Source organism: Erinaceus europaeus, chromosome 4 (assembly GCF_950295315.1).
Source record: "Erinaceus europaeus chromosome 4, mEriEur2.1, whole genome shotgun sequence".
Lineage (NCBI taxonomy): Eukaryota > Metazoa > Chordata > Mammalia > Eulipotyphla > Erinaceidae > Erinaceus > Erinaceus europaeus.
Window position 1 is genome coordinate 142,799,439 of NC_080165.1, and position 108,124 is coordinate 142,907,562.

The 108,124-nt window shown below is 45.9% G+C and overlaps 2 protein-coding genes and 2 pseudogenes across 2 annotated transcripts in view; 2 read left to right on the forward strand and 2 right to left on the reverse strand.

Annotated features, from left to right (window-relative positions):
* Positions 1–22,170: 22,170 nt before the first annotated feature.
* NR2E1 (nuclear receptor subfamily 2 group E member 1) lies at positions 22,171–51,818 on the reverse strand. Its single transcript, XM_007535468.3, has 9 exons — positions 51,033–51,818; positions 46,153–46,298; positions 42,468–42,555; positions 40,473–40,711; positions 38,119–38,265; positions 34,256–34,352; positions 33,713–33,862; positions 33,381–33,486; positions 22,171–23,696 (listed from the first exon to the last, which is right to left on the reverse strand). The coding sequence occupies exons 1-9, from the start codon at positions 51,055–51,057 to the stop codon at positions 23,534–23,536; spliced, it is 1,161 nt and encodes a 386-aa protein (XP_007535530.1). The 5' UTR covers positions 51,058–51,818; the 3' UTR covers positions 22,171–23,533.
* A 22,519-nt stretch (positions 51,819–74,337) lies between these two features.
* Positions 74,338–75,435, reverse strand: LOC103124725 (dnaJ homolog subfamily C member 17-like; annotated as a pseudogene).
* An 8,863-nt stretch (positions 75,436–84,298) lies between these two features.
* Positions 84,299–108,124, forward strand: part of OSTM1 (osteoclastogenesis associated transmembrane protein 1) — a 93,852-nt gene continuing 70,026 nt past the window's right edge. Inside the window, exon 1 of the mRNA XM_060190678.1 lies at positions 84,299–84,309. The gene's annotated coding sequence lies outside the window, so the exon portion shown is untranslated. The remainder of the gene's footprint in view (positions 84,310–108,124) is intronic.
* Positions 93,474–101,770, forward strand: LOC103124724 (ribosome production factor 2 homolog; annotated as a pseudogene).

Here is a 108,124-nt window from a genome sequence, read left to right on the forward strand (position 1 = left end):
AGCAGTGCTGGGGATTTGCTGTCTTCTTTCTGCAAAGGGATTTTCCTGGACCTGTAATCTGAACACTTAGACCTGTGGGGTTCTCTTCCCCCACCAGGAGCAAATTTGTGAGGCTTTACCCTTTGTGCACCACAGAATAGAGACAATGCTTCTGAGAATGTCTTTTCCCGAGGACAGGGATGACTGAGGGGAGGAATGTTAATCACTTGGCTATCACTCTCACCACCTCTACACACACACACACACACACACACACACACACACACACACACACACACACACACGGCATATACCACCCGCTATCCTGAGATAACCTTCTAGAAGGACTTATTCTTGCGTGAAAGTTGACAGCCTGCCTGACATTGATGTGACTCAGGTTTTCGGATGATCTGTGCTGGTGAAATGACAGGTCTTTATAAACAGTGGCAGTTGGGAAGGAAGACCGGCACAGCTTCCACGAAAGACGATGTGACAATGACTCTCCAAACTACAAGGCCAGGAATTCTACTTCTAGAATTGATTTTTTCCAGAGCACTAATCAGCTCTGGCTTATGGTGGTGCAGGTCAATTGAACTTGGGACTTTGAAGCCTATGGCATGAGCCTCTTTACATAGTCATTATGCTATCTACCCCCACACTCCCCATACTATCTACCTCTAGAAATTTATCTGGTGGGGGGAGGTTGGGCAGTAGCGCAGTGGGTCAAGCGCACGTGGCGCGAAATGCAAGGACCAGCATAAGGATCCTGGTTGGAGCCCCCAGGTCCCCACCTGCAGGGGAGTCGCTTCATGGGTGGTGAAGCAGGTCTGCAGGTGTCTATCTTTCTCTCCCCCTCTCTGTCTTCCCCTCCTCTCACCATTTCTCTCTGTCCTATCCAACAACAATGACAACAATAACAACAACAATAATAACCACCACAACAATAAAACAACAAGGGCAACAAAAGGGGGAAAAAAATAGCCTCCAGGAGTAGTGGATTCATGGTGCAGGCACTGAACCCCAACAATAACTCTGGAGGCAAAGAAAGAAAGAAAGAAAGAAAGAAAGAAAGAAAGAAAGAAAGAGAAATTTATCCCATATATGTGTCTTCTGCTTTAATGAAAAAAAGGTAGGGAATTCAGTTAAGTTATCTCTGCCAGATTCAAACCCTGGCACTATAAAACTCAAGCCCCTGGTCCGCACCTGCAGGGGGAAAGTTTCATGAGCACTGAAGCAGGGCTGCAGGTGTCTCTCTGTCTCTTTCCCTCTCTGTCTCCTCCTCCCCTCCAATTTCTCTCAGTCTCTATCCAACAATAGAAATAACAATACATTAAAAAGCAACACTACTTTGTTCACTGTGGGACCTTTGAATTTGGGAAAGATGCTTCTTCACTATCAGACGTACTCCCCCACCTGGGAGGTGGGGTTGGCATTCTAACTCCGCCCGGCTGGCTTGTTCTCTGGAAGAGAGATACTATTTCCAGATCTCAGCCAACTATCCGCGCAATGCAGTCTGATGACTTATCTCCTCTGGTATTGAGTGCTCATGTTTCTAAACAGTCATGGAAGCAAAGCATGTTATATATAAACGAAGCAATGGCCTGCTTCGGTTTCTTTCTGTAGCAGTGTCTGAGTTTCCTTTGCAGGTGAGTTGAATTTAAAAAACAACAAAATATTCTGGGACAATGCAGGATAACGGGACGTAAGGGGGGCTGAGGAGATAGCATAATGGTTATACAGAAAAGACTTTTCCTGTCAGAGGCACAAAAGGTCCCAAGTTTAATTCCCAGAACCACCGTAAACCAGAGCTGAGCCGTACTCTGGCAATAATGATAATGATAATAATAATATCAAGTAAATGGAATTCAAGAGCCAGGAGAGATGCTCTCCCATGAATGAAGGCCTGCTTCTCAGCCCTAACACTACGAAAGAACTCCATGGAAACATTAGGGAGCTTCACGGATGGTAAAGTAGAGCTGTGGTACCTCACCCTGTCACTTTCCCCTTTCTTAGTAAGTTTTGTAAATGTTCTTTTTTAAAATTTTTTTAAATATGCTTTTTCACCCTTTTTTTGCCCTTGTTTTATTGTTGTTGTAGTTATTATTGTTGTTATTGATGTCGACCTTGTTGGGTAGGACAGAGAGAAATGGTGAGAGGAGGGGAAGACAGAGAGGGGGAGAGAAAGACAGACACCTGCAGACCTACTTTACAGCCTGTGAAGCAACTCCCCTGCAGGTGGGGAGCTGGGGCTCGAACCGGCATCCTTATGCCAGTCCTTATGCTTGGCGCCAGGTGTGCTTAACCCACTGCACTAACGCCCGATCCCCCCCCCTTAATAAGTTTTTAAAAGAAAGAAAAACATTGTGTCCATGAGACAGCTCTGAGGTATCTTGTATACCTGAGACCTTGAGTTCATCCCCTGAGTTCCCTCCTCCTCCTCTTGTTCCTCCCCCCCTCCTCTTCTTCATCCTCCTTCCTCCTCTCTCTCTCAATCTCAGTCTCTCTCTCTCCTTTTCACCAGGGCACTTTTCAGCTCTGTTTTATGGTGGTGCCTGGGATTGAACCTGTAACCTTGGCCCCTCAAGCATGAAAGTCTTCTGCATAGTGATTGTGCTACCTCTCACCCCCTGACTCTGCATTAAATAAAAATGTGGGGAGTTGGGTGGCAGTGCAGAGGTGTTGTTTTCTCCGGGCTGGCTTCACGGGCGGGTAACAGACGACCAGGGACTCATGGTTGAGCTGTAGGCAGTATCTCTTTATTCATGCAGGACGCAGCACAATCTAAACCGAGCTAAGCTAAACTCAAGGTACCCTAAAACTCACAATGCTGTCTTTATATATACTTGCCAAGTAGGGTGGAAACAGGATGTGACATAGAGAGGGTGGAGAGAAAAGTGACTGGTGAAAATCAGAGTGTGACAAGGAGGGGGCGGAGCAGGCGAGAATCCTATCACTGAACCACCAATGCCCTGGAGGGTGGTGCTTGTTAACAGTGGCTATGTAAATAGAATGCAGTGGTTATGTAAATAGAATAGTGTTAAGCAGGGGGGATTTAAACCAAATGAAACAGAAGGGGTCTCATGCATACCAACACAGAGGGTTAAGCGCAGGTGGCACAAAGTGCAAGGACCAGCATAAGGATCCCGGTTCGAGCCCCCGTCTCCCCACCTGCAGGGGAGTTGCTTCACAGGCGGTGAAGCAAGTCTGCAGGTGTCTGTCTTTCTCTCCCCAGCTGTCTTCTCCTCCTCTCTCCATTTCTCTCTGTCCTATCTAACAACAAAAGGGAAAATAAATAAATATTAAAAAATTTTAAATATATATATTTTTTTACTTATTATTGGATAGAGACAGATTGAGAGGTGACGGGGGAGACAGAGATGGAAAGAAACAAAGATACCCGCAGCCTTGCTTCACCACTTGTGAAGCTTTTTCCCTGCAGGTGGGGACCCAGGGCTTGAACCTGGGTCCTTGTCTACTATAATATCTCTTTTCTTTTTAAACGTGTTAAAGGGGGCATTTATTTATTTATTTATTTATTTTTACAAAAGCACTGTATACCTCTGGTTTATGGTGGTGCAGGGGATTGAACCTGGGACCTTAGGTATTCAGGCATGAGGGTCTTTTTGCATAACCATTATGTTATTTCCCCTGCCCTCCTTTGAATTTTGTTATTATTATTCAATCCATTTTATTGAGGAAATAGTGGTTTACAAGACAGTTGTTGATACTCGGGTAGTTTCTTATCTTCCCACGATAGGTGTCTGCACCCCACTCTCTCTACCAACTCAAGTCCCTCTTCACCATCATGTCCTGGGCACCCAACACCCTCTCCCTGCCCACCTCCCCCTCCCCAATATTCCCCTTGTTCAAAGTCCTTTGCTTCACTGCAATAACTCTGCCCAATCCGAGCTTCATCTGTCTTCCCCTTTTCTTGCCTTCTTTCTTCAGCACCACCTGTGAGTGAGACCGTGCGGCGAATGATGGAGTCATTGTGTAGGCAGTGAGCCCTGATGATAACCCTGTTGGGGACAAAAAAGAAAAGGAAAGGAAAAAGAAGAAGGAAGTGGGATCAGACAGTCCAGCATTCCCAAGAGGGAAAACGGTCCCAGGGCCATTCTGATCAAAAGCTTCCTGAGAATTGGGGGACTCTTGAGGTTTCCCTGGCTATGGGGAAGGAGGTCCAGCCTGGGTTTATTTTATTTTTTTTCCCCAATGCAGTTTGTAATTTCACAATGCTGTTTCTTAGTACACATTTTTAAAATATTTATTTATTTGGGGAAGCAATTACAGAAGCCAGACCTTCTACCTTCTGCAACCCTCAACGACCCTGGGTCCGTGCTCCCAGAGGGCTAGAGAATGGGAAAGCTACCATGGGAGGGGGTGGGTTATGGGGATTGGGTGGTGGGAATTGTGTGGAGTTGTACCCCTCCTACCTTATGTTTTTGTTCACTAATCCTTTCTTAAATAAAAAATTTTAAAAAAATATATTTATTTATTCCCCTTTGTTGCCCTTGTTGTTTTATTGTAGTTATTATTGTTGTTATTGATGTCATTGTTGTTTCATAAGACAGAAGAAATGGAGAGAGAAGGGGAAGACAGAGGGGGAGAGAAAGACAGACACCTGCAGACCTGCTTCACCGCCTGTGAAGTGACTCCCCTGCAGGTGGAGAGTCGGAGGCTCAAACCGATATCCTTATGCCGGTCCTTGAGCTTTGCGCCACGTGCATTTAACCCGCTGCACTACCGCTGGACTTCCCCAGCCTCGGTTTATTAAATGCCAATAATCTTTGTACTGTTTTTTAGATATTTTACTTATTTTTTAATTTTTATTTATTTTTTATTTAAAATTTTTTCCCTTTTGTTGCCCTTGTTTATCATCGTTGTCGTTGTTGTTGTTGGATAGGACATAGAGAAATAGACAGGGGAGGGGAAGACAGAGAGGGGGAGAGAAAGACAGACACCTGCAGACCTGCTTCACCGCTTGTGAAGCAACCCCCCTGCAGGTGGGGAGCCAAGAGCTTGAACTGGGATTTTGATGCCAGTCCATGCGCTTTCTGCCATGTGCACTTAACCTGCTGCACCACTGCCCGGCTCCCATTTTACTTATTTTTAATGATAGAGAGAGGGAAAGAGAGACAGAAACAGAGAGACAAGAGTACTGCTCAGTGCTGGCTTTTTGTGGTATTAGGGATTGAACCTGAGACCTTAGAGCCTCAGGCATAACAATCTGTTGTATAACCATTATGTTTTCTCCCCAGCCCCAATGTCTTTTTAAATTTTTAAAAATTTTTTTTACTGAGACAGACAGAAATTGAGAAGGAGGGGGAGATAGAGAGAAAGAGAGAACCTTAGCACTGTTTTCACCACTTGTGACTCTTCCCCTCACCCCCTGCACGTGGGGACCAGGGGCTTGAGCCTGGGTCCTTGCACACTATAATATGCCACTGCATGGCCCCGGCATTACATTTTAAAACAATAGAGGCTATACTCCCTTGGGCCTGAAATCCTGGAGAAAATACAGATAATCTGGACCCACAGCTTCTCTCCAGCCGGCCCTGGCTTGCCCGGTGAGTAAGGAATCTGCTGGTCTCCCCTGCCCCTGGCTTTCAAAGAGCCCCTTCGTTGCCACTTCTGGGGAGGGAGTCTGGCAAGACTTGCACACTCATGGCAGGTGAAGATGGGAGCTTGCTGACAGCCTCAGGGAACAGACCACAAAGAGCTCAGGGAGCTGGTCAAGGCACAGCCCCTCCCTGCACCCTAGTCCCCACCCCCTTCTGCACCCTCGCCACCACCCCTGAATGCTCTGCTCAGAATCTCAGGCTGCTGCCAATTACAAAAGGCCTCTTAACTCTGTTCCGAAACCCCTTGATTGATAGCACTGGTGGGTGAAATTATAAGCCTTAATGATCACGTTAATTTCTGGGGAAAGGGAGGCGGTCAGAAGAGGCTCTCAATCATAAGCACCACAATCAGCGGGGTGAGTTCAGTGACAAGCTGGGGCAGGGAAGAAGGGGAGGAATTAACTTCTTTAAAGGTCACCAGCACGGAGGATGGGGGAAAGCAGCCCGAGTCTGAGGGCCGCAGAGGCTCCAGGAGGCTGAGCTCAAGTCCTGTTGGAGCACAGGGTCCTGGTCGGACTGGCCAGCAGCTGTGCTCCTCATGTAAGAGAGAATGTAGTTGGGAGCACGGTGACTCCCATGGACAGTGTGCTGCTTTGTCTTGTGTGTGACCCTGGTTCGAGCCTGGCCCCCAAAAAAGCTTCAATGCTGTGGTCACTTTCATGCTGTCTCTCCTAAAATAAATAAATAAGTTTGATTAAAATCATATATTTAAAGAATGATTTATAGGTGGCTGGGCAGTGGAACATCCGGTCGGGAATACACATTACAATGTGCGAGGGCCTGAGTTTGAGCCCCTGCTCCCCACCTGCTCCATGAGGGGAAGCTCCATGAGCTGAGAAGAAAGGCTTCAAGTGTCCACCTTTCTCCCCCACCCCAACTCCTCCTCCCCCCTCTCAATTTCTTTTTTTAAAGATGTATTTCTTTTTTTATTATTAATTTGTATTATCTTTATTTATTGGGCAGAGAAAGCCAGAAATCAAGAGAGACGGGGGCTATAGAGAGGGAGAGAGACAGACAGACACCTGCAGCCCTGCTTCACTTGCAAAGCTTTCCCCCTGCAGGTGGGGACTGGGGGCTCGAACCTGGGTCCTTGCGCACTGTAATATGTGCGCTTAACCAGGTGCGCCACCACCCAGCCCCCTCCCAACCCCCTCCCCTCTCAATTTCTTTCTGCCTTATCAAATAAAAAAGAACGAAAGGAGGGCGGGGTAAATAGCATAATGGTTATTCAAAGAGGCTTTCATGGCTGTGGCTCCAAAGTCCCAGATTCAGTCTTCTGCAGCACCATAAACTAGTGCTGATCAGTGCTCTGGTCTAACAAGAAAAGGAAGATGGTCACCAGGAGTGGTATGTTCTTCGTGCCAGTAATGAGCCTTGGCAATAACCCTGGTGCCTAATATTATTATTATTATTATCATTATTATTCTTATTATACCAGAGCACTGAACTACTCAGTTCCGGCTTAAGGTGGTGATGGAGATAGAACCTGAAACCTGGGAGCCTCAGGCATGAAAGTCATTTTGCATAATCATTATGCTGTCTTCTCAGCTATTTTATTATTATTATTTTTGCCTCCAGGGCTACTACTGGGGCAATAACCTGCTCTATGAATCCTGGAGGCCATTTTGTTGCCCTTGTTGTTGTCTTTATTGTTATTGTTGCCATGGATGTTGGATAGGACAGAGAGGAGGGGAGAGAGAGGGGGAGAGAGAAAGACAGACACCAGTAGACCTGCTGCACCACTTGTGAAGTGACCCCTCTGCATGTGGGGAGCCGGGGGCTCCAGCCCGAATGGATCCTTACTCTGGTCCTTGCACTTGGCGCCATGTGCGTTTAACACGCTGTGCTACCGCCCAACCCCATATTTTATCTTTTTTTTTTTACATTTTATTTATTTATTAATGAGAAACATAGGAGGAGAGAGAAAGAGCCAGACGTCACTCTGCTACATGTGCTGCTGGGGATTGAACTCAAGACCTCATGCTTGAGAGACCGATGCTTTATCCACTGCGCCACCTCCCGGACCACTATTTTATTACTTTAATGGAGGAGACATACGGAAAGTAAGTAACAGGGAAAGAGAGAGAGACCAGAGAACTGCTCAGCATTCAGCTCTGGCTTAAACTAGGACTAATTTAACTGGCTAACGAGATGGGGAGAGGAAGAAGCAGAACACCACTGTGGTGCTGGAGACTGAATTTAAACCTCATGCTTGACAGTCCAGTGCTTTATCCGCTGCCCCACCTCCTGGGCTACACTACCCCTCATTTCATTTCATTTCTTTCTTTTTTTTGCCTCCAGGGTTATCGACGGGGCTTGGTGCCTGCACTATGAATCCACTGCTCCTGTGGCCATTTTTTCCGTTTTGTTACTATTGTCATTGTATTGTTATTGCTGTTGTTGTTGGATAGGAAAAGACAGAGAGGAGGAGAGAAAAACAGACATCTGTAGACCTGCTTCACCGCCTATGAAGCGACTTCCCTGCAGGTGGGGAGCTGGGGCTCAAACCGGGATCCTTACTCTGGTCCTTGCACTTTGCGTCACCTGCACTTAACCCGCTGTGCTACTGCCCGACTTCCTAGTTCTTTCATTTAAACAAGTTGCTCTCAGTCGTGGCTCCACATGGAATCTCTGAGGAGTTTTGAAAACTCAGTATCCAGGCAGCAGCTCTGAGCACTTACACTGGTCTGAGTCAAGGGCTCAGCTGTAAGTTCTAGAAAGCGCCTCGAGGACTCCAAGTGTACTCAGAAATGAGGGGTAGCTCCCCACCTGTGGGGGGGTCACTTCACAAGTGGTGAAGCAGGTCTGCAGTTGTCTTTCTTTCCTCCTCTATCTTCCCTTCTCTCCATTTCTCTCTGTCCTATCAACAACAATGACATCAGCAACTACAACAATAAAAAATAAAAAGGGAATAAATTTAAAGAAAGAAAGAAAGAAATGAAAACTGGGGGAGCAGGTAGTCAAGATTAATTAAGCAGAATTGTGTGTGTGGGGGGGGGAGGTGTAAATAGCATAATGGTGATGCAAATGAACTCTCATATCTGAGACTCCAAAGTCACAGGTTCAGTCCCCAGCACCACCATAAACTAGAGCTGAGCAGTGCTCTGATTAAAAAAAAAAAAAGTTTTAGCAGAGTTGGAACTCTGTTCAGTATTAGCAGTCCTTTCTTTTTTTAAAATTTTTACTAGTGATTTAATATTGATTTACAAAATTACATGTCAACAGAGGTGTAATTCCACACTGTTGCCACCACCAGAGTTCTGAATCCCCAGTCTCCCCTCTGCAAGCCACAGCAGTTCTCCTAAGGTTGCAGACATGGGTTAACTATTGTCTCTACAACTATCTGTCCACATTTGTATGTAATTGCCCCCTTTTTATTGCAGGTCCAGTCCTCTCTTCCCCTCCCAGCCACACATACCTTTTACTACATCTAAATGTCCCTCCCATTTTCCTACTCTCTCCAGGTCTTGATGGAGCTGGAGTGCAGAGTCCTCTTGTCTTCCTCCTGTCACTGCTCCCCCACTGGGAGTCTGGGTCAAGGTTGTTTTGGGGTGCAGAGGTATGAGTTCTGGCTTCTGTAATTGCTTCTCCACTAGACATGGGTGTTGACAGATTGATCCACACCCCCAGACTGTTTCTATCTTTCCCTAGTGGAGTATAGAGGCGAGGTTCCAGGACACACTGGTGAAGACATCTGCTCAGAGAAGTCAGGACGGAATCGTGATAGTGTCTGCAACTTGGTGTCTGGAAGGTGGCCAGACATAAAGTGAGACAAAATGGTTAACAAACAGGAAGCAAAAAGTAGGAACAGAGCAGATGTTATTAGGGATCTTAGGAGAAGAAAGCTCGGAAGTCCATTTTAGGCATGTTTCTAGGGGCCCGTGACTATGGTAGTTTTTGCTTGAGTTTAATAGGCAGCATGGAGTTGGCTAAAAATATTGTCTGAGACTCTTCACCTGCACTACTCCAGCCTTTAGGTTCATGATTAGTCAACAACTTGTTTGGTTTTGTATGTTAGCTCTCTTTTCAGCCACCAGGTTCCAGATGCTAGCAGGATGCCAACCAGACTTCCCTGGACAGACAACCCCACCAATGTGTCCTGAGCTCTGATTCCCCAGAACCCCGTCCCACTAGGGAAAGAGAGAGGCAGGCTGGGAGTGTGGATCGACCTGTCAACACCCATATTCAGCGGGGAAGCAAGTACAGAAGCCAGACCTTCCACCTTCTGCAATCGACAATGACCTTGGGTCCATACTCCCAGAGGGTTAAAGAATAGGAAAGCTATCAGGGGAGGGGATGGGATATAGAGTTGTGGTGGTGGGAATTGTCTGGAGTTGCACCCATCTTATCCTATGGTTTTGTCAGTGTTTCCTTTTTATAAATAAAATGAAATATATATATATAGTCTGAGAAAATGGTGTCAGAGTAGCGAAAAGGGCTAGAAAGTTGGATTAGAGCAGAGAGTAGCTGCCATTCTTGAAAAAAATTCTATAGATGAAATTTACTATTTATCTCCATCCAGCTGGCCACGGGCCCACATATATATATTTATATATAGCAGTGGAGCCTGTGGAACCCCGAGTCCCTGTGGGTCTGAGCTCTCAGTTCATAGTCACAGCTGGGGACACTGAAGGCTGCACTCACTGCAGGGCCAGTCTTCCCTGAGTGGCAGGGCAGGTAGCCTTAGCAGTCTTTTCTACAAAGGAAACTTGCTCTCTTCTTTTCCTTCATTCTTTCTTTTTCCTTCCCAACTCCAGTGCCACATTCTAGAGGAAATGTTGCTTTACAGGGTCTTGTTGTCACAAGGGTATATTCCCACATTTCTCCATTCCACCCTCAACCCACATCATCATCTTATTCTGCCGTGAGGAGAGACTCTTCCGGTGGCCCCTGGAACCACTTGGAGAGAATAATGGTGGAAACCAAAGGGAAATCAGGTTTCACTGCAGCCTGTGTTCATTTATTTGCTTGAAAACACAGAGTCAGGAGCCGGGCGGTAGTGCAGCGGGTTAAGCGCAGGTGGCGCAAAGCACAAGGACCGGCATAAGGACCCCGGTTCGAACCCCGGCTCCCCACCTGCAGGGGAGTCGCTTCACAGGCAGTGAAGCAGGGCTGCAGGTGTCTATCTTTCTCTCCTCCTCTCTGTCTTCCCCTCCTCTCTCCATTTTTCTCTGTCCTATCCAACAACGACAACAACAATAATAACTACAACAATAAAACAACAAGAACAACAAAAGGGAATAAATAAATAAAATAAATATTAAAAAAAAAAGAAAGAAAACACAGAGTCGCACAGAAAGAGAGAGGTTACTAGACTTGCTAAGGTGACTTTGGTCTTAACTAGAAACCCAGCTTCTTCACTCTGACTCTTTTTTCAGGTACTCACTTATTTATTTTTTTCCAGACTACTGCTCAACTTTGGCTCATGAGTACTGGGACCTCATTACCTCAGTCATTTGCATAACCATTATGCTGTCTGCCCAGCCCTTTCAGGTTTTCTTCTTTCTTTCTTCCTTCCTTCCTTCCTTCCTTCCTTCCTTCCTTCCTTCCTTCCTTCCTTTCTTTCTTTCTTTCTCTCTTTCTTTCTTTCTTTCTTTCTTTCTTTCTTTCTTTCTTTCTTTCTTTCTTTCTTTCTTCCTTTTTCTTTTTTTTACCAGAGCACTGCTCAGCTCTGGCTTATGGTGGTACAAGGGACTGAACCTGAGACTTTGGAGCCTCAGGCATGACAGTCTCTTGGCATAACCATTATGCTGTCTACCCCCACCCCCTTTCTTTCTTTCTTTCTTTCTCTCTTTCTTTCTTTCTTTTTTGGTTTCTTTCTTCCTTCCTTTCTCCCTTTCTCCCTTTCTTTCTTTCTTTCTTTCTTTCTTTCTTTCTTCCTTTAGTCCTTTCTTCTCTTTCCCCAATTTTTTAGCTGTGACTAGTAGCGGGTTACAAAGTTGTAAGATCACAGCGTTCACCCACCATCGAAGTTCTGTGTCTCCTTGCTCCCACCTACCAGAAATAACCACCATAGTTCTCACAGGTCTTAGGAGCAGTTTTCTTGTTTGTTTATTTATTTATTGCTATTGCATACCTATCAGTTCTCTTTGTAAGAGATGGCTAGGTCTTCTCTTCAAAGGAACATGAATATAACAATTGTTTTTTTATATATAAAGTGTTATCTATAACAATAGTGGTCGGTAGTTCTGTATTCTCTGTATTCTCTGTCAGATAATAGTTACTTGCAGTGTTTGCTAATCTTCCAGTAGAGAACCTCAGACTTTCTTCCTTTCCTTATTTAGACAACGGGAAGACTGTGAGCTCTGAAGCCCAGCCCAGGGGAGGAGGAGACAGTTCTGCGTCAGGTATAAAAGACGGGAGGAGGAGGTGCGGAGCACAGCTGCCTGAATGGCCGCTGTTGGCTGTATGCCATTTTTGCAAAAGACGAAGCGACTTGCTTCAACTTTTGCCTTGACAAATAACTGTAATTGATGTCATTTACAACATCTAGATTCTGCAGATAAGTGAAACTATCTGGTAGCTGTTTTTCATCTATTTATTTACTTTGCTAAGCATAATCATCTCTACTTCCATCTGTTTTGTCCCAAAGGACACAATGCCATCTTTTTGATTACAGAGTAGTATTTCATGCATGGAATATATGTCCCATAACTCCTCTGGCCAGTCTTCTGCTGATGGGCATTTAGGCTGCTTGCATTCTTTGGCTGTTGTGAATAATGCAGCTATGAACATAGGGGTGTATATGTCCCTTTGCATTGGTGTTTGACTGTCCTTTGAATAAATGTTGGGCTTTCTTTTAAAATGTGTTTATTAATGAGTGGAGTGGGAGAACTAGAGCAGCATTCCTGCACATGTGATGCTGAGGACAGCACTCAGACCTCATGTTTGAGAGTCCACCTCCCAGGCCACGTGGTCAGAGTGAAGAAGATGCCCCAGACAACACCGGGCGGGACTGGACCTGGGAGCCATTCTCGGTTCATAGCTGTGGAGAATTGGGCCCGATTGGTGGGGTCTGTCTTGGTTTCTTCTGCTGCACATTGTTGAGCAATTGCTCAGCAGGCAGCCGTGCACTCCAGGATCTTCCCTAGTGGCCCAGGAAGTGGCACAGTGAATAAGGCATTGAACTTTCTTTCTCTCTCTTTATTTATTTATTTATTTTTTATATTTATTTATTCCCTTTTGTTGTCCTTGTTTTATTGTTGTAGTTATTGATATCGTTGTTGAATAGGACAGAGAGAAACGGAGAGAGGAGGGGAAGACAGGGGGAGAGAGAGATAGACACCGGCAGACCTGCTTCACCGCCTGTGAATAGATCCCCCCCCTGCAGGTGGGGAGCCGGGGGCTCGAACCGGGATCCTTATACCGGTCCTTGCGCTTGGCATTGAACTTTCAAGCATGAGGCCCTGAGTTCAAGTCTCAGCATTGCGTATGCCAGAGCGGTGATCTGACCCTCCTACTCTGCCCCACTCTCATGAATAAATAAACCAAAAAGAAAAAGCAAAGAAGGGGTGGGGGTAAATAGCACAATAATTATGCCAATAAACTCTCATGCCTGAGGCTCCAGAGTCCCAGGTTCAATCCTCACACTACCATAAACCAGAGCTGAGCAGTGCCCTGGTTAAAAATAAAAGAAGGAAGGGAGGGAGAGCTATAAAGAAAGGAAAAAGAAGGGTGTGTGGGACCCTCCCTAACAGTTGTATTGAGGACAGCAATTTCAAAAGAAAAAAAAAGTCACATAATTGCTCCAAAGTGAGGTTCAAAAACAAAGATTTGAAATACTCGACTACATAAAGAAACCATTAGTCACTTAGGACGAAGGTATGGGGTTAGTTTTCACTGAAAGAGAGTTGTTGGTTTTCAACTTCCATAAACAGGGGTGGTGAAATAGTTCACTTGGGTAGTGTGTTGCTTTGCCTTGTGTGTGGCTCAAGTTCAAAGCCGGCCCCTACTACGTTGAAGGCACTTGGGTGCTGTGGTTTCTCTGTCTCTCTCTATTTTTCCTCAGTTTCCATAAATGCTTATAAAAGTACGATTGCAAAATGAGTGGCCTGAAGTTCTGAAAGCAGCACCGTAGCAACATAAAGTGTCTGTTGGGGGTCGGGTGGTAGCACAGAGGGTTAATTAAGCTCATGTGGCACGAAGCGCAAGGACAGGCGTGAGGATCCGGGTTTGAGCCCTCCACCTCCCCACCTGGGCGGGGCGGGCGCCGCTTCACAGGTGGTGAAGCAGGTCTGCAGGTGTCTGTCTCTCTCTCCCTCTCTGTCTTCCCCTCCTCTCTCCATTTCTCTCTGTCCTATCCAACAACGACGCATCAATAACAACAACAATAACAACTACAACAATAAAACAAGGGCAACAAAGGAAATAAATAATTTTTGAAAAGAGTCTGTCAAGCTGCTTCTTCATTTTTCACTTTGCTGCTTTCTCTCCATCTTCCTGGTGACATCGATATTTGCAAAAGTTCACAGAGGTGGCCTGGACCGGAACATTTGGGAAGGGGGGTGGGGAGGGGCGGGGGGGGGGCAGGGAACCAGGTTCTAACAACAGGTGTGGGTGAGACTGACTTAGCTAGCCCAATGAGCATTGTAACAGGATCATGTTCATAACGGAAACATATGCAATTTCTCTATTTTTCTAACAGTTTTTGAAGTGTTCATCAAGCCTTTGTCTGATTAAGCACTTTTAAATTCTGAGCAGTGAAATGGGCCCTCTCTTACCCTCTTGGCAGGAGTGCAAATTGATACAATCCTTTTTGAAAACCATTTGGCGACATGCATTGAAATTAAAAATGCATGTGATCTTTGACCCAGAAATGTCACTGAAGAATTTACTCCACAGAATTTATTCTACAAAAATACACAAATGTGTAGATAGGATGAGTCTTTGCAGCTCAGTTAGTATAAATGGAAGACCGCAAGCAGGTAACTGCAAGTCCATCAGGAGAAATTAGTTAAATAAATGATCGCCCAGCAATTAAAGGGAATACTAGACAGGTATTAAAAAGAATGAGATAAAGCAAATGAACCACAAGGAGAGATAACCACACCTGGGAATAATATACTGGGGCCAAGCAGCAGTGCACCTGGTAGAGCTCACATGTGACGGTGTGCAGGGACCCCAGTTCAAACCCCTGGTCCCCACCTGTAGGGGGTGGGGTGGTAGGAGCTTCATGAGTGGTGAAGTAGTGCTGCAAGTGTCTCTCTGTCTCCTTTCCTCTCTCTCTTTTAAAGATCCTCTGTTTATAGTTTTGTTTATTTATTGTTTTTTTATTTATTTCATTTTTTTAAATTGGGGAATTAATGTTTTACATTCAACAGTAAGTACAATGGTTTGTACATGCATAACATTCCCCAGTTTCCCATATAACAACACAACCCTCACTAGGTCCTCTGAATCCTTCTTGGACCTGTATTCTCCCCCCCATATAGTTTTATTTATTTATATGTATTTATTGGATAAAGACAGAGAAATCGTGAGGGAAGAGGAAAGGAGAGAGGGAGACAGAGAGACACCAGCAGCACTGTTTCAGCACTTGTGAGACTGTCCCCATACAGGTGGGGGTCAGGGGCTTGAACCCAGGTCCTTGTGCACTCTAATGTGTGCGCTTAACCAGGTGCGGCACCACCCGGCCTCCTCCCTTCTCTTTATCTGCCTTCTCTCTCAATTTCTCCCTGTCTCTATGCAAAATAAATAAAATTTTAAAAAATCAAAGAATATGCTTGCAGAAAAGTAGAGGGCTGCCAGTTCTATAGAAACAAAATAGCGGGAGTCGGGCTGTAGTGCAGCGGGCTAAGCGCAGGTGGTGCAAAGCACAAGGACCGGCATAAGGATCCCGGTTCGAACCCCGGCTCCCCACCTGCAGGGGAGTCGCTTCACAGGCGGTGAAGCAGGTCTGCAGGTGTCTATCTTTCTCTCCTCCTCTCTGTCTTGCCCTCCCTCTCTCCATTTCTCTCTGTCCTATCCAACAATGACAACAACAATAATAACTACAACAATAAAACAACAAGGGCAACAAAAGGGAATAAATAAATAAAATAAATATTTTAAAAAAGAAACAAAATAGCCAGTAGCCATTGTGTAGCTCTCTGACCAATGGCTTCAGTCCTTGGATCTCTTTCTAAGTATATTCTTCCCTTTTGTTGCCCTTGTTGTTTTATTGTTGTAGTTGTTGTGGTGGTTATTGCTGTTGTCATTGTTAAATAGGACAGAGAGAAATGGAGAGAGGAGGGGAAGACAGAGGGGGAGAGAAAGACAGACACCTGCAGACCTGCTTCACCGCCTGGGAAGTGACCCCCCTTCAGGTGGGGAGTTGGGGGCTTGAACCAGGATCCTTATGCGGGCTTTTGCCCTTTACTCTTGGTGTGCTTAACCCGCTGTGCTACCACCTGGCTCCCTAGTCCTTGGATTTCTAAACTGGATTAAAATTCCTAAATTGGGCAGGGGTAGATAGCATAATGGTTATGCAAAGAGACTCTCATGCCTGAGGCTCCAAAGTCCCAGGTTTAAACCCCTGCACCACCATAAGCCAGGGCTGAGCAGTGCTCTGGTAAAAAAAAAAAAAAAAAAAAATCTTAAACTATGGAGGGTTAGTGAGATGACTCACCTGGGAAGGCACCTGTTTAACCAGACACACGACCCAGGTTTGAGCTCCCAGCATGCTACATAGAACTCTAACATGCAGGGTGGTCTATCTCTGTCTATCTCTGTCTGTCTCTGTCTCTATCTGTCTCTGTCTCTGTCTTGAAAACTTGCCTTCGAGCAGTGAAGGCTCAGCAACAACAACAAAACTAAAAAAAAACTTGAAAAGAACATGAATTATGAATGAAGTAATTTGTGAGTCTTTATTCAATTTCTCTTTTTCTTTTACTTTTTTTTTTTTTTTAATACTGCTCAATTCTGGTTTATGGTGGTGTGCTGGGGTTAGAATTTGTGACTTTAGAACCTTAGGCATGAAAGTCTCTTTGCATAACCATTATGCTATCTCCTCTATCCTTTATTCAGTGCCTTTAAAAAAATGCTTCATGGGGCCAGGCGGTGGCGCACCTGGATAAGCACTCACATTACAGAGCACAAGGACCCAGGTTCAAGCCCCTGGTCCCCACCTGCTGGGTGAAAGCTTCCCAAGTGGTGAAGCAGGGCTGCAGGTGTCTCTCTGTCTCTCTCCTCACCCCTTCTCAATTTCTCTCCGATAATAAATGAATAAAAATATATGTATTTGGGGCCAGGTGGTGGCACACCTGGTTGAGTGCACATGTTACAGTGCACAAGGACCCGGGTTCAAGCCCCCAGTCCCCACCTGCAGGGGGAAAGCTTTACGAGTGGTGAAGCAGGGCTGCAGAGGTCTGTCTCTCACCCTCTCTATCCCTTCCTTCCCTCTTGATTTCTGACCATCTCTATCCAATAAATAAATAAAGATATTTAAAAAATTAAAAATATTTTTAAAATACACATGTATTTAAAATTTTTTTTTTTATTCATTTGAAAGAGGGAGAGAGACCAGAGCACTGATCAGCTCTGGTTTACGGTGGATTGAATCTGGGACCTGAGGGCCTTAGACATAAAAGTCTCTTTTTGGGGATCGGGTGGTGGCGCAGCGGATTAAGTGCATGTGGTGCAAAGTGCAAGGACCAGCATGAGGATCCCGGTTGGAGCCCCTGGCTCCCCACCTGCAGAGGAGTCACTTCATAGGCGATGAGGCAAGTCTGCAGGTGTCTGTCTTTCTCTCCCCCTCTCTGTCTTCCCCTCCTCTCTCCACTTCTCTCTGTCCTATCCAACAACGAACAACATCAACAATGGCAATAATAATAACTACAACGAGGCTACAACAACAAGGACAACAAAAGGGGGAAAAATGGCCTCCAGGAGTGGTGGATTTGTGGTGCAGGCACCGAGCCCAGCAATAACCCTGGAGGAAAAAAAAGTCTCTTTTTTTAATCTTCTTTATATATATATATATTTATTTATTCCCTTTTGTTACCCTGGTTGTTTTATTGTTGTAGTTATTATTATTGTTGTTATTGATGTAGTCATTGTTAGATAGGACAGAGAGAAATGGAAAGAGGAGGGGAAGACAGGGAGGGGGAGAGAAGGATAGACACCTGCAGACCTGCTTCACCACTTGTGAAGCGACTCCCCTGCAGGTGGGGAGCCAGGGCCTCAAACCTGGATCTTTCCGCAGGTCCTTGTGCTTCGCGCCACGTGCGCTTAACCCTCTGCGCTACCGCCCGACTCCCAGATTTTTTTTTTGAAGATAGATTTATTTATTTGATTGTCCACTTACTGATTACTGATAGAATAAGAAGAGAATCAGAGCGTCACTCTGGCACAAGTGATGCTGGGAATTGATGTGAGCTCATGTTTGAGAATCCGATGTTTTAACTACTGCACCACTTCTAGGCCCCTGCTCACTCCTAAGATTGGTATGGGGGAGTCATCACAGTGATTTTTGAATGTACAGATTCAATGGATGTGTTTCTAACACATGAACTTGGATGTATCCAGACAAATAATTTCTGAAGTCAAAGGCCAGGCTCTCTCTGGTGCTTCTTCCTTGACAAGTGTTTTTCTAAATCTGAGAAAGTCTCTTTTCAAAAAAAAAAAAAAAAAGTATGTATGACAATTAGGGCTCTTCATTTGTGTTGAATTGCATTTAGTCATTCTTTGGTACTATCAAATTGAAGACTGGGAATGGGATCAAGAGCTGATAGTATAAAGGTAGTGCAAAAGACTTTTATGCGGGGAGTCGCTTCACAGGCGGTGAAGCAGGTCTGCAGGTGTCTATCTTTCTCTCTCCTTCTCTGTTTTCCCCTCCTCTCTCCATTTCTCTCTGTGCTATCCAACAACAACGACATCAATAATAACTACAACAATGAAAAATAACAGGGGCAACCAAAGGGAATAAATAATTAAATATTTTTTAAAGAGTCTAGGCAAGCAGTGACATTATTGAAGAACCCAGGCCGTTTCCTACAAAGATCTCAAAATCTCAAAGGAGACAACTACTGGGTTTTAATTAATGAATGAACTAATTTGTACCAGAGCACTCCTCAGCTCTGGCTGAATATGGAGGTGCCATGGACTAAACCTGGGGCTTTGCCATAAAAATCCTTTGCATGACAACTATGCTTTCTCCCTGGGGCCCCACTGAGTTTTTAAATTCTGAACTTTTTGTTTCTTTTTCAAATATCTTTTATTTATATCATTTTTTATTTTTTTATTTTTAATTTTTTATTTAAGAAAGGATTAATGAACAAAACCATAAGGTAGGAGGGGTACAACTCCACACAATTCCCACCACCCAATCTCCTTAACCCATCCCCTCCCCTGATAGCTTTCCCATTCTCTATCCCTCTGGGAGCATGGACCCAGGATCATTGTGGGTTGCAGAAGGTAGAAGGTCTGGCTTCTGTAATTGCTTCCCCGCTGAACATGGGCGTTGACTGGTCTGTCCATGCTCCCAGTCTGCCTCTCTCTTTCCCTAGTAGGGTGGGTCTCTGGGGATTTAAAAATATTTATTTATTTATTCCCTTTTGTTGCCTTTGTTGTTTTATTGTTGTAGTTATTAAAGTTGTTGTTACTGATGTTGTCATTGTTGGATAGGACAGAGAGAAGTGGAGACAGGAGGGAAGACAGAGAGGAGGAGAGAAAAGACACCTGCAGACTTGCTTCACTGCCTGTGAAGTGACTCCCCTGCAGGTGGGAAGTGGGGGGCTTGATGTATATCATTTTAATGAGGGAGGTTAGAGGGGGAGAGAGAGAAAGAGAATGAGAGAGAGACAGAGAGACGAAGACCATAACACTGCTCAGATTTGGCTTATGGTGGTGCTGGGAATTGAGTCTAGGACCTCAGAGCTTCAGACATGAGAGTCTTTTTGCATAACCATTATGCTGTCTCCTTAGGCCAATTCTGGACTTTTTCAAACATTGACAGCCAGGTTTGATTGTTGGGTGTAATGACAGAGATGCCCCAAAGACAATTCCACAGAAAATCATGTGCTGTGGGAAACTTACTCCTTTTAGGGGCTGTTCCTGCGGGGTCAGCCTACTATACCACTGGAGGAAGATGGGTCCTGAAGTGAGTGCAGCCTAGGATGTTCCTAACTGTGACCAGGGACTGTCAGCTCAGACTGACAGGGACTCAGGCTCCTGTGCTAAATATGAATAGATATGGGCCCTGTATCAGGTTGATGGGATAAGCAGTTAATTCCATTTATATATCTTATTCAAGTTTGTGAGCTACTTTCGGCCATAATCTAGCTTTCTAGCCCTATTCTCAACTCTGACACCATCTTCTCAGACAGTATTTTTAGGTCATCTGCATGTTAGCTATAAAGCTTAAGCAAAAATTACTAAACTGGGGTCGGATGGTGGTGCACCTGGTTGAGCGCACATGTTACAACACACAAGGCCCCACAGGCAGGAGGAAAGCTTCACATTTCGTGAAGCAGAGCTGCAGGTGTCTCTCTTTCCCTGTCTCTTCCTACCCTCTTGATTTATGGCTGTCTCTATCCAATAAATAATGATAACTAAAATAAATAAATAAAAATTACTAAAGTCATGGGCCCCTAGGAACATACCTAAAATCGACTTCCTAGCTTCTTTCCACCCTGAAGTCCCTATTCTTATCTGCTTTATTTTTACTTTCTGGTTCCTGTTTATTAAGCCACTTGTCCTGCTTAATATCTCACCATCTTTCAGCCACCAAGTTTCAGATGCTACTATGATTCCATCCTGGCTGCCCTGGGCAGATGTCTTCACCAATGTGTCCCAGCACCTCTCCTCTCCAGAGCCCTGCCCCACTAGGGGAAGATAGAAACAGGCTGGGGTATGGATCCACATGCCATCACCCATGTTCTGTGAAGAAGAAATTACAGAAGCTGGAATACCTTCTGCACCCCATAAAGAATTTTGTTCATGTTCCGGGAGGTGGCACCGTGGATAAAGCATTGGATTCTCAAGCATGAAGTCCTGAGTTCAATCCCTGGCAGCACATGTACCAGAGTGGTGTCTGGTTCTTTCTCTCTCTCCTCCTATACTGTCTTTCTTATAAATAAACATGATTCCTTCATTCCCACAGGAATTTCTATTATTTGTTTGCTTAGAGGTAAAAGAGAGACAGTAAGAAAACAGGACACTACGGCACCACTGTACTTCCCCAGAGTAGGTGTTTCTGTGTGTCAGCTGGGGACTCATACCTGGGTCCTTGTGCTCGGTCAGGTCCACGCCCTGCCGGTAAGACATCGCCAAGCCTCCAGTTGTTTTATTTTATTTCATTTTATTGTATGCACTTACTTTTAAAATATTTATTTATTTATTCAGTTACTTGACAGAAGAGAGAGAAATTGAGAAAGAGTGTATATATATGTGTGTGTATACAGCGAGAGAGAGGAGAGAGAGAGACAGACAGAGATGGAGACAGACACCTACAGAACTGCTTCCCCCTGCAGTTGGGGACTGGGGCTTGAACTGGCGTCCTCACCCATTGTGATATGTGTACTCAATCAGGTGTGCCACTGCCCAGCCCTGGTTTCATTTTATATAAATGTCAAGCAGAAGGTATTCTTTATGCTTTACTTCCCACTTGCCCCACCAGTGTATTTCAGACTGAACTGTGTAGAAACACTGGCTCTAGCTCATTCAGTTTCAGTACTGTGACACTGTCTATACTACAATGCTTCTGGTTTCTGTTGGCAGGATTTTCATCACTGAATTGGAATGACTGTGCTAGAAACATTTCTGTTTTTCTTTTCTTTTCAAGCCCCCTCCCCCTTTTAATTTTTTTTATTGGATAAAGATAGCCAGAAATAGAGAGGGGAGGGGGAGATAGGGAGACAGACAGAAAGACACCTGCAGCCCTGCTTCACCACTTAATGAAGCTTTTCTCCTGCAGGTGTAGACTGGGGACTTGAACCTGGGTCCTTGCATTGTAACGTGTGCGTTCAGCCAGGTGTGCCACCTCTCAGCCCCAGCTTTCTTTTCTTTAAGCTCAGCTGACAGCTCGAGCCAGCCCTGCTGCCTCAGATAACTCCAGAATGTCCTTGAGCTCAGGTTCCTCCACTTCTCACCACTGACTTCCAGCCGCGGGTCCAGTGCTCTGAGGTTTGCTGGGAGCATCAGCTTTTGCTACTGGCCCATCCATAGCTTACTCCCCAGCAGAGTTCTTCACACTTTACGTCTTTAGTCATTAAATAATTTTCAAGTTCCTGGTCAGGACTGAAATGTTGGCAAGAGAGTTAGAAACAGGAGTGAGTGAATGAAGACGCTGTTAATCGACCTCTTTCTTCCTCCCACAGCAATTTTTCTAACAAATGCAATTACATTTGAGAGTGGCAGAGAAAGGAATTGCATGTTTTATTTCTTTATCCATCATTCTACAAATGGGATTCACTGTAAAAAAAAAAAAAAAGGAAATTGCTTTTGTAGTTCAATTCTTCAGGCTGGGGGGTGCTGGGGGGTGCTGGGGGGTGCTGGGGCGTCCTGGGGGGTGCTGGGGGCTTCAGTTTCCATACCAGCAGCTGTTGCCACCTTCAGAACTGGCCAGGGAGGAAGGCTAAGAAATCAGGCCAAGTGCATTTAAATCCAATATATTTTTATTCTTTGTAAATACAATGAGTACAACCTTTTAACTTCACAAATCAGTTAATTCACTTTGTACAAGAAAAGTTTTACTCATCCTAGGATAGTCCAAGTGCTGACGTTTTCCTCAGGGCTAGTACCTAATAAATCAACATGTGAAAAGGACAGCAGCTATTCTTTTTAAATGTTTGTTTCTACATTTCCGTTAAGTATAGATTCATACCAAAGGAGCAGCTTATAGTGTGACACTGTGAGTGTGTGTGTGTGTGTGTTCAAAGCTTTACTAGAAACCATTTTTCTGAAAGGCATTAAGAGTCTCGGGCTGTTAGCAATGGGTCGGTCAGTCAAGAACTTTTTTTTTTTTTTTTTTTTTTTTTAGCATTTCACCCCCTTGAAGTTCCTTCAGACGTCTTGTCTGTATTCATTTCTGTCTGGTGGGACTTGCTGGAAAACTGAGCTTGGGCCCTCACTGCCTTTGGTTTCAGCACTGTGGTAACAGGACAGCAACCTGCCTGACTCACTCATCTCTGTGTTATTTGGTTTTGCTGTTTTGTATTTTGATTCATTCTCTCCTGCATTCTTTTCAGAAAGCTCTTCTATTTTGGAGATGTTATCCAACCTGAATCCTGGTGAGAATCTCCTTTCCACCCACCCATTCCGCTGACAAGGTTGCCTGGCCTATGGGATATATACATACATATAAATGTATATGAAAGGAAAGGAAAGAAGAGAAAAAGAAGAGAAAAAGCAGGTCTCATGGCATAAGCTACCTTTCACTTGTCAACTCAGTTCTGAAGGCCACGTCACAAATGTATTACAACAGAAGGGAAACTGTTGACAGAACCTTTGATTTTAAAACCATTGCTTTTAAAAGAAATTCTCTGACATAGGATAGTTCTGAAGGATGTTGCATGATGTCATACACAGAGCTGTATTTGCTTACCCAACTTTATATGCTAGAAAGGAAAAGCAGACTCTACTGGTGTCCAGCTTCTGGTAGATCAGCCTGATCTTCAGGTAAGAGGCAGAATGGCCAAAAAAAAAAAAAAAGAGGCAGAATATCATTTCTGTGGTGATGACTCCCAACTCAGGCCTCTCCCAGGGCTTATGGGCAGTGAGGTCTCTCAGCTCAGGCTGTTCTGTATCTCCTTTCTTCCTCCCAGACCACCCCACCCTGGTTGAGGCAGCAGATCAAAGCTACTGGAACTGTTTTGTGTCCTTTTTTTTTTTTTTTCCTGAAGGCCACACATTCTCAGCTTTATGCTTCCTGAAGGGATTGTTAGTTGAGGCATGTTCTTCAAGGGTAGGAATTCATCTGGTACTGTCCCATCCTGAAAGGTGGGGACTTGGAGAACTTAGATATCACTGGATTTGTACATGTCTGACAGCAGTCTTGTAATTGGGACGTTGCCAATGGTTTTTTTGAAAAACACTTCTTCTATGGTCGAAGGGCTAATAGATCGTAAAGTTGGCAAAAGCAAGAGGAGTTTTCCAAAGCGACAGGGTTGAGTAGGGTATCTGGAAAATGAGAAGCCGTGAAAAAAAGATCAGGCCCACAAATGATGGAAATGTATAGCTCATACTTGAATACACACCATCTCTAACATAATGTTATTTTTATTTTTTTATTATCTTTATTTATTGGATAGAGACAGCCAAAAATCAAGAGGGTAGGGGGAGGCAGAGAGAGACAGAGACAGAGAGACATCTGCAGATAGATTGCTTCACTCACCACATGCAAAGATTTCCCCCTGCAGGTAGGGACTGGGGGGCTCTGAACCCAGGTCCCTGCACACTGTAACATGTGTGCTCAACCAGGTGTGCCACCACCTGGCCCCTAACATAATGTTTGATTAGAGCTCTTTTAATATATATATATATATATATATATATATATATATATATATATATATATATATATACATATTATCTTTATTTTATTTACTGGATAGAGACAGCCAGAAATGGAGAGGAAAGGTGGTGATAGAGAGGAAGAGAAAGAGAGACACCTGCAGCACTGTTTCACCACTTGCAAAGCTTTTCCCCTGCAGGTGGGGATTGGGGGCTCAAACCTGGGTCCTTGTGCACTGTAACATGTGTGTTCAACCAGGTGTGCCACCACCTGGCCTCTGATTAGAGCTCTTTAAGAATATACTATTCCAACTAGAGAATTCTAGACAAGCACTCTGCTCCCTGTTTTGCAGGAAGAAAGCCCAGACTAGGAGAACATAAACAAGGCTGCCTAAATCTCCTTGTGACTATCTGTGTCTACATTAAATTTTGTTTGAAAAACAATTTAAGTGGCTAGAGAAACAGTTCAACTGGTAAAGCGTTGGATTTGCATGACCTAAGTTCCTGCTTTAATCCCAGGCACCACATACACCACCAGAGTGATGCTCTGGTTCTCTCTCCTCTCTCTCCCTCCTTCCTATTCCCTTTCTCTCACATATATGTAATTAATAAAATCCGTAAAAAAAGAAAAGTGAAAATAACTTTAAGGAGCATGGTTTAGATAAAATAACAATAAATTTAAGGTCGCCAGTATAAAAACAACCATGGTGTTAGTCATAAAGGTAGTGGTATCACTCTTGTTTTCTGATTTGAAAGGTCCTTTCACAAAATTATTTCCCTCCAGTAAAAATGAATTCCAAAAAAAAAAAGGATTCTTTTTCTAAGCAATTCTACAAATTACGATTCAGGCATGATACTTAGTCACTCTCAGGAATAATTCTGTCCTTATTACACTGCAAATTAAGGACTAAGCTCTACTGGGTAGCAATACCACCCAACTTTCATGTCAATGAAATTGAGATATAATTAAAGATGTGAGAAATTGCTTAACAATCTCTCCTTTGGATGTCCAACATACATCTGTGCTCAGACGGGCAAGGGTAATTTTCTGCTCTATTGAGATGCCTACCAGCTGTCTTTCCTTGCAGCCCTGGTGCCGCTTCAGTCAGTAGCTTGGAATCAGGTATCAGTACCCTCCACAAGGTAGGTTCCCTCACCAAAACGAGTCACCTACAGCCTGAGCAGAGCTCACATGCATCTTTGTCCAAGCCAGGCACAACCCAGGGCCACTGGTGCTAGATACCAACAGTGATCAAGATTCCTTCATGGGAATCAGGTGCTAGACTCCGAATTTAACTACCTACCCTGAAAATAGAGTCCAATAGTGAACATTTACATGCATCTCTTAGTGTTGGACACGTGGGAGACCCTCTCTTCAGTCTGATATTAAGGACCTCTGAGAATCTCACTGGGTTCTTTCACTGCTCAGCTTCAATACCACCATGAACAGTGACCGGGGGCCCCCCCCAGATGTGTGTTAATGTGGTATGGAAGCAGTGGAACATCTTTACATTTTAAAAACACCTGTATTGGAGTAGAGCACAAAGTGAAAACCCTGGGTGGAGGGCGAGGGTGAGGGTGGATGTTCCGCTTCATAGGGTGGGGGTGGGGGAGGGGGAATGGGATGGGACACAGTCTTTTGGTGGTGGGAATGGTGTTTATGTACACTCCTATTAATTTGTAGTCATATAAATCACTAATTAATATGAGGGGAAAATTTGATTGAATGTCTCAAACTTTTTAAAGCACAGACTGAACGTTTTTAATACATAGGCTGAGTCTTTGATATGTTGACTCTCTTAAAAGCTTAGACCAGGGAGAACAGAAGCAACTGGTGGCACAGCTATATACAAATAATGTCAATGATGTTGTGTATTATACAGCAAATTCTAACAAGGGGATATTTCAAAGTTAACTCAATTGCCAAATAATGTGATTATAGCAATAACTATTGTCTTTTTAAACCCTAAGATAGCAGGAACCTTCTGCTTCCTCTATAGAGCCTATATTTCCCCAGTCCTGGAATCTCTAGGGTGGGGCTCACTCTCCTGCATGCTTCTCTCAATTCATACCAAATGATATTGCATCCGCTGACCCCAACCTAATCAACGCAATGAGTACCACCTCAGCATGCTTCACTTCAGACTGTGTCCAGAGATGTCAGGCATGGAATGTCAACCCTTCACCCTCATTACTCAGGTGAGACCTTTCCTTTAATAGGATTCTCTAATCCCATTTAAGGAAGTTCACTTCCTAATAAAGTCCCAATAACTAGATATAGACCAGGTCCCATGAGATAGAGCATATGTTCACATGTATCCATAAGTTAGGGCAAAATATATACCTGAAAGCAAAAGTACACAATAGTCTACAGTGAGTCAGTATAAAGTTCATAATGAAATAGTGTCTACTTAGACTTAGATACCCTCCTCACCTACTTCCTATTACAATTCTCTCACTCACTCCAAAGCTACCCTTAGCAAAGCAAGGACTGCAAAAGCTGAATAAGGGCAAGAGACTGGCAGACTTTAATGATGACTCTTTAATCACTATCAGGCCACCCCATTAGCTGGGGCCCTAATCAGGGAGTCCTGAGATTCCCAAACAGACATGATGGGCCTAGACCTCAAATAAATCCCTTTCTCCATTGTTACCAGTCATTTCTATCAGAAACAACACAATAGGCCCCTTGGTGGGCCCCCCATGGGACCTTGCCTTCAGCTTGGATCAATAATGGTAGAGAATGTTCCATCCTCCAAAGGGAGGATGGACAACATACTCTATCCTATACCTGAGGAAGATGGGTTGATATTGGGGCAGCTTGGAATGTTCCTACTCACGACCACAGAATGTGAGCTCAGATCTACAGGGATGCAGAGGTCACACAGGCTCCTAAGCTGAATATGGGCCTCAGATCACATCAAATCAATGGGGTTTACAGTCAACAATATTTATACCCCTTTCCCAAAATAGGGAGCTACTCTCTTCCTGATCCAGCTTCCTGGTCCTTTTTCCAGCCATGACATCTTCTCCCCAGAAAATAACTTGGATCCACCTGTATATCAGATTTTAGGCTCAGGGGAAAAAAGAAAAAGAAAAAAAACTAGTATAGCCACAGGCCCTTTGGGATATAACTAAAATATGCCTACTAGCTATCTACACAATGGAGACCCCCCCCAACTCTTCACCTGCACTATTCTAGCATTTAGGTCCATGATTGGTCAACAATTTGTTTGGCTTTGTACGTTAACTCTCTTTTTAGCCATCAGGTTCCAGATGCTAGCATGATGCTGACCAGACTTCCCTGGACAGACAACCCTACCAATGTGTCCTAGAGCTCTGAAACCCCAGAACCCTGCCCCACTGGGGAAAGAGAGGGGCAGGCTGGGAGTATGGATCGACCTGTCAACACGCATGTTTAGCAGGGAAGCAATTACAGAAGCCAGACCTTCAACCTTCTGCATCCCACAATGACCTTGGGTCCATACTCCCAGAGGGATAAAGAATAAGAAAGCTATCAGGGGATGGGATGGGATATAGAGATGGGTGGGAATTGTATGGAGTTATACCCCTCTTATGCTATGGTTTAGTCAATGGTCAGTGTTTCCTTTTTATAAATAAAAAATTTTAAAAAGAAAAAAAAAACACCTATAGTGGTCTGGGAGGTGGTGTAGTAGATAAAGCACTGGACTCTCAAGCATGAGGTCCTGAGTTCAATCCCCAGCAGCATATGTACCAGAGTGATGTCTGGTTCTCTCTCTGTCTCCTCCTATCTTTCTCATGAATAAATAAATATATTCTTCAAAAATAAATAAGTAGGTAACACCTATAAAGAAAACCCACCTAAACCCCATCATTTGGTCTTCTTGCTGAAAATATCTCCTTTCAGTGCTCTGGAAAATAATTCCAAGGTCTACATTTGTCTTTCACTTTGGTTTTTACTCTCTTCAGCAGTTGCTTTCCTTCCAGGGACCCAACAGAGGAAAGGAGATCCCCCAGTGGGTGGAGGCCATGGATGCCTGCACAAGCCTCTTCATGTCTCTAGCACCTACCCACTGTGCTAGCAGGTTCCCATGGCGGGAAATAATCACTGTCAGGGAATCTTGGAGAAGCCAGATAAGTGACTCTTATTTTCTGTAGATAGACTAGCCATTCCCCTACTTATTTCATTCTTTATTAGGGAGGGACTGCTTAGTCAGTCAATAGGAAAACTGTCAATTATAGGTGTAGTAGCTATATTAACTGAAAATGGTAACAAGATGTGTGTACGTGTTAGAGACAGAAACAGAGAGACTGACTGTTCAAAGTGACTGTTTTCATTGTCACGGAAACAGAGACAAACACAGACAGAAAGCTAACAGCACTGAAGCTTTCTCCAGTAGACTGGGGGTAAAAATTGAACCTGGGAGTCGGGTGGTAGTGCAGCGGGTTAAGCACACGTGGCACAAAGTGCAAGGACTGGCAAAAGGATCTGGGTTCAAGCCCCCAGCTCCCCACCTGCAAGGGAGTTGCTTCACAAGCAGTGAAGCAGGTCTGCAGGTGTCTATCTTTCTCTCCTCCTCTCTGTCTTCCCTTCCTCTCTCCATTTCTCTCTGTACTATCCAACAATTATGACATCAACAACTACAACAATAAAACAAGGGCAACAAAAAGGGAATAAATTAAATAAGTAAATATTTTTTTAAAAAAAAACGAACCTGACTCACACAGTTGCAAAGCAAGCACACTATCTTGGTGAGCTATTTTTCCTGTTCTCAAAATGAGTTTTTTGAGATCCAGACTCCTCTTGATCTATTCACAAACATGACTTGACAATTTCTTGTCAGGTACATTTTGGGCCTGTCATTGATCCACGCGTTTGCTCTCTCTTTAGTGTCTACATATGGTTTCTGTGCTCTGTCAACGTCTAGCCTTTTCCTTCTGTCCTAGATAAACAGCTTACAGCGTGGTAACAATCAGCTCCGTTTGCAATGTGAACAATTAATGTACAATTAGCTCAGTTTGCAATCTTAACTTCTCATTTCAATTTCAGATTTTGTTTTTATATAGGCAGGAAAGGACTAGAGGAGAATATTCACTGATTTCAAGGAGCTAAGGAGTAAGGCAGAGTCAGTTTTGTCACAGGCAAGATTCTGCGTATTTATATCAAATTATAGCTGTAGCTGATATAATGCAACAAGAATTCCATGTCAGAGTAGATGCGTTCTTTCCATGAATATTTTCCTTGCTTTGATAACGGGCAGATGGAGTATGCTTGCAACTTCACTAAAATAAATTGGTTCACTAACATTTAATTCTCTTAGATTTCTCCCTCTCTTTTCTTTCTTCTTTTCTTCCTTTATTTTTGATAGAGACAGAGAGAAGCTGAGAGGGAAGGGGAACATAGAGAGGTAGAGAGAAACACCTGCAGCCCCCTGCAGGTGGAACTGGGGGGCTTGAACCTGGGTCCTTGCCCTCAACCTGGAGCGCCACCACACAAACCCTGTCAAGTCCTTCTCCAAACAGCTCCAGACATTGCAGGCTCATCTTAGTCATTTGCCTGGCACCCTCACGCCCTCCTCTGCCGTCCACCCAAACTGACCCTCTCCACTGCTGAAGGCGTACCATTCAAGGATACACCAGATTCTTCTCTGTCACTTTGCCATTTTCAGGAATTTTCCTTCAACCTTCCTCCCACTAGAATTCATCTCTTCTACTCCCTATGGCCCTGCTTTCACTTCCTTTCTAAATCACAGCTACTTCCAAGTGACCTTCCTATTTCTTCTCTCTCAGATAAAAGAAACAATTCCTGACTTCTGGTGTTTCCTACAGTTGCTTTTCATTCAGAGACAGTATAAAAACAAAGACATGTGTCCTGGTGAGAAATGGTTCAGGTACCAGTGGAATCGGGGTCCAGAGCCCTCTCTCTGGTCGTCTTCCATTATCTTTTCCCCTCTCTGGGAGTATGAACCAAAACTCTTTTTGGGGTGCAGAAGGTGAGGACCTTTTCTCTGACTTGAGCTGGAGTCACACTTCTGGCTACATTTTAAAATCATGATGATAATGTCTTATTTCTAAATTTATTTAGAAAAAGGCACCAGAGGTGGAGTTTGGACTTGATCTAAAAAAAAAAAAAAAAATAGACAGAGAGAGAAGCTTCATTACAATCTATGTACTGAGTAGAAAATGCATTTAATTAAGAGGACAGAGCTACCAACTCCAGTCAGAGCATGGGCTTTACTCAGAGGGAAGGAAAGAAATCTGCATGTGGGTGGTCCCGGAGGTGGTGCAGTGGATAAAGCATTGGACTCTCAACCGTGAGGTCCTAAGTTTGATCCCCGGCAGCACATGTACCAGAGTGATGTCTGGTTCTTTCTCTCCTCCTATCTTTCTCATGAATAAATAAATAAATTCTTTTTAAAAAAAAAAAGAAATCCGCATGTGGAGTATAAAGTATATCCAGTCAAAGAGGTAGGACAGCCAGCAGAGATTTGTTTTCTACCCTAGAGTCTTTATTTTCACTTGTTCTATTCCTATTCTTTGGTTCCTGTTTATTAAACATTTTGTCCTGCTTAATATCTTGCCACCAAGATACAGATGCTACTATGATTCCATCCTGACTTCCCTGGGCAGATGACCTCACCAACATGTCCTGGAACCTTACCTCCCCAGAGCCCTGCCCCACTAGGGAAAGAGAGAGACCGGTGAGGGGGTATGGATCAACCTGCCAACACCCATGTCCAGTGGAGAAGCAGTTACAGAAGCCAGGCCTTCTACTTTCTGCACCCACAAAGAGTTTTGGTTCATACTCCCAGAGGGGGGAAAAGATAATGGAAGATGACCAGAGGGCTCTGGACCCCAATTCCAGTGGTACCTGAAACATTTCTCAGGAGAAGTATTTTTGTTTTTATAGCATCACTGAATGAAAAGTAGATCTGGAAAACACAAGTCAGGGATTGTTTCTCTTATCAGAGAGAAGAAGAAATAGGAAGTTTCACTTGGAAATAGCTGTGATTTAGGAAGTGAAAGCAGGACCGTAGGAAAAAAAATGGGGAAAAAAACCAGGCACAGACAGATAGATATAGATACAGATACAGATATAGATATAGATATAGATATAGATATAGATATAGATATAGATATAGATATAGATATAGATATAGATATAGATATAGATATAAGGTCAACCCATATCTGTAACCTTGGAAGAACTATTGCAGTTTCCAATGAAGGGGGGTGAGGACACAGAACCCTGGCGATCTTAGAATTTTGTAAATCACTAGTAACAACAAAAATAACAAAATAAAAAAAGAGGTTGTACACTCTGGAAAAAGAATGGGTGGGCAGAAAGTGGGTCTACCTAGTTTGACTTTATTTCTTAAGGACTCTAAATGTCAAAAGGCAATTATGATGTACAAATAAGATCTTAATGGAGGGGTAAGTGTTTAAAGTATGTCCTGTCCACTTTGTAATTCTGAACAAATGATAAGTGCCTACTGTATACATTCTAAAACTCTACATGGGGTTTGGGCTGGAGAGACAGTATCATGGTTATGCAAAATACTTCCATGCCAGGGAGGGGCAAGGCAGTGGTGGCGCACCTGGTTAAGTGCTCACATTACAGAGCGCAAGGACCCAGGTTCAAGTTCCTGGTCCCCCACCTGCAGGGGGAAAGCTTCACAAGTGCTGAAGCCAGGCTGCAGATGTCTCTTTGTCTCTCTCCCTCTCTATTTCCCCCCCTCTTAATTTCTTTGTCCCTATCCAATAAATTAAAAATATATATATTAAAAAAAAAGACTTCTATGACTGAGGCTCCCCAAATCCAGGTTCAATTCCCAGTACTATGTAAGCCAGAGCTGAGCAGTGCCCTGGTAATTGAAAAAAAAAAAAAAAGTAAAACTTCTTACAAATTTTAATTGGGAAATCATGCACATGGACTATCAGCACGGGCTTGATGCTATTTCATGAACAAGGAGTAGTTTTATTTATTAGTATTTGAAAGATCTGTAATAAAAAGAAGGAGATCCTACCAGAAATAATGGTATCAACTCAAATGGGTAGAATTGACTCAGAGTTTCTCTGATTCCTTTAGGGAACAAGATATTTATGCATTTGACTTAATTACTCCTAGCACACTGTCAGCGGTGATGTTGAGATGATAAGAGGTAGGCCTCTAGGATTTCCCTTTAAGATCAGGTTAGAGTGGCCCAGGAGGTGGCACAGTGGATAAAGCATTGGAATCTCCAGCATGAGGTCCCAGGTTCAGTCCCTGGAAGAACATGTACCAGAGTGATGTCTGGTTCTTTCTCTCTCTTCCTATCTTTCTCATTAACAAATAAATACAATCTTTACTAAAAGAAAAAAAAGATCAAGTTAGAGAATAAACAAAAATAGCAACTCTATTCTAGTCTCAGACCCATCATACATCTGATTCAGGAAGCCAGCAAGGTTCAAGTATTCTTTCACAACCTTCGGTGCTTTTTTGTTTGTTTGCTTGTTTGTTTTATCTGACGACAGATTCAGAACTTCCAGAACTGAGTTAGCCTGTGGGTGGGTCAGAAAGAGCTTTGCTAGGGTATGTGATTCAAAGGGACTCAACAGAAATCTTTACCAAAGCCTCACAGAGTCTAAATGGGGGAGTGGGGTGGTAAAGATAGCCTCTCTAGAAAGTTCTCTGGTTCTTCTTTTGGGGATTGGCATCCTCAAAAGGGCTTTTTTTTTTTTTTTTTTTTTTTTTTTTTAAGGATAATAGAACTACTCTTCACTGTCACAACCATAAAACTTTGCACTTTGATGGTCCCAGAGGTGGCACAGTGGATAAAGCATTGGACTCTCAAGCTTGAGGCCTTGAGTTCGATCCCCGGCAGCACATGTATCAGAGTGATGTCTGGTTCTTCCTCTCCTCTCCTCTCCTCTCCTCTCCTCTCCTCTCCTCTCCTCTCCTCTCCTCTCCTCTCCTCTCCTCTCCTCTCCTCTCCATCTCATAAATAAATTAAAAAGTCTTTAAAAAAACAATAATTAAAAAAACTGTGGACTTTGTTTCTGACCGTCCTCCTATCTGGGTTCATTCCTACATGTGTGCTCAACTCTTTTAATGGGCCGACCATCAATAGTTCAGTCAGGACAGCATCGTGCCTCCTGTGCCTGACAACACCTTGACTTTGACTATCTAATTTGATTTGCTCCTCTCACCACCACCACCACCACCACCACCCCTCCTCCCCCAGAGGTAGGTGAGGACACCTATCTAAATTGACTGACTGGCAACAGGATAATTAGTCACCGCGTTTGAACTGGCTTATTACTGCCTGCTCACACATTCACAAAGGAAGCAATTTTCTTAAGTGCATGTTCAAGGCAAACAAGAGTCACCTGGTATGGATGTAGCTGTTGAGTGTCAGCTGCGCCTCGTCTTGAAGAGCTGCGATGGCGGCGGCATTCCGGAAACTTCTCAGTTCAGAGCCGCTGTGTGTAGGAACTAGAAATGAAGACCAGGGAAGCGTGATAGGGGGCACGGGAAATGCAGGCCGGAGAGCGCCAAGCAGGAGAACGCGGACTCCCTGGCTAGGGTAAACGCTCCCCAGAAAAACCACCTTCTCTCTTTTATGCCAGGGGCGGTCTGGACCTGGAGAAGGCCGAATCAGCGAGGTGCAACAACTGGGGGAAAGGGGAGTCGAGGAGGAGGAGGGTCTGTGTCCGCTTACCAGCTTTGAAAGTGACGATGCATTTCAGACAGGCGAATTCAGTAGCATCTAACCGGAGCTGTCGAAACCGAGCCACCACCTCCTGTAAAGCCTGTATTTCAGAAATGATCTTGTTCAGCTTCTGGGAATCTGTGTTGTCACCATTCATGCCTAGAATAAAAATATGGAACAAATGTTCTAATAGGAAGTCATTATTTTTTTCATGATTTAATACTGATTTTTGACAAAATGCTGTATATCAATCTCTCTTCAATTGTCACCAGAAGATATCTGATTCCATGTAAACTGGCTATATTGTATGAAAGTTAATATAAAATCTTCTCTTGGATGATAACAAACACAGTAATTTGCATTTAAATGACAATGCAGGCAGTCATGAATACAACAAAACAACATTATTTGCATTTAAATATAGATTTATAAATGACAGGTATAATCTATTGTTCTGCAGGAATTTGTTATTCTTTACATGTTGTTCTTTTTTCAGTAATGTATTTTTATGGTAATTTCTACAACAAAGTCATTAAATTGTGCAATTCTTACCAGATACAGCCAGTAGAGTGTTAGCATCAACCGGAATGGCCCATTGTGCTATTCCTAGAACAAACAGTTCTCTCCAAGCATCTTCCAAAAGCATCAGCTGTCATACAATAGATGTATAATATAATATAGTGTGTAATTTATACATTTATAAACAACCTCAATATGTAAATTTCCATTATTTTAAAAAGGGTCTTGGTCATTTTCCTGTGACTATTCTAACTGTCCCTTAGTTTCATTTTTGAAGAGGTGCTTATAGATTAGGCACATGCACTTGAGAGGCTGCTGTTCCAATTCCTCAAACTGAGCTTCCCTGCAGGAAAAAAAGGGGTCACTTGTCCTGGCCTTTGGTTCCTGACCCCCAGAACTCAAGACCCAAGCTCTATGAAATGCCATCAGCAGTTTGACAGATTCCCCTCATATAAATTGCTGATATTATTAGGGTTTCAGAGCCCAGACTAAACTGGCAAGTCTCGGCCCCCATTTTCCTGGAGGGTGGAAGGGAACTGAGCCGAGCTGGGTGGGGAGGGTGGGATGGGGAGGGGAGAGAAAGAGGGAAAATGAGATATCACTAATTCCCAAGAGGCATGCAGGGAAATCAGGGCATAATTATGTTAATCGGGGTTTGCTGAGTTTACCTCGTCTCACAGCCTGATTTTTCTGAGACTCCTAAGTGGACAGCATCAAGGTGCTTGTCATTGCATTCTAATAAAATGTGCTACTGAATATTTAAGATGAAAATCTGACTCCTTTTCCCAGTGAATTCACCTCACACATCATCTCATGCCACCACAGGTTTGCTTTTGTTGCTAAAGCGTTTCCACCTAGCTTCGTGGCAGACAGGAGGAACATTTTGTTTGGATTATAGAGTTTGAAAAATACTTATTTTGAGGGTAAAACTGATTGACACACGTACAGACACAGTGTAAACAGTTCAAGTCAACCAGTAGACCTGGTTTAAGGGTTTTCTTTCTGGGGAGTTAAACAATAAATTGTGAAAGCCTATGACCAAAATTACAGATAGATCGAAAGGTCTAATTTAATTTATCATTAAGCACAGAAAATAATACTTTTCTAATGTCAGGTAAGCAAGATCTAAATCTGACCATGTCTGAAATTCCAGCCCATGAAAAAAAAGGAACGCATGAACGTAGAAGATTCAATGTTTTGAGGACATGGCCAGGTCTCCCTGTCGGAAAAGTACTTCATATTCAGGGGCACCATTGTGATTTAATTAGATATGAAATCAATTAAAGAAACAAATCCCTTCATTTGTAGAGCTTATTAGCCTTTGGGGAAATTTTTCATTAATCCTTATGCATGAACTGGTAGCAGCCAATGGCTGTGAATACTTCATTTTCACTCCCCCCCCTCTTTCTTTCTGCCTTCCTTTTCTGTTTTAGACAGAGGCAGAGGGGCAGAGAGAGGGAAGCCACAGCACTGAAGCTTCCTTCAGTGCAGTGGGGCTGGGCGGCACTAACAGAGCAGCTCACTAGTCAAGTCAGATGTTTAGATGGCCCACAGATACTGTCTTCTTCTTTCCCTTGTAAAAGTGCTGGCAAAGGTCATTTGTATTATTGTTATTGTTGTTATTATTATTATTATTATTATTATACCAGAGCACTGCTCAGCTCTGGTTTATAGTAATTTAGGGGACTAAACTTGGGATTTTGGAGCCTCAGGCATGAGAGTCTCTTTACATAACCACTATGCTATTCCCTGCCCCTAGCAAAGGTCATTTCTGATATTTGTAACAATATAATTTCTGGGTTCTAGTATGCTGTATTTTTTCTTTTCTTTTTTTTTAATATTTATTTATTTATTCCCTTTTGTTGTTCTTGTTGTTTTATTGTTGTAGTTATTATTGATGTCGTCTTTGTTGGATAGGACAGAGAGAAATGGAGAGAGGAGGGGAAGACAGAGAGGGGGAGAGAAAGATAGACACCTGCAGACCTGCTTCACCGCCTGTGAAGTGACTCCTCTGCAGGTGGGGAGCCAGGGCCTCGAACCGGGATCCTTATGCCGGTCCTTGTGCTTTGCGCCATGTGCGCTTAACCCATTGCGCTACCTGATGTATTTTTTCTATCTGAACTTTTTCCTCTCTCTGAATGTTCACTAAGAACCACAGAGATTATTCACAATGTTTATTTGTTTACAAAACACCTAAAAGCACTTAAGGAATCATGGGAGACTCTAGCCTGCAGGAGGCGTGTAATGCAGCCTTTAAGTAGCCAAAGCTGTGAGCGTCACAGGGAAACCTAAAGGCAGGCATGTTCCAAAAGCCTTGCAAAATGTTCTCATCGTCTCCTATTTGTTTCTATGTCAATTTTCTTTTTTAAAAAATGTAGTTTTGGGCAATAGCTTAGCGGGTTAAGTGCACATGGAGCAAGGACCAGGTGAAGATCCAGTTCGAGCCTCCGGCTCCCCACCTGCAGGGGAGTCGCTTCACAAGCCATGAAACATGTCTGCAGGTGTCTATCTTTCTCTCCCCGTCTTCCCCTCCTCTCTCCATTTCTCTCTGACCTATCCAACAACACCCACAGCAATAACAACAATAGTAATAACAACTATGATAAACAACAAGGGCAGCAAAAGGGGGAAAAAACAGCCTCCAGGATCAGCGGATTAGCACCACCAAGTCCCAATACCCTGGAGGCAAAACAAAACAAAAACATAGTTTTATTAAAATGATGAGATGAGAAATTTTACTCATGTGTCAACAATTATTTTGTAAACTATACTGTAAAGTACCCCAATAAAAGGGGAAAATTTTAACCATTATTTTTGCATTTTACTGTTAAATTTGTTTTCAATTAAACTAAGAAAAAGGGTAGTTTTTTTACAGGGATTTCTTTTTTTTTTTTTTTTGCCTCCAGGGTTATTGCTGGGGCTCAGTGCCTGCACCACAAATCCACTGCTCCTGGAGGCCATCCCCCCTTTTATTGCCCCTGTTGTTTTACTGTTGTTGTGGTTATTATTATTATTGTTGTCGCTGTTGTTGGGTAGGACAGAGAGAAAGAAAGAGAGGAGGGGAAGACAGAGGGGGAGAGAAAGACAGACACCTGCAGACCTGCTTCACTGCTTGTGAAGCGCGACTCCCCTGCAGGTGGGGAGCCGGGGGCTGGAAATGGGATCCTTACACGGGTCCTTGCACGTGGCGCCACCACGTAGCGCCACCAGCGCATAACCCACTGCACTACTCCCATGGGTAATGCTTTTATATGTTGGTTTCTTAAGGGCCAGATTCAACTTCCCTGAAGTAACATCATTCCTGAGCATAGAGGCTTTCAGGTTTTTTTTTAAATTTGATTTAATTTAATTTATTTACTAATTTGCTAGGATAGAGTAAAATTGAGAGGGGAAAGTACTGCCTCAACACTAATGAGGGAGCCCCCTATAGGTGGTCACTGGGGACCTGAACCTGGAACCTTGCAAATTGAGACGTAAGCAAGCAACCAGGTATGCCCTTGCCCAGCTCCTGTAACCTTCCATTTTATTTTATTTTACTTTATTTAAAAAATATTTATTTATTTATTCCCTTTTGTTGCCCTTGTTGTTTTATTGTTGTGGTTATTCTTGTTGTCCTTGTTGGATACGACAGAGAGAAATGGAGAGAGGAGGGGAAGACAGAGAGGGGGAGAGAAAGACAGACACCTGCAGACCTGCTTCACCACCTGTGAAGCGACTCCCCTGCAGGTGGGGAGCCAGGGGCTCAAACCGGATCCTTATGTTGATCCTTGTGCTTTGCGCTTAACCCACTGAGCTACTTACTGCCTGACTCCCAACCTTCCATTTTATAAAGCTGACTACTGCTGCTTCTTTCCCAAGCCCCTTCCCCAAAGACCCCAGTGCCCTCTCGGTCATACCTGGTCTTGTAAAGACAGAGTGGAGAAAGCGGGCACACTCTTAGCCCACTTGATACTCATGAATAACAGTCTGGCGGCGGATTCACACACGGACTCTGTAGCTACCTCATAGAGATACATTGGGGTCCCATTCACTTCGTGGGGGTACTGGGCAGCAAAGAAAAGAGAGAGCAGGGAGTGAGGAAACAGCTTTGTAAGAAGAGATAACTTTCACATTTCATCAGAACAAGGAAGGTGCTAAGAGCCCGGATATTCTGCTTAACCATGTAGTTGCCAAAGTTGAGTCAAAACTAAACACCTACAACTACAAAGTTTGAAAACTAATAATGACGGGAGAAACCCAACTGTACTTTGGGGGGGCACGCTTATTCCTTCCAGAGGGGGCATCCAGTGTTATTCCACTCAGTGAATTCCCTTGGTCTGAGCCAAGTGCCAGGCCCAGCTCCCCATTTGAAAAGAACTGCTTGCATTTGTGTAAATAAAAAATAGATGTGTGTGTGGGGGGGGGGAGTATAAATTAATAGGCATCCCAAACACAAATATGCACACGAGTATTTTTAGAAAGGATTAGTATATTATGGAAATATTTCAATTAGACATCTTAATCATTCACAGAAGCACTCCCATTCATAACTGACAACATATTCATAACACTACTTTCCCAAGCTTATTATACACATCAAGGGTAAGAAAGCAATATTAAATATTGTGCATGTGCGCCTGCCCAGGTGTCTGGCTTCCCTGCGGCGTGGGGCTGCAGCTGGCCCTTCTCAGGGGGAGATCCAGGGCTTGTCTGGGCCCAGAGTAGGTAGGAGGCCAGGATGGTATGGCCCCTAGGGGGCAGTCTTTTGAAGGGCTTTCCTCAGTGATCCAGCTGATAGAGGCTCAGTCCTTGTATAAGTTAAGTCTGTGCAGCTCAGAAGTGAATGGAGAGAGAGTGGGAAATGAAGTTTCTCAAACTGGGGGGGTCCCACATTTCTACCCCTGCAGGAGCTCTGCCAATAGAACAGCTGTCTGAGATATGCAACTCAGGGGTTCTTCAAATTAGTATTGAAGACAGCTGTAGACAACTTGTTCTAAAGACAAGTTTCTGTGATGCTGGGACTGGAGACAGTGGCTAGCGCACTGGACTTGTAGGCATAGGGTTCTGAGTTTCATCCTTGGCATTGTATGTTGCAAAGTGGTGCTCTGGTTCTCCCTGTCTCTGTCTTTCTGGTAAATAAAGAAATCTTAACAAAGAAAAAACAAACAAACAAGTAAATAAAGGGCTGGCAAAATAGTTCCCATGGATAGTGGGCAAGATCCAGGTTTGAGCCTGGCCTCCAGCACGTGGAAGGAAGCTTCAGGGCTGTGTGTTTTGTCTCTCCTTATCATAAACAAATAAATAAGTAAAGCAACTGTTTGCTCTTCAGGCCCGAAGGAGTACTTAGGCTGCCCTATCACTTCAGACAGAACTCCAGAGCAAGGACTTTTTGTTCTCTTTTATTCCCCCTTTTAAAGAAGAACAAATAGGGAGTCAGTCGGGCGTAGCACAGCAGGTAAAGTGCAGGTGGGGGCGCAAAGCGCAAAGACTGGTGTAAGGATGCTGGCTGGAGCCCCCCCCCACCCCCCCCCACCCCCGCTCCCCACCTGCAGGGGAGTCGCTTCACAAGCAGTGAATCAGGTTTGCAGGTGTCTTTCTCTCCCCCTCTCTGTCTTCCCCTCCTCTCTCCATTTCTCTCTGTCCTATCCAACAACGACATCAGTAACAACAACAATAACTACAACAATAAAACAACAAAGGCAACAAAAGGGAAGCAATAAATATTTTTAAAAAAATGTTTAAAAAGAGCAAATAGGACTGGGGAGATAGCATAGTGGTTATGCAAAAGACTTTCATACCTGAGGCTTTGAGGTCACAGGTTCAATCCCCAGCACTATCATAAAATAGAGCTGAGCAGAGCTCTGGTCAAACAAGAAAAATGAATAAATAGTATTTATTTATTTAACATTTCATTTTTTTTAATGACAGAGAGAGGGAGAGAGAGAGGGAGAGAGGGAAAGGGAGAGAGAGAGAGAGAGAGGGGGGGGGTCATCAGAGCATTGCTCAGCTGTGGCTTATGGTGGTGCTGGGGATGGAACCTAGGACCTCAGAGTTTCAGGCATTCAAGTCTTTTGTAGAACAATCTTCACACCCCACCCTAGAGTTTTCTAAAGGTGGCCTCATCTCACTCTGAGTCCGCCTTTGTAGTCAGCTCAGGGAGTGACTAAGTCGTGAGCACCCCTGGGCGCAGCAGAGGAGAAAGCCAGAGCTCCACCCGCGCCTGCCCGGGCCCAGGCGCAGGAGGAGTGGGTGCGCCCGGGAGGCCACTGACCTTGGGCGTGGGCTGGGCGAGGCTCACGAGCGTCTGTCGTTCCGGGGTAGCGGACACGGCTGCGGCCAGCTCCAGGCCGTGCGGCTCCAGCTGCGTGACTGCCGTGAAGAAGGCGGGCGCGGGCAGCGCGGCGGAAGGGAAGTGCGCGGCCGCCCCGTTCTCCTCCTTGTGCCCACGGAAGTAGAGGGCCACCTGCTTGCGGATGGTGGACGTCCGGGGGCCCCGCTCGTGCTGCACGGCTGCGGGCACAAGCAGACCCCGCACATCAGGGATCAGAGGCGCAGCTTGCGGCTGCTGCGGCGGCGCTAAGGAGGCCAAGGCCCCCTCTGCGCGGTCAGTCACCAGGAGGAGAGGAGAGGAGCCGAGCGGGGGAGGGCTGGGAGGGTGCACGGCGCCTGGGAAGTGGGGAAGAGGTGCCCGGTGCAAAATGATCCTCAGGTGTGGGCAGATGTGCTCCCTGAGCTCATGGCTCCTCCAGAAGAAAACAGACCCTCCCAACCCCAGTAACTAAGCACCTTGCCCGCAACCACCGGGGCGAGGAAGCAGCCTGCACCGCCAGGCACCACGCCGCTTGCACTCACTTTTCCCACCTGCCCCAAGGACGCAACCCCCTTTGTTTCCATGCCTCTTCCTTTCCTCATCGCACCCCTCAACTTCCTTGAAAGTACATTAGGTCTGGAGGGTCCCTGGAGAAAAAAGAAGCCAAGCTCAGCGGATGCTGGGGGGTGGTGGTGGGGATGGGACCAGGGCGAGCCCACCTCGAAGCTCACTGGAGGAAGAAGGCAGGGGGAGATGTGACAATTACCACCAACAGTTTAAACAAACAAATTAATTCAGGGCAATCTTCCGCTCGCAGCGCTTGACAACTTGTCAATACACAAGTTCAACAGGTTGGACTCGCTGCTGCTTCCTGAGCAGCAGGGGAAGGAGCTCTGAGCCAGGGGAGCTGCTGTCTGCACTCACCTCCCGTGGGGCAAAAGCCACCCACACTCAACTCAGGGGCTGCCTTCTTCCCTCCCTGGGGTCTGCACCCTGCCCCTCCAGGCCTGTAGCTCCCAGGCCAGGCCACAAGTGGGGGTGGGTGGGTGGGCACAATATCCTGACCCCTCCACAGGTGCTGAGCGTGTTTTAAAAGCCTTCTAAAATCTAGGTGTCTGATGCACTTTACAGGTGAACCCCACTTCCCCCGTTTTTTTTTAAGATGGAGAAATTGAGAGGAAAGGAAGAGGTAGCAAGGAGGTGAGAAGACACCTGCAAGCAGTGCTCCCTCCCCCCTGCAAGTGGGAATGGTGGAGGGGGAGCTTGAACCCTGGTCCTTGAGCATGGCCATGAGGGCATTCTACCAGGTGTGCCCCCTTCCAAAACTTCCTTAATGTAAAACTGAACGAAGCCCAAGTCACCACAATGGCCCACTTACGTTGGGAGTCTTAGCAAATTGCAGTAAGGACAGATTTTCATTAGGAAATCATGGTGTGTGTGTGTGTGTGTGTGTGTGTGTGTGTGTGTGTGTATCCTCCTCCTCCAGCATCTGGCCTCCTTGTTCCCACTTATTTCCTCCCTGAGAGACTATTAGGCTGTGGGATCCTGTGGGGGGTGGGTGGGTGGGGTGGCTGACATCCTTGGATGTAGACCTGGGCTAGAAAATACAGCATAGTCCACCCCCCCCCCCAAAAAAAAAGTGAGGTGTGTGTGGAGGGGTCCTGATAATGTTGTCTTCGTCGAGGTGGTTGTGAGGTGCGAGTTTCCTGTTTGGACAGGAATTGTGTCTTAGAAAGCCCACTGGGGTCCCAGAGAAAGCCCACTGGGGTCCCACTGGGCTGATAGAGAAAGACAGATGGGAAGGATACAACTGAAATCCTGAGGCCAATTCCCAGCATCTGGAAAGGAAATGCCTGGGAGATGATTTGCATGCATAGGAGTGCTCTGTATTTTCTGTACATATAATTTACTTACTGCTCAAGCTACAATAAAGGAATCAAAAGATGCAGTGATTACCATCTTTGTTCATGTTGACTTCCAAACACTTCTTCAGCCGACAGGCCCTGCACTGGTTTCTGTGTGTCTTGTCCACAGGACAGCCTCCCTAGAAAAGAGCACAGTCGGTCATCGGCCCCAGGGCCTTTGGACTGCAGGAGTGTGGGGGTGGGTGGGGTGGGGGTGAAGGCAGCACTGGGATGGGGAGATGCAGGTAGAGTCTGGACCAGACCTCTCCGCCCACCTGGAACAGCAAGCTTGCAGTCTACAGAGCTGAGTAAAGAAAGAGCTGGAGTTGCCAGGACTACTATAGGGAGGACCAGCCTTTAACTCTATAGAAAGGGACAGTGGTCTGGGAGGTGGCACAGTGGATAAGGACTCTCAAGCATAAGGTCCTGAGTTCAATCCCCAGCAGCACATGTACCAGAGTGATGCCTAGTTCTTTCTTTCTATCGCTCTCTCTCTCCCCCTATCGTTCTCATAAATAAATAAAATCTTTAGAAAAAAGAGAGCTAGAGAGAAGAAAGGGACAAGGAGGGGAGATGCCTTTAAGCAGGTGAGCGAGGATCAGAGTGACATTTTGCTGAACTCTGCATACTGGGAGCAGCAGTGCCCCTGAGGAACTCTGGCCCTGGTGCAAGGCAGGTAGTTACAGCAAGGTTTTCATGACTGAAGGCAGTGACCTGGCACCCACCCGCCTGTCTGCCAGAATCCTTGTCACCTTATTCCACCCCTGCCCCCCACCTTCTTGCCAACTATAATCTCAGCTTGCATGTCTTAAATTGACTTCTTATACTCTTCTTTTCTCCTCCTTTCTTCCTTTTTCTTTCTTTGCCACTTTCTTGGTGAGCCCCTTTATCTGTCAGATAAATATCCCCACTTCTTGTCTTTTAACTTGAAGCCATCAGTATGCTGACAGTTGTCTTAAAGTCTAGCCTCAGCCCGGATACATGGAAACAAAGCCTTTCTCACCCACCATGTCATGAAGGTGAGCCAAAAGCCAGGCAGGGAGTGACTGGGGGGTGGGGGGGGACAAAGATGTCAGGTGAGGATGGGGAAGGAAAAGCCCAAGACCAGAGGAAAATCTAGAATTATCCATCACATAAAAAATGACTAGGAAGATAATGTGATAGACTGTGACAAAATTATCCCAGGAACTGATAAAAGAATATTTGCTATCTTGGAACTCTTTCTGAGAAGCCACTTTCTGGGAAAATATTGACCCTCAAAAAAGAAAATCTATGAAGAAACTTTTCTGTAGAATTCACTCAGTCTAGCTGTCTTCCTGAAGGAACATCTGTCTTGCAGGAGGAGAGGCATAGCCATATGTGGGTTTTATATGTGGAAAAAAAAAAAAGAAGTTTGTTTGCTCTTAAATTGATATGACTTGCTGCCACTACATTTACAGTATGAACAAAATAAAAAAATATATATATTATCTTGCTTCATACTCTCAAAATTCCTAAATTCTGATCTTGGAAAAGAACAGTTCTTGAAAAAAAATTTTTTCCTTGAAGAAAAAAAAGATTCCTGGGCTGGGGAGATAGTGAGCAGTATCACACCAGGCTTGCACACCTGGTCTCAGCCCCTGGCACCATCCATGGCTAGAGCTGAATGTGCTATGGTAAAACAAAAGAAAGATAGAAAAAAAAATCCACATTAAAACACAATTTGATGAGATCACCCCCCACACACTGATTTGCAAATGTACAGACTTTTATTTAAAATAAGGGCAGGATAGGGGCTCATACCAATTTATAAATGTCCTTATTACTGTGAATAATCCATTGGAATATTGTTTACTTAATGTTATAATACAAGAGAAGGAGGAAATAATTTTTGGTTCTCAAGTGAATTGTTCAATATAAAGAGGCTTAAAGAACTTATTGCTAAATGCTATCACACATCTGTCCTCAAATGCCACCCTCCTATTACTGTGACAAACATACTCATGAAAAATGGAAGACTTTACTAGTTCTTAAGAGCATCTTCAAATCAGATGTATGTATATAAATATCTGGAGCCTGGTAGAAAGATCAGTGCATTTATTCTCTCTGCAAGGGGACGACGGACCACCAAGCCTGATGAGTCTATTATCCTTTACAAGTACTTGGATTGACATCAATATGTTTGAGTTGCTAGCCAGTCCCTTTGAAAATACCGAGCATAGCATCTGAGATTTTTGATTTCCTAATTTTGTGTGTTTGCATAAATGTGAAAGATTATTTAAATAGTGTCCAGCTCAAATCTAATGGCCCACAGTGACCTCATCTTCCTGGGGAGCTCTGGAGAAACATCATGACATCGTGTGTGTGTGTGTGTGTGTGTGTGTGTGTGTGTGTGTGTGTGTGTGTAAAACACCATGTTTGAGTGGTGAAGCTAAAGCGAGGACAGAATTATGTGCTTGCTTACACAGGTCACAGACCTGGAGCATTGACAATAAGTTATCCAAATGCAAATCTCATTATTTTTGCTTTTGACCCAAATCCAATTGTTACGAACAGAACTTCAGAAAGAGATAGCACCAGATAATGTGTGTGTATGAAAGTTTTACCATTTTGTTTACCAAAGGAGTCTTCTGAATCACAACACTCTCCTGTCTTGGAATCTGGAAGTGCTGTTCTGAGGGTCCATGTGCCTGGCTAAGGAGAAGGCAAATCTTGGGACCAGAAGGCTGATCACCAGTGGCCTGGGAGTTGGTGCAGAGGATGAAATGCTGGACTCATCTCCAGCAGCCATTGTGCAAGAGTGATATCTGTGTTTTTTTTCCCCTCTCTCTCTTCTTCTATCTCTCTCACAAATAAAATAAAATAAAATAAAATAAAATAAAAAATGAAGGTTGGCCTCCTGGGGGAGGGAGGTTTCCTACTTGTTTTTTCTGTGAGTTTTGACTCACATTTAGTCAAGTCTCAACTCCCTGGCCTCTTTGAGAGTTCTGCCCCTCCAAAAGCACCATCAGGAAAGCACATTTTTCTAAGAAAAAAAAAATAAATAAATAAATACGAACACAGAGGATTCCTCTCTTCCTTGGGAACCTTCTCTTGCTCACCCTACACCCTTTTCTGACAAGACCCAACTAAAGGGGACTTGGTGCTGGAGTCCCCAGCACCCAGCATGAGAGCAGAAAGGGCGCACATTGTCCCTGACAGCACTTTTCTGATTATTCAGGTTCTAAGTGGCCGCAACCTTGACTGGGGGTGTGGGGGGCGGGAGGGGGGCTGCTATGCCTTTTACTTTTACTTCTGCCAAGCAAGGTCAGGTCACAGAACAAGGGTGCAGTCAGGGATGAGGGGACAGTGGGAAGAGTGGTATACTATATATAGATATTTACCTATCTTTTTTGCCACTTGTAGTTTAAATCCTAAAGTTCCTTAAGTCCCCGTGAGCCCACTGAGTAAATAGCTTTTGGGTGTGTACCTTACCCAGTATCAAAATCTGTCCAGGATTAATTTTAAAAGAAAGGGAGGAGGAGGGAGATATAGGGAAGTATTGGGATTTCATGACAAGCACCCCCCACCCCTAAACTCATCAGACCGACCTCTCCCCAGAAAGAGGGCCTCCGAGAGTGGGGGCAGAGCAGAGGGGAGAGAAGGGGAGAGGTCAGGGCCTGCTCTCTCCTTAGCAGCTTGGAAAACTCCAGGGAGGCCTTGAGCACAGACAAAGGCGGGGAGTCCCAGGGCAGTGTGGGGGACCCAGGCTAAAGTACCTGGTTTCCAGATTTGCAGACGTATGTCCTATTCCTCCTGATGCTCCTTTTGAAAAATCCTGAGCAGCCGTCACAGGCGTAGACCCCGTAGTGTTTGCCGGAGCTGCGGTCACCGCACACTTTACAGGGGATGTCTAAAATGCGGCCTGAAATTGCAGGGAGGAAGGGGAAGGGAGGAGGCGGCGGTGAGGGAAGGGGCCAGAAAGAGAAGAGGGCGGAGAAGGGGGGGGAAGAGAGAGAGTGAGAGTGAGAGAGATGCTAAGCAATCTGACCTGTGAAAGGATTAGCACCCAAGCTGCAGTAAAAGCAAATAATGAAGTGATTTCATAGCCCAACTTTTTTCCTTGAGCAAGTGTCAGTTCCCTACAATGAGCATTATTCATGCACCGCTACGTGTATTTGGGTCTGCTCTAATCGCCGAGACCCATTTGGGTACAAAGGATTACAGCAGGCCGGGGAGCCACACTGCCCGCCCGCCGCTGCCTTTCTGCTCCTCCGGAGAAAGTTTTTGGCTGCCTCCTTCCCTGCCCCCCTCCACACACCCCTTCTTGCCTTTAAGAGAGAAAGTTGTTAGCAAGTGTGTGGAGGAGACAAACTTGAAATGTTTAAAAAAAAAAAAAAAGGGAGGGTGCAGGTGGGGGGGGAGAAAACAAACAGGCCTGGAACTGCCCGCCCGGCAGCTGGAAGGCAATCGTGTTCTCTCCGAGCTGCCCAGCCTGTTGTTATTATTAGGATTATTATTGTGATGCTAATAGTAGGATTATTAATGTTAATAGGGGTAGTAGTAATTGCCCGACTTTCATTTTACCTATTTAAGAAAATCCTCCGTGCATTGCTTTCCTTCCTTATCTTTTCTTCTTATTTTTTGGGAATTCTTTCTTGGAGGATATATATATATATTTTTTTTTTCTTCCTCTCTCTCTCTCTCTCTCTCTCTCTCTCTCTCTCTCATCTAGCACCTGGGTTAGGCTAGTGGGAGAACAGTGCTTGTTCCCAGGAAGGTTGTGGGACAGCCACTCCCTTGTCCCTCCAAGCTTTTTCTTTCTTCAAGAACTGCCACCACCAGCTCTCCGGTGGGTTTTTGTTTGTTTGTTTTCCTTTTTCCATCCAATTTCTCCCCCAGGGATTGATTTCTTAAAATAAGGATATGACTGGCTTGCTGAGACTGTCCTGTCCCCCACCCCACCCCACTACCCACCGGTTTAAGAGAACTTTCTCCCCTCAAACCCGGTATTGACCTTGGACCCTGGAGGAGTGCTCGGGAGACTGTCCCGCTGGAAGTCTCGGGGTGGTGGCCACCCTTTTCCTCTAAGGTTCAAGAGTCCATAGGCCTTGAAGCGGTTTAGGAGCATTTAGAAGTCCTCCCGCCAGCAAAGGGAGTATTAAAACAGCGTGTTAGCTTAATTAGCCTGCATAATGATGATAATAGTTCATAATGCTAGTTAATAATAATTAACTTTTCAATACGGAAGTTTCCCGTCTCTACCAACCCGAAGGCCTCGGTTCTGGGCAGGGCGGCCTTTGCACCCGGGTGAAACTGGGCAGCGGTTCCCCTGAACGCAGAAATTGGGGGCCGCTAGGAGGCTGGCGGGCCCGGGGAGGAAGGTCTGGGCGGGCACGGTGTGCAGGAGGGGGGGGGTAATGGTGGGGGTCGGGATGGGTGGGTGGGGGCAGCCATACAAGGTGTGAGAAGTGAACACTCAGCGACAGATTCCTGGGTGTCCTGGTCCGCGCGCACGCCCCAGCAGCAGCCTGGTTGGGGAAGGGGTGGGGGGAGAGGGGGCGCAGAAGGAGGGGTGGGAGCGGGGCGGGGTCGGTAACCACTAGGCTCGGGCCGGGTAATTACAACCCCGCTGCAGCACCTGCCTTTAGAGCCACCAGTGACCCGTCAAAAAGAGTAGCATGGGAATTCGAGGGCGACAAAGGCCCTCGGGGGTGGGGGGGGAGGCGCACGGCGGGGCAACCTTCGCCTCTGCGCCCCATCTCCCGCCGGGTGGGAGGCGAGGTGGGGTGTGTTGGGGGGGAGACCGGGAAGCCGCCTGAGAGCTCGTCCCTCACCCCCTCTGGCCTGTCACTGCACCCAAGCCCGGGACCTGGGCTCTGCACTCTGGAAGCCGTGGACACTTATTCTTCCCCTGTCTTACACTATTCTCTGCTGGAGAAGTACTTTATTTAAAAAATATATTTTATTATTATTAATTTTTACTTTGCCCCGTGGCTGAGATGAATCCCAGTTTGGCGCCCCACCTAGCCTCTTGTTGGCCCTTTCTGATAAAGCCAAGATGAGCACTAGGGAGGCCCAGGGTGGGATTTCCTGCCGTCCCCCATCTCAGCTCAGAGGGGTAGGGTAGGAGAGAGGTGTAACACCCCCACCCAGGGTTTGGAGCGTGGCCCTCCATGACTGTCGTCCACCCCTCTCCCAGGGCCATGGCGGCTGCGGGTGCATCCTGCCTAGGTTGCAAATCCTCCCCCCCCCTCCGCCACAACACACACACACACACTGCAGACTAGGGCGGGGGTGGGGGCTGGTGGAAGAGGGACTCGAAGACCCTGGGGCCAGGCGGGGTCTGCGCCTCCATCTCAGCCACGTTGAGGTGACTCGGGGTCACGGTCCCAGCCGGCTGCCCGGGTTGAAAACGGGGCGAGCTCCTGCGAGAGGCGAGTTTCCTGCGTCTGGAAAACCGTTCTTAACTTCCCTCGCCAGGGGGTCCCCTCGGGGGTTTTTTGTGTGTCATAATTGCCTGAAGATATATGGCAGCTTCGATTACTGTAATTACCATCAGAGGCTGTTGAAAGAAGTTAGTTTGGGCTACAGGGGTGACTGGCCCGGGTCTGGTTACCACCCAGGCGGGGCTCGGGGCTGGCAGGGCTCTGCTCCACAGCTCGAGCTGCAGACCCCGCAGGCTGTCTCTGCGCTGACCCCGCTGCCCACCCCCTCCCCCCGCAGGCCCACAGGCTTCCCACAGGCTTCCCACAGGCTGCCACCAGCCGGGATAGGGAGGCTGGGTGCAGGCCCAGGGGCTTCAGAAACCTTCCCAGTGGCAGATGGATCCATGCTGGGGTTCAAAACTTGCTAAGAGACTTGGACCTCAGGGGACTTAAAAAAACTCCAAAAGTTCCCCAGTGTGTCACCATGACAAAAATGTTCAGAGGGTTCGCATTCATCCTAAGGCATGACTCCAGGGTGCACCCCAGCTTCCAAGAGTCCCTCCCCTGGCTTCCAAGGCCTCACTTTTCCCCTCCACACTCCAAGAGGGAGCAAGACTCAACGGTTTCTTCCTTCCAGGAAAAAAGGCCAGAGCCTGTCACCAGGCAGAAGGCAGGTTGAGCAGGCCTCGAGGGAGCTGGTCTTGATCTTTGTATGGAAGCTCGGAATGCAACAGGAAAGGGTCACTTTTTCGGCTCCTCCAAAGGCCCCTCACACCGGAAACAAGGGGCACAGAAAGCCGAAAGCAAAATGCGGGCCTGCCTGGCTCTCCAGATATTCCTCATGCCAGGGCTACTACAGGCCCCGAGGTCACCTACTAACTCGAGTTCCTCCCTGGGAGGGCTCTGCATGCCAGCCTCCGTTGGGTTTTTTCTCCTGCCTGCACTCTGCTCCTGCACACGTCTCCCATTCTCTTTCTGCTCATGCTCCTCAAGTTTTGGAAAGGGCAACAGCCCAAACCTAAACAAACAGCCAAAAGGAAAAAAAAAAAAGTCGACTCACATATTTGAGAGTGAGTGGGAAGGATACTATTCTCCTTAAGTGAGACTTAATCCCAGGACTACCCTAACTTTCAAAGACTCTGGACAGTGTGGGCGAGTGGGCAGCGGTGGGAGAGGTGTTGCAAAAGCTTAAAATAAAAGTGCCATGGTGGGTGATAGCAAGGGCAGAGGTGAAATTCCAGGGTGTGGAGGCTGAACCAGTGGCCATCCTCCACACACACACACACACACACACACACACACACACACACACACACACACACACCTGACACTGGGACTCTGGAAATCACAGTCACAGACTCCCAGGAAGCTCAGAAACAGAGGAGGCACCCTGCCAGCCCCTGCCGACCTGCATAGTTTCTGGTTGGGGGGAGGGTGGGGAGTGCACCCACACTCTTCCATACACTTTGCCCAGCACACCCGGTCCAGGGCTGGCTATGGATCAGTCGTGGCCTGGCTTTGACTGGGAGAGTCAGTGGCTGATCATCTGAGCCAGGAGAGAAGAAGGGGGGGGGGGGTGGAGGAAGCAGGCTGCATGCTCCTGCCTGGGCTTTAGCTTCCCGGCCCGAAAGTCCTTGGGATTAGGGATTGAGTCCTCTCTTTGCTAAAACGGTGGCTTTTCCATACTTTACATTCCCCGGTGATGACCTGCGCAGATTTAGGATTAAGGGGAAAAATGTGACTTTTATATGGTTCCTGCTTCTTCCCAGTCTGTAGGATTATTTGAACGGGCTAGAAAACCAACCGGGGGTGCTAAGCATTCCATTCAAAATCCTCTTTGCGCACTTGCCTTTGAGCGCCGGGGCTCAGAGTTTGCAGCGAGCCGCATTATTGTGTGGTGCGGGAGCTGCGGCCTAGTTCCCGCCCCCCCCCCCCGCGTCCCCCACCCCTTCTAGCTAAGCTGGAGTGGTGGGCTGCATGGGCCCCAGCCTTCCCACTAAAGGCGGGGGAGGGGTCAAGCTGTACAGAGGTGAGGAGATTCTTCTGCCCTCGCCCCCCCCACCCCAGAAGCTGGGGTTCAAGGTCTGCAGCAGCCGGGGCCGGGGCACCCGCGCAACTGGAGGGTCTCTCCCGAGCTCCGGGCAGCACAGCTCCGGGCTGGACCTCCCTGGCCTGCCCGCCCGCCAGCCCGCCCGCCCGAGTCTGCGCGCCTCCGCCCGAAGGGTACCCACTTGTTGATCCGGCCGGCTTGCTCATGCTGGCGGTCCCAGGGCGCAGCGGCTGGTGGGCACTGCCCGAGTCCTGGCCGGCAGCGCCCGCCTCTCCGCCGGGCGCCGCCGCTCTCCAGCCGCCCTCCAGCCTGCGCGGCTCCCTCCGGGGCGGGACAGGTGGGTGCGGGTGGCGGCTGCTCTGGCGGCTCCCGAGGCTTTCAGAATTCGTTCCACCGTGGAAACCGAAGCATCCCAAAGTTTTCTTCCCGGCTCTTACAAAACCACAGCTTCTGGGGCTGGGGGGCGGGGGTGGTGGCTCTTGCTTGTCACGGACACACGCGTGGACAGACAAACGCAGAGACAGACAGGCAGCTCAGGGGAGGACGGGGGAGGACAGCGAGAAGTGGGTACAGGAGGACAGAGGTGGAGGCACGCAGACCGGCTTCCCGCCCAGCAGAGAGGACAGAAGCCCTCTCCCCATGCCTGCCTCTCAGCCCGCAGTGTCTCCCTCAACGTGAGGCATGCAGAGCGCTGGGCTTCAGAGCAGAGAAGGCAGAAAAACACCAGCGCAGCCTCAGGCAGCTGGGCTGCGTGCTGTCCGAACCCCGGGCCCGGGGGTGTGGGGTGTGGGGTGTGGGTGGGAAAAAACTACAGGGCTGCGAGGTCTTCCGCGGCCAGGGGCGGCCGGGTCCGGGGTCCCGGGGAGAGCCGCACATGCAGCGCCAAAGGGTTCCAGAAGTTCATTCTCCCGTGACTTTGTGCCTGCGGCCCGGGGCTGGGGCCCGGGTAATATCTCCAGAAGCGCTCTGACAGGCAGTCGCGGGGAGGGGAATGGGGCGTCCCTGGCCCACTTAGCTTTTCCCCCAACTCCTGGCGGGGTCTGACGTCAGCCATGTGCGGGGAGGGGATGAGAAGAGGGAGGGGGGTTAAATGCTAATGATATTAATGAACCTCCAAGCGGCTCCCAAGGAAAATGCAGGCGCTCAGGGAGCTGGGGAGTTAGAGTGGCGATCTGGCAGTGTGGCTCTGTGCCTGGGTGAGGGTGAGGGCCGCTGCCTCGATTGTAATAAAAAATGAATTTTTATATTATATGGCAATGGGGGGAGGGGAAGGGAGCCAGAGCTGTCTTGAAAAAAAAAAATGCTTTCCTCCTTCTCTCCAGAAATGTCAGCCAGCTCCCTTGGAAGAAACGGGGTGGCTGTGTGCTTGTGTGTGCTTGTGCGGACCGATCCGGCCTTGGGAATCGGTTCATGCTTGGTCCTGTGTCCCTTCTGCGGGGGTCAAACTTGGATCTGGCCGCGTGGTGAGTAATTGTTCCTTTTGCAACTATCTGGAGAGAAAGTTGGAGCTCAGGGAGCTCCCTGAGCCCGGGGTCTGGGGTGGGATCTGCCCGAGGTTCTGCGCTACTCCCCACCTTCGCGGGGTCCCTTGGGCACCGGCAGCTGGAAGGATACTTCCTGGAGGCAAGCCCCTTCGGGGCTGAGAGAGGCCTCCGTGGCTGCCAGAGTCTTCCTCGACCCTCCCCGCAGACGGCCCCCAGCGGCAGCGATGATTCTCCCTCCCCCAGCTCTCTCGGACCGAGGACTTCTGTAGGACCCTCCTCTCCCTCCTGCGCCCCCGCCCGCCTCCCCCGCCTCCACGCGATTCCTGGGCTCTCTCCTGCCCTGATCCCTGCGCGCAGCGGAGCGAGCGCACGCCGGGGGGAGCCGCGATCCCGATCTCCAAGAGATTAATTCTTATCTAAGCTCCCCCAGCAGCTTGAACTTGTCGAACAAGAACGGGGCAGAGCTCAGGCCCGGTCAGAGGTCAGAGATCACACCTCCTGGGCTCCAACTCCGGGCGGGTTCGTCGGGGTGGGATGGGGATGGGAGTGTGTGTATGTTTGTGTGTGTGTGGGGTACACCCCGAGACCCGCCCTCCACAATTTGCAACCCTTCTCACCTAAGACCTCACCCCACCCTCCAACTCTTTCTACAGACTCCATGTCAGCCTAGACTTTCATTCAGCGAATGGAAGTGCGGCTGGTGTCCCCAGAGCCCTGGGGTGGGGGTGGGTGGGGGCAGCAGTTCCAGGGAGGACTGTGAGGGATTGGGGAGGGGGGTGTGTGCATGTGACCGCCAATTAGCCCTGGAGCCCCGGGTAGCATAGGCCACGCAGAGAGGACCCCGCACCCTCGCGGGCGAGACGGGCTGGGCCAAGCAAGAAGTGGGCATGGCGGGGTGGGAGGTTGGTGGGGGGGTGGCGTTTTCCCAAGTGGCCCTTCCTCAACTGTCTCAACTAGGACTAGGTTAGCGAGTTTTGAACCTTAAGGTGCATGTTTTTTTCCTGGAGAGAACAAGAGCTCAGAGCTTTGGACGAGCTACTTCACTTGGCGTGGTGAAGGAGGACAAATTCGATCTCTGCGCACAGAATGGCCGGGGTTTCTGGGCGAGGTCTCCAGACACAATTGCCAGGCCCCTACGCTTCCTTTTTTTTTGGGGGGGGTAAGCTGGGGTTCCGCCTCCCGCTAAGAATCCACTTATATCCACCTGTTATTGCCTCCACACCACGCCAAACAGCAGCACCGCCATCAACACCACCGCTTGGGGGTGCCGTGGGGGTAGCGGTAGGAGCTTGGTTTAGGACAAAGACTATTAAAAGTCCAAGTGACTCAGTCATTTATTTCGAGGGAAGTAGGGTGCCCGTGTTTAAGAGGAGATCTAATTTCCTCTCCAGGGGAAAGGTCTGAAGTCGGTGATGCAAAGGCTATCTCCCTGCGCGGGAGTAGATAGCATAATGGTTATGCAAGAGTCTCATGCCTAAGGCTCTGAAGTCACAGGTTTAATTAATCTCAGGCACCACCACAAATCAGGGCTTTTTTGGGGGGGATGTTGGCGGGGAGGAGAAGCGGTTCCTGAATGTTGGGGCCTTGAAGGTGGGCCGAAAAAGATTCTTGAGGACTTCAAACTATGTTCCGCGCAGGATCATTTGTAAGCATCAAGACTTCTAGAAAATACTCCTGAGTTGTCTTCAAAATAAAAAAAAAAAAAAGGCGATGTCCTCTCTCCTGTCGCCAGTCCCTAATCAAACAAGGTGTCAAAAGTCCACTGAAGGGCAATAAAAGGGGGGGAAAGAAGTCCACTGACTAGCAGCGCGCGAGTACACAGGCACGCGCACACGCGCACGCATCTTGGCAAAAGGCACAGTGCGCGCGCACACACCCCCACCCGCTGCATGTTCGTCCCGCGTTCTGCGCGCTCAGCTGTAATTATCCCGGAGCTTTGCATAAATCACAATGCAGTTCTGAAATCATCATGATGACTTTCTGGCATGATTAGTTCGGTGGCAACAGCAGCAACAAGCTCCAGGGTAGGTGGGAGGGGCGAGGGCCTGGCGGCACACCAGGTCCAGTAAGAGCCAGGAGCATGCCCCACCCCCACCCAACAGCTTCTGCTTCTGGAAGCTGCTACCAGGACTCAAGATCCTTAGAGCTAAGTTCTAGAAATTTTGGGTTCTCCTGGACGCAGCTCAGGGGAGAAAGCTTCTGCAGGGCAGAAGCTTTTTTTAAAAAAAGTATATACAAATTATATATATAATATCATATATATTATATATAATTTAGTTTTAACCATAGGTGGGGCCAGAGATTGAACCTGGAGCTTCAAGTTTCCAAAGCATGTTCTCCACCCACTGAACCTCCTTTCCTTGTACTATATTTCATCTTTCCACCCAGAGGCTTCAGCGTGCAGTCTGACTTCACATTCCTGCCAGACAAAGGAAGGAGAGAAGTCACCTGCAAATTTCCCAGGAAGCCACTGGAGGTAGAGAAAGGCTAATGACTGGAGGCCAATTGGGTTATGACCTTGAACAAGTGACTCCACCTCTCTGGTCTCCAGATCTTCATCTGTGAAAGTCCTAACTCCTTGTTCAACTTCAACTTATTTATTTTGTATAACCACTGTACTATCTTTTTAGCCCTTTAAAATTTGACAAATCTAGCTTTAGCTTGGTAAACAGGTGGAATCATATGTCTGTCCTTCTACTCTGTTCCAAATACCCTTAACTTCCTCTTTAGGCGACCATGAATATGGAGTTCTCAACCAAAACCAAAACCAAGGCCAAAATTACAGGGAAAACACCTCTTGTCACAGGAAACTTGCATTTTGGTCCAAGAGCTAAAAACTTGAATCATGAGCAAGACTGGGATCCAGAGGGTCTCTAGTCAGCCATCAGATTACCCCACTATGTACTAGACTGGGAATATAGATTAATGGCATGATCCCATTTCAAAAAATTAAAAAGTATTTATTTGATTGATTTTTTTAGATAGAGCACCAAAGTTTCCTCCAAGGTGTGGAGGGGAAGGCTTGAATCTGGGTTGTACATGTGGCGAAGTATTACATTACACAAGGGAGCTCTTTCTCCCATATTCTAAGGGTCTGCCAGGAAAGTAGACACACAAAATATGATGAGCGCATTGCACTGGAATAAAAACCAGGACAGTCTGAAACATACACGGAGCAGACTTTAAATCATGCAGAGTGGAGCCAGCTGTCAGGGCTATCCTGGAAGCTGGGCTGGTGTTACAGCAATCTACTACCTCTGAAAACTGGCTCACTCTCCTGCTAATCCTTCTTCACATCTACTTAAAAAGAGAGGTAAGAAAAAAAAAAAAAAAGAGGTAAGATTCTTGTTCAGTGGACTGTATGAGAGAGGCAGGGGTGCAGGGTATCCCTCAAGCATCAGATTCTCTGAGCCTGTCCCCTAGTTCTCCATTCACTAGTTTCTCTTAAGATGGCGACATTTTTGCCCACCCACTCCTGTCTTCTAAATTAAAACAGCAAAGTAGAAAGGAGAAGTCTACCCATTAGGCAGAATAGCTGAAGTTGGTGTGGAGCAGAGGCCACTCCAGAGAGCCATTCTTTTTTTAAAAATTTTTTTTATTTAAGAAAGGATTAATTAACAAAACCATAGGGTAGGAGGGGTATAACTCCACAGAATTCCCACCACCCAATCTCCATATCCCACTCCCTCCCCTGATAGCTTTCCCATTCTCTATCCCTCTGGGAGCATGGACCCAGGGTCATTGAGGCTTGCGGAAGGTAGAAGGTCTGGCTTCTGTAATTGCTTCCCTGCTGAACATGGGCGTTGACTGGTCAGTCCATACTCCCAGTCTGCCTCAGAGAGCCATTCTTTTAAAAATGCCCTCCCCTCTCTGGGAACTAGAGCTAAGGGATACTGGGACCCAGAAAATGGCTGGGGAAAACCTGCCCACTGAGCTTAGCTATGACTTGATGGTCAAGTCTTGGAAACAACAACGACAACAAATAAACAAACAACAAATGCCTCTGACTTAAGTTTTATTTGTTTACCTGCAAGTCATCATTTGCTTCCAAATAGTCCATTCAATCTCCGGAGGGTAGTGACTTCTCCAGTGAGTGCTGAATGAGAGAGAGAGGGAGAGAGAGGGAGAGGGAGAGGGAGAAGGAGAGGGAGAGGGAGAGGGAGAGGGAGAGGGGGAGGGAGAGGAAGAGGGAGAGAAAGGGAGAGGGAGAGAGAGGAAGAGGGAGAGGGAGAGAGAGCAAGAGGGAGAGGGGGAGGGGAAGGGAGAGGGAGAGGGAGAGGGGGAGGGGAAGGGAGAGGGAGAGGGGGAGGGAGAGGGAGAGGGAGAGAGAGGGAGAGGGAGAGGGGGAGGGAGAGGGAGAGGGAGAGAGAGGGAGAGGGAGAGGGAGAGGAGGCAGGACAGCAGCAGGGCAGCAGGGTGTAGAGCACAGAGCAGGAAGGAAGGAAGCACTGCTGTCTGTGCGATGTAAAGTGGTCAGAATTCTGCAGTGGCCCCTGAACATTCTGCTTAGCTCCACGTTGACAGAGAACATCGAGAAAGGAGATTCAGATGTTCTAGACTCAGTGAATACTGAGTTGTGCAGTTTTTCTTTGACACCTTCCAGGATTGTGTTGGCTAAGAGTTTTGTCTGTTAATTCCCCGTCAAGTGGGAAGATACTACAGCAATATGAGAAGTGCCTTTCCCCTTAACAAATAAGAAATCATGTTTCAGTGTTTACTTACAATCTCCCTGGATGGAGGTGTGGGGGGGTCACATTAGCAGAAGAAGTTCAGGTTTAAGTGCAGGTTAGAGAGTTCTACTTTCTCACTGTTATATATATATATATATATATATATATATATATATATATATATATATATATATATATTTGAAATGTTTAATATTTGTTTGTTTATTCCCTTTTGTTGCCCTTGTTTTATTGTTGTAGTTATTATTATTGTTGTTATTTGATGTCGTTGTAGTTGGATAAAACAGAGAGAAATGGAGAAAGGAGGGGAGGACAAGAGGGGGAAAGACAGACACCTGCAGACCTGCTTCACCACTTGGACTCTCCTGCAGGTGGGGAGCCAGGGGCTTGAACTGGGATCCTTATGCTGGTCCTTGCGCTTTGCGCCACCTGCGATTATCACTGTAATATTTTTAAAAGACTTAAATTTACTGATTGGGAGAACCAGAGCAGTACTCTGGCACATGAGCTATTAGGAATCCAACTCCAGGCTTCAGGCATGAGAGTCCAGTGCTGTAGTTACTGCACCAGCTCCCAGACAGCTCACTGTAGTTTATTTTCTTCCTCACACCCCAAAAATAATCAAATAGAATCATTTTCCCCCATCTCTTTTTCCCTCCCTTACATGAGATATTTAATTTATTTATATCCTGTCTCAGGAAGAATTTGTCATGGTTTTTATGTCAAATTGCCTTAATTTGCATCTGGAATCCCTCTCAGCTAAGATGATTCACCTGAGATGTATTTAAAACAGAAATAACCAGAGATATTACCAGGAACAAAGGAACAAGAAGATAATGCAGTCTCCTCCCTCCCCCTGGAAGATAGGACAGCAGAGTTGAAACTTCCTGTTTTTGTTGTTCTTAATGGACAAAGTAAAAAAGTTCAAAAAAGACATAGAGAATCTCAGCTTTCCAGTGATCCATGGATCTCTGTGAGAGCAAATGCTGAACCCCAAACCCCAGGTCTCTAGCCCCAGTCATTGGCACCTTGTGATGTTTTAGGAGTGTGGGTTGTAGAAGGGATACTCAGGATGCATAAAAGCCTGTGACTTGGGGTCGGTCGGAGGGTCCAAGAGTAGGGACAGCTCTTCTGGTCTCCAAAGCTTGGGAAGCAGTGTAGGTGGCTGTATTTTATTTTTTCACTTTCTAAAACCACAGAATGAAAAACAAAGAAGCAGCAGACTGTCTGTAAGAAGAGAGTGACCACTGATCCAATTTAGCCTCTTCATTGCCTGTGAATTACACAGTTTGACTTGGCTTAGATGCAGTCCAGAATCAAAGGAGTGGCTAGAGCATAGGAATCAGAAGAAACTTTCAAAAAGACTGATGGCTTGGTTTGTTGGTTTTTAAACTTTTTATTTTATTTTAACCAGAGTGCTGCTCAGTTCTGGTTTATGGTGATGCATGGGATTGAACCTGGAACCTCAGAACATCAGGCATGAAAGTTTTTCTTTTCTTTCCTTCTTCTTCTTCTTCTTCCTTTTTTTTTTTGCATAACCATTATGCAAAAAATCTCTTTTGTCCAAGAAGATTTACTTAATTTTTCACTTTAGGGGTTTCTAGGGCCTCAAGCACCCAAGTCCTGTGCTCTAAAGCTGAGATATCTCCCTGCTCTAGGAAGAACTTTAGAGATCAATACTCACCTAATTCCATCATTGTACAGGTGAGGAAACAGACAAAGCTTGTCCAAGGTCACTCAGCTAGGGTGGCAGACTCTGGAGACTGTCCACTGCTCTCTGAAATTCTTACTCACTGCACTAAATGGACTCCTATCCCCCCTGAAGTTTTCTAGAAGCTCCAATTAAGCTAATTTACTCACGTAATCAGCTTACTCACGTAAGCTAAATTACTCAAGTAATCAGAATTAAGAAAAGCTTCCCCCTCCCCTTTTAATCCTGAAGCAATAGTTTAGTGTTTCTGGAACTTTCTCACTTCCTAGGTTTTCCTCTAAATTCCCTATCCTGCCAGTACTTGAGTTTTACTGTGTCACACAGGACAGGAAACCTGTGAGGTCTCTTTCTGTACTGCAGAGGATGATAGGAATTACAAAAGGGACTACTTAGAGACACTGCTCACAGGTGCTGAGCAAGTCATTGACCAGACTGAGCAGCCGCTAGATCTGAACAGTGTGTATTGGCAACTTGGGCCTTTCTTATTAAAACAAAACACAACAAAAAACCTACCCCCTTTTATCTCTACAACAGGGGTAAGGATCCACTTTGTCAAGATTACGGTTTCAACTCTAGCAGAAACTATTGTTATGTAAAATGGTGTAGCCCAGTTTCAATGTGGCCAATACAGTCGAGAATAAACTGTGATGCTTTCCTTCAAGACCACATATTTGCTCTCTAACAATGCAGGGAAAAGCATCGTACATTCTAGTATGCTTTGTCTCCAAATGATCTAGTTCACACAGCATTCTGTTGTCCTTGTCTAGGAAGTAATTTCAGAATTCACATCACTTACAAAGATGCCTGAGTGGCTATTTAGGGAAGACTGATAAAAAAAAAAATCAAAACAAAACAAACCTCCCCTCTCATCTTCTCCCTCCCCCACACCCCACGTGCTTTGTGCAAGACAAAGTCAACCAGTGGGATTCACAGGAGGTCCCAAGTCAAATGCTGCAGCTGCGTTTTTTAAAAAAGGGTTGGATAAACTATAGCCGTTAATAACATCTGTATCTGTGCAAGCGAAGATGAAGATGGGGTTATCAGATCTCATGCTTCAGAGCCTCCGGAGGATTGCCTGCTGGGAAGATGAGGATGTGGCCCTTCAGGTAAAACAGTTGACAGCTCAAGAGGTAGCTTGCAGGCATTTCTTCCAGTCGCTAAGATGTCCCCTGTAACTGACACTTGGCAGTGAATGAAACACTGATGCGAAACCTAAGGTTCCTATCACACCAGGACACTGGATGCTGAGGGATTGGAAATGCTTCCTGCACATGCCACATGTGTGTAGCTCTTTATAGATAAAATACAAATATTTAGATGCCTTCTTTTTTTTAAGGCTGGGGCTCTCTTGATATGTTTTGACCATCTTTTAGAGCAAAGTGGATGCTTAATAAATATTAAACAACAACAGTGGAGCTAATTCAGCCCTGGCCCATGCATTTACGATCAGCTGAAATGATGTAGAATTACCCAAGGGTCCATAATCGCATACACTGGATCCCTAAACACACGAACACACGTGCTCCCAGTCGGATCAGCTAAACACAGACTGGGGCTGCATGTCTAGAATGTACAAATGTTCTTTTTAGTCTCCTGATCACTAGAGGACTGGGGCTGCATGTCCAGAACGTACAAATGTTCCTTTTAGTCTCCTGATCACTAGAGGAATGTTTTAAACCTATTATTATTTTATTTATTATTATTTTTTGGTCTACAAGTGAGAGAGGAATTAATACAAAACAACCTTACCTTTCTTTTTGAGACTGCTTGAATCATTTCCAAGTTCAAACTGGGGTACATTTTAATGTAGTTGCACAATCCAAACAAGTTTGAGAACACTTGTGCAAATGAGCAGGGCCAGAGGGGGTTGTTTATTTAAATACCCAGACCCCATACTGAAGGGCCCACATGAATTACAGTTCAGAGAGACATAGACCCTTTTTGAAGGAGTTTGTTTCTAGTCTTTTCTTACTACTGGCTGTCACTATAAGCCATCTACCTCTGTTCCACAGAGGGTCTGCTCTGAGTGATTTGGCTGGTAGATACAACTGGAAAATGAAGCATATCACACATTTTAAGGGGGGGGGAGCTCCGCAGCTGTCTGACAGTAGACAGGCCTGAGAAATTACTCAGAAGCCCAGAGCATCACAGTTAATAACCATTATTCTGCTGCCTGGGATGTTTATTTAAATACCATTGACACTGTGTATGCATTGCCATCTTCTCTAAATTGTAGCTCTTAACCACTGAAATCTTGTTAAAGACCACCTAGGGTTTCCTCTGTATGATGCTGAAGTGTGTATTCACCTGATGGTAAACAAAAACCAGATGCGCCCCCCCCCCAATTTGTCTCTCCTGCCACTCACTCACAGGGAATTTTCTGGCCTGAAGGAAAGAGACTGCTTGAGTACAGTAGAAACAGCCACTGTGGGCAGAGTCCCAACCTTTGTATTTCTCCACTTATTTATTTATTAAATATTATTTATTTATTATTGGATATAGAGAGAAAGAAACTCAGAGGGGAGGGGGAGAAAGAGAAGGAGAGAGACAGAGAGACACCTGCAGGCCTGCTTCACCACTTGGGAAGCTTTCCTCCTGCCAGTGGGGACCGGGGGGCTTGAACCCGGGTCCTTGTGCACTGTAATGTGTGCACTTAATCATGTGTGCCACCGACTGGTCTCAGTATTTCTCCATTTAGCGGTAGCGAATGAACAAACCCATCAAATGATTAACACAATTCAGTTCTGTGTAAAATTCATAGATTAGTTTGGTATGAGGCTGTATTTTTAAAAGACTCATACTTCCCATTAAGTGTGAAGAAATCAGTCACTATTCTTGTCACCAACAGCACATTGCTCCCCCAGTGCTCGAACCCTCCATTTAAAATTTCCTTATCAAGTGAGGTCATTTAAGAGAAGAGGGAGACTCCAGTGGGTGGGTGGACGGGTGGTGGTGGTGGTGGTGGTGGTGAGGGGGGAGGGAGGACGACTGACAGTTGCACCAACTCACAAACTTGAGAGCTCCCACCCCCAGCCGCTACTCAGCACAGCCTGTCTGATATCTTGACTTTTATTGAAGGGACAATAGCCAGACCTCACAAAAGCACCACCTGACCACATGAGATTGAACCCGGTTGACATCTTTGTTAAGGAAGAGAAACAGGACGTGCACAAACCTGGCCTGGGGACCACGACCCATCTTCTGGGTGGTTATATGTGGCTCCTGACACCCTCTGCAGGTAGTACACACAACACACACACACACACACACACACACACACAAAGGTGGATGGAGAGAAAGGCCCTGCTCACGGTCCCTGTTGATGGACGCAACTTTTAAAATTTATTTTATTTATTTGATAGGACAGAGAGAAAGTAAGAGGGGAAGGGGAGACAGAAAGGGAGACAGACAGAGAGACAACTGCAGACCTGCTTCACTGCTAGGCAAACTTCCCCCACTGCAGGTGGGGAGCAGGGCGACTCGAACCCGGGTCCTTGAGCACTAGAACGTTGCTCCCTGCCCTGTGCACCACCTCCCCGGCTCCTGGGCCCAGCGTCTGGACTTACGGCTTGCAAGCGGCAGGCTGTCCCATTTCCCAGCTGGGTAGGTGGAGGTCAGTCAGGCCCTCGAGGTGCCGGCTGTGCAGGGTGCGGGGTGCGGGGCGCAGGGTGGGGTTGGGTGGGCGCACCGGCCAGAGCAGCCGCGGATAGGATGTCCAGTCCGGGTTTCCACCCAGGCTTCAGGCCGGTGGCTTTTTGCTTCCTTGCTGAAGGTCGCTTCTGACAAATCTATCTATTTGGGGCAAATTGTCAGTGAGAAACTTCCGCTCGAACTGCCCGGGACAAAACGGGCTGTTTGAAAAGGGTAAATCCCGCGGCCCGGCGGGGCAAACAATGGGCGGCCGGTGCGGCTGCGGCGGGGAGGGCCGGGCGCACAAAGAGCGGATTAATTGGGGCCGCGGCTGAGCGCCCCGCGCTAGCGCCACTCAGCCCGCGCCGCGGGGCGCCCCATTGACTGGGCCCCGAGCCCCACTTTTCACAAACTCCAAACAAAAGTCAATTTCTTTTTTATAAGGCGGGGGAGGGGGCCGCAGCCAAGATCCTCTCCCCCCCCACCCCGCCCCACTCTTCCTGCAGGGGTGGGGTGGGCCCCAGCAGCAGGAGGAGAGCTGGGGGGTGGTGCGGGCAGTGCAAAGGGGTGCGCGTGTGGCCCCGAGCTCCCAGCCGCACCCACTTCCAGGCTTGCGGTGAGACTCCTGCTGGAGCCCTGAGAACCGCAGAAGGGGTGCTGGCTGGGTGGCCAGGACCCAGGGGAGGGGTGGGGCCACTACGGGGTGGGGGAGATTAGGGGGCAGGGAAGGACACGCAACTTGGTGCTCTTGTCCTGGAAGGGGTGAGGGCGTGATCTGTGCAGCGCGCCTTCATTGAGCACCTACTATGCTCCCCAGGAGTTTGCCCTCAGTGGGCACAGAAGTAGGAAGGGCTGACTCCTAAGGTAACCAGCAGGTGGGGGAAGGCGGCGGAGGGGGGTAGGATGGGGAAAGGAGATGAGAGGGGGAGCGAAAGTTGTGAGGTGGGCTTATCCTGCATTGTTTGGGGGAAAGAGACCTTGCTGGTCCTTCTTCCTGGGAAGTGACTGAGTTTGTTAAAACGTTGCTTTTTTTTTTTTTTTAAGAATGTATTTATAGTCATGAGAAAGGAGAAGAGAAAGAACCAGACATCACTCTGGTACATGTGCTGCCGGGGATCAAACTCAGGACCTCATGCTTGAGAATCCAATGCTTTATCCACTGCGCCACCTTCTAGATCTTCTGTTGCTTTTTTCTCTTCAGATGGAAGGGCTAGTGCCGAAGACTCTGTAACAGACAGAGAGGGGCAGGAAGTGGTCCAGGAGGTGGTGCAGTGGATAAAGCATTGGACTCTCAAGCTTGAGGTCCTGAGTTCAATCCTCAGCCCCACATGTACCAGAACGATGTGTGGTTCTTCCTCTCTTCCAATCTTATTAATAAATAAAATCTTTAAAAAGAAAAGGAGAGGGACTCGGATCCTGGTTGGAGCCCGGCTCCCCACCTGCAGGGGAGTCCCTTCACAGGTGGTGAAGCAGGTCTGTAGGTTTCTTTCTCTCCCCTTCTGTCTTCCCCTCCTTTCTCCATTTTTCTCTGTCCTATCCAATAACAACAATAATAACAACAATAATAACTACAACAATAAAACAAGGGCAACAAAGGGGAATAAATAAATAAATATAAAGAAAAAGAGAGAGACAGGGATTTTTTTGAACTGTAACACTTCACTACACCCCGATTCCCACCCACCCCCGCCCCCAGTCTACCAGTCTCTCTTGAAAAGTGACTAAGCAGTGGTTGCATACAAGGCAGCCCAGTCCTTGTAACAGTGTCTAAGCCAAATACTTCAAGAAGGACCAGCTGTTTAAGTGAGTCAGCAGGGGAGAAAAACCAGGTGGAAGGGAAGTTGAGTGGAGGACTTGAACCATGTGGGAACTCAACAATGCAAGGGTTTCTTTTATGGTGGAAGATTTCTGCTCTTGGATTCGGAGGTGTGTGTGAGAGTTAAGGCTGGAGAATTAAGGCCTATAATAGTCAGCCAGCCCCCCCCCCCATTGATTTAATAGTGATCAACAAGACTGAAGGATAAGAGAGATACAATTCCACACAATTCCCACCACCAGAATTCTGTATCCCATCCCCTCCATTGGAGGCTTCCCTATTCTTTATCCCTCTGGGAGCATGGAACCAGATCTTTATGGGGTATATGTAGAAGATGGAAAGTCTGGCTTCTGTAATTGCTTCTCCACTGGACATGGGTATTGGCAGGTTAATCCATACTCCCAGGCTGTTTCTTTCATTCCCTAGTGGGCAGGGCTCTGGAGACTTGGGTTTTCAGGACACACTGATGAGGTCGTCTACCCAGGGAAGTCAGGTTGGCATCATGGTAGTACCTGCAGTCTGGTGACTGAAAAGCATTAAGATATAAAGCAGAACAAATTGTTTAATAATCTGGAGCCTAAAGGCAAGGATATAGGAGATGAGATTTGGGGTCTCCAATTTGGAAAAAGCTAGTAGGTCTATTTCAGGTATATTCCAAGGGGCACATCACTTTACTAATTTTTGCCTGAGCCCTACAGGTAACATGCAGGTGGACTCAAGGTATTGTCGGGGAGGATAGTTCAGAGTTGGAAATAGGACTAGAAAGCTGGATCAGGAAAGAGAGTAGCTCCCAAATATGGGAAAAGTATATAAGTTAACCATTAACGGTAAACTTCATTGATCTGATCTGGGGCCCATATTCATCACAGGAGCCTGTGTAACCTCTGCCTCCCTGTTGGTTTTAGCTCATATTCCATGGCCATAGTTAGGAATGTTCTAGGCTGCGCTCATTTCGGCACCAGTCTTCTCTAGAGGCAGAGTATGCTGACCCAGCTCCTTTCAGAGAATTGGGCAGTTCCTGCCTCTGTTGACCCACATTGAGGTCAAGGTCCTGTAGAGCCCCACAAGAAGGTCCACAATGTTGTTCCTGATGGAGATGATTAGTGACATTGGAGAGAGGGATCTATTAGATGTCTAGGCCCATCATATCTACATGGGAACGCCAGGATTCCCTGACTAGGGCCCCAGGTGATGGTGTAGCTTGGTAGTGACCCAAAGGGCCATCATTAAAGTGTGCTGGTCTCTCGTCCTTATCCAGCTTTTGTAGTCCTTACTCTGACAAAGTTAGCATTGGAGTGATTGAGGGAAGTGAAATAGGAAGTAGGTGAGGAGAGTATCTAGTTCTAAGTAGAAACTATTTGATTAAGTACTTTATGGTACCTAATAAATAAAAGTTTCTTTCTACTTGCTTGCTGCACTTATTGAGTTACTGCCTGAGTCACTGGGGTCTGTGCATCAAAGAATCCAAGACAGTCAATCTACATTTCCCTTCTCATAATGACTGAGTAGTGATTTATAAGACTGCATATTAATAGGAGTGAATATTAACACCATCCCACCACCAAGGGTCTGTGTCCCTAACCCCAGTCCCCTATAGTGGAGCTGAAAATCTGCACTTCCCTTCTCCCCAGAGTTTTTTTTTTACTTTGATGCAATCAGTCAGGTGTTTCCTATGGAGTTTCTCCAAAAAATTAGGTCAGGGTGTTGGCACCCCATTGGCAGGTACAGTTGGCGTAGGGAGGGACTCTGGTGGCAGGTGCTGCTGGGTCAGTTGGTAAAAAGGGTAAAGGAAACTTTCTTGGGGGCCAGGCAGTGGTGCATCTGGTTAAGCACACACATTACATGCATAAGGACCTGGACTCAAGCCCCTGGTCCCTACCTGCCGGGGGCGGGGGGACTTCATGAGTGGTGAAGCAGGGCTGCAGGTGTCTCTGTCTCTCTCCCCCTCTATCTCCTTTTCCCCTCTCAGTTTCTCTTGGTTCCTATCCAATAAAAAAATTTTTACAAGAGAAATCTTTCCTTTTCTTCTTTTTTATTAATCATGTGATCATTAAAATATTAATGATTTGATTTACCTATTTAATGATATATATTTATCTAAAGAGACAGCAGTAGAGAGACAGAGACCAGAATACTGCCCAACTCTGGCTCTTAGTTGTATGGTAACTCTGAGATCTTTAAAAACAATCATAAATATAAGAGGTATTCATTTGTTTGTTCATTTATCTTATCAGAGCACTGCCCAGCTCTGGCTTATGGCAGTATTGGGGATTGAACCTGGACCCTGAGAGTCTCAGGCATGGAAGTCTTTTGTATAGCCACTATGCTGTTATCCCCAACCCAAAGGAAGTGTTCAAGCACAGGTTGAAACCTGGCTAAAGACTTAATGACATCAGGAAGCTGCTACAGCAGAGGAACCTGTTGGCAGAACCCAACCTGGGCTCCTTTTCAGCCCCAATTTGAAAGCCGTAGATGGAAAATGCTCATCTCTGGGCCAGACTGTGAACCCTTCCAGATTTCTGTTGAATTTGAGGCTGTGAAAATCAAGGGCAAATATTTATCTCAAGATGTCACAACTTTGAATTTCAATAATAACTTATCTGCAAGTCTCGAGTGGAAACCCATAGCAGCTGTTACTCCATTGTGCATTTCCAGTTCCCAGAGATAAATATGAGAAGCAGCGTTTCTTTCTCTTTCACCCGTTCTCAGCATGTACTTTTTTTGTTTGTTTGGTGCCTTTGCAAGTTCAGATCAAACACATAACAGGGCTTTTTGCTTATTGTAAAAGTTATGAAAGCCTACTCCAAAAATATAGTATTCAACCTTTGTTGGCAAATGTGGCAGTGCCAAGTATGTCCATGCCAGGAAGAGTTGAGTGAGGATAGAAAGACATCAATTTGCATTATGGGCGTAAAGAAAGAAAAGAAAAATGAGTCGGAATGTTGAAACTTCCAGATTGAAGGAATCTTTTGACAGCAGTGTATAGGTTTAGATAGAACTGATGACTGTCTATTAATAGGAAGCTTATAGCCACAGCTTCTAAGAATATCCAACAAACCCACTTAACATTTCTTATTTTACAGATGAAAGTCTTCTGGGGAGGGCACTAGGCAGTTTTGATAAAGTTCACTCATGGCATCAGGCCTTTCTTTCATTCACTCTGGTTAATTTTCAAACCTTTGAATTGCTCTGTGCCCTCCTAAACACAGACACTCCCCACTGGAACTTAGTGCTTGCTTGAATTCATCCCTTCTGATAGAGTTTCTCTCTCTTTATATATTTTCTTTTATTTTTCCTTTTGTTGCCCTTGTTTTTTATTATTGTTGTAGTTATTATTGTTGTTGTTATTCATGTCATTGTTGTTAGATAGGACAGAGAGAAATGGAGAGAGGAGGGGAAGACAGAGGGGGGGGAGAGAAAGACAGACACCTGCAGACCTGCTTCACTGCCTATGAAGTTACAGTCCCCTGCAGGTGGGGAGCCGGGGCCTTGAACCTGGATCCCTAAGCCGGCCCTTGCTCTTCGTGCCATGTGCGCCTAACCTGCTGCGCTACCGCCCGACTGCCTTCTTTTCTTATACTTTAATAGGACAAAGACATTTCTTCCTTCCTTCCTTCCGTCTTTCTTCCTTTCTTTCTTTCTTTCTTTCTTTCTTTCTTTCTTTCTTTCTTTCTACCAGAGCACTGCTTAGGTCTGGCTTACCCCTGCCCCCCATAGCTTTTTCTTAGTGGAGGAAAGGAAAAGAAACACAAAGCTAAACTCATGCCAGCCCAGATCCCTGAAGTAACGTATCTGCCCTTTGCTTGTGAAGTGCAGCAGACACAGAAAGCACTCTGTGCAAGTACTAGTATCGTTTAAAGAAATGAAATGAATGCTCTTACCCTAGTAGATATGTTTGTTTGTTTTGGATAGACACAGAAAGAAATTGAGAGGTAAAGTAGAGATAGAGAGAGTGGTCTGGGAGGTGACACAGTGATAAAGCTTTGGACTCTCAAGTATGAGGTCCTGAGTTTGATCCCCAGCAGCACATGTGCCAGAGTGATGTCTGGTTCTTTCTCTCTGCCTATCTTTCTCATAAATAAATAAAATATTTTTAAAAAATAAGAGATAGAGAGAGAAAGAGAGACACCTGTAGCCCTGTTTCACCTCTGACGAAGCTTCTCCCTGAAGGTGTTTATTTCAATATTTATTTATTTTATGAGAGAGAGAGAGAACAAACCAGAGCATCATTGTGGCATAATCATTGTCAGGGACAGAACTCAGGACCTCATGCTTGAAGATCTAACACTTGACCAACTTCATCACATACCGAACGGCCCAAAGCATTTTTTTTTTGTTTGAAAAAAATTTTTGAACTTTTATTTATAAAAATGAAACACTGACAAAACTATAGGATAAGAGGGGTACAATTCCACACACTTCCCACCACCAGAACTCCATATCCCATCCCCTCCCCTGATAGCTTTCCTATTCTTTAACTCTCTGGGAGTATGGACCCAGGGTCATTATGGGATGCAGAAGGGGGAAGGTCTGGCTTCTGTAACTGCTTCCCTGCTGAACATGGGTGTTGACAGGTTGCTCCATACTCCCAACCTGTCTGTCTCTTTCCTTAGTGGGGTGGGTTCTGGGGAAGCGGGGCTCTAGGACACATTAGTGGGGTTGTCTGCCCAGGGAAGTCCAGTTGGCATCATGGTAGCATCTAGAACTTCATGGCTGAAAGAGTTAACATATAGAGCCAAACAAATTGTTGACTAATCATGAACCTAAAGGCTACAATAGTGCAGATGAAGAGTTGGGGGGAGGGTTTCCATTTTGTTGATAGTTAGTAGGCTTAGTTTAGTTATATTCCAAAGGGCCTGTGGCTATACTAGTTTTTTTTGTTTTTTTTTCCTGAGCCTGATATCCGATATGCAGGTGGATCCAAGTTATTATCTGAGGAGATGCTGTCATGTCTGGAAAGGGGACCAGAAAGTTGGATCAAGGAAGAGAGTATCTCCCAAATATGGGAAAGGTGTATAAATATTGTTGACTGTAAACCCCATCAATTTGATGTGATCTGGGACCCATATTCAGCTTAGGAGCCTATGTGACCTCTGCATCCCTGTAGATCTGAGCTCACATTCTGTGGTCATGAGTAGGAACATTCCAAGCTGCCCCAATATCCACCCATCTTTCTCAGGTGTAGCATAGAGTATGTTGTCCATCCTCCTTTCAGAGGATGGAACATTTTCTACCATTGTTGATCCAAGTTGAGGGTCAGGTCCTATGGGGGCCCACCAAGGGGTCTCTTATGTTATTCCTGATAGAGATGACCAGTAACAATAGAGAGAGGGATCTATTCGAGGTCTAGGCCCATCATGTCTGTTTGGGAATCTCAGGACTCCCCAAATAGGGCCTCAGCTGATGGGGTGGCCTGATAGTTAGTAAAGAGTCATCATTAAAGTATGCCAGTCTCTTGCCTTTATTCAGTAAAGCAATTTTTTTTTAAAGCTAGAATCTCATTAAGTACCTAGAAGGAAATCTACTCTGGTCTTTCAGGTTCCATATTTTCATAACCCTAAATTGTGTTTAATTCATATGTCTGCTTGGTTTTTAAAATTAATTTTATTTATTTATTTATTTTCTCTTTTGTTGCCATTTTTATTGTTTTCATAGTTATTATTGTTGTTATTGATGCCGTCATTGTTGGATAGGACAGAGAGAAATGGAGAGAGGAGGGAAGACAGAGAGTGGGAGAGAAAGAGAGACACCTGCAGACCTGCTTCACCACTTGTGAAGTGACTCCCCTGCAGGTGGGAAGCTGGGGGCTTACGCCGGTCCTTGCGCTTGGTGCCATGTGTGCTTAACCCACTGCGCTACAGCCCAACTCCCTTAAAATTATTATTATTTTTTAATTTTTAAAATTTATTTATTCTCTTTTGTTGCCCTTGTTTTATTGTTGTAGTTATTGATGTCGTTGTTGTTGGATAGGTCAGAGAAAAATAGAGAGAGGAGGGGAAGACAAAGAGGGGGAGAGAAAGACACCTGCAGACCTGCTTCACCACCTGTGAAATGACTCCCCTGCAGGTGGGGAAAATTAATTTTTACTGGGAGGATTAATGGTTTACAGTTGATAGTACTTGGTACATGTGTAACATTTCTCAGTTTTCTGCCGAACACTCAAACTCCGTGCCTAGGTCCTATGGAACAGTCTCAGGGTAGAGAGAAAGTAACCACAGGTCCTCCTCCACCACTAGGCTTCAGGACCTGAAATCACCCCCTTCCCCAGAGTTCTTTTCTTTGGTGTATCTGCTTTCTTTCTTTCTTTGTAACTGTACTATTTATTTTTATTTTATTTTACTTTATTTTGCCTCCAGGGTTATCGCTGAGGTCCGGTGCCTGTACCACAAATCCACTGTTCCTGGTGGCCATTTTTTCCCATTTTATTGGATAGGACAGAGAAAAATTGAGAGAGGAAGGGAAGATAGATAGAGAGAGAGAGAGAGAGAGAGAGAGAAAGACACCTACAGCCCTGTGTCACTCTTCATGACGTTCCCCCGCCCCCTCTGCAGGTGAGGAACTTTGAGCTGGGACCCAGATCCTTGTGCTTGGCAGTATGTGTGCTCCACAGGGTGTGCCACTTCCAGGCAGTCCCAGTCTTGTTAGCACTTTCAGAGACTTATTTAATTTATTTCTGTCGTTGTCGTTGCTATTACTCATCTGGAAGATCTCGATCATCTAAAATTGCATGTCTCTGATTACAAAAAGATTGGAGGATTCTCAGTGTAAGTCATTAGTATTTTCTCTTTTACAAAATACTGTTTGAAGGGCCAGGGGTGGTGCACCCAGCAAAGCACACATAACACACTACACAAAAGGACCCGGGTTCGAGCCCCTGTTCCCCACGTGCAGGGGGGACACTTTACAGGCGGTGAAGCCCATCTGCAGGTCTCTCTCCCCCTCCCTCAATTTCTCTCTGTCATGTCCAATAAAAAAAAAAAAAAGGCCACCAGGAGCAGTGGATTTTTAGTGCCTGCACTGAGCCCAGCGATAACCCTGGAGGCTGAAAAAAAGAAAAGAAATCCAGAACTGTTTAGTACTGTGTGTGTGTGTGTTCACTCCAGGGCCTTGTACATGTTTTATTTCCTTGTCCTGGTTGCAGCTGCAATGCAGGAGCTTCCTCCAGTGGGACCTCACCTCTCATGGGGTGCCTGAGTTTCAACTCTGACTGTTCGCATGGTGAGGGGCACGCCCTACCCAGTGAGCTCCCTCTCCAGCCCCAGTCCACCATTTGCCTTTGACTATTCTTCTGATTCACTGGATGTATTTAAATTGTATTCTTAGTGACTTGGGAGGTGGCATGGTGGATAAGGCATTGAACTTTTTAAAAAAATATATTTATTTTCCCTTTTGTTGCCCTTGTTTTATTGTTGTAGATATTATTGTTGTCATTATTGATGCCATTGTTGTTGGATAGGACAGAGAGAAATGGAGAGAGGAGAAGACAGAGAGGGGGAGAGAAAGACAAATACCTGCAGACCTGCTTAACTGCCTGTGAAGCGACCCCCCTGCAGGTGGGGAGCCGGGGGCTTTAACCGGGACCCTTAGGCCGGTCCTTCCCTGCACTTTGTATCACGTGTGTTTAACCCACTGTGCTACTGCCCGACCCCCAGGTGTTGAAGTCGTAAGCATGGTGTTTGGCCAGCAGTGTGTGTTCCAGGGCACTTCTCAGGTTCTTTCTCCCTCCCTCCCTCTTTCTCATTCATAAAAGGAATACATCTTTGAGAATACATTTTGGGGGGGCAGGCAGTGACGCACGTGGTTGAGCGTACATGTTTCAGTGCGCAAGGACCCAGGTTTGAGCCCCCAGTCTCCACATGCAGGGGGGAAAGCTTTGTGAGTGGTGAAGGAGTGCTGCCGGTGTCTCTCTGTCTCTCTTCCTCTCTATCACCCTTTTCCCTCTAGATTTCTGGCTGTCTCTATCTAACAAATAAAGATGATAAGATTTAAAATAAATAAATAATATATTTGGGGAGCTAGGCAATAACTCACCCGAGAACACTGCCCTGCCATGCTTGAGGCTCTAGTTAGAACCCCAGCATCACATGGAATCACCATGGATGGCATGGCCCCACAGGTGGCGGCCAGTGCTCTGGTCTCTCTCTCTCTCTCTCTCTCTATCTCTCTCTCTTTCTGAGATTAAAACGTTGAAGAAAAAAAATTGACCCGGGGGAGTCGAGCGGTAGCGCAGCGGGTTAAGCGCATGTGGCGTAAAGCGCAAGGACCGGCATAAGGATTCCGGTTCCAGCCCCCGGCTCCCCACCTGCAGGGGCATCGCTTCACAGGCGGTGAAGCAGGTCTGCAGGTGTCTGTCTTTCTCTCCCCCTCTCTGTCTTCCCCTCCTCTTTCCATTTCTCTCTGTCCTATCCATCAACGACATCAATAACAACAATAATAACTACAACAATAAAACAACAAGAGCAACAAAGGGGAGTAAATAAATATTTTTTAAAAAATTGACCCAGGAAGGGGCCAGGCGGTATTGCACCTGGTTAAGCTTTCACTCTCCAGAACTCGGGGATGCAGGTTCAAGCCCCTGGTCCCCACTTGCAGAGGACACCTTCACAAGTGGTGAAGCAGAGCTGCAGGTGTCTCTCTGCCTCTCTATCTCCCTTTCCCCTCTTAATTTTTCTCTGTCTCTATCCAATCATAAATAAATAATATATGTTTTAAATATTTATTTATTTATCCCATTTTGTTGCCCTTGTTTCATTGTTGTAGTTATTATTGTTGTTATTGATGCCATCGTTGTTGGCTAGGACAGAGAGAAATGGAGAGAGGAGGGAAGACAGAGAGTGGGAGAGAAAGACAGACACCTGCAGACCTGCTTCAACGCCTGTGAAGCGACTCCCCTGCAGGTGGGGTGCCGGGGGCTCGAACTGGGATCCTTAGGCTGGACCTTGCGCATAGTGCCACCTGCGCTTAACCCTCTGCACTACTGCGTGACTCCCATAATGTCTTTTTTAAAAATTAATTAATTTATTTGTTATTGGATAGAGACAGAGAGAAATTGAGAGAAAAGGGGTAGATAGAGAGGAAGAGAGACAGAGAGACACCTCAGACCTGCTTCACCTCCTGTGAAGTGACTCCCCTGCAGGTCAGAAGCCGGAGGCTCGAACTGGCATCCTAACTGTACACTTAACCTGCTGCGCTACCGCGGGACTCCCAGTATCTTTTTTTTTTTTTAAAGTTGACCCAAGAGTGAATGAAGTAATCAGGCATACGTAAGACCCCAGTGTGGAGGAAAAAAATGTATTTTGGATTATAATTCTTTGTTTTGCTTATCTGTGCAGCAGACATTTTCTCACCTTTAGTAACTGCCTCTTCACTTCCGAATGCTTCTATTTAATTATCTTCTACTGAGTCAAGGCCTATCACATAAGTGATTTCACTACTCCCAGGTGAACCTTTTCACTTAGAGAGACACATTTCATGTGATTTAAATAATAAAATGAATCTTTTAAAAAAGAAAGAAAAGTCAAAAGAGTTGTGAGGAGTGACTCTGGGTCAGAATGTAGGATTTGCTTGTGTGATGTCCCCCATGCTCAGGGCTTCCTCAGTTCCCCTATGGCATTGTACATGGAGTCTGGGTTGTATATGTGGCAAGGCAGTCTCTTGGTTGAGCTATCTCCCCCAGCCCACCCCAATGTTTTTTTGTTTTGTTTCGTTTTGTTTTGCTACCTGGGTAATCTCTGGGGCTTGGTGTCTACATGACGAATTCACTGATACCAGCAGCTATTTTTTTTCTTTCTAATTTTTTTTTTGACATTTAAAAAATTATTGGCATGGAGTTGGGCTGTAGCGCAGGGGGTTAAGCGCAGGTGGCACAAAGCGCAAGGACTGGCGTAAGAATCCTGGTTTGAGCCCCCGGCTCCCCACCTGCAGGGGAGTCCCTTCACAGACGGTGAAGCAGGTCTGCAGGTGTCTGTCTTTCTCTCCCCCCTCTGCCTTCCCCCCTCTCTCCATTTCTCTCTGTCCTATCCAACAACAATGACATCAATAACAACAATAATAACTACAACAATAAAACAACAAGGACAACAAAAAGGAATTAAGTAAATAAATATTAAAAAAAATATTGGCAAAGTTGAGGGAAAGGGAGGAGAGAGGCTGGAAGGCTATGCGGGCTCCTCTGCCGAGTCTTCCTGCTCCATCTGAGCCACCGGCTGCTGCCTGGCTCGGGCACATCTCAGCTCTCAAGGTCCCGCTGAGACACCACTGACTCCTGTGACAGGCCTGGATGACCCACTGTGCTCTGGGGCCGCCCTTCAAGGGCTGTTCACTAGGCCCACTTCATGCTGCGAGCCAGCTTCGCAGCCCTCACAGTGCAAACTCCACCACAGCAGTGCCCGCCTTCTTAGTGGACAACACCGGCTTGAGCACCTCTCTCTGTCCTATCCAACAACGAACAACATCAACAATGGTAATAATAATAACCACAACGAGGCTACAACAAGGGCAACAAAAAAGGGGGAAAATGGCCTCCAGGAGCGGTGGATTCATGGTGCAGGCACCGAGCCCAGCAATAACCCTGGAGGGAAAAGAACATTTGCAGTCAAATGCTCTGCCCCTGAGCTATACCCTCCTCCCTGCACTTTTGAAGGAGCTCTAGGGAGACATGCTGGAGTAGCTGCTCTCCGACTGGTCCTCCTTCTGGCACTTCCATTTCAGCTTTAGCTTGGGTGTTCCTTGGCCTGCTGGGTTTTCTGATTTTCCTCTCAGTTTCTGTTCCTGCTCCTGGCGCACAGGCTCCTGCACCAGCTTCTGCTGTTCCTGCAGCTGTTGGGAGCCCTCTTCTCCTGCTCTAGGGTCTGGGTGCTCCGGCCCTCCTCCTCCTCCTCCTCCTCCTCCTCCTCCTCCTTCTGCTCCTCCTCCTCCTTGCTGTGGGCCTGGGCTTGCTGCTCCTGGGCCTCAAGGTCCAGTTTCACTCACTTCCTTTTCTCATCAAGCTTCTGAGTCCTCTCCGCTGCCTGCTTCTTGGCTTCCCTGATTTTGTCCTAGGCAGCCCTGGCTGCAGAACCAGTCAGCACCTCCAAAGCTTGAGAAAGCTGGTGGAAGAGTCTAGCTGCTCTGGGGTTATCCGGGTTTCTGTCTGGGTGGCAGGAGAGGGCTTTCTGCCTTTACGCCTTCTTCACCTCTTTGTCCACTGCGCTCTCCTGGAATTCCTAGCAGCGCGCCTACACGTCCATCTGTAAGATCTCCTTGGCCACTGCCATAGTTCCTCGTTAGACTCCTTCTTTCTATTTTTATTTGACAGAACAGAGAGAAATTTCAAGCAGAGGATGAGATAGCGAAGGAGAGACAAAGATAAACACGTGCAGACCTGCTTCACTGCTTGTGAAGCGTCCGTCCCTCCTGCAGGTGGGGAGTGGAAGCTTGAACCCAGGTCCTTGAGTTTGGTCATATGTGCACCAGGGGTCCATCACTGCCGGGCCCCCACCGGAATGTCTTTGAAGAGTCACAATTTTAATTTTATGTGGTATGATTCAATATTTTTGTAGCTTGTCATCACCAGAATTTTACCAACCAGGCTGACTCTTTCAGACAAAAAGAGATAGAAACAGGCAGACAGAGAGAAAGACACAATAATGCCAAAACTTCCCCCAGTACTCAGGGGCGGACCTCAAGCTTGGGTGGTGTGCATGCCAAAGCAGGCATCCTCTCAGGTGAGCTATCTTGTTGGCCCTTTGTAGCCCTTTGTGGAAACCTTCCGTTTGGATGAAGTTGTAATGGTATTCTTCTTCTTCATCTCCTCCTCCTCCTCTTCCTCCTTCACCTTCTCCTCCTCCTTTTAGTGTGTTTTTTTTTTAAATATTTAAAAAAAATTTTTTAAAAATATTTATTTTATTTATTTATTCCCTTTTGTTGCCCTTGTTGTTTTATTGTTGTAGTTATTATTGTTGTTGTCGTTGTTGGATAGGACAGAGAGAAATGGAGAGAGGAGGGGAAGACAGAGAGGAGGAGAGAGAGACACCTGCAGACCTGCTTCACCGCCTGTGAAGCGACTCCCCTGCAGGTGGGGAGCCGGGGTTCAAACCGGGATCCTTACGCCGGTCCTTGTGCTTTGCGCCACCTGCGCTTAACCCGCTGCGCTACAGCCCGACTCCCCTTTTAGTGTGTTTTAATTGTGATTTTTATCTATTATCTACTGATTGATTTTGGATAAACACAAAAAATTTAAGAAAGGAGAGATAAGAGGGAGAGAGGTGAGAGAGAAGGTGTCTCTCTCTGTTGCACTGCTCAAGCAGGTGCATCATTGCTCAGACCCTCACAGGAGTATTCTCCTGAGTTGTGTTCTTAATGTTTTCTGGTTTTATCTTCCACATATGGAGGTGTGTGTGTGTGTGTGTGTGTGTGTGTGTGTGTTATGAGGTAGGGGTCCAACTTCATTTTTTTTCACAACTACTTATTACATTCTCCTAATACCACTGATTTCATTTTCCTTCAATTTATCTGTAGCACCCAACCTGCCATAAAAATCAACTTTCTTATATGCATTTCAGTGTTTCCAGACTCCCCATAATATTCTTTTTTAAAGATTTTATGTCTATTTATTTATTTATTCCCTTTTGTTGCCTTTGTTGTTTTATTGTTGTAGTCATTATTGTTGTTATTGATGTCATCGTTGCTGGATAGGACAGAGAGAACTCGAGAGAGGAAGGGAAGACAGAGAGGGGGAGAAAAAGACAGACACCTGCAGACCTGCTTCACCAGCTGTGAAGTGACGCCCCTGCAGTGGAGAGCAGGGGGCTCGAACCGGGATCCTAATGCCAGTCCTTGTGCTTTGCACCACTTTGTGCTTAACCCGCTGCGCTACCGCCCGACTCCCCCGCCCCCCCATATTATTCTACTGACTCTTGTCTTAACTATGGCTCTGCCAGTTTCCTCTGTGACAAATGCAATGCTGGAGACTGAAATGAAGAATTAACCCACTGTGCTACCTGCCAGGCTGTATAATGACAGTCTCTACAGAATGTCTTCTTGTCTTCTCTCTCTCTCTCTCTCTCTCATTCTCTCTCTCTCTTCCTCTCTCTCTCTCTCTCTGTCTGTGTGGCTTTTTTTTCTCCTCAGGCATTGATCAGCTCTGGTTTATGGTGATGCTGGGGATTGAACCTTGGACCTCTGGTGCCTCAGGCATGAAAGGCTTTTTTGCATAACCATTATGCTATCTTCCTACCCCTAAAGAACATTTTCTTACTGTTGTCAAGCATATGTGATTGAAAACTCAGTGATTTTCACAATTGAGCTATATAGCTCCTGCACTCTAGCACTGAGTCAGCCTGCAATTCTTTTGAGTGTAAAAACAAAAATAAAAAAAAAAGAAAGAAAGAAAAAGAAAACAAACAAAAACTTTTATTTTTATTTAAAGTTTAAATAAAAATTAAAATATTTATTTACTGGGCTGACCAATAAAGAATAACTAGACAGCTCCCTTAGTGCGCCACACCACCACGTGCACGACCCGTTTAGCTCGCCCCCACTGCAGCAAAGGAAGCTTCAGTGTTCTCTTTCTCTGTCTAAAAAACTTATTAATAGTTTAAAGATTTATCTTATTTATTACATATGAGAGAGAGAGCACTCCACCTGAGGCAGAGAAGAGAGAGCGAGACAGAGCATCTACAGTCTTAGAGATCAAACTGGGAACCGCAGCCGCAGGGAGTCCAAAGTTCTTCCAGCTGGTGGTTATTTATTTAAGGAGTGAGAGAATGCACCAGCACCAGACATCCCCGGGACTTCACACATGCAAGTCCTGCACTCTAGCTCTGAACCAGCCTGCAATTCTTTTGAGTTTTTGTTTGTAAAAAAAAAAAAAAAAGAAAAGAAAAGGAAAACAAACAAAAAACGTTAATTTTTTAAAAAAATATTAATTTTTTAATTAATTTTTGCCTCCAGGGTTATCGCCGGGGCTCGGTGCCTGCACTACAAATCCACTGCTCTATAGGATATGTTTCCCATTTTGTTGCCCTTGTTGTCGCACTTGTTGTAGTTGTTATTGTTATTGTTTACATAGCTGTTGTTGTTGTTGGATAGGACAAAGAGGAGGGGAAGACAGAGAAGAGAAACATAGACACCGGCAGACCTGCTTCACTGCTTATGAAATGACCCCTTGTGCTTTGTGCCATGTGCGCCTGACCCGCTGTGCTACCACCCAGCTCCCCAAAAACTTCTGTTATCATCTGAATAACATAAAAGACAATTTTACATGTGTGAGCGAGAAGCAAGAGCATCTCTCCAGCACATGCAGTTGGTGTGGAAAGTGGAGCCTGAGGCATGCAAGCCTTGTCCTCTATCAGCTGAGCGATTTCACGGCTGGTCTATTGAGTTTTCTTTCTTTCTTCCTTTCTTTTTAAAATTTTAAAAAAAATTATCTTTATTTATTTATTGGATAAAGACAGCCAGAAATCAAGAGGGAAGGGGGGGAGATAGAGAGGAAGAAAGACAGAGAGACACCTGCAGCACTGCTTCACCACTCGTGAAGCTTTCCCCCTGCAGGTGGAAACCAGGTGTGCTACCACCTGGCCCCCCTTTCTTTCAATTTTTTATTTTCATTATTTATTTATTTATTGGATAGAAGCTGCCAGGGAAGGGGAAGATTGAGAGGGAGAGAGGCAGAGAGACACCTGTAGCCCTGCGTCACTATGTTTGGTGAACCTGTTAAAACACTATTGAATTGTACGTATCCCTCTTATCCTGTGGTCTTGTCGATATTTTTTATTTTATAGACAAACTAATACAAAAAAGATAATGAAAAAAGTACTATTGAAAGAAAAAAAAACTGAACTGGAATTGGCATATTGCACCAAAGAGGTGGGTGGGTGGGTGTGGAGAATACAGGTCCAAAAAGGATGACAGAGGACCTAGTGGGGGTTGTATTGTTATATGGAAAACTGGGAAAAGTTATGCATGTACAAACTATTGTATTTAATGTCGAATGTAAAACATTCATTCCCCAATAAAGAAATTAAAAAGAACATAACTTACCTTGTTAAGTCTCTTGGGTCAGCAACCCTTGGATACCGGATGTGAGGAAAAGTAGAGATATTTTTAGTACAATGACACTGATCCCAAAGGTCAGAAAGTGCAGACCATAGGAAGGCGTATCTCAAAGGAACATTCTCAGTATGGAGGTTAGAGAATGAGTGAAAACCATCATGAAAGGCAAATGAACTCAAAGAACCCAAGAAGTGATCTCACAATGTAAAAAGTGACTAGGAAAAGGTGCTGGGAATTGGGCGGTAGCTCAGTGGGTTAAGCACAAGTGGCGCAAAGCACAAGGACCGGTGTTAAGGATCCGGGTTGGAGCCCCCGGCTCCCCACCTGCAGGGGAGTCGCTTCACAGGCGGTGAAGCAGGTCTGCAGGTGTCTGTCTTTCTCTCCCCCTCTCTGTCTTCCCCTCCTCTCTCCATTTCTCTCTGTCCTATCCAACAATAACGACATCAATAACAACAACAATAATAACTACAACAATAAAACAAGGGCAACAAAAGGGAAAATAAATAAATAAACAAATAAATAAAAGGAAAAGGTGCCAAGTCCCACGTGGGAAGAGAAGAAGGTTGGCAAGGTGAAAGGAAATAGCCTCTTTGAGCAGGAGGTGGGCTGAGGAAGCCTTTGTAATTGAAAATGAGTGTGTGGCAGGCTTCAAGAACTTGAGGCCACAACTACTCAATCTCCTCTCTGTCTCCCTCTTCCTTCCAATTTCTATCCAATAAAAGAAAGGAAGGCAGGTGGCGCAAAGCTCAAGGGCCGGCAAAAGGATCCTGGTTTGAACCTCGCCTCCCCACCTTCAGGGGATCCCTTCACAGGTGATGAAGCAGGTCTGCAGGTGTCTGTTTTTCTCTCCACCTTCTGTCTTCCCTCCTCTCTCCATTTCTCTCTGTCCTATCCAACAACAGCAGCAATGACAACAACAAGGGTAACAACAAGGGCAAGAAAATGGGAAAAATACCCTCTAGGAGCAATGGATTTGTAGTGCAGGCACCAAGCCCCAGCAATAACCCTGGAGGAAAAAAAAAAAAAAAGGAAGGAAGGAAGAAAGAGAGGAAGAAAGGAAGGAAATGGGAGTTCTGCTGGGAAGAAAGGGGGAAGTGGACATTGGTTAGGCTACCAACAGTGTCTTTTTTTTTTTTTTAGATTTTATTTTTTATTAATGAGAAAGATAGAGAAAAAGAAAGAATCAGACACCACTCTGGTACACGTGCTGCTGGGGAGCGAACTCAGGACCTCACGCTTGAGAGTCCAGTGCCTTAGCCACTGCGCCACCTACCAGGCCACCCAACAGTGTCTCTACCAGAGGCCATAACATGGTGATAATGAAAAGTCTTAAGTTGAAGGGGGTGCAGCACGGGGCACCCGGCAGTGCACGCACGTTACTATGCACGTGGACCAAGGCTTGAGCCTGTTTCCCACCTTGGAGGGCAGGAGGAAGGTTCATGAGTGGTGAAGCAGGGCTGCAGGTGTCTCTCTTTTTTCCCTCCCTATCATCCCTTTCCTTCTCAATGTCTCTCTCTTTTATTTTTTATATATTTTTATTTATATATTTTATTATATTTTTCCCTTTTTTTCTTTTTTAATGTTTATTTATTTATTCCCTTTTGTTGCCCTTGTTGTTTTTTATTGTTGTTGTGGTTATTATTGTTGTTGTTATTGATGTTATTTTTGTTAAGACAGAGAGAAATGGAGAGAGGAGGGGAAGATAGAAGGAGAGAGAGATAGACACCTGCAGACCTGCTTTACCACCTGTGAAGTGACTCCCCTACAGGTGGGGAGCCGGGGGCTGGAACTGGGATCCTTAAGCAGGTCCTTGCACTTTCCACCACGTGTGCTTAACCCACTGCGCTACTGCCTGACTCCCTTTTATTATCTTTTCATTGGATATAGACAGCCAGAAATCAAGAGGGTAGGGGGAGGTAGAGAGAGAGAGAGAGAGACCTGCAGCCCTGTTTCACCTCTAATGTAGCTTTCCCCCTGCAGGTGGGGACCTGCGGCTTGAACCCAAGTCCCTGTGCACTGTAAAATGTGTGCTCAACCAGGTGCACCAACACCTGTCCCCTCTCTCTGTTTCCATTAAATAAATTACATACATATATATTTTTTATTTTTTAACTGTTTTTTATTTTATTTATAAAAAGGAAACACTGACAAAACTATAGGATAAGAGGGGTACAACTCCACATGATTCCCACCACCAGATCTCTGTATCCCATCCCCTCCCCTGGTAGCTTTCCTATTCTTTATCCCTCTGGGAGTATGGACCCAGGGTCATTGTGAGATGCAGAAGGTGGAAGGTCTGGCTTCTGTCATTGCTTCCCTGCTGAATATGGGTGTTGACAGGTCGATCCAGACTCCCAGCCTGTCTCTCTTTCCCTGGGGAAGGGCTCTGGGGAATAGGAGCTCCAGGACACACTGGTGGGGTTGTCTGTCCAGGGAAGTCTAGTTGGCATCATGCTAGCATCTGGGACCTGGTGGCTGAAAAGAGAGTTAACAAATAAAGCCAAACAAATTATTGACTAATCATGAACCTAAAGGCTGGAATAGTGCAGATAAAGAGTTGGGGGGTCCTCCATTTTGTAGATAGCTAGCAGGCATATTTTATTTATATTCCAAAGGACCTATGGCTATACTAGTTTTTTTTTTTTTTTTCTTTTTTCTTTTCCCCTGAGCCTGAAATCTGATATGCAGGTGGATCCAAGTTGCTGTCTGGGGAGATGATGTCATGACTGGGAAAAGGACCAGAAAGCTGGATCAGGGAAGAGAGTAGCTCCTAAATATGGGAAAAGTGTGTAAATATTGTTGACTATAAATCCCATTGATTTGATGTGATCTGGGGCCCATATTCAGCTTAGGAGCCTATGTGACTTTTCAACTGTTTTTATCAGAGTACGCTAGAAGAAGAAGAGTACTGCTCAGCTCTGAATTTTAGTGGTGTTGGGAATTAAACCTGGATCTTTGGAGCCTTGGGAATGAGGGTCTCTTTGCATAAACATTATGTTATTACTCAGTTCAATAAAATATTTTTTAAAGAAAAATATTAAGTCAAATCTTGAAATAGCTGCTGTTGGGTTACTGAGATAGCACTAATTCCATAGGACTCAACCCAATGATTTATAAGACTGTGTATGTTTGCGTGTGATGCTGGAGGCTTGTTCATGCAGTGTCACTGTTCCTGGTCCAACTTCATTCTTTATTTCAGAGAGAGAGAGAGAGAGAGAGAGATGATAGCAGTGGAGTCTCACCTGGTACTGTGGTGGTGCTCCCCACAGGGCACTTGGGCTCATCTACATTGGACTCTGCATGGCCACACACACACCTTACCAGGTGAGCTATCTCCCAGTCTTCCAAAACCATTCTTATCTGTTGTTAAAATTCGGCGGCTCTAGCTGGCTGGGCTAGCTTCACGGGCGGGTAACAGAGACGCGGAGACAACGGCTGGGCAGGGAAGCTGTATTTCTTTATTCAGGAACAACGATTCATAAACTAAGACAAACTAATCACCAAACAGAACTCTGCTGTCTCTTTGTGGTGGCGCAAGCACTCTTTCTTACTCTGCAACTCTCCAACTCTGGAACTCTCTAACTTCCGAACTCTCGAACTCTGAAACTCTGGCACTCAGGAACCCTCTCCCTGGAACTCTGGCGGGGTTCCTAGGGGCGGGGCCAAGCGGGCCCGTGAAACTAACTGGACTGATCCAATTCTCTTGGCGGGGGAAAACTACCCAATGTAAAGCATACAACAATTCCCCCTTTTCTTTTTAACTAAATGACTACAGTATCAAGGGTGTGGGGTGAACAGAAACCTATATCATACAGGCATTTTTTAAAAAAGAAACTGGCACAAACATGGAGAAACATGTAAGCAAGTAACAAGAACCAGTGTGCTGCCAAGGGAAGGCCTGAGAGGGCCGGCCATTTTTTGCCTCTGTGGGCAAAACTTTATCAGCTTAAAAAAACATTTCTTGCCTCTGGGGGGCGTACTTTCTTGACGGGCATTTGCATGGGGGCGGGGAATGGCCTAGAGTCCCAAAGGCAGCTGGCTGCAATTTATTTGCTATGAAACAAAACTTGTTATTAGCCTATTTCTAATAGAGAAGGAATTTGAGACTTTTACATATCAACAACATCTTTTAACCTTTTGTTACACCCATTCAAGGTGGAGTCAGGAAAGGAAACCTCAGGCATGAGAATAATTAGCATAGCCATTGTGCGATCTACCATTTCTAATAGAGAAGGTAATGGAGAGTTTTACATATCAACAAGTCTATTTAACCTTTTGTTTAGACCAACTTAGTTAAAATATATTGATTGTTAACTAATTTTTACCTCAGACTTTAAATGTAAGTTAATTTTATCTTTATGAGAATTACGTTGAAAACCTTTTTCATTTAACTTTGACTAGTAAGAATTTAGCCTTAAAGTTACTGTTTACCAAACTTTAAACATACACATAAACATGGTCATTAATACACAAGGAGAGAAACCTTTGTTACAAAGACATGTCATTTCAAACACAAATTTAGATATGTACTGTCTTAGTTGTTGGGGGGGGGTTCACCATCCGGAGGTGGCTTCCCGCGCAGCTCCACTTCTAGGAATTGCAGGTTGCGATCTCTGCACAAATCTCTGTATACTCCAGTTTGTCTGCCTTCAGACCGGACCGGCAGCTGGAGATCTCGTGTGCCCAGTTTCAGCAGGGAGCCCGGGGGTCCGGGAGGTCCAGGATGGTTCCAGAATTCATAGCAAGAGGGCAGGCAGGCCAGCTTTGTAGAAGGCGTGGACCTAGGTGCCCAGGGGTGGCGGCCATGATAGGCCACCGCGGCCCTGCCCCATGGCCCTGCCATGTCTGCTGCCCTGTTCGCAGTGGCCGAGCAGCATGGAGGGATCACGCGTCCAGTGCCCTGCGCCATGCGGTGGAGAGCCGGCTCCTGTGGGCTGGCCTCAGGCTCTTGCGTGTTGGCATCGGGCTCCAGCGTGTTGGCATCGGGCTCCTGTGTGCTGGCATCGGGCTCCAGCGTGTTGGCATCGGGCTCCAGCGTGTTGGCATCGGGCTCCTGCGTGCTGGCGTCAGCCTCCTGCAGGCTGCGGGGCTGCGGGGCTGCGGGCGCGGTGTGCGGGGGTTGTCTGGGCGAAGCCGGCTGGCTGGCTGTTTAACCAGGTGGAAACAGCAGCTCCGCGCCTTGCCTCCCGCCCGCTGGCTATTCCCGACTCCTCTGGCTGTTTTGAGTTCACCCAAGTGGGTGGAAACCACAGAGTGGTCAAGAGATAAATATTCCAGAAACAGCAAAACATTCTCATGAAGAAAGAGCAGAGGCCTTTGGAGATCTCTTCACAAGCAGAAGAGAAGGCCATCGTACATAGGTAGCCAAGTTGTCTTTACTTATCTGAGAGATGCGCAGGTCAGGTCCACGTGGGCGCCATTTGTTGTTAAAATTCGTCGGCTCTAGCTGGCCGGGCTAGCTTCACGGGCGGGTAACAGAGACGCGGAGACAACGGCTGGGCAGGGAAGCTGTATTTCTTTATTCAGGAACAACGATTCATAAACTAAGACAAACTAATCACCAAACAGGACTCTGCTGTCTCTTTGCGGCGGCGCAAGCACTCTTTCTTACTCTGCAACTCTCCAACTCTGGAACTCTCTAACTCCCGAACTCTCGAACTCTGAAACTCTGGCACTCAGGAACCCTCTCCCTGGAACTCTGGCGGGGTTCCTAGGGGCGGGGCCAAGTGGGCCGTGAAACTAACTGGACTGATCCAATTCTCTTGGCGGGGGAGAACTACCCAATGTAAAGCATACAACACTTATCCATGGAACTGAGGGGTGATGAGAAGAGACTAGTAGCTTTAGGATTTTGTTTAATCCCTTGCTAGAACTCACAAATCATTTGAACCGATTGATGTAAGACTCAGGAACAAGAATTTGTGTGATACAGTAGCTTACATTTAATGGCTTTATCTTTTTCTCAGCCCATCTCAAATGCAGGGAAATATTTTCACAATTCCAAGGCTGAAAGCATTTGTTCCCATGCATATGCTGATGAAGGCTGTGAATGTTTTATTTATCCAGATTTGACAGTTTGTTGAGTTTTGAACAATTGAATCACTGAATGCATTATCCTGTTCCATTAGAAAACGTTTAAAGACTTCAAAGAGAGAACAACTACATCTTCCACTGTTTTTTTTTTTTTTTTTAAATCCAGGTGGACTTTGAGAAGTCTAGGTTGTTTAGTATGTGGAAATTAGTGGGATTCTCTTAAGGCTGTAGAGAGAAGATTGGAAGATAGCAGTCTATCTCTTTTTTAATGTATAGGTTTTTATAAGTAATGCAATAAATTCAAAAGAAGTAAAAGGTATGGCAAAGTCTCCTGCAGCTGTTCTTTCTTTTTTCAACTTAAAAAAAATTTCTTATTTTTATTTATTACATTTATTTATTTATTGGTTAGAGACAGCCAGAAATCAAGAGGGAAGAGGGAGGGAGAGAGGGAGAGAGACAGAGAGACACCTGCAGCACTGCTTCACCACTTGCAAAGCTTGCCCCTGCAGGTGGGGGCTGGGGGCTCAAGCCCAGGTCCTTGTGCATTGTAACCTGTGCTTCAAGCAGATGTGCCACCACTCAACCCACTACAGCTGTTCTTCAGATATTCAATTTTTTCCTTTAAAAACATTAAAAATTTTTTTTTAATTCCCTTTTGTTGCCGTTGTAGTTATTGATGTTGTTGTTGTTGGATAGGACAGAGAGCAATGGAGATAGGAAGGGAAGACAGAGAGGAGGCGAGAAAGACAAGACACCTGCAGGCCCGCTTCACCGCCTGTGAAGCGAATGCCTTGCAGCTGGGGAGCTGGGGCTGGAACCAGAATCCTTACGCAGGTCCTTGCACTTTGCGCCACCTGCGCTTAACTCGGTGCACTACCACTTGACTCTCTAAAAACTTTTTTTTTGTGATTTAAAAATATTTATTTATTTATTTATTTATTTGATATGGCAGAAAGAAATTGGTGCGAGGGAAGAGATAGAGAGGAGATAGAAAGAGAGACACCTGCATCCCTGCTTCACTGTTGATGAAGCTTCCCACTGCAGGTAGAGACCGGAGACTTGAATCTAGGTCGTGACACATGTATGTTCAGCCAGGTGTGTGATTCCCCAGCCCCCTTGATGCTCTTCTTCCAAGACAACTACTACGTAGAGAAAAAATTTTATGAATAGATAACTGATACTAGAGGACTTAAAAAATTTTTTTTGGTAAAAATTCAAAGGCTGCCTTTTTTCCGGAGAAGGGTTTAACATTCACTGTATACACTGTTTGATTAATTTGTTGCTGTTTCTTCACTCACATACCAAACAAGCTATTTTGGAGACTATTCCAAACTTGTATAATGAGCTTCTTCACCCATTTTTATGACTGCATAATATTCCAATGTATGTGTGCACAATATATCTTTAAATTTTTTAAAATTATCTTTATTAATTTATTGGATAGAGACAGCCAGAAATTGAGAAGCAGAGGGAGATAGAGAGGAGAAGAGACAGAGAGACACCTGCAGCCCTCCTTTACCTGCAGCTTTCCTCCTGCAGGTGGGGACTAGGGGGTTGAACCTGGGTCCTTGTGCACTGTAAAATGTGGACTCAACTAGGTGTACCACCACCCGGCCCCCACAGTGTGTCTTTAAAAAAAAAGATTTTATTTATTAATGAGAAAGGAGGAGAAAGAGAAAGAACCGGATATCACTCTGGCACATGTGCTGCCAGGGACTGAACCCGGGACCTGATGCTTGAGAATCCAGTGCTTTATCCATTGTGCCCCCCCCCCCGCCCCGACCACCCCCATGATGAGTCTTTAACCACTCTCCTATGGGTAGATGTTTATGTTGCTTTCAATCTTCTATGACCAGCGCTACATGTATCATGTATCATTTATCATTTTGTACGTGCGCAAATGTAGCTCTAAGAAAAATCCTAGAGGGGAGTGGGGCGGTAGCACAGCGGGTTAAGCGCACATGGTACGAAGCCCAAGGACCAGCATAAGGCTCCTGCTTCGAGCCCCCGGCTCCCCACCTGCAAGGCAGTCGCTTCACAGGCGGTGAAGCAGGTCTGCAGTTGTCTATCTTTCTCTTCCCCTCCTCTCTCCATTTCTCTCTGTCCCATTCAACAATGACGACATCAACAACAATAGTAACAACAACAATAAAAACAAGGGCAACAAAAGGAAATAAATATTAAAAAAAAAGTCCTAGAGAGGAATCACTGCATCAAAATTTCTTGCTCTTACTTTTATTTATTTATTTTTGCTCACACCACTACTCAGTTACCTGAAACCTCTAGTACTTCAGGCACATAGGTCTGTTGTGCAAACCAGTGTGCTATCCCCCCAGTGTGTTCTTATTTTTAACAGCACAGGAAAATGCTTATGATATGGAAACAAAGAATAAAAAAGAAAGAAGCAAATCTGAGCTGCGGAACAACGTTAGTGTACAAAGAAGAATGGAGTGACTAGTTGGGTTGAGGTGCAAGGGCACAGATCCTCACCTATGGGGGGGTGCTTCATGAGCAGTGAAGCCGTGCTGCAGGTGTCTCTCTCTCCCTCTTTATCACCCCCTTCGCTCCCAACTTCTGTCTCTATCCAAACTAAATAAACAAATTTAAAAATAAATCTGTAAAAAAAAAAAAATCCAAAGAATAGGAAGAACAGGGAGTCGGGCTGTAGCGCAGCGGGTTAAGCGCAGGTGGCGCAAAGCACAAGGATGGGCATAAGGATCCTGGTTCGAGCCCCCGGCTCCCCACCTGCAGGGGAGTCGCTTCACAGGCGGTGAAGCAGGTCTGCAGGTGTCTGTCTTTCTCTCCTCCTCTCTGTCTTCCCCTCCTCTCTCCATTTCTCTCTGTCCTATCCAACAACGACAATGACAATAATAACTACAACAATAAAAAAACAAGGGCAACAAAAGGGAATAAATAAAAAAAAGAATAGGAAGAACATATAAGTATAGGCAATATTTAAAGTTTGTAAGCTCTTCTACAACCATCTCTGGTTCTGTTTATAAGACGAAGAAACAGGGGCTGGGTGGTGGTGGACCTGGTTGAGCGCACATATTACAATGGACCGCAGGTCCCCACCTGCGGGGGTGTGTGTGTGAAGCTTTACGAGTGGTGAAGCAGGGCTGCAGGTGTCTCTCTGTCTCTCTCCCTATCACCCCTCCCCCTTGATTTCTGGCTGTCTCTATTCAATAAATAAAGATAATAAATGAAAAAAAGAAAAAAAAAGAATAAGAAACAATAAAGTTGTGGCCCAGGCAGTGATGTAACCAGCTGAGCACAGACATCACCACTCACAGGGACCCAGGTTCAAGCACTTGGTCCTCACTTGCAAAGAGGAAAAGCTTCACAATGTTGAAGCAGTACTGCAGGTATCTCTCTCTCTCCCTGACTTACCCTCCCCTCTCATAACTAACCCCCCCTCTCAAATTCTCTCTGTCCTATCAAACAGAAGAGAAATAGATAACACATAAAAAGGAAACAATAAAGTTGCTCATGGGGTTGTTCAGGGTTGACTCTGTTTTGCAAGGCAACTGAGAAGAGTTTTCCCTTAACAGTATCTTTATACAGAGAGAGAGGAGAGCAGGAAGAGAGTGAGTAAAAGAGACCACACACCAAAGCTTGCTTCAACATGATGAGCACCAGATTTGAGCCTGGTTAGTGCATATGACAGAATAGCGCACTATCTAGGTGAGCTATTTCACTCACCTGTGACGCCTTCCATGAAAAGTGTCTCCATCTCAGTCCTGCTTGGGTGGCTTGGTTGCAGACTTTGGGTATTTTTTTGTATTTATTTATTCCCTTTTGTTGCCCTTGTTTTCTTATTGTTGTAGTAGCTATTGTTGTTGTTATTGATGTTGTTGTTGTTGGATGGGACAGAGAGAAATGGAGAGATGAGGGGAAGACAGAGAGGGGGCAAGACACCTGCAGACCTGCTTCGCTGGCTTGTGAAGCGACTCCCTTGCAGGTGGGGAGCCAGGGGCTCGAACTGAATCCTTATGTGGGTCCTTGTGCTTTGTGCCACCTGCGCTTAACCCGCTGTGCTACTGCCTGACTCCCAAGACTTTGGATTTTTAACTACCTTTTTAACTTGACTTCTTCCCTCATGATTTCTGTGACTTTATAAATAAATCAGTCTTTTGATTTAGCCTTAAACAGAGCCATGTGTTGTTTGCTATAAAAAGAAACAACAACAATGAATCTTATTCTGGTTTATCCATTTTATCCATCACCATGGGGTTTCTTTATTGTTATTATTTATTTTATTTTTAATGAGGAGAGGGGAGGGGAGGGGAGGGGAGGGGAGGAATGCACAGCTCTGGTTTATGGTGGTGCTGGAGACTGAATCTGGGACTTGGGAGTCTCAGTCCTGAAAGTCTTCTGCATAACCATTATGCTGTCTCCAGACCTTACAAGTACTTTGGAACCACCAAAGACCACCCTATAAGCAAGCAAACAAAAGCCTGCTCCTTTGTCAACAGCCTCTGGGTTTCAGGGACAGTATCTTCCGCAGCGTTGCTGCGGGAGCTCTGGCAGTGCCCTGCACTCACTCGGCGGTGCACAGGCTCCTAGCTGTCGCAATGGCTATTTTCTCCCTTAAGCCCACTCCTTTTGTTGACTTGAAGGGGCTTACATTCCACAAAGAAGAAGAAAAAGATAGGGAGAAGATTTATTATAAATGCTGCTAGACTTCGATGCATCTTGCTAATTTGTTTTTGTTATGCATGGAAATATTGGTAGAGAAGGTGTTTCAGTGATCTCTTTCCGAGGGTCCTGTGCCTTCTCTGCAAGCCACAAAGCCTTTAAAGAGTTATTTTTCTCGCTCTATAATCGTTCTCCCTTTTAAGTGCCCCAGCAGCAGAAAAAGAAAAGAAGAAGAAAAAGAAGAAGAAGAAAAAAAGTAAGTTTACTAGCTTCTCCCATACAATGGGCCTCTTTACTTTTTAGGTTTGGGAGACCTGGGTGACCTACGAAAGTTAATTAGAAGGTGAACAAAGACGAAGACAGAGTCGAATCCAGCGCCTCTCCTTCAGCCAAAGATGTCATCCATTAATTAGGGAAATCGTTAAGGTGGCCCCTGAGAGAGGGAAGAAGAAGAAGGGAAGGTAAAAAAAACCACAACCTATGGTTGGCGGTCCCCAGTTTTGATCAGCGTTTGCCCTTCCCAATAATGCCATCCTTAATCGGAGGACCAGCAAGAGCCGGGGAGGGGACGCGGGAGGCGGGCGGGGGCGGGGTGTGTGGCAGGCGGTGCAGTTAACCAGCCGCGGATTGAGCCGCTTTGATTCCCAGGCGCCCGCGTGCTTGCTCCATGATGTCATCCTCATTGAACCTGGAAGCCCGGGAGCCGCGAGGAGGCGGGGGAAGCTCCCGCCTGGCAGCCGCAGCCGCAGGAGGCCCCCGGGGTGGGCTGGGGAGTTGCGAGGGGGCTGCTGAGCCGCCAACCTTCTCCCCTGGATCTAGAGGCGGGACATTTCCCTCCACCGCAGCCCCCCACCAAAACACCAGTTTGACTAGCAAACACTGGAGCCAGACTAGCCCTTAGGCATCCCGAGAACCACCAGTTCACAGTCTGCGTCTTGTATAGAGGAGACAACATCACCGTCTGATGTATATATATTTACCAGAGCACTGCTCTCTCTGGTTTATGGTGGCGAGAGGGACTGAACCTGGGGACTTTGGGCCTCAGGCATGAGAGACACTTTGCATAATCATTATGCTATTCGCCCAGCCACCATCTGACCATCTGACTCTTAATTCCTTTCTCGTTCTGGTTCTCTCTCTCTCTCTTTTTACTGGAGCACTACTCAAGACTGGTTTATGGTTGTGCTAGGACTTGTACCTGAGGAACTCTGAGTTTGTTTTCATTTTGTTTTGCATAATCATTTTGCTGTCTACTTAGCCCCATTTATTTTTTAACCAGAGCAATGCTCAGCTCTGGCTTATGGTGGTGCTGGGGATTGAACCGGGACCCCCCAAGTGCCTCAAGCATGAAAGACATCTTTTTTTTTTTTTTTTTTTGTCTCCAGGGTTATTGCTGGGGCTCGGTGTCTGCACTGCAAATCCATTGTTCCTGGAGGCCATTTTTCCCATTTTTGTTACTCTTGTTATTATTATTGTTGTCATTGTTGTTGTTGGATAAGACAGAGAGAAATCGAGAGAGGAGGGGAGACAGAGGAGAGAAAGACAGACACCTGCAGACCTGCTTCACCGCCTGTGAAGCCACCCCCCTGCAGGTGGGGAGCCGGGGGCTCGAACCAGGATCCTTACGCTGGTCCTTGGGCTCTGTGCCATGTGCACTTAACCCGCTGTGCTACCGCCCAGCCCCGTGAAAGATTTCTTGCACAGCCATTATGCTGTTTCCCCAGCCCCTCCTAATGGAACCTACAACTTCTGGTTTAGATAGTAAAGACTTACAAGGTTCCATATATATATATATATGTTTCAAGGTGATGTTAATTAGCAATGTGAATATCCTTATGATTTTTTAAAGGACATTCAGTCTTTACTTACAAACTCAGATGTGTTTGCATCTCATATGCATTGTGGATGTGACACCCCACCCCCAAGTTACACTGCAGGGTTGGTTCTGTGATTTTTCAACTAACCAGTGAATTTTCTTTTTTCTTTCTTGCCTCCAGGATTATCTTTGGGGCTCTGTGCCTGCACCATGAACCCACTGCTGCTGGAGGCTGTTTATTCCCTTTTGTTTCCCTTGCTGTTTATCATCGTTATTATTATTGCTGTCATTGTTGTTGATAGGACAGAGATATATCAAGAGAGAAGGGGAAGGGAGGGGGAGAGAAAGACAGACATCAGTAGACCTGTGTGATCCCTCCCTTCCCCCCCCTCCCCCCCCCCCCCCCGCAGGTGAGGAGCCAGGGGATGGAACCGGCATCCTTGAGCCGCTCCTTGGGCTTTGCGCCATGTGTGCTTAACCTGCTGTGCTACTGCCCGGCACCCGCCTGTGAATTTTCTTTAAGGAGTTTGCATTTTGTAAAGACTTGGAGTTTTTGCACAGCTTTTCCCTGCAAAAACTGTAACGTACCCCTCTCTGCCTTTTAAAACAGAGACAGACAGACAGATATGGAGGGAGGAAGAGACCACAGCACAGAAGCTTCCTCCAGTGCTGTAGGAAGCAGCTTGAAACCGGGTCACATACAGAACAAAAGGCTCACTATCCAAGTGAGCTATTTCAGCAGCTCCCACCCAACGGCTTCTTTCTTTTTTCTTTTTTCCTTTCATAGAAAATATTTCTATAACTTGGTCTATGGCTGAATTTGGTATTGAGTAAACACTACACAAAACCTCGCCCACAGGGCAAATTGCCATTTTGGTTTGCTTCCTCCCCAAGTCAGAGCAAGTAAACTGTCCCCAAGGGGAGAGGGATAAGTTATTGTCACTCTCAGCTTTTAGCATTACAGAAGAAGAGCATATATATGTGTGTGTGTGTGAGTGTGTACATATATATGTGTATGTATGTATGTGTCTGCCTAGTTTTTACCTCCACCCCTCCCCTTCCTGTGGAGAGGGTTTCTTCTACTGATAATTCTTCAAGCCGTAGCCCACAAGCAGACTAGAGCTCTGGAAGAGTGGGTGCATAGAGGCTTTGCTCAAGCACCCCTTCTTGCCTGGCTGCAGGCACAGCACTCTGTAGAAGACAAAGTAGCAACTGTCAGCTGTCAGCTAAATGACTTCTCCTCCCCTCTCCACTCCTTTTATTGCCACCAGGGATTTTGCTGGGGCTCTCTATACTGATACTATGAATCCACCGTTTTTGGTGACTAGTTTTTCCTTTTTTCCAAATTAGGACAGAGAGAAATTGAGAAGGGATGGGGGAGATAGAAAGAGGAAGAGAAAGAGAGACAGTTGCAGACTTGCTTTACTGCTTGTGAAGCATCCCCCCCCCCCACCCCCTGTGCAGGTGGGGAGCAAGGGCTCAAACCCAGGACCTTGCTCAAGGTACTGTGTGCACTCTGCCGGTTGCACCATCGCCCGACTCACAGTTTTCTCTTCGGATCTTGCTTTTCAGCTTCTGTCTGAGAGTGAGATCATCCCATATTTCGACTCACAGTTAAAAACTTAAAATACATAGATTGTGCTGTGGCCTGGGAGCCTAGTGGGCAGTACCTGGGGGTTCCATGGGTGGTGCAGTGGTGTATAGTGTCTCTTTCTCTCTGTGTCCATTCTCTCCTTCTCCTTACATCTAAAATTATAGAATAAAAATTGGGCCATGGAGGTAACTCAGTGGTATCATGCATGCCAAGCCCTGGGTTAGTTCTCTAGGAATTGACAAGTAGTGCAGTGGGTGAACACTGAAGGGCAGATGGTCCTTATTCTAAAGAAGTGAAGCAAAGAACTTGGATGACTTGTGTCCTGATTTTTTTTTTTAGATTGAACTTGAACTTGCAAATACCCCATTTGGAAATTAAGTAGAGGAGATTTCTTTCCTTCTTTCCTTCCTTCTTTCCTTCCTTCCTCCCTTCCTTCCTTCCTTCCTTCTATCCTTCCTTCCTTCATCCCTTCCATCCATCTTCCTTCATCCCTTCTATCCTTCCTTCCTTCCTTTCCACACACACATTAGGTTTGGCTCTAAGAACCTCAACTTTACTCTCTTTAAACTCATGCTGGCTATTGTGAACACCCCTCTAAGTTGTCCTTTTTTTTTAATTGGGGGGATTAATCATTCACAATAAATGTAGTTGGGAGTCGGGCGATAGTGCAGCAGGTTAAGCGCAAGGACCGGCTTATGGATTCTGGTTCGAGCCCCCGGCTCCCCACCTGCAGGGGAGTTGCTTCACAAGTGGTGAAGCAGGTCTACAGGTGTCAGTCTTTCTCTCCTCTTCTTCATTTCTCTCTGTCCTATCCAACAACGACAACATCAACAACAACTATAATAACTACAACAATAAAACAACAAGGGCAACAAAAGGGAATAAATAAATATTTTTAAAAAACTGTCTTTCTTTAAAAAAAAAAATAAAATAAATACAGTTGTTGGTACCCATGTAAAATTTCTCAGTTTTCTTCAAAACATTTTTACCCACAGCCTTGGTCCTCCTCCGCCATCAGGCACCAGGACCTGAAAACCTCCCCTTCCCCTCCAGAGTCCTTTACTTTGGTGCAATTCACCAAACCCAGTCCACATTCTGCTTTGTGTTTCTCCTTTCTGTTCTTATTTCTTAACTTCTGTCCACGAGTGAGATCATCCCATATTCATCCTTCTCCTTCTGGATTATCTCACTTAATGATTGGCACCCTTTTAAGAAAAGGGAGAAATTCCAACATGGAGACCCCAAATCTCACCTGCTATACTCTTACCTTTAGGTTCCTGATTACTAAAAACTTTTCTGCTTTTTCTCTTAATACTTTTCAGCCACCAAGTTGCAGATGCTACCATGATGCCAACCTGACTTCCCTGGGCAGACAACCTCACCAATGTGTTCTGGAACCTCCCCTCCCCAGAGCTCTGCCCCACTAGGGAAAGACAGAAACAGGCTGGGGGTGTGGATCCACCTGCCAATGCCCATGTCTAGTGGACAAGCAATGACAGAAGCCAGACTGTAAACGCAGGAATCTGAACAAAAGTCATGACACCTTGGGGTTACTAGAAAACAGATTTTATTTTTGGTGCACCAGACCCAGAATCAGCTAATGACAAAAAGCTCCTGGGCCCTGAGGTGCTGTGGGAATTTCCCTTTTATACATAAAGAAAAGTTGACAAAAAATGATTCATATTATGTATACAAGGACTAAAAGGTGGGCAGAGGTCATAAAGGTCAAAGGCTGTCGGGACTTTTACAAACACTAGAAGCTGGCTTCAAATCTGCCAGGGCTTTTACAAACACCATGAGGAAGAGGGGGTTAGGGTTAGGATTTACAGGTGGCTAAAATGAGCCTGGTATAAGCAGTTGCCATTAATTTCTATACACCCCATAAAGATATTTTTTAAGACTTTATTTATTTATTAATGAGAAAGATAGGAGGAGAGAGAAAGAACCAGACATCACTCTGGCACATGTGCTGTCGGGGAATCGAACTCAGGACCCCATGCTTGAAAATCCAAAGCCTTATCACTGCACCACCTCCCGACCACCCATAATGATCTTTGGTCCAGACTCCCAGAGGGATAAAGAATAGGGAAGCTTCCCATGGAGGGGATGGGATATTGCACTCTGGTGGTGGGAACAGTAAGGAATTGTACCCCTCTTATCCCACAATCTTTTCAATCATTATTAAACCGCTAATAAAATATATTAACGAATAAAAAAGAAAGAAAGAACGAAAGAAAGAGAGGAAAGGAAAGGAAAGAAAGAGATGCCAGAGCCCTCTTCATATGAAGATGCAGAGGAAAGGTAGCTAGGAGGAAAGTGCTCTCTCTAGAAACCAAACTGAGCAGCAGTACTTTGATTTTGAACTTCCCAGTTTGGGGAAGAGGGAGACAATAAGTCTGTCTAACTTTTAGCCTTAGTATTTGCTAGGGTAGCCAGGGCAGACTAATACAAGAGTCACTTAAAGAAGTTACTCACTGCCCCCTCCCCATATGCTCTTACAAAACAACACACCCTCACCTTGGCCGGCACCATGGGCACCAGTTCCTGGGTCCTCAGCTTCTCAGCCGAGGGTGAACACCGACATGGCCCAAGAAACGGCATCTGTGAACCCCAAAGATAACAAGTCCCAGTGAAATCCTCACCAGTCACCATATAAGATCGTCTGGATTCTTTATTCTCTGGGGGAGAACTGTTAGTTTGTTAGCAAGTTAGCTTGGTCAGGTCATGTTAATACTGTCGCTGCTTGGGAAGCTTCTTAGAACAAACTATATTGGGAATCAGGCGGTAGTGCAGCGGGTTAAGCTAAGCGCACGTGGTGCAAAGCGCAAGGACCCACGTGAGGATCCCAGTTCCAGCCCCTGGCTCCCCACCTGCAGGGGAGTCGCTTCACAGGCGGTGAAGCAGGTCTGCAGATGTCTATCTTTCTCTCCCCCTCTCTGTCTTCCCCTCCTCTGTCCTAACAACGATGACATCATAATCAACAACAACAATATTAACTGCAACAACAATGAAAAACTAGGGCAACAAAAGGGAAAAAAAAAAAAAAGAACAAGCTATATTGAAGTCTGAGGCACTTTCAACAAAGGGCCAACCTCAGGAGGGTAGAGCAGTCAAGCTTTACTTCGGGAAGTAAAGGTCAGTGTGTGTGGGGGGGGTGGGGGGAAGGGTAATAGGCTGACTAAGGAGAAAGAGGCCAGGCAGTCGCACACTGGTTTAAGCACACATATTACCAAGCACAAGGACCCAGGTTCAAGATTTTGGTCCCCACCTGCAGTGGGGAAGCTTCGTGAGTGGTGGAGCCTATCTGCAGGTACCTCTCTCTTTCTCTCCCTCTACCTCCCCATCCTCTCTCAAATTTTCTCTATCCTATCTAGTAAAAATTAGAAAAAAAAAAAAACTTTTTTAATGGCTTCCAGGAGCTGTGGATGACTAGTGCAGGCAGCAAGCTCCAGCAGTAGCCCTGGTGGCAAGAATTAAATAAGTTAATTGAAGGGCTGAATGAGAAAGTCTGAGCGATAGCTCTCCTGGGTAGGAAGTGCCTTGCCATGCTTGAAGCCCAGATCTGAGGCATCTCTCTCTCTCTCTCTCTCTCTCTCTCTCTCTCTCGGTTCCTTGATCTGCTATCTCCTTGTCTCTTTATTTGAATGAAAAAGTTGATCCAGGAGCAGTGAAATCATGTACACACAAGGTCCTGGTTCTGGATAAAAAAAACAAAAAGTGAAGAACAACAACAGTGGGAGAGTGAGGGCAACTGCAAAACTGAAGGATGCACAGCCAACCTGGTTCACTCTCCACATCCCCTGGGCTTCTGGTCAACCAGGTGCTCACGTTTGCCCACCTGGTTCATCCTGAGTGGGGTATTTTGACACAACAGCCCCAACCAGAGTACACTGAGTTGTAACAAAAGACCCCATTCACACTAACTTGTATATTGGGACAGTCGTCACTGGGTGGGTGCAGGGGAAGCTGGGCTTCTTGAAAGTCCTGCTGTTCCCACCATGTCTCTCTGAGACCTGGTGGCTTCTTGTGCTAGTTCAGCCATAGGCTGGCCAGTGTCCTCCTCTCTGCCACCTTGCCAGGGGAGTATGTCACCGTGCTGATCCACTGAGCAGAGAGAAGCATGTCAAAGACTTCGCTTCGGCCTTTAATAGCCAAAAAGAGTTTTTCCCCATTTTATACCCTAAACAATTAGATTTAACTTTGGGTTGATAGGTACATTGGGGTGTAAAGATTCAGACTTATGTCTGATAAAATCTTGGTGTTGGAGGGCCAGATGGTGGTGCACCTGGCTGAGCACACATGTTACAATGTGCAAGGCCCCCAGCTCAAGCCCCCAATCCCCACCTGAAGGGGGAAAGCTTCACAAATGGTGAAGCAGGGCTGCAGGTGTCTGTCTCTCTCCCTCTCTAGGGCCCACTTCTTGCTCTGTTTCTGTCTCTATCAAGTAAATAAATAAATAAATAAATAAAATACAAAAATAAAATAAATTTTGGGACCGTGTGGTAGCGCAGTGGGTTAACCGCACGTGGCGCGAAGTGCAAGGACCAGTGTAAAGATCCCCATTCAAGCCCCCGGCTCCCCACCTGCAGGGGAGTCGCTTCACAAGCAGTGAAGCAGGTCTGCAGGTGTCTGTCTTTCTCTCCCCCTCTCTGTCTTCCCCTCCTCTCTCCATTTCTCTCTGTCCTATTCAACAACAATAACAGCAATAACAACAAAGGCAACAAAATGGGGGAAATGGCCTCCAGGAGCAATGGATTCATAGTGCAGGCACTGGAGGGGAAAAATTTTTTTCATGAGTGGAGGTGCAGTGCTATTGTGTCTCTCTTTCTCTCTTACCTTTTTTAAAATTAAAAAAAAAATTTTATTTACTTTATTTTAATGAGAAAGAGTAGATACAGAGGGAAAGATATAGAGAGAAAGAGAACAGAGCACTGCTCAGTTCTGGCTTATTGTGGTGCTGGGGATTGAACCTGAGATCTCAGAGCCTCAGGCTTTTAATGTATTTGCATAACCATTATGCTATCTCCCCAGCCCCTCTCTCTTACCTTTTATCTTTGAGAGGGAGTGGGGCAGGGATAGAAAACGTAGTGGCTATGCAAAGAGACTCTCCTGTCTCAGGCTTCAAATTCCCAGGTTCAGTCCCCTGAACCACCATAAACTGGAGCTGATCAGTGTTCTGGATGAGAGGGAGGGAGGGAGGGAGAGAGGGGGAAAGGAAGAGAGAGAGAGAGAAAGGGGGAGAGGGAGAGAGAGAAAAGGGGAGGGGGAGAGAGAGAAAGAGAAAGAGAGACACGCTGGGGCTCAGTGGTGGAGCACCTGGTTAATCGCATATATTACAGTGCACAAGGACCCAGGTTCAAGCCCCAGTCCCCACCTGCAGAGAGGAAGCTTTACAAGTGGTGAAGCAGGGCTCTCTGTCTCTCTCCTTCTTTATCTCCCCCTTCCTCTCATTTTCTGGCTGTTTCTATCCAATAAATAAAAGATAATAAAAAAAATTTTAAAGAGAGAGACCTACCAATCATCTGGGGTAGTAGAATCTCATTTCTAAATAGAACAAGGGCATCTCTTGCCATAATGGGGCAAAAGTACATCTTTTTCAATATGTCAAAGGGTAGTGAAGGCAATAATTAATATATATTTTAAAATATTTACTTGTTGATTTAAGAGAGAGACCAGAGCATTACTCAGTTCTGGCTTATGGCGGTCCTAGTGATTGAACTTGGGACCTCACAGTCTCAGTCATGAAAGTTGTTTGCATAACCATTATGTTGTCACCCCATCTCCCCAACGATAAATTCTTACGCAAGTAAATTTTAGTTAGAACCTAGCTGTGAGAGCGAATTGATGGTTCTCTTTGGGAGGGGTTTTTGAGACATCCCCAAAGCCCAAGTAAGGCCGATGATTCTTTCTGGCTGCTTGCCTGCTTTCATTCCTGAAGAAGAAGGGCCAGAAAACAAGTAGGCGCTGATTCAGTGCCTGCCGCCTGCCCAGAGTCGTAAGAAGAAACTACACTGTAGAAGAGAAAAGTCAGGACCGGGTGGTGACGGGGTACCTAGTTAGGCTCACACATTACAGTGCACACAGACCCAGGTTCAAGCCCCCGGTCTCCACCTGCAGGGAGAAAGCTTCACAAGTAGTGAAGCAGGTGTCTCTGTCGCTTTCCCTTTCTAACTCCCCATCACCTCTCAATTTCTCTCTGTGTGTTCAAAAATAAATAAAATAAATAAAAATATTAAAGAAGAGAAAAATCATGTACTGTTTAAAAATTTATTTTAGGGAGTCAGGCGGTAGGGCAGCGGGTTAAGCGCAGGTGGCACAAAGCACAAGGACCAGCGTAAGGATCCTGGTTTGAGCCCCCGACTCCCCACCTGCAGGGGAGTTGCTTCACAGGTGGTGAAGCAGGTGTGCAGGTGTCTGTCTTTCTCTCCCTCTCTCTGTCTTGCCCTCCTCTCTCCATCTTCTCTGTCCTATCCAATAATGACAACATCAATAATAACAATAAAACAAGGGAATGAATAAATATTAAAAAATAATAATTTTAATAATAAATTATTTTAATGAGAGAGAGAGGGAGAGAGAGAGAGAGAGATTAGAGTACCGTTCAGCTCTGGCTTACGGTGATGCTTGGGATTGTACCTGGAAGCTCAGAGCCTCATGCTCAGGAATGAAATATACAGGAGTTGGGTGAACACATCACAGTGTGCAAGGACCCAGATTCAAGCCCCTGATCCCCACCTGAGGGGGAAAGCTTCACGAGTAGTGATGCAGAGCTGCAGGTCTCTCTCTCTCTCTCCATTCCTTTCAATTTCTGGCTATCTCTATCCAATAAATAAAGATAATACAAATTTTAAAAGAGAAAGTCTTTTGCATAACCATGATACTGTGTCTCTCCAGACCACAGTAGCTAATATTAATTTAGCAGTTATTATATGCCCGATATTATGCCATGCTTTTGACAGGTATTTTAAGAATTTTTATATTATTTACTACATATAAAAGAGAGTGAGTCACATGATTGAGGGCGAGAGAGAAGCCAGAGGTAGGGTACGTGCAGTGTTGTGGCTCAAACCAGCAACCCCAAGCACCGTACACAGTACCAACCTGACTCCAGGTGAGCCACTTCCCCAGCCCCTCTTTACAGTTATTGGTTTACCAAATCCTTACAAATTTCTAAGCGGTTACTCTTTTTAGCTAATATTATTCATCTGTGGGGTATAGTTCACTTAGCCCAGTATGAACCTTAACATACTTGAGGTTCTGGGTTTGAGCCCTGCCACCACCTGGGAACACCATGGACAGCAGGCATTAGGGTAGCTCCATGGATAGTGAGTGGGGCACTCCTTTGGGCATCTCTCCCCCTCTCTTCTCTGTCTGCCTTGCCCACTCATAAAGAATACAAAATGACTTGAGAAGCAAGAACTGAAGTTCAGTGAAAATATTAAGAATGCCGTGCTGATTAAAGGAAGAAATGCAGTTTTCTTCTTATCTTTATTTACTGGATAGAGACAGCCAGAAATCAAGAGGGGAGGGGGGGATAGAGAGGGAGAGAGACAGAGCCATCTGCAGCACTGCTTCACCACTCACAAAGCTTTCCCCCTGCAGGCAGGGACCGGGGGCTCGAACCCAGGTCTTTGCACATTGTAATACATGCGCTCAACCAGGTGCGCCACCACCCGGCCCCCGGAAATGCAAATTTGACAGTGACACAAGTACTTCGAGATCTGTATGCACTGAACAAAACCATATGGTGTTCTGTATAGAAAGAAAAGTATTACAAGACCATTTGAGGATCAGGCATCATGGGAATTCTTTTCCAAAAAGTCAGACTGTTCTTCATTTATGTTTGGTTCTCATAATAAGAAGCGACCAAATAACTTAGTAACAGGTCGTATGTCTGACACCACGTGCTGGATATAACTGGATTAGGTATGGAGACGTTTGTCTCCCTCAAAGATATTAAGAAGAGTCAAAGTCCTGAGGGCACAACACCAACGTTCATATTTGCTGGTGATGAATTTGATGTAACAGAAGACTACAAAAGGCTGAAGAGCCTTCCCACTGATTTCTTCAGAGCCCCCACAGTACCAAATATCCACCTGGCTGGGCTAGACTATGTTTTACACTTCACTGCACTGGATGGGAAGATCGACGTTCGAAGCTATAAGTTGTTGTTGCAGAAATCGGTTGCAGAAGACCACGAATTGAACCGGAAGAGATGGGCCCTCGTGGGATCTGGTTCTAAGGAGGACACACATCAGATGACCTTTATTAAGTTATCGATGAAAATGCCAAACGCTCTCAAGCCAAAGAAGAGGAAGAATATCTCTCAAGATACTTTTGGTACAACAGGATTCATATGCAGAAGCAAGACCTAAGCAGACTACAAACCAGGAAAATGAAGGGGTTGAAGAAGCGGCCTGCAGAAAGGATCACCGAGGACCAGGAGAACAAGACAAAGAGGATTAAAAACAATTGATGGAAGTTATCCAGTAACGGCTGTCGCATTGTATTCTATTCTATCTGCTTAAGAGCATGACTCAACAACAACAACAAAAAAACTGGGGAGTCGGGCAGTAGCGCAGCGGGTTAAGCGTACGTGGCGCAAAGCGCAAGGACTGGCAGAAGGATCCCAGTTTGAGCCCTGGCTTCCCACCTGCAGGGGAGTCGTTTCACAGGCGGTGAAGCTGGTCTGCAGGTGTCTGTCTTTCTCTCCCCCTCTCTGTTTTCCCCTCCTCTCTCCATTTCTCTCTGTGCTATCCAACAATGATGACATCAATAACAACAACAATAATAACTACAACAATAATAAAAAGACAACAAGGGCAACAAAAAGGAAAAATAAATAAATAAAAAATATAAAAAATACAAAATGAAAACATTAGCCTGGAGAGGCGAGTCTGGGGTGGTATCTTGCACCTGTGAAATCCTGGGATCATTCTCCAGTGCCAGAAACAAACGACCTCTTACTTTCTAGATGAGGGACTGAGAGACTGAGGAGTTAAGTGATTTATTCGAGGTCTTCCGGCTAGTATATGATAGAGACTGAGTCTAGATCAAGTTTCCTAAATCTAGAGTTTAGATCTGTCGTTTCAGGGGCCAGGTGTTGGCATACCTGGTTAAGTCCATGTGTTACCATCTGCAGGGACCTGGGTTCAAGTCCCCGGCCTCACATGCAGGGGGAAATCTTCATGAGCAGGGATGCAGGTGTCTCTCTCTGTCTCTCTCCTTCTCTATCCCCTTTCCTTCTCAATTCCTGTCTGTCCTAGCAAATAAAATAAATAATACTTTTAAATTACCATTCTATTCCAAATAAATACACTATCTCCAACATCTGTGTAAGTTTTCTTAAGTTAGGGGAATAAAGATCACAAATATGGTAGGGCCAGGGAGGTAGTATAGTGGCTAGGTAAAGATTTTCATGCTCAAGCTTCCCCAAGTTCAGTCTCTACCACCACCATGAACCAGAGCTGAACTGTTGAACAGTGCCTTGGTAAGAGAAAGAAAAGAAGGAAGAAAGAAAGGAAGGAAGAAGGAGGGAGTTGGGCAGTAACGCAGCGGGTTAACTGCGCATGGTGCAAAGTGCAAGGACCGGCATAAAGATCCTGGTTTGAGCCCCCAGGTCCCCACCAGCAGGGGAGTCGCTTCACAGGCGGTGAAGCAGGTCTGCAGGTGTTTCTCTTTCTCTCCCCCTCTCTGTCTTCCCCTCCTCTCTCCATTTCTTTGTCCTATATGACACTGATGACATTAACAACAACAATAAAAAACAAGGGCAATAAAAGGGAAAAATAAACATTAAAATAATTTTAAAAAATAAAAGGAAGAAGGAATGAAAGAAAATGCCTGACACTACTCATGTGCAATGTGCAACCTATAAACAATAGCCTTGAGTTCCACAGACCATGAAATGATGCATGACATAAAAATTCACTGTTTTCGGGGGCTGGGCGGTAGCGTGGTGGGTTAAGTGCACATGGCATGAAGCGCAAAGACCAACATAAAGACTGGTTCAAGCCCCAGCTCCCTACTTGTAGGGGAGTTGCTTCACAGGCAGTGAAGCAGGTCTGCAGGTGTCTATCTTTCTCTTCCCCCTCTCTGTCTTCCCCTCCTCTCTCCATTTCTCTCTGTCCTATCCAACAACAACAACAGCAGTAACAACAGCAATAATAATAACAATGATAAACAACAAGGGCAACAAAAGGGAAAAAAAATAGCCTCCAGGACCAGTGGATTCATGGTGTAGGCACCAAGCTCCAGCAACAACTCTGATGGCAAAAAACAAAACAAAACATAACAAAAAAACACTCTTTTCTAAATCTTAATTTAGTTTCTGTTCTAAAAATGCATATTTACTTCCCCATAGATCTGAGGAGTCTCTTAAAGAGTCAAAAGCCATCCTAATGTATCTTGAACAGTTTATGTATTCAGGCAAATGAACAGAGCCAAAAATTAATTTGAGAAAAAATACTACACTTGGTGCAGTGGAAATTACAGTTGAAGACATAGAGCCTTTTATGAAAATTATGGTGGTTACCAGCAGGGAAGGGGCACAAGGTGGGAGATTTGGATACAAGGAGGTCTTTCTGATGGTGTGAGGGCACTGGGACTTGGTGATGGGTGCAGAGAATCTTACACACATACACATACAGTACAGAGGAGTGAATTATATACTCCAGAGGGCTGGGGAGATAGCATATGCCAAAAAGACTCTCATGCCTGAAGCTCCAAAGTCCCAGGATCAATCCTCAGCACCACCATAAGCCAGCACTGAACAGTGCTCTGGTAAAAATTAAAATAAATTTTAAAATTTTAAAAGAAAGGGAGTCAGGCGGTAGTGCAGCGGGTTAAGCGCAGGTGGCACAAAGCGCAAGGACTGGCATAAGGGTCCCGGTTCGAGCCCCCAGCTCCCCACTTGCAGGGGAGTCGCTTCACAGGCGGTGAAGCAGGTCTGCAGGTGTCTGTCTTTCTCTCCCTCTTTCCATCTTCCCCTCCTCTCTCCATTTCTCTCTGTCCTATCCAACAACTATGACAAGGGCAACAAAAAGGAATAAATAAATATTTTAAAAAATTTAAAAGAGAAAAGATACTCCTGAGTATATATAGTGCTGAAACCAATGGCAAAGCAATAAAGGTTGTTTTGAAAAAGAAAAAAGTGGGGCTGGGTGGTGACGCACCCAATTAAGCACATACGTCACTACATGCAAGGGCTCGAGCCTCTGCTCCCCATCTGTAGAAGGAACGCTTCACAAGCAGTGAAGTAGGTTTGCAGCTGTCTCTCTTTCTCTCTCCCTCTCTATCTCCCCCTCCCCTTCCAATTTCTCACTGTTGTATCCAATTAAAAAAAAAAAAAAAAAAAAAACCAGCCACTGGGAGCAGTGGATTCATAATGCTGGCAGCGAGCCCCAGAGATAATCCTGATGGCAGAAAATGAGAAAATATGAAGTTTGAGACTTGCCCTCTCCTCCAAATAGTCATAGACTGTTTGGGTAAAGTGAGCACAGCTCAACTCCAAACTCTACCCACGAGGGACATGTTCCTTCTTTCTGTGGCACAGACACACACATGAAAGATCTCAGAAACGGGCTGATGTCTCCAGTCATAAACCTAGTTGATGGCTATTAGCCATTAAGGTTGCGTGATATCTACTAATTAAATGAATTAGGTGCACAATATGTAATTACTCATCTTCTTCCCCCCTCCCCCCGTGTTTTCTGTACCCAAGGTGGGGGAAAAGTTTCCACAGCAATTGGTTTGCAGACGCAAAATTAAATTAAGAGGTCACATGCCAGCAGCAAAGGCAGAGTCAGGAAAACATTTCTCTAATCAGAAACAGCAAAGGAATCGGGGCTTTTCACAGAAGAGCGGAATTAGGGTTTGGATGGTGGTATTCTTTCCACCAACTTTTCACAAATATTTCCTGGAACAGGCCCAAGGAAGGGATCCTAATTTAGCCTATTCTTCCCCAGATGTAAATGAATTTGCTTGTGGAGGTTTCTGCCTCCCCTACCTTCTATCCAGAGGCAGAGAGAGTGTTGCTTTGCTCTCCCAGCTCTGCACAGGACTCTGGATGGTGTTTAGAATCCATCCCAAATCACAGAGCTCTCTTACTCCTTTCTTCCATAGTTACTAGCTTCCTGGACCAGAAGGGAAGGGCCTCTATTATACCCTTCCCTCCCTCCTGCACCCTCCAGCCCCAAAATGCCTTCGGAAGGGAACTGATGGCAAATAATACAAAATCATATTGACCATGTCGGATAGCACAAACTGGCTTGGAACTGAAGCAGCTTGTGTTCCTTGCAGCTGAGGAACTCAGCCATCGGTTGAGAGTTTCCATGGCAGACAGCATTTGTTGCTGGGTGTGTGTGTGTGTGTGTGTGTGTGTGTGTGTGTGTAGGCATTAGTAATATACACCGCAGGCTAGAGTAAAGAGTCTCTTAAGCACACAGTCCTTCACATTAGCCTCCAGAAGGAATCCAGGCCTGGGGTTTGGTGACTGTGTGGCCTGCAGAGGTGAAGGCCATGTCCACTGGGAGCACAGGACCAATACTCCCCACTGTCTGCCTCTGCTTCCAGGGCTCTTCTGGGCAGGTGGGCTGACTGGTTTGGATTTGAGGTTTTGCGAATAATAGCTTCTATACTCGAGTCTTGAAGTCAGAGAACATATTCAAATGGCTTCTTACCTTTTCCTTTCTGTACCTTCATTTGAATATGTTCTTTGAGTGAGAAAGGTAGATGTAGTTTTAAATGAGGAATTTGGAGATGGGGAAATAGCCCAGCCTATTAAAGCACCAACCTGTATGTCTGAGGGCTCTCTGAGACCTCTGGGTCCCAGGTTCAGTCCTCAGACCCATTTTAATCCAGAGCTGGGCAGTACTCGAGTGCTCTTGCTCTCTCTCTCTTTCTGTCTCTCCTTCATTCTGCCCCCTTTCATAATAAATGAAAAAGGTTAAATGTAAGTAAAAGAGGATTTTGATTTGCATGTAGAAGTATAAACAAGTAGAGTTCCATTTCTTTTGGGGGGAGTTCTTTTCTCGCTACTAGAGGCCATACGGTAGTGGTCTGGGACACACACACACACACACACACACACACACACACACACACACACACACACGAGCCTGCACATCCCAGTACATCTGCAGCCTGTGCTCTTGTACTCACATTTCATCCCCAGGGACAGAGCACTGACTTCAGTCACTGGGCTGTAGCTTGGTGAGCAGGCAGTGAGCTGGTGGGTGCTGTCTGGATCTCTAGCCTGGCTTAGCGGGTAATTGCATCTATGTGATTTCTGCCCTGGTGAGTCCATATCGAGTTGTCCCGTCTCCAAGTGCAGCCTTCTCCGAGCACCAGGGGAATGCTGGCTGCTTTGAAACTGGCTCCTTAGAGCTGCAGTGGCAGCTCGGGGAGCCAAGTCTGAAGGGTGTCAGCAGCAGTGACACGCCCTGGGGGAAGATGTGGACAAGCTGGGCTCAAAGCCAAGGGCAAGGGAGGGAAAGGCTGTTGTGAGAGACAGAGAGGAGCTTGCCTGCTCCTGCATTTTTTTTTTTTTTCATTTTAAAGTAATGCCGTCATCACTGCTCTAATTTTGTTTCAGCTCTAATTTTCATTGACTAATATATTTCCTTTGCAACCAAGTCCTTCTCATACAAATGGCTTGGTCTTCAGAACCCATAAATTAGGTGCCCTGAACCCACTTTACTGGTGAAAAACCAACCAAGGCTTCGGAGTAATGTACAGTTCACAGTGTTTAGTGATAAGTTTTCCAAACTACGAAAACTCATCTCAGATCTCCTGGGTGTGTGTGTGTGTGTGTGTGTGTGTGTGTGTGTATGTGTGTGTGTGTGTGTGTGTGTGTGTGTGTGTGTGTGTGTGTATGTGTTCTTTCCCCTGTGTACCTCAAATGAATGAATCACTGTATGGTATTCTTAGCATGGGACTAGGTACTGCTGAGGGTTCAAAGGCAGCGTGTTCATGCGGTTCTGACGCTCACATCAAGAGGTCGGAGGGTGTGCCTTCAGTAGTGACTGCTTCAACTATGCACCTAGGAAATGAATGGTTCTTGGGAACCAGTATGGTTCCGTAGCCCCCATGTCCACTTGGTCGATTCCAAATTATATTCCTCCATGAGGATCATTTCTGGAACCATCCGTTCCACCCCGGTTCCATGGCTGCCAGTTCTTAGCAACATCGCCCCGCCAGATATTCGTCGGGATGTGGCATCATCTAAGTTCATTTCCCACGTCTACGCTCAACCGGACCTGCCAATATACGCGGATATCTTCGCCCACCCTGTCCAACGCTTGACGTCTTGTCACCCAATCTGGTCCCCTATGCCTACACTGAACTTCTCTGTTCCAGACTCTTGGAAACAGAGTTGGCAGTCAGCTGAGGTCAAGAACAAACACCTCATCACAGAGCCCTGCGAGCGTCAACCCGGCTTTGACCTAGCACGTTATGATTGGGCCCTCCTCAATCGCTATCGAACAGGCCATGGCCGGTGCGCCGCTATGTTCCATCGCTGGGGAGCCAGAGACGACCCGAACTGCCCCTGTGGCTCCAGACAGACTATGACCCACATAGTCAACGACTGCCACCTCTCCAGATTCAAAGGAGGTCTCGAAACTTGACATCAGGCTCAACCTGATGCTGTTGATTGGCTACGGAAGAAGGGCAAACGCTAGAAGAAGAAGAAGGGGGAATAGGAGTAGAGGGACACAGACATGAAAAGGACACAATCTCGGTTGTCAAAGGACTTCGCTGCTCAAAACCGCTCAATAGTTTCCCATTGCTTCCTGGGGAAAAAATATCCAAGATTCTTGATGTAACAAGACTT

What these genes read in the sequence shown, in the direction of transcription:
- NR2E1 (XM_007535468.3), bottom strand. Translation starts at nt 51,057, where the DNA reads ATGAGCAAGCCGGCCGGATCAACAA. An exon ending in TCTGCAAATCTGGAAACCAG is followed by an intron (nt 42,556 to 46,152) that starts GTACTTTAGCCT and finishes GCTCTTTTCTAG; the next exon opens with GGAGGCTGTCCTGTGGACAA. An exon ending in AACAGCTACATCCATACCAG is followed by an intron (nt 23,697 to 33,380) that starts GTGACTCTTGTT and finishes CTCATTTTCCAG; the next exon opens with ATACCCTACTCAACCCTGTC.